General features: G+C 40.9%; 2 protein-coding genes across 2 annotated transcripts; both read right to left on the reverse strand.

Moving 5' to 3' along the window:
* Positions 1–9,758: 9,758 nt before the first annotated feature.
* On the reverse strand, positions 9,759–88,925 carry insrb (insulin receptor b). Its single transcript, XM_044360924.1, has 23 exons — positions 87,302–88,925; positions 64,910–65,458; positions 30,050–30,258; positions 29,794–29,927; positions 22,897–23,036; positions 22,503–22,647; positions 22,165–22,379; positions 20,999–21,125; positions 20,554–20,804; positions 19,888–20,055; positions 19,593–19,791; positions 17,725–17,857; positions 17,188–17,341; positions 16,815–16,963; positions 14,977–15,133; positions 14,471–14,567; positions 14,112–14,179; positions 13,741–13,970; positions 12,599–12,709; positions 12,311–12,473; positions 11,960–12,089; positions 11,720–11,854; positions 9,759–11,111 (listed from the first exon to the last, which is right to left on the reverse strand). Exons 1-23 carry the CDS (start codon positions 87,393–87,395, stop codon positions 10,757–10,759), a joined length of 4,113 nt encoding a protein of 1,370 aa, XP_044216859.1. The 5' UTR covers positions 87,396–88,925; the 3' UTR covers positions 9,759–10,756.
* A 24,156-nt stretch (positions 88,926–113,081) lies between these two features.
* use1 (unconventional SNARE in the ER 1 homolog (S. cerevisiae)) lies at positions 113,082–119,133 on the reverse strand. Its single transcript, XM_044362387.1, has 8 exons — positions 118,987–119,133; positions 117,470–117,519; positions 117,125–117,203; positions 116,703–116,855; positions 115,932–115,947; positions 115,772–115,802; positions 115,492–115,654; positions 113,082–114,538 (listed from the first exon to the last, which is right to left on the reverse strand). Exons 1-8 carry the CDS (start codon positions 119,083–119,085, stop codon positions 114,356–114,358), a joined length of 774 nt encoding a protein of 257 aa, XP_044218322.1. The 5' UTR covers positions 119,086–119,133; the 3' UTR covers positions 113,082–114,355.
* Positions 119,134–121,729: the final 2,596 nt, after the last annotated feature.

Genomic DNA, 121,729 nt, shown 5'->3' on the forward strand with positions numbered 1-121,729 from the left:
CTTGCTCTCAACACATTCAACATTTTCAATCAGTAAATAAAAATGGATATCCAAGTTTCTAGTTATGACAGAAAAGATCTTTATTGTAGACATTTTAAGACTGTTTGGATGAAAGGAGACCAAGACCTGGTGTGGGTTGGTGGGGTGACAAAGGAAGTGAAAGGGAGGTAACGTGAATTTTAATTAGTTTTGAAATGAATTTAATGCCTCAAATTAGAACGTCTTAGTGTCACAGATCACTTTAAAGCCCAAATTGTTTTAGAGAAATAAGGCAGAAACAGAAAAAGAGAAGGAAGTACATACGCAATAAAAGTATGGCAATGATGCATGCTGGTTTTTTTTTTTTTTTTACTCTGAGTCATACTGTAGGCACACATCTTCTACGGAGGCTTTGAAATGCAAACTAAAGGAAGTCTTTTAAACTGCTAAAAGAAACCGTGCAGTATAGCGATCGGCAAACAGGATGGGATGTATTCTCTAACTGCTACAAGCGCCTAGATGCAGAGCCTGACAATTGTTGCAACCATTGTGCTTCTTAATTTGCACAAAAGTGTAACCACGGATGACTGTCAAGTTCAGCTCACTGCACATCAAGAGGAGAAGTCTCCTTACTTTCCCACAGACAGGGATGAAAGAACACTGGCTGAGAGAAGACGAGTACTGTAGAAATGTATTAAAAACAGGATTCTGCTGCACAGGAACACCTCATGTTTCAAACAATACACAAAAAAATGCAAGTAATGAACCAGGACCTAATATGCAGGGTTTGAAAACTGAGCAGAAACTTTATGACAAAACTCTACTTACTATGAATGTTAGGTACCAGGTGGCTTCATAAATCCTTTCAGGGGACCAAAACAAGCCAGAGAGAGCAGCAAAGATGCGGATCTGACTGTTCTGTGTGAACGTTGAGTTCGTCCTCACACAGAGTGCGGAGAGCCAGCCAACCAGCCACAGGATCTTAACCCTGCTTCCTCTTTTTCTCATTCTGTGCAGCTGAATGGCCCACACTAGAGTTTCACACGTCATTAAAGCTTTTTAAACGTGTTGTGGCAGCGCACACTTTCACAAGTGCAACTACAGTTTTGACTGGAAAGCTCCTCTTGAGAATGAGTGACTAATAACTGACAATAAAGCTTCGCTCTGACCTCTGACTTCACAGCCTTTGCTACTCTTAAAAACTCAGATGGACTTCATCAATCTACAAACTAAAGAAAATGCATTAATGATTAGATACCAGAGCACACATGCAACCATCACTAAAATGCAGTGTTAATCTGCAAGTTTGTGTTTTGCACGTTACTGTTTTGCAGCTTTAAACACCCCCACAGCGTTGAGAGATGGGGTTAGGAGGAACTGGTTCATGGTGGTTTGAGTCACAGCATAGCTGGATCACACCTCGATGCAGACTGCTGCTTGTCATCTTTTATTTTGAGGTCTCATTGTGTGAATGAACACCGGGGCTTACATAAACAGGATGCAGAATATAGTTCACAAACAAGAGAGAGTGTAAAAAAGGAAAAATTACAAGGTGTGATATAAACACATTAGGGTCAGTATGTTACTGTTCTTGGTTTTGCCTCAGAGTGACTCTGCATTGATTTTTTATTGAAAAATACCAAAAAAAACCCCACAGTATATATTACATTCTGATTAATTTCACAAGATGGAGGTCTATCTGTTCCTTCTTATTCTTTCCTTTGCAGTTGCATCATTGTGAAATGTAAGAGAGGCAAGTTTGCCATGACAAGTTGCAGGTTTGAATCTTTCATTGACTGCTAAAATCTTAGAAAAGAAAAACTAACTTTCTCTCTCAATGATGTCAAGATGCTCTTGAGCAAAGTCATGACGTCTGATAAAACCTATAGCTGAAGCAGGATGGTGAGGTGTGAGTGCTGGAAAAGAACATGAATCTCAAACAAATCTAAAAGTATCTGACATAAGAAAAAAAAACAAAGCTAAAAGTGCGACACAATCAGTGGTGGAAGAATTAGTGAGATTGTTTACTTTAAAGTGAAAGTAACACAGAGTAGAAAGTAAAAGTCTTGCTTTCAAAATCTTACTCAAAGGACAGGCTCACATTTTGTCTTGTCGGTCTTAAAACAACAGTCTGGTACGCAAATTAACACTGAGAGTTTTTCTTTTTCTTGCTGTAATCATTCCTCCTGTTCATACTGGTCATTGAAAGATCCTTTTTTAATGGACTTTCTGTGTAAGTGATGGGCGACAAAATCCACAGTCATTGTTCTGTTAAGTTTATCTGAAGCTAATATGAGGCTTCAGCTGTCCAAGTTAGACAAATCAAGTGGATATCTTCTAAAAGTTACTGTCTTTTGTACAAATGTCCTTCTTTTTGTCACTACACATCAGAGAAATAATAAAAAGACCATAACTCTGGAAGACAACAACTTGGCTTGATTAGTTCAGCAGACTGAAGCCTCTAATAATATCTTCAGATAAACCTTTAAATACACTTTTGCTCAAATCAGGAGATCTTCTGCTGGTCAGTATGAACAGGAGGAACCTGTTGGATTGCTAGTTTGGGCACCTGACTGGTGTTCTAAGATAGATTAAAAATAATAATAAAAGTAGTCATCATGGAGGATGAACAGTCCATGTCATTGTTACATTTTTATATATCATATAATTTGATTATTATCACTGATACATCAGCATAAAAGCAGCATTTTAATGTAGTTGGTCGAGATGGAAATAATTTCAATGTTTTATACTGCAGGGTACTTTTATGGAAAGAAATACATTAAATTTTTAAGATCATGTTATATTTTGTATATGAAATCTTGTGACACATATTATACTTATATACAGTGTAATGTAGTCAAATAAATGTAGTGAAGTAAAAAGTCCAATATTTCCCTCTGTATGCAGCCGGGTTAACGTATATAGAAGCATAAAACTAAAAAAAGTAGTACCTCAAAACTGAACTTTAATCTACTTTCCACAACTGGTGACAAAAAATTGAAGTTCCACTTATAAGCTTTTTTCTCACAGCTTTCAACCGCATCTCAGTCTTCTTCAGTGATATATTGTCACCTGATAAAATGTGGTTGTGTGTGGGAAAAGCTACAGACGACTTATAAAGTGTGTTTTACATGTAAAATTCTGTCTCCATGCCTCAGTCCACTGTTAAGAAGTGCGAGAAGACACATATTCTCCAATAATTTTATTCATAATTTTAATATAAACAGTTAATTGTTGAATAATTTACACACAGCAAGATTTTTATTTTCATATCATTGCAACATTTTCTGTACATGTCACTACTTGGCTCTCCTTTGAAAACATAGAAAAAATAAATTGTCAAGCGTTCATTTAGTCATGGCACATTTTTGATCCTGTACAATATGCATGTAAATCTGTGTTCATGTGTGTGTGTGTGTGTGTATGTGTGTGTGTGCGTGCATGTGTGTGTGTTCAATATGTTGATATATGTGATACATAAAGATAATGGCACATTTGGATCCAGTGTGAGGGATGAAGCGATCTCTGTGGGTTGCGGGAGTTGAGTTTTTTGGACTGTACATACACACATATACACCTGCTGTCTGCATACGCACAGATGTCTCAACATAACGTATACACAACAAATCCCAAAATTAATACATCAGCATATTCATCGGCAATAAATGACATTAATAAAGAGGTATCCTGCGAGACTACACACAGCATTCTGGGGACCACCTATGTGCACCGAGGAGAGAAAGGAGACGAGAAGAAGGACAAAGAGGAGGAGGAGGAGGAGGAGGAGGAGGAGGAGCAGCAGTCGGAGACAAAGAAAGCCGTGGTAAAGACTTCAAACCGAGGACAACACAGACACAACTCCATTGATTTAAACAACGTACAGCACAGGGAACAGGATAGAGACAAATATAAAGGTATTGGTGTGTAAACTGGAGCAGACCACTGGACAGACAGATGATTCAGACTTCAAAAAGAGGCTGCTTTCCTTTGGATTTGTCATCTAACCAACAGTAACCCTGAACCACACCTGTATGTCTTTAAACAGTGGCGTCTCTCTCTCTCTCCATAATCAACAAAACAAATATGAACAGTTCATCATCACACAACTGACAGACAGTACTTAATTCATTCATCACTGAAAGTGTTTCGCTCTGTAACACCTTCAGCTTTACAGTCTAAACTTAAAAGATGCCAACAGTAAAGTTTTCTTTTTTTTATTTTTTTTTTTATTTTTTATTTTTTTAGCTTATTCAGGATTTTATCACTCGTGTGTCCTCTTCCTCAAAAGGATGTGCAGTGGTCTTTTCCAGTTTTTCACATAAAAAAAAAAAAAAAAAACAACAAAAAACACACATTCGCAAACTAAACACACGTCTCTTGTCAGGAAACGATTTTCGCACGACAACATCTGTGACAGGTGACGCGTTTTATTTTTTTTTTGTGACACGAGAAAAAGGCTTTTATGGGTGACGACATGCTGCTGCGAACGGGCGTGGTGGGTCGAATGTGTGACGTCATATTGGCCGACATTCGGAGCATGCATCGGATTAAGAGCAGGAAACGTTTCAGGCCATACATATACTGTATTACGTCTTGTTTCACAGGGTTATAACCCTCAGACTGGAGTTGTGCTGCTCCTGTTAAAAAAAAAAATACATCGACAGACTCGACTCTGCTCTTTTCTGTGTAGTGGGTTGTGTCATGAACAAAAAAAAAAAAAAAAAAGAAAAAAAAAGAGGAAAACAAAAAAAAATTCTATCTTTTCAAATTTAGAAAAAAGTTATATACACATTGATAACAATGTTAAATTCATAATGTACAAGAGTAGTAAAAGTTTACAGTCAGAAAAAGTAATTGTATTTGCCCTCCCTACTTTGGCTAAAAAAAATAGAAATCAACATCTCTAAAATGTAATACTTTTTTCTTTTCTTTAAAACAAAACAATAATACATACAATGCTTTGTTCTCACCCTGCACTGCGTTACGAGCATGCTCTGTCCAACCGCTTTTTTTTTTTTTTTTTTTTTTTTTCAGGTCATCAGAGTTCAACAAAACAAACCTAAACTTCCCTAAATCAAGTGCTTTCGTTTTTCAGGGGCCGAGGGGAATCTGCTGCTATTTACAGTTAAGAGCTTATTAATCAGGTTTTTTTTTTTCCTTTTGCTTTTTTGTGAAAATCATGGAGCTGGACGCACTTCAAATGGAAATCCCCCCCAATTGTAATGCGATCACTTGCTGCTAATCGTGGGGTGTTTTTTTTTGCATGTGCTTTGGGGTGTCGCTGTCAAAAACAGACTCATGATGGCTGCGGAGAAGCAAAAAAAAAAAAAAAAAAAAAAATCAGAAAGCGTCAAATTATCAAGCCGTCCGCTGGTACAGATAATTCATTTTCCATGCACAAAGCAAGCCAGAGCTTAGCAGAGTAGAGACACAAGTTCAACTTTTTTGGGTTTGTTTTTTTTTTTTCTTTCTTTTTTGGTAAAAATCATCAGTCATATAATCCCAAATTACAGTATATCTCTCACCAAGCAGGTAGAATGTTTTTTTTTCTCTGCAATTACAACTAAAGAAAACAGAATTCATAAAAACATAATTCATGTGTTTTCATTTCATGTTTGGAGGTCCTCTTTAGTGATTGGTGGAAACTCGCCAGTTCTGCGTGGGAGGGGGTCAGGTTTGGCCCGCTAGTCTGAGCAAGGCACTACGGGGTCGGAAGCCCCCGATTGCTTTGCCACCCCTGACCTGCAGCGCTCCCATCCAGCCGCTAGAGGGCAGTCCAAACTGCATCACTTCAGAGTGAGAGGAGGATTCCTGATTATCTTAAAAAAAAAAAAAGGGGGGGGGGGGGGGGGGGGGGGGGGCAGAAAAGATTTCAGATTTGTCAAAAGGGTGTTTGGGTTTTTGTTGCTGAAAACGTGTCCTTGGGCTTATCATCTCCATTTTGCTTTTTGTAAGGATGCTGAGAACTTGCGCTTCAGTCAGAGTAGATAAAAGGTAGGTAGGTAGCTCTTCTTTCTCCTTATCCTCTTTATCCTCCAACCACAAAGCATCAGGCCGCCTCCCTGAGACGAAAAGTTACAATCTAGATTTCATGTCTGTTAATAGTTCTTATGGCACACAGGATTGTCCCAGTCCAGCTTTTTTCCTTTGCAGAGGGGGCGGGGTAGGGGGTGGTGGGGGGGGTCCTCCTCTTTAAAACTTTTAACCAGCCCAGACGTCAGTGTCCTGATTAGCCATAACAGACCCAATCCATGGCATTGACAGAAAATAAAGGTTATCTCTTGATATTCACAGTAGAAAAAATATACATACAAAACAAAAAATCAGAACAGAGAAACAAATGAATGAACCAACGACTGGAGGAAAACGTTGGATTTGAACGCTAACTGTTTTGACCACAAAGAGACAGACATTGACAGACTGAAGAAGAGGAGTAGGGCTTTCTGCCAGACAACAGGTTTAGTCTTGATGTGATTTAAAAAAAAAAAAAAAAAAAAGCATGAGTGTCCAGGGCTTAGCTTGGTTAGCCTTGGCCGCATGTAGGTGATCACAGATATGCATTGAGAGTCACGAGACTTTAATTTTGTTTCACTCGTGCCCCCGACAATATCTACATACTGCAGGGGTCGATGAGAGCTTCCCTCTGGGACACAAGGAGAAGAAAAAACAGAAACAAAACAAGGGAGCAGAGGGATTAAATACACCACAGGGGAAAGGAATTCATCAGCAGTGTTGGTAATGTATGATAAAAGTGATATTATTTGAAATGATGGGATACTGAGTGACTGACGGGGGATGATTTCGGCTCTTTAGACTGATTCCTCCATATGCACTGAGGTAGACTCTGGCCAAACACAAAGACGACGACAATTACTAACTAACTAAACTAACTAACTAGCACTCCTCCTTTGCTTACCGCCGGCTACTCCGCCTACAATAACAAATTAGGCTCTTATATCGCTCCACTCTCAAAACACCTTAAAAATGCTCCACTAAAAAGCTAACTGTGTTCTTCTTATACAATGACAATGATCATAATAAAATAAATATCTGGTATTTCAAAGATATGGGCACCATCTTAATTAAAAATTGCATATGCGTGTGAACAACCACCACAAGAAAAGCAACCTAGATCGAGGTGGAGACGAGAGCTGTGTCCCACTTTCACCCTACATACTAATTCTGACCCGGATTTGGAGTATGTAGTGTGTTTTCATATACTATCTGTATGTAGTATTAGTATGTAATATGGAATTGTGACACAGCTATGGTCCACCATTTTTCTGTCATGTACACACAACTGATGGGCATCTGATTTTTTTTTTTTTTTTTTTTTTTTAATATATCTTTTTTTCTGCTTTTATTTCCCAAACTATGTCACAGATAATTTACAAAGTACAAAAGCCCAAGATTGTATCTCCTCAGAATAATTAGCTAAAATCAACATCATAACCTCGGGCGCCTCTGCGTGCTGACAGCACAGATTCTGGCCAATCCACAGTGTCACCGCTAAAGCACTGGGTGAACTTAGTGTTCAAACCTTACACTGAAACAAAAAAAATTTAAATTAAAATAAAAAAAAACTGCCCCAAAGACTCTTCTCTTCCACCGAAGAACATAGTTTAAACCCTACAAGCGCAAATGTAGATGTAAGCTTTGATTTCTAAACCTCTCTTAATACAAAGAGAGCACAGAGGCCTGGGTGTGTGTGTATGTGTGTGCGTGCATGTGTGAGTGTGTGTGTTTTACACTAGCCAATATAACTAGCCTGGACGTGGCTCTGGGTTTGAGAAGGCACTGGTAAAATATGGAGGCAGCTTCTCTGCTTTCTCTGACTCCAATTCTGTGGGTTCTCATTGTTGACAGAAAGCTGCCAACACTTTGGCTATATTGTAAGTGCTGAATGCTGTTCGGCTAGATTGGCAACCACACTGGTCTATGTGTCCAGAAAAAAAAAAAAAAAAAAAAAAAGTTCCTCTCTACTCGACTGCTGACTATCGCCTCCCACCTCATCGACTGACGTGGTTAGAAAGTGAGCGAAGAGCATTTACGGAGGATCTGCTGTGAAATGCTGTCGGCCTTTGGGCTCCGAGTGAGAGTCGTAGTGAAATCATGATCATAAAATATAAAACAAGAGGGGTCAGCGATGAGGACACCTGACTTTTCTGCAATCTGTAGCTTTGTGTCGCATTGTAAGGGTTCAGTTGACAGGAATGTTTCTGATTCCCGGACAGGAGGGACAAACACGTTGCTAAAACAAAGGTGATTTGACTTCAGGAAAATGTAACAGTGAATGTTTAAGAAATTTGTCTGCCACTGTATTTCTAGCAAATCAACTATTAAGAAATAAGAAGAAAAAAAAAAAAAAAGGTCTTTCATGTGAGTACTGATGGGGTGTGGTGATGGTATCAGCTTTGCCAGCAGGGAGGCAAAACAAGGGGACGAGGGAACGCGCAGTTCCGACTAAATCCTGGAATGTCAGACCTGAGTGAAATATCTGCTGCACACTGTGTCCTGGCTGCCTAACTGCATGTGATAGCAGAGAGAATAATAGGATTAACAATCACTCCCTCTCTCTCAGACACACTGAAAGACAGAGAGAGACTGCCTCTCTTTTTCTCTCTCTCTCTCTCTCTCTCTCTCCACTACCTGCTGTGGACTCGGAAAACAGTTGGAACTTTCCGTGTTTCTCCCCAGCCCTCCACCACAAAAACGTGGAAATTTCCACCGGCCTGATTTTGAGCAGTGGGTTCAGCAGCCAATGGGAAGCCTCAGGAAGACTGGAGGAGGGAGAGAGAGGGTGCAGGAGATGTGCAGTGCAGAGCAAACCGAACAGGACAACAATAAGAGGGGGGGGGGGGGTATGTGTGAATTTAATAAAACCCTCATTCTAACGCTGAGGTCCTGAATTGTGTCAGAAGGGGATGCTTTTGCTCACTACATTTTGTGGTGAACTTTTTGCACTGCTCCTAAACGGGACAAAAAGATACCGCGGGCTAAAACCCACCTCAGGGCAGGAAACTGTCATCCACTTCACCTGCTTCTGACTGAGAGCTGTTTACCCCCCCCCCCCCCTATTCTGCCCCGATCCAAGCAGCACCGACAGAACTGAATAGTAATTACTGAGCTAACGAAAGCGAGTAAAATCACCAGGCCAGGACGAGCTCTCGACACGCTCTCTAACCTCACTGACAGTTAACACCGACTTCAATGCAACCACGTGAAAGACATGATAAACCTGTGATAACAACACAAACTGTGGACCTAAACTCCAGCGTGATCTGACCAGAGAAAGACAGCAGACACAGAAGACAAACACATCAGGTGCACTGCGACCTAGAAAGACCTCATTCCCCTTTTATAAAGCTTTTTTTTTTTTTTTTGGTTATTCCGTTGTTGTTGTTTTTTTTTCTCGTTTGTTTCGTTGTAGTAAAGTTGCCTCCAAATATTGACAGCTCTCAGTGGGAACGAGGTTTATAAAAAAATGATGCAGTGAGTTGACAATATTTTAGGGCTTTTCCCCTTTTTCCCATCCATGTGGTCAGACTACTCGAGGGGGGGCTGGAGGCCTAAGACACAGAGAGCACTGATGGTAGATTAGTGTGATTTCTGGGGCTATAAAAATAAGAAAATTTAAAAAACCCAGAAAGAAAAAACCTGGCAAAAATAAAAACTAAATACTAGCAAAGCTTCTGATGAAAAATATTACAAATATGAACTATTTACAAAAACATCAATATGTCATATATTATATATAAAATATTGGTACATTGATACCAATATTCCATATATACTATATATATTATATATATTTATATATTTCTATACCCACTAAAATATATCAAAGCAGCAGCTATTGGTCAGTCTGAGGAACTCCTTTGTCCAATTCTTAACTGTTTAAATATCCTTCAGCCATATAGTGAGGACACAGAAATAAAACTGAGAAAGAAAAGAGAGAAATAGAGAAAATAACAATAAAAGCAAATAAATTAAAACTATTCAGCAAACACCCGATGAATCTGTGTGTAGTTTGGAATTCTGCAGAACCAAAAAAAAAAAAAAAAAAACGAAAACAAAACAAAAACAACATTCCTCTACGAATAGATGTTTGTTCTAGGATCAAGTCTTTGCAAGTCATCCCACCGTTTCCAAACAGTTCCAAACTGATTAAGTCATTGTTCAAAAGGAAATTAGTATAAGCGCTGATAGACACTTCTCTTTGTTTATAGGCCACGTATAAAAAGGCCACTATCTGAGTAAAAAGATTTCACTTGGAGAAAAAAAAACAAAACAAAAAAAAAAAAAACAAAGCACAGAAATGTGGAAATGCAGATTGGTGGGTTGCGGGAGAAAAGGAGGGACAAGTCTTGAAGAGGTTCAGCGTAAGCAGCCTTGTGGTTGTCTAAGGTTTGTTGTGTTCACAGTTTTTTTTTTTTCTCTTTTTCCATCACAATGAGTCCTGGAAACGTGGCAATAGTGAAAAACAATAGATAGGTAATATGGTAATAGAAAGTCCAATGTGTTGTGGAGGAAGTTAAAAAAGTGTTACACCATGTTTGCATCCCTTGCTTGCCTGTGTTTGGCAGCCATGAGGAAGAAAAATAAAAAGTCCTGAGATCTGTGTCTTTTTCGAAGGGTTTCTCCAAGAATAAGAAAAATCATTAGAAAATAAAAAGAGAGGAACATGAAGGATACAGAAAAAAATAGACTGGAAGAGAAAGAAGGATGGGAGGGGAGGGGCAGTTAAACGAGTTCATTTAGGAAACAGGAAATGTTAGGAAGGGCTGGATCTGGGCAACGATAAGATTCGTCCGTTTTTCTTGCCACCGTTCATGTGTGTGTAGGGGACATGCTCCTCATAGTTCCCCCTGAGGGCCACCGAGGGCCCGCTGTCCCTGCCTAAGCTCTCCTCTCTCTGGGAGTATGAAGACGGGTCCAGGGGGATGCTCTCCATGTTGTCCAGGTCCAAGTCAAACTCCTCTGTCTCGGGGACTTTGTTCTCCTCGCTGTAGAAGAAGGAGACCTCCTGGAAAGACGGGTGCAGGTCCTCCCGCAGCATCTCGATGATCTCGTGGAACATCGGCCGCATCTTCGGATTGTACTGCCAGCACATCTGCATTAAGCTGTGCCTGGAAAGGGGATAGCACGGCAGAAAAATGGAGACAGAGCTTGACACAGGAAAATCATATTTCTATAGAAATGGCTGCTTGGAAGGTGACAGATCATCATGCTGAATTGTATGACAGAGCACATCCAGAAATACAGGAGCGCTACCTGTTACTACAGTAAAATACGTCTTTGACAGATTTACTGTATCAGGCACATACTGGGCCTAGTGAGACTAAATGTGCTTTTGAATCTAAAAGTATAAAGTAGTTTCTGATAGTTAATAATACAGATTTCTACCGAATCAGCTTCAGCTAAAGGAACAGTGGGAATCTTCCATGCAGCAGTAGGTAGCAAGCAATTATTCCCAATTACTATTTGATTCTGTTAATACTACTGTATATAATTTGGTTACTTTCAAAATGTCTATCAGCAGGAAAAGCTACATTGAAAAGTTTGTAGATCAAATTTCCTTATTTTCCACAGCTCAGTTTAAATATTATTGTGTCCCAAATTCAATAAATAGAAGTTATCAAGTGGGTTCCTTCCATCTGAGATACTGTGTGAGATTATCAGAACAAAGTAATAACTTGAGCTGCCACACGAGCAGTTTTGGGCTTTATTTACTCACATCCTCTCAGGGCAGTTGTCAGGCCGGTCCAGGTATCCTCCGTCCATGACAAATTTGAGAACCTGCTCGTTGGATAAACCCTGGTAAGGCTGCTCTGCTAGTGTACTGATCTCCCACAGTACAACGCCAAATGACCTGCAAGACACACACACGCAAGAAAATGTGATCAAATGCATTAGTGATGTAATCGGGATTGCAGGACAACTCCTGAGGTGTGAGGTGTGACCGCTGGTGACCTACCAGCAGTCAGAGTGGGCGGTGAAGACTCCATCTTTCAGAGACTCTGGAGCCATCCACCTGACAGGAAGCAGGCCTTTGCCTCCTTTACGGTAGTAGTCAGTCTCATAGATGTCTCGCGTCATACCAAAGTCTATGAGAGAGAGATTGAGAGAGAGAGAAAGAGCTCAGTACAAGGTGATGACTTTGATTGTTGGTGACAATACATGCAGGTACTGATCTAAATATATTGCAACATCTTCATCTGTAAGCAAGAAACCAGTTCAATTCAACTAAAACACAATCTAACTAAACAAATTGAAAAATGCGATATGAACAACAAGGAAACCACAACAAGTACAAGATATGCGATACCTCCAATCTTGACGGTGAAGTCCTCTGCCACCATGCAGTTCCTGGCTGCCAGGTCTCTGTGGACAAACTTCTTGGCGTTGAGGTAGGCCATGCCGTCTGCAATTTCTGCAGCCATCTGGATCATCTCCTTCAGCGTAGGTGGAGGACGGCCTGATGGGTTGTTCTACAAAAACACACACATACACAAGACAGTTATACAGTCTGTCAATATATTATATATATATATATGTATATGTGATGCGTGGACGTATATCTAAACCGTTTTCTTGGGTTCTCAGTGACACATACCTCAGAGTCTGGCCTGAGACTCCGCAAGTAGCTCTTCAGGTCCCCGTGGGTCATCAGCTCCATCACTACCAGGGTGGGCTGACCTTTGGACACCACACCTAACAGACGTACCTACATAGAGGAATGATAAAAACACACATGGTTATGCACAAGGGAAACTCTACCAAACCCTGTTTACGCTTTAACTGACTGACTAGTACACACACTTTTCTATTATAATCAGAAACTACACAGCAAACAGCCTGAACCAGCATCTCATCTCTTGTTGGGAGGTAAAGTATTAAAGACATTTTAATTAACTTAATTCAAATCTGCAGATAAACTTCCAAATCTGACCTATAGTGCAGTCTTTTGAACAATGATTCATTCTGTGCAGATGGTTTGTTCAAATCTAGTAACTGGGGTGGCTGTGGCTCAGGAGGTAGAGCGTGTCGCCCACTAATCGGAAGATCTGTGGTTTGATCCCCACCATGTTGAGGTGTTCTTGGGCAAGATACTGAACCCCAAATTACTTCCGGTGGCTGTGCCGTCAGTGAGTGAGCGTGTGTGTGAATGAGCATTAGAAACTCCTCCTGATGAGCAGGTTGGCACCTTGCATGGCAGCCTCTGCCATCAGTGTATGAATGTGTGTGTGAGAATGGGTGAATGTTGGCATGTAGCGTAAAGCGCTTTGAGTGGTCTGAAGACTAGAAAGCAGCTATATAAATGCAGCCCATTTTTTATCATTTAACTGATAGCAAAAGGGTTGCAACCATATATATATACATATATATTATGACTATTAATATTATTCCCTTACACCTCAGCATGTTTTTTTTTTGTTTGTTTTGTTTTTTTTACAGCTGACAGCACAACATACGGTAGTTTAATTGATATTTAGCAGGTTGTTTCATAAAGTAGTAATGGTAAGCACAATTGCTTACCAAGTGTGAATATCTGTTTAGGGAGTCAAACTGTGTGTCAATATGGCAGCATCAACACAACAAGCGAGTCATGATTCTGTGAGTCATACATGTTCATGCTGGTTTCTAAAGTGACTGAAAGCAGCGATGCACTGTAATTCACAAGTGTATGGATAGCTTTCCTCTCAGTGATGAAGCTGTAAGAGGAGACAGTTTGAAAGGTGTCATTGAGCCTCGTACCACGTGGTGACAGCTGAAAGCCTTCATGACGGACGCTTCGTTGAGGAACTCGATCCTCTCTCGCAGGCTGGCCGATTCATTGACTGTCTTGACTGCTACACGCGTATCCGGGTCTCCTTTGACGATGTCCTTGGCAATTCCTTCGTACACCATGCCAAAGGAACCTTGACCCAGCTCTCTGAGCACCGTGATCTTTTCACGCGGTACCTCCCACTCATCAGGAACATACACTACACGAAACAAAGACACAATTTTCATTGAGTAATTTATCACAATCTTTTTAAATATAGGTTCAATTATTTCACGCTGGCTCACATCCAAATGTGTTGCACTTGCTATTCTTTGTAATTTAGTTATGATATCTTTCTTACCATCATTGGCGCTGAGGTACTCAGGGTTTGAGGAGGCGATAAGAGGTCCTGTCGGGCCTTCTGTTTGCCTGTAACACAACCACAGAAAGCTGTCTGAGATACTGAAAACTGTATTTACATACAAACTTTATCCACTATGTCCAGACCTTCTTGCTTTGTACAGAATCTGTCTAGTTTATTTGTCCTGTCACAACAAATTGATCAAAGTATTCAAACTTAACACCCTCAACTTCAAATCCTACAAAAGGTTTATTCATTTCAGCTAAACAAAATAAGCACTGCTCCTTCTCTGATGTCATATGGCATCTGCACAGATTATGTATTCAGCAGGATGGATCATTCTGATCAAAAGATCTTACTTCTTCTTGAAGATCACAAAGACTCCACCTCCCACGAACAGCAGCAGGATGAAGCAGATGACTGGACCAATCACAACACCAAATAAACCAGGATCCTCTGCAATAAACACAGCAGTCATTGGTCAGTTTACTTGGAAGACTGCAGAGTATGGAAGACAGATCAGCAGTAAAGAACAATAATGTGTATGTAACAATAATGGTTATTAAATATCTTGCATGTCTATCTCGCATCAGAATTTAGGGACAAAAAAATTCCAGAAAATTCAGCACATTTTTTCTTTTTTTTGTCCAATAAAATAAAACATGAAACAAACGTCTAGAGATTTTGTTCTGAGCGAAACATAAAAGCGTTCAGTTTTACAGTTACAGTTTGGCTTGTTAGAACTCGCCTCGAGTCAAAGGCAACAGCGTGTAAGCAGTTTATGAACTTCCAGATGCATGTGAATAATGTATGACAGTTATACATGTGAGTTCAGTTAAGTCGAAGCTATAGCCTCCAGCCTTACTGTTGGGCATGGAGAAGTAAGTGGTTTCTGTGAAAGAGCCATTTCCTGCCAGCGAGGTAGCACGGATCCTCACGCTGTAGTTTCCAGGTTGCACAAGTGAAAGCTTCGTGCCACCTGACTTCAGGTAGGCCGGACGAGACACACAAGCTGTGTGAACCTGAAGGAAAAAAAACAAATCACTTCAACATAAGGAATCATGAGGAATAATTCATTCATCTAACTGAAACTGAAATTTAAAGTCATGGCAAGCCATTTTACCAGAGTGGGGCCAACTATCTGTTTAAACTGCAACACATCATCTCCTTTTGTAGATCTGACTCATTTTCATAAGAGTGCAGAATTGTATTTTCACTTAACTGTTCTTTGCCAGATGTGGCCTGTTAATCAAGAGCAATTTTGAGATTTGGTGTCCTGACTAAGGACAATAAGAAGAACCTCAGATTGAAGGCCACTCTTGAACCCGAGTCACTCCACTACACGCACTCACATCTGGGAGCAAGTCACCAATTGTGCATATTCTAACTGGGTTTACTCTTAACAAAAACATTAGATAACAATAATGGAAGTGTGTAAAAAGTGGAAACACTGTAGGGAACAATGTAAAAGACCTATTTTGGGATGCATCAATATAAACCCATACAAGCTGTTCATTTTAGGTTGACTCAAATAAGAATTATTAATATGTGTCCTTCAGCAATGACTTGCTTTAATCCAAATAAGAAATAAACACTTTTGTCAAACTCTAAAACTCTTACAAGACTGCAAGAATTAATAAATCATTTTATATGGTGTCATTACAAAATATACATTGAATGAAAAAAGGAATTGTTAGGCTTTTGTCAGCGTACTATTTATATATAATTTTGAGTTTACATATTGTAGGTGGCAGATATAGATGATGAAATACTACAAAATTGTGTTTTAATATACACAACTTTTGATATGCAGGCCAATTAACAGACCAGTCAGCCAGAGGTCTGCATTAAAAATTTATATTTAGTATTATTCACCTTTTATGTTACGTTTTGCTATATGCCACCACTGTGCTGGTAACCGAATAATTAAACTGAATCTCCGTCATGCTGTAAACATGATCCTTAAATAAACACCAGATCAGTTTGTTTTGGCTGCAGTGTGTGTTAATAAGTGTGTTCTCAGCGCAGTGCACTGGAGAAGTCGTCTGAGATGCCAGTCTATCCCTGCCACTGCATTCTAGTCTTCCTTCCTGCCTCTGTCACTATGGTAACAGAGCTGCTACTGGCTCCTAGGGTCAGGCAGTGCAGCAATGAATAGCAATGAGAGATGAATTCACACATTTGCTGCACGTAAACAACAACAACAACACACATACTCACTTACACACTCACACTGTCACAGACAAGCACTTATGCGCACAGATACACAAAAATAATAATATGCAAACACACACACACACGGCAGAAAACATCAACACACACACAGTGGCAGCATTGGGAGTTTGTAAACAACTATTTCCTTTGTTCCTCTCTCCATATAAGGAACAGACAAAATTTGAGTGTATACAGCAATCCTTTCCTTTCATGCCTGCTTCCACTCCCCAGAGTCTACCCAGATCACTTCTTGTTCTGTCTGCATTTCTTCTCACCTCCATCCACGTTCTCTTGCGTGCCTGTCTCCCTTTAAGCCTACTGTTTCTACTTCCTACAGAGTATATCAAGATTATTGCTAGCGGCTCTCTCCCTCCCTCACCTCTGTTGCCTCCATTTTCTTGAAAAACAGTCATCTGATCCCTCTTTGCTCCTTTTTTTCCCCCCTGTATCCTCACTCTCTAAAAAAGTTCAGTGATGGTTGGTACTGACCTCCGTGTCTCCAACCTTCCTGTAGAACACCTCATACAGGATGATGAGGCCATTAGGGGAGCGAGGTGTGTTCCATTTAATGAACACAGAGGAAGGCTCGCCATTCATTATCTCATGGGTCACAGGGCCTGGGATGTCGTCTGCTTTCTCTGCAGGTACCAGACAAAGAAAATCACATAACATGTGTACAGTACAAAGCACTCCATTTCTACATTGTTCTGAGTGTGGAAACTTTTTGTTTTGGGGATCTAATTGAGTTTAATTGGATAACCTCTGGCCTATATTAATGCTAGCTGGACAGGGTGTATGTATGTCAAAAGCATGCATATACAGTATGTATTTACATAAGTGTAAGATTTGTATTTGGTCTTACCCTCTGGCATAGTTCTAGCACTGACGTAAGTAGCCATGCTGCAACGTTTGAGGTCCGTCGGATGGTTGCAGGCCATAATCTCTATCTTATAACTAGTAAAGTGGTGCAAGTTGGAGATGACGGTCGACTCTTTTGAATACACCTTTAGCTCCACCTGAGCAGAAAAAACAAGAGATCTAATTGGCCAAAAAGTGTCTGACTTTATGGCTATACTCAAATCATATCACATTCAAAACAATTTACTTGAACAACCAATTTCCCCCGTACTGCAGTCATATCAAATACTAGTTTATTATAACATTAAGCCAATATAAACAATGTTTCATGGAGTATCACATCTTCCTAAGTTGAAAGAAAATCACAGAACAGGAAATAAGTTATTTTTTAGAGGAAAGTTTTCACTTTGACAGATTTTGCTTCAAATAATTTTGAGCGACTGTGTTTAACCCGGAATATAGGATAGAAAACTCAATGACAAGTGATCTGACATACAAAAACATAATTTGTAAAGTATACAACATATTAAGTGTTTGAGACCTTGGATCCCTCTTCATCCTCATCGTCTGGTGCGGCTGTGGTGGAGTCATATAGCAGGTTGGGGGCTGTGGTAAGGAAGAAAGGGGTTTGGGTGGCGTTGGCAACTCCCACTGAGCGTCGCCGACGAGATGGTCTAGAGAAACAGAGCAACACATAAAGCTGTTAGTAAAGGTTAGGTAAAATGCTACAAAGAACACAAACTGGAGAAAACTTAAATTCTCTGACATGAATGATGAAGATGAGCCAGGATAAATTATTGACACAACAGTCAATATCATTTTGAGAGATTTTGACTCTGGCAGATGGCGGACAGAGCAGCAGTGCAGAGGAGGCCAATAAGGACCTCTGCTCACACTAACCTTTACAGTGTGTAGCAAGTCTGACTGCATGACATTTATCCACTAATACCCCCTACTGCCCTGCTGGAAGAAGTACCAACACTGACCACTAGGTGGTGCCAATAAGCAAAGTCCACTTAACTTACAGTGGTAATGAGTGTAATCCCACCACAGAGGCTATAAACTTAAATCAATTCAGACACAGACAACCTGGAGGGCATCTCAGTGTAAGATCATGATGTAGAATCACTGTCTATGAGAAGGAAAATATTCTCCCTTCCTTCAAAAACTACCTCTGTTAAGTATCTTTGAGAAGTTCTTTGAGCACTTCACCTCATGCTACTGCAGTGAGGCCTCTCCTTCCCTGAGCGGGAACATGTAGGACTGAGTTAATGTTGAACCGATACTTGCTCAGGTAAAGAGAAAAATACAAAACTTCCTGCATCCCTTTGCGTGATGGAAAAAGAAAGCACAAAGTTCTTTGTGTACTTCAGTTTATGGAGCTGACCTTGGCCAATACAACAGCATGGGTTCAAAACCCAGCTGAGGTGTGTGTGAGTTTGAGTGTTTGTGAGTGTGTGTCCAAATGGCAGTCTGCATGACTGCACCCCTGACTGGCATGAATGATAATGGGCACAGTAATCACTCCCCTAGGGAAGCGGAGGGACTGACTGTGGGTGTTTGTGTGTGTGTGTGTGTGTGTGTCAGGAGAGAGGGTAGGGGCACCGGGGCCCAGACAATCAGCACCTCCCACCCTAAGCCCCCCACAGTAGTGCCCAGTACAAAAACAAGGGTCTACATAAACCACACACACACGAATGGATGAGACAGAGCTGGCACAGAGACATTTTAACACACACATCATGGTGGCCGAGACAAAAGAAGAGTGGTCTTGTCTGGCTGGATCAAGGGGCTCCGGCGCTGCTGCTGCTGCACCGCCACATACAGCAACTAATAAAGCAAGAAGCTCCTCTCGATGCTTAACAAAATGTACTGAGTTTTGAATGTGTACAAGTTTTTGAAACAGGTACACATTTATTTAAAGATGTGTAGGTGACCTTTAGCGCAGTCAGTGTGACAAGAAAGAAGTTTTAAGTTGGCCTGAACTTGTTTTAATTGTTCAGTCAAGAATTTTAACAAGAATGATGATTTGATTACTTCAACCTTTTCAAGTCTGAATTAAACATTCATTACTTAAAAGATTAATTTTCAGTGGTGATGGGGTGTGTCATCATTTTTTGACCTCTTAAATACTGTGTGAAATAAAACATTTCAAAATATAAACTGTTAAGATTCAGATTTTTCTGAGGTCAAGAGTCAAACTCTTTTGTTCATTTGTTGACCCCCCATGAAAGTCATCGTTGCTCAATGGTAAACAAAAGCAGCAGCCTGACTAAAAGAGAAACTTGTAGTCTTTAAAAACTTAGGGGGACCACCAGAATCAATAAAATCACTAGTTATTTCAAGTTAAAACTAAAATGACTGACAACAAAAAAAGAAGTAAAATGTATTATAACACAGACAGCGTACCTGCTCTCAAAGACTTCATTGTGGAGGTAGTCTTCGAAGGTCTTGCGGTACTCTATCTCCTCCTGCTCCTTCTTAAGCTGGATGTCTGTCTTGGGGCAGGCGCAGCACTTGCCGCCTAAGGTGGGCTCGTCTGTGTGGTTCCACTTCTGCTCATCCTCACTGTCCAGGTGGGTCGGGGTACGAGATGGCAGCTTCATTCCTGAGTGGGACGAGGAAATTCAGGAGTGTGGAAAAAGTGACACAAACAAAAGTGAGCTTAGCTGATCTGTTTGTGAACAGTCTTCTGGATACTCACCTTGTAGACAGTAGTCAAACTTGTAGAGGTCGCTGTCCTCAGGCTGCTTACGACAGATGACCCGGTAGTGGGTGATGTTGCCGTTGGGGTTGGTGGGAGGCTTCCACTTCAGGATGATCTGAGAGGAGGAGTTGGAGGAAGAAATGGGGTCCAGAGGCACGGAAGGCTCTGAGGGAGACAGAGGAAGACAGAGAGACAATAGTCAGGATTGCGTTAATATTATATGACCTTCGTTATAAAGATTATCTCAACTGCTTAAGCGTATTTCCTGAAACACTGTTCTCCAAATGTTAAACACAATCATAACATTATTCATAGTTCTGCAGAAGGCTTTACTCAAAACTTGATTCAAATTTAAACAAATTCCTCACATGATCAGTTCATCATTGACGCCATAGCAAACTTTTCTTTTATCATCACCCAAAGGTAACCTGTGGAGGTTTTGACTGCCAGTGGCACTATGGAGCAACGATTTGATTAGGTTCCTGTTTTGTTTGTACATTTACACGCATGTGAGTGCAGGTGACGCCATTCACATTCCTTTTATACTCTAGTCAGCTAAACAGTATCCATCAAATCCAACTTCCAAAGCAATGTACAAAGTCTCTTATAAAAAAAACCTGTGTTTTGATGTGTGTGCGTGTTTTTTTCAGCGCAGCAACTCACTGGAGGCGTTAGTGCGGACGTAGATGATCTCGCTCTTGGCTCCGTGAACCTGGTGCTCATCAGATGCAGACAGTTGGGTTTTAACCATGATGGCGTACTGCGTCCAGGGCTTCAATGGTCGGATTAGGTGCCCCGGCTCGACCTGCTCCTTGCTGTCTGTGACACGGGCGGGTGGGTCAACATCAGCAATGACCCAGCTGTTAGAGCCGCACGCGTCCTGCCCATCAAACTCCGTCACGTTTTTATATGGCCTGGAGATGAGGGAAAGAAAGTCATCAACTATAAGAAGGATAGCAGTATCACTGTAGCTTATTGGGCAAGGTAAAGTCAGTCGTATTGAGCATAATGCTTGCTCATTATGACTAACTGCTATAATTTTATTTAACTTTCGTGTGTGTTATGCCGTGTTATGAAAAAAAACCTATGATTTTTCTTGGATACTTACGCCTCTTTGTAGAGAACCATAAAGCCCAGCAAGTCTCTGAAGTCTAACGGCCAAAAGGGCTCCCACTTCACCATAATCTTATTTGATGTGGTCTTGATCAAGGTGAATTTCAGCAGCTTGGTCTCACCTAAGGGACAAAAACAACGAAACAGACGATGCTCAGCACATGCCTTCGGTAAAAGAGCAAATGAACAGTAGAACATCAAACATGCTGCCGCTTCCCACTTTTGAGGTCCAGGCAATCACAACGTAATAGTTAAAACAAATATAAGAAATAACAGGATTTCTGCACAAACATCACAGACAGTAGGGATGTCCTGATGAGTTTTTTTGATCAGGTTTTTTTTGTACTTAATCCAAGTGAAGTTCTTTAATGTTGAGTGTCTGTGATATTAAGTCCAATCTAATACTTCTATTTTTTGAAAAAAATGTGTATTTAGCCCTAAGAAGGCACAAATTAAAATCAGTAAAACCAAAAAGATATATTTGACAGCTGAAATGCTTTGAATTAAAAAAATATAGCTGCGTCAAAACTTTTCTTTAACATTTTTCTATAGGCTTTAGGTGTTGCATATATTCCTTTGATGTTTTGTATATTTTTCCTGTAGGAAGTAGTGCTGGGACATTGTCTCTTCATCTACAGCTTGAAAAATTACAGAAGCTCAAATGAGCTGTCAACCAGCAGCATAACTTAGTTGTACACCTGCAAACTGTATCTCAGCCCGAAGCAGCTTGCTTGTTTTGCTCGCTGACACTGGCTGTCTGTATGGACACATTATTTAATGTCATTCAGCACCTGGCTGCTTTTATTTCTCAGTTGATTTACTGACAACACTGTGCATTAAGAGCATGTTACAACGTTATCATACAGCATGGGATACTACAATACATTTAGTTAACAGGCTGTAATGCATGTACTCTCAGCCTTAAGAGCTAAAAAGAGCAACGCTAAGATAGTAAAAGCAAAACGAAACAGAAATCTTTTTAAATTTGATTGAAAAATAAATTAATTATAGTTGTATTGCAAGCATTAAACATGCAATGGCTAAAATATTTACATTTTAAAAGAATTTTTATCAGTAAGGTACTTTACCACCACCTCGATGGTAAAGTACCATCCAGCCCATAAACAATCAAATGACATCAAGTCTGACTGGTTTTCTTACAGGAGGCTTGGTCCCCGTTGGTGCGAGCAGCGATGTCACTCTTTTGGTTGCGCTCTTTGGCTCCTGTTATCTCCTCCATCTTTCTGATTTCAGACATGCAAAGTTTAGAGTTGTAGTGGAAGAAGGTACGACCACGCAGGATGGTCAGGTTGTGTTTGGACCAATCCCACAGCTCACGCAGGTTCTGGTTGTCCAACGCAAAGAAGGCGTGGGTACTAGATGAAAGACAGAGAAAGAAATTAATGTGCTATGTAGGATAGACTGTTTATTGAAATGTACATACCTGCAGAGGAGAGGAGAGGAGAGGAGAGGAGAGGAGAAGAGAAGAGAGGACTTACTCTCCCTCAAGATGCTCCCCTCTGATGATGCGTAGTTTGCGGAGGAAGGAGAGAGAGACCAGGGCGTATGCTCTGCGAACAGTCAGGTAGCCTGTGATCTCCTCAATCTGGCCCAAACTAGCCTCCAACTCAGCTGCTATGTTATCTGCAAGGAGACAGACAGTTGGTGAGCCACTAGGTGATGGCAGAAGACAGATGGTCAGACAGACAGCATATCTGCTACAGTTAAAAGACACAGACACACAGGCAGGAAATATAAATCGAGCCATAGAGAAAGTATATGGTTGGAAGTTCTGATAAAGAGAGAAACGGAGAGACAGAGATGGAGGAAGAGGAGACGGAGATAGTGAGTGAGGCTGAGCCTGAGCAGGTGGTGAGGTGTAGTAGTACTCACTCCCTCCACGAATCTTGATGATCATGTTGCCGTGGAGAACGGTGCAGCCTCTCAACGCCTGGGCAGAAGTTACTGAGTCAATTGTCTTATTTCCCACACATAGTTTAGGACACAGGCCTGCACACGGCGAACAGGTCAACCTACACAGAGAGAGATACACATCAACATCCTAATGAATGAGGTGAGGGTGTTTGTGTAAAGCACAAAAACTTAACGTCATTTACAGACACAAAATACTCAGCTGAGGCTGCAATGTTCACGAGAGAGACATTATGTCACAATCATTTTTAAACGCATGATCGGAGACGTCATGGAAACGTGGCAGAGCAATGCCTTAAGTGGAAGCAGACAACAAACTGGTTTTCGAAAGAGGAAAACACAAAAAATACCATGAATGTTTCTGTGCGTTGATATCAGAAATGGAATGGAGCAGGATTGAATGGTATGAGGCAGGAATGCTCAATGACGTACTGGCGTGGCGTGGGTTGGGACCGAGGATGACATTGCATTTTCAAACAACAAGGCTGAATCTGTTCAGAGGAATTTAACCGATATAAACTTGTTATACTGACTGGAATCTATTCATATAAGTCATATCCACTCACACATGCAGGCAGATATCTAGCCTCATATCTGAGTTTGTGATGGTGTTTGCAATTTTTATCTTTTGTTCTCTTGCATTCTATATAAATTGAAATGTAATAAATAAGGTTATAAAACACAATTTTTACTTGATTTGACTGAATATCAAATAAAGATTTTATAATAGCTGTAGTGACAGCAAAATACATTAGAGCAACAAACTCTACAGAGAAAACTGCTTAAATATCAGCAGTAGTGAGTTTAAGGTTTCCCAAACCAATCAACTCAAATGAGAAACAAACAGAACCTTGCAATTCAATGAATGAGCTGATGTATTCAGAGGTGAAACTCTGTAATTCTCTCAATTAATTTGATAAGTCCTATTATGAATCCATAGGCTTTTAGGAGTAGAATTAGATTATGCAATCTCTCATCCACATCTGAGCCTCCTTCATTTTTATTAGCTCTGGGGGATAGAAGAGAGAGCGTTTTCACCCTTTGCTTCAAATTCATTCTGTTGCACATGCTACACACACGCACGCACGAATGCACACACACAGAGTACAATCACAGACAACAAAAACAACATGACTGCAACACCAGCTGCAGCTCCCAACAGACATTCCTCTGTTTCTCTCTCTCTCTGAGCTCAATGAGTGGCGTCCTCTCACTGCAAACATGTGCTTATGCACGTAATCACATACACACACGTACACTGAGCAATGAGGCCTTGATAGTTGCTGCCTTTCAGGAAATTCATTCACAAAAGGCAGGCCTTGTCTAGCGAGCAGCCGGGTACACACCACACAGAGAAAAGGGACCCAACGCTTCATTCACAAATGAGCACTTTTTTTTAAGCCCTCTCAAAAGAACATAATCCCTCTCTTTAATTCCACTTCCAGCTTTGACATCCCTTACCACAAAGGTCTGCCTCAGACGTAAACTAAAAAGCTGTATTTTGGTTGGTTAACAACAAAATCTTGAAACTTCGCTCTTAACACCAACAACTGATATCTTCCCCCACCCACCAATGTCTTTTTAAGGGGCTGCTCTGATGTGAGGTGGCCGTGCAACAAAAAGAAGAAAGTCAGGTCAAAATTTTCAGTGTTCTTGAAAAAATATGCTTATATCTACAAAGCAGGGTATGACATTGGATCATTGGAGTGGATTCTGAAGTCCAATCGGGGTTTGGGAGCTCAAAGCTGAGGAGACAATGACATCAAACGGCAGCCTTAACAGGCACCTTTTTAAGGCAGCCCCTGTGCCCTGGGAACAGCTAACAAAGGATGCTGTTGCTCACTGCAGGGACCACGCAAGCTCTGCATGAACTGCCATTTGTAAGCTCACCCTGTTTTAATTCCATGTTTATGCAACTCTTATTGTAATCCCCCTCTAAAGGAAGCAAGCACACACACACACACACAATTTTAACCAAATTGTGCCCCTACTTTCCCCCCCAAACAGCACAGCCTTGCTATAGAAGCCATTTGCCATAGAGACATGCAACACTGAGTCCCAGGGGTGCAGTTTTGGTCCTTGTCTGGTTTTTCCTATCCACTCTCAGGGAGCCAAATGAACCATTACACACCTGGCTTCTCCTAGTTTCCATCTTATCAAGCTTTTAATAATTTACATCAATCAGAGGCCAAATCATTGTTTCCCCTCTATGACTTCTGAGTGAGTGGAAAGTAGCTGTAATGATCTCCCCGAAACAACAGTGAGAAGCAAAACTCAAAGATATTTTGTGTCTCTCTCTTTTTCTCCCACATGGAAAATTGTAAATTCAGCTTCTCAAAAGTAACGCTCTAGTTGCAGTGTAGAAAGACAGAATGTTTTGGGCCGTTGTACTGAAAAACACAGACACACAGGCAGACAGGCTGGGTCCAACAGCAGCTCTTAAAGGGACAGTGTTTATCTGTCCGGCTGAACCCTGTGACTCGGGCTCCAGGGTCTGCTAGAACCATCTAGAACAGCGGCCGCAGCTGACGCTTGGGTTTGGTTTCGGGCCCGGGCCTGGCAGAACCAGACCGTTTGCACGCACGCACGCAAGCACACACAAACACACTGCTGTACTACTGTGCTCTCACAGCATCCAGGAAAGATGAGCATACTCCTTCATACAGTAGATGTTAGTGAATGTGAAATGTTGAGAGAGAAAAGCTACCTGCCTGGAGAGACGAGCTGGGACAAAAAGGGGATAAAGAGACGATGTATAAAAATGAATGGTACAGTCTACATACATAAAGTGTGTCTAAAAATACATTTTATCATGATTGTTCAAAAGCGTCTGAAACTGTTCCCTGACTGTGTCGTTTCTCAGCCGCACAGGATTATGTGACCGTTTTGACATTGTTGTGATGTTTGTATTTTTTTCTGTTGTATTCACAGTGATAACTTAACATAGTCACTATCCAACCTAACATTAAAGATACTCAAATTTGCATAATAATAGTGAAAGATGCCCAAGGGAGTCAAGATCTTACTACCCAACGGTTTATTGGCGTCACAGAAAAACCATGATGCAAACCTTTGGGTGTCCTTTTCTTCTACTCTGGAATATCCCTCCTCCTCGTCAATCCTCACTGGGGTGTGTGTGTATGTGTGTGTATGTGTGTGTGTGTGTGTGCATTTGTACATCGTGTGTCGTCTGCCTGACTGTCTGGAGATGTGTGTGTCTGTCTGGGTGTAGCTTCTGCCAGGCTAAGCCACTGTGATGACGCTTGTTCTTGCTCTAACCAGACCATAGCAGCAAAACACACACACACACACACACACACACATACACACAGGCCCTGATGTTGCAACTGCAACAGAATCCTAATGGAAAAGAAAAGTCTTGTTTATCACATAATGTGCACACACAAACATCCATACGTAAGCACACAAAAACAAATACACACGTGCACGCACAAACACAAACACACACACACACACACACACACACAAAGGATGCCAGTCTGCCTTATGCCTCAGGGTGTATGAGACTTAAAGCAATGTTCTTTTCTGTCTAAGCACCTGATAATCCCCACAGGCTGGCAGCATGCAAGGGAAAGTCAATCTCTCTCTCTCCGACACAGACACACATGATACATTTGAAGAAAGTCATGTTGGGTTAAAATGTCCTTACCGTTCCCGCTGGCTGTGCTAAAAACTCATGTGCATGTGAGTTTGTGTTATTTACCTGATAAATACATCTATATATACACACCACTCTCTATCTGGACACAGTGCACATTTCCCCCAGCCTGCACCTGGAAAAACCCGACCAAACACAAGCTAATGTAGTCACAAACACGTTCTGCACACACAAACAGTCAAATGCATTGTGCGTGCACACACATACACATTTATATATGCACAAACACACATGCATTTACACAGGTATACCAGAAACACACAAACACCATCAATCATCCAGCCACCTGTGGCTTCAAGCGATGCAGACATCTTCGGCACACAACCTTCTCTTATTAGAACAAACAGAGAAATGCGCCTCTCTGTCCTTCTTTTTATTCATTCTTCATCTGTCTTCCTTCTTCACACCCCATTAATGTCTCTATACCACCATCCAAGGACTATTTTATCCCCCACGTTTTTACTGGAAAATGTCTTATCCCTATTGCCAGCGTCTGAAATTAACACCCGCCAAGCACCAAATGCAGGTAGATTTTCTGTTCGGTGAGTAAATCTTGGAAGGCTATTCGCCACACTGGCGGGTAAACGTTTGTACCAAAATAGTCAAAATCTGGTATGATGGCTCGTAGGAAATTACTCATGTTTGTCCCTAAACCATGTAGATACATGGACCACGTGTTTTTACGCACGTCTAAACAGTGCCGTGAAACTGTAGGAGTGCTCGAGACAGTCTGAGGCGAAGGAGCACCAGCCGCAGACCGTCTTGACCGCACATAGTTTCGTGGCACTGTTTACTGTATGGGACGCCATTTTTTTTTTTTTTTTGCCTCTGATATGCTTACCCTTATATTCTTACCCTAACCTTAACCAATCTCACTCCTCATGTGTAAACCTAACCAACCCAACCACAAGGGAAACGAGTACTAGCCAATCAGAGGCAGAGTAGGGCAGGCCATGACTTCGCCATCCTATGAAAAAAAAATTAGCGTACAGGTCTGCTTCTAGCTACAGTATTCAACATACGTAATACCTTATTATCGCAATGAAATGCACTGAAACAAATGTGTATTTGACACAAAAAGGCAATTTATTATTTTAGCTGGTAAAAAATACGCTCGGCCGGTGGATGTTTTCATCTACCAGTCCCCTTGGCAGGTGAGTCAAAAAGTTAATTTCGGACACTGCCTATTGCCTAAACCTATGCATGTGTTTTGAAAGCATGCAAACAGGGGTGGTTTCAAAACACATACTTGGCCTCAAAACAAATACATGTCCTCCTCATTTAGCAACAGCAACTGACGCTAAATGAGGAAGCCACTGATGTTCCTCTACCCCCCTTCAGTACAAGAGGAACGCTAAATAAGGTCATGCCCTTGCATGTTGCACATGCAGACAAAACTCTGAGCTAAACAGGACCAGGTGAGGTCCAGACAGCTTCTAGAGGTCAAACTTGGCCGACACTTTTATCCAGGGCCATTTACAATAAGATAAGAGGTTCAGTGTACTTAAGGACAAATGTCTCTTACAGGGATTTGGACCTTTGATCTTTCACCTGTGTGACATACTCTTTTAATCACTTTAACCACTAGGCTATACTGCTACTACAGCGAAAAAATCTGGGAGATGCAGACATCCATTCCCTGGAAGTGTACAACACCCTTGTGACCCTAACTGTGTTTAAATACATCAATCAAATCTTCAATATCAATCTATAATACTTATTACTAATTTACTATTATTTCACATGAAATAATCTCATGTTAACTACTCAGCAAGACTAAGTAAACAAGTCCAAGACAGACTGTAAAGTTGAGCTCAGGTTCCTACAGAATAATCCTTTCAAAAGGAAAATAATTGGCTATTGGCTGCGTAAAAGACCCAGTCACATTATTTCACCCCAGTGCACCCTTATGTGCTGGTTCCAAAATAATCAACACTTAAGCATGATTACAAATGTTGCTCAATGCTGATACAGTTTTTTTCCTCTGCAACACAACATCCAGTTTCAATAAATTAAGTATACACATTTAATGTGCATACTAAAACTCTTACAATACTTTTATGAACTGCTGTCAACAGCTATTTGTTTTATGTCAGTTTGGTAATGCTTTGACTTGATGCAGCTGTGTAATCACTGAGAACAGAATGTCATAGAGGCTGTGAAAACACCAGGGACTCATTTACAGCAATTGAGATTAGAGGACTTATTTGCATATGAAATTATGAAGTCTCATATCTATATGGAAACTTTGTGTTTGGTTCTGCTTAGTAACTTATTATCATTAGAGTCATTATTAGAGTTATCAACGTTTGTTTGTTCATCTGGTATGTGCTGCTTATTTTGTGTTTCATACAACTACATTGTCATCTGAAAGAGTTGCCCAGTTTTCAGAATCGGAGGGTTGAGAAAATTGAAGCAAATTAAAAGCAGTTTGTATTAAAGTTTTTACAAGAGCAGGTCATGGCTGGCCAATAATCACACAGCATATGTTTTTTTCCCCTTAGCAGACAATTAGCTCCCTCTGGCAATATTTGACAGCAGAAATATACAGAATTTTTTTAAAAAATAAGAAAGTATTCTTTCTCATGGGCTTATACACTTACTGGCAAAGCCTCAAAGAGCATTTGTTCTATGAACTGATACTGAGCTTGATACATTTTTTACATAAAAACTGAAAGACTAAAAAGTTCAAAATACAGCGTAACACTAATACTATTAATCATATTGACTGCCTGCACTGCCAGTGCTAAATTAATCATGAACCTGCATGTTTTTAAGAGCTGAAGAGCACTGCTTACAGTTGACAAAGAGGCAAACAAAAAAGCAGGTGATGTTTTGCCCTTTCCTTTGCTTCACTACTACACATCTACATCATTTTCTCCTCAGCAGCCCAGCTGCTTATCTACAGAGGAGAACAGACTTTCCATAGTGGAAAAACAATTCGGCCTTTTTGTTTGATCAACTTCCAAATGCCATCATCTCTTGTGCGCAAATGTTATTGAGTGTGTTGGGTGACAATACACTTGTCTGCTGAAGTCACAGAGGGATGACTTGCTGTGGGTGACAGTTACATCTACGATCATGTAATGATGGCCACCATCAATAACACAGCAATGTTGATGGTGGCACCAGTGGTGTGTGTATGTGTGTGTGTGTATGTAAGTGTGAGTCAGACGTACATAGTGGAGTTTACAGTGGTGTATCCAGAAGGACACTCTGGGATACAGGCCCCGTTGTGGATGACGTATTCAGAGCAGCTTGATTCCCGGTCCTGGTTCAACTTCTTAGTCTGCTTACATTGGTTGTGGAGTTCCTGAAATGAGAAGCAAGGATAATGTATATAAAACATGTATGTTTAAGTGTGTGAGTTTACTATACCTGCATTTGTGTTTAAAATGATTCGGGTTAGCCTTAAGAATCCCAGTTTTTACCAACCTGACAGAAGGAGAAACTGATACAGCGCCAGCCCTTGAAGACATAGTATCCAGGAGGACACTTCTCTACACATGTGTTCCCATGCTGAAGGTTCCTGCAGGCCACACAGCTACTAGCGTTGCCTGGCTCCGAGCAGCCACCCAAGCACTGGTCATCGCAGCACTGGCCCTGGAGGCTACACGCACCATGCTTACAGTTGTCCAAACACACTGCAGAACAGCAAAAGAGGAGAAAAGAGAAAGAAGTGGTTAATATCAGGTTACATACTAGTAAACATCTCTGAATGAAATCATTTTTTATTTTGGCCCCCACATACATCACATATCAACATGATATATACATAAAGATAGTGTGTTTAACCACTCCTGGTTTAAATGGCATTCAAAGACGAGTGGGAGTGGGACTTATCCAAAGTTCACAAACATCATGCAGAAGCAAAGTAAAATAAAAAACAAAACACCAAATATAACAGCACATGGCTAAATGTAGGCAGGAGTATTTCTCTCCGTCTCTGTTGCTCCAACTAGCATTTAACAGCTCAAAAAAAATCAAAACAAGGAGAAGCGGAGAGAGCAAAACCCTGTGGTCAAAATGGCCACCAAGTGGTGGTTTTCTCTGATCTGGGAGAAACGAAGGAACCGCATGCATGTTTGGTGTGTACATACACACACATGACCATGGCTGCATGAACTATGAACAGGTGTTGTGGTTCTGTGTTGCCTTTTTAACGTGTTATTGCTGGGGGTACTCAAAGAGAAAATGGAAATGGTATACTGCCATCAGCAGGAATACATTTGACCCTCACAGAAAGGACAAACCAATGTCAAAGAACACAGTACATAAACATTAAGATCTGTGATTGCTGGATGTTAGATTGCTGACTTCAGTATTTAATTCACCAACTTTATTTCCTATTGTAAAATCCAACCCAACCACCACACCAATGTATAAACACTTGGCAAAGCCCATGTGAATTAACAAAGCATGAACATATGTAGCTTAAGGGTTAGATCATTCTGTGTCAACAAGTCGAATGTAACTCACAATTGCATGACTTCACCTCTGTATTCTGTGGTTTTATGTTATACTGAAATATCGCTGTTGTCCCAAGAGGTTGGCTGAACATGAAAACTTAATTTGCACAAAAGCAAATGATTAGACAGTAATTAGCATTCAAGAACACAATTAGACAAGTTCTAGCTGTAATTTGCATGTAAACATGCAATTGGACAACCACTAGTTACCCACCTAGCATCCATGAGAGAGTGAGTGACCACAATTTATTCCCAACACTGGTAGTCTGCAGTGCCATGGAAACAACCTTAATTGCTAATGGGTTGAACATTATATGTCATTGGCTCATGTCAGGTTTCATTTGACCTATTGGGAAACAACATTTGGTCAAAGAGCCTGAGTGTCCTTGTGATTGGATTAGCCATCAGGTTTGACCTGTGCCCTGTAATGATCTAATAAACTAGCTGTTATTGCCTTGTCTGTGGGCCAGCAGAGACTCATTACATCTCACCTTATACCAGGCACTGACCTTTTTACCAACTGCGCATACTGACTGGGTGCAAACAAGATAGGGATCCATTGTGAATCAAGGGTTGGGAAGTATTTACTGAGGCTGCATTTTATTCTACAATCCACTGTAGCAAAGATGTCCAGTCTCAAATATCAAAACCAACACCATAAGTTTCTTCCTCTGAATAGACTCTTGATTTTCAGTTAAGTGCAGCACCAATCAGTACAAGTGCTAAAAATACCCCAAAAATCAATCAGTGTTTCTAACATCTAATCCTTTCATTTAATTTGGAATCCAGAGGAGAAAACAGCAACATACACGGGGCACATATCTGAACCCTGACTGGGTTTCCTGTGCATGACCCTGTGTGTTAATCACTGTCTCTCACTGTGTCTCTCACTGTACTGTCAGCTTTAATATCACGTGCTAACTGAACTAAAGAGTGTCAGGCCAAGAAGCAGATCTAGGTCAAATAACAAGCTACAAACATTTCCAAGACTATTTTGCCCTGCTTTGGGTCCCTTTGTGGTGAAAATTCATAGCATCAAGAAAATTAAGAGTCTACATTTATGATTGTTTTTTTACTCCTATGATATTTGAGTTAAACCTAATACAGCTAACCTCAGGAAGATGAATCATGGTAACTGTTCCCTAACAGTATTCTGACAAGTAATTGAAAAAATATTGTTTGGGAGTGTGTCACACTGTTAATTAGCCGAAAAGTGCAATGAGGGCACTGCATGCCAGCCTTCATGGGATGCCACCTCTATGAGGATATCACATGAGCACTCACTGCCAAGGATACAGCTAAGAACCCCCCTCCCCACTCCCTCCCTCCTGCACAGGAGGGCTGCCCATTGTGCTGCCTGAGTAAAAGCAGAGGACAGACAGGGTTGTGGCAGGGGGAGAACATGGCCGGGATAATGAGGTTAAAGGAAAGAACAATGACAAAAGGGACAGGGTCAAAATCGCAGAGAGGGAAAATGACTAATATAGAAAAAACATCATCTTTGACTTTCTGCAGTAGTTCATGCAGAGGTCGCTCCACTACGTTTTCTTTACTGTGATGTAGTAAACCCACCACTGCACAATCTTCTCTGACCCACAGAGAAAAATGCATAGCTTTCTTCCAGCCCTCCCCTCTCTTGTCTGTCTGCTGTGTGTGTACATACTGTGACCACGGCATCACATAACAGAGCAGAGAGAGCTCTCCAATCCAGCTCCAGCTCAGGATCCATGCCGGAGTGCCGCTCTAGCCCTAGATCCACCCTCAGCTTCAGCCAATGTGTTTGCTGGCTGGGGGAGGCAGCCATTCAATGGCCTCTTCCATGTCGGGGAGGAGAGACGCCCAGGGTTAACCCTGGCCTTGCTGGGGCAGACAGGGGGCAGACGCAGCCAAGGAGCAAGCATGCTCATAAATCAGCTTTACATCAAATCCATTCAATACAGGGTCATGAAAAACAGTTGTTTACATCCCCTGTTATATTAATAGAAATGTGTGATAAATAAGTGAACTACCTTGCTGTTTTTTTTAAAATCACTCATGGTTATTTTTTTATTCTCCTGAGGGATATTTCCCCTTTTCCTTTTCTACTTCAATCTGATCTCAGCACAGCGGTCTCAGCAGGGAGTACTACAGTAGCATAACACCACTACTGCAGCAGCATTATTCCCCATTCTGCTCACGCTAGTGCTGGGCTACACAAGCTAGCTGCTATGCCAAACATGCTCCAGTCAGCTCACTCATTCATTCATCCCCTCCTCCTACTCCACTGTCCTCTTCTCTATCCCTCCTCTCCGCCACAGCCTCACCCAGCCTTGCACCACTATCTATCTCTCTATCTGCCTGCCTGCCTGCCTTTCTAGGCCACTCGGCCCCTCCCACTTTCATTCATACAACGCCTTGTTTTGTTTTCATGCTGGGTGGATGGGGGGGGGGATGGAGGGAAGGACGCATGGATGGAGGGATGATTTCACTCATGCTTCAACAACAAGAGGAGGAGGAGGAGGCGGTAGCATCCTGGAGAGCTTATCTCTCATTAAGCTAAACACGCACATGCATGTAAAGCTCACTGTGTCATTCAATAATTTGCTTGCTGCTTCCTTGTGTACACACACACACACACACACACACACGCACACACATATATACACAGTTCCAGTAAGGGTTTTAAATGCAAAGCCTGATCAAAGGTGTGTTGTGTTTACCTTTCATTTGGCCATGGCAGTAAAGAGCCCTGGCTGCTCAGTCCCCAGGGAAGGAACATGGGAGAAGCTGTGCAGCCAATAGCGTGCAGCCACACACGGCAACACTTCCTGCTCTTAACACATAAAACTTCCCCTTTAATTGGCAGTGTTGTCTACAGGCGAAGTGCTGGGAACAATAACAAACACGTTTTTACCCCAGAGCCATTTACTCAGGAGAGCACATGCACGCACACACTCATCCACCCTCTTACAGACACACACACAGCTGCTGGATTCACGTTTACTATATTTGGCCACAGTGGGAGTCCTAAGCTTCAAAAGCTTTGCTATAAATGCTTCGAGTGATCTGATGTAAGACATTCGCCCGGAGAGAGTAGAGGAGAGAGACGAGTGAGGGGGGGGGAGGGGGGAGGGGAGAGAATGTAAACAAAAACATACTGATTGCTGGGAGGGAGAGAGGGATACTGTCATAAGAAGCGTCGATATACATGCAAGTAAGTGTACACAAGGCCACACACAAACCGAGGCAAAGGTCTGTTTGAGTTCACAATGATGGGCAGTAGAAGAGTAACAGAGGAGGGAGAGGAGAGGGGGAATAAGGTGAGCTGAAGAGTCAGAGAGGGAGAATGTTAACAGATTTCTGATCAAGTTTTTCTAGATGTTTATGTAGTTAGTTCAGTTGGAATCGAGCCAATACTCTTCACAAGAGGTCAAAATATATGTTGGCAGGATTAACCTCTAATCTAGTTTGCTGTCCCCTGGCTTCAAAAATGTCTAGTGCAAAACAGCGGATCCTCTTTATCATAAGCTCCCCCCTCTCCCACTCCATAACTTGAGTAGTGGCCAAAGTCACAACTGTAGGTCATGTGTGATATCCTTGGGCCAAAAATGAATGACAAAAAAAAGTCTGTAAAACTATGAAGAGAATTTCCTGAGCATCAATCACATTTGGAAGTCTTTGGAAGTCACAATTTCACAACCATTAGCCAAATATCTCTATCTAAAATCCAAAATTCCAGTCATTTGTTAAGGTGAACAACTGGCCAGACAGAACCACAGAGAGGCATTAATGTACATACGCTATGGGCACCCATGGTAAGAAGTAGGAGAGATGTTTTCAGTGTATGTGTTGGATGAGCAGTTTCATTGGAATAAATGGGCTGCCATGATTAAATACATCTTCCATAGTTTAATATATCCATTAATTTTCTTTTATTCTGAACCAGTAGCATCATTTACTCTATTGAGCATTTCATATCTAGACAACAGTGATTGGGGAAACAAGGAAAGTCGTATAAAACTAGTATAACTTGTATAAGTGATTTAATACATGTTCAGACAGCATAATTAGCTGAGACAGCTTACTGATGAGTCCAGTTCCTTTTATTTGTAGAAAAATTATCCTCAATGGTAAAGCAAAGTCATTATCTCACACTATGGTTTGTCACCGAGTCTCTGGGGGTTACTATTTTATATTATCTACTACATCTGAAAGGGAAGTAAACACTTTGGTCAGTATAAATACAGTGCAAGCTGATAGTGGTTGGAAAGTATGATTATGACTACAAATGATAGTGGGGGGGGGGCAGCTTCATATGCTTTGTCATGTTCATGTGTATTTGGAATTAAGATATTTCTTATACTTTTTCTTGCAAATCTAAATATGTACAGACTTTACTCGGCCTGCATTAAGGGATGAAAAGAGAAGTAAACAGTCATACCCCTCCTTTTCCTCTGTAACAGCCACTCCCTCTCAGGGTTATTGACACTCAGATAAAGAGCAGCTATTATGCAAGCGACTTTCCAAACACAGTAACCTGAGAGGTGTAAGTATGTGTACATGAGTTTCTGTGTATTTTCAATGTGTTCAAAGGAGTAAAGCCCAAGAAAACATGTACCTGCAAATATCAAGATATTTCATTGTAATTACAAAGGGAGGCCGACGGACAAACTTCCTAAAGCCAACAGATCCTAAACATCACCGTTAGTGCAAACACAGGCGACACATATGAGCCCTGCAGGTATGTGTAGAGGCAAATTCTTCAAATTTGAACAATCCTTGTCAAAAACTCTTTGTTGGATACTGTATGTCAAATGGGACATCGGTTATTCACTTTTGGAGGTCTTTTTTTCCTCAATCTTAAATTTAATTGATATCGGCCGCAACAATCCAGCATCAGTTTCCTGGGAACAAGATTGCGTCATGATAAAAACAACATAGACAATAGTTCTTAGGAATTGTTGCCAAACAGTGTTTCCTCAGAAGTGGTCCTGCATATGACAGCTAATAAGTAAACACAGAGTTAATGTGTCAGGAATAACAAACTGAAAGTGGAGTATTTCAGCAATCACCACATCTCCTCCCTTTCTATCAGCTCTATATAATCACGTTGATCTGTCACCAAGACAATGACGACCATGACGATCTGCGCCGTCTCTTTACAGAGTGCGTACATTAATCCAAAACGGCAAATGTTTGGACAAGACATTTATGCATGTCCACAAGGTCTCGGGCAGACCAGATCTTGTGCGGGAACTCATCTCTGAACAACACACACACTCTCTCTCATCACTCAGTAACAATACTGGGTGGTTTACCATGCCAAGACGTTTACTGCTCTGTTTATGTCACTAGGTCACGATGGCTTTATCGATCACATTGTATACTGCAGGTGGTAAGACACAGACAACAGTCAGTGACAAACAGTATGTGTCAATAACAATATGAAAACAATTTGTTTGTTTTTGCCATGCTGTAGTCCAGATGGATGTTGACAGTCAGTTTAGACAATCACAAAAATCTTGTAAGTACATTTTACACACGTGTGCACCTAGTCAGGCTCTTCCGCCGAATGACTGTTTACCCTATATGGACTATATGGATATAAATACAGGGCAAACAATAATTAAAGCATCAATTTCACAAGAACCTCCTGTACCAAGTATAAATTCTTATATAAAAGTAAGTGACATTCAGAGAAGGAAAAAGCAGAGCACACTGGCAAGAGATTTTCCATTGTTTCCGTGTGTGTGTGTGTGTGTATGTATGTCCTATTGGCTAAATGACCCAGACTATATTGGGTTACTGATGGTTGGAATTGGCTGAAAGAGAACAGGGCTTGTCTCTCTCACACACACACACACACACACAAACACACACAGTTCATGCAGCGGTCTCTTTTCCTTTTTAGTGTTTGTTTCACTCCAAAGCTAGCAAACCTCCATCCACACACTCATATATATATATACACATATACACAACTCTGTAAACTGGTCATTGTGGTGAAAATGCTCACAAAGAGGTGACAACAAAAATCATATTTAAATTTGATTATTGGGAAATACCAGCTAATTTAGCAGATTTTTGTTTTATCTCCCAAGTTTTGCATATTAACATTTACATTATAATTTATCAAGATTTTGGAGCTCAGTTTTCATTCTCTCTCTCTCTGTCACACATATGCGCACAATCACACCCCTTTCACATATCTGGATACCTGCCTCAACATGCCAAGTTGTTCATTTACATCAACAGCAGCATTAAGGAAGGAAGGAAAGCCTGTTCATATTAGTGACAAGACTCATATACACACAGTCTTCAATTAAATCTAAGAACACCTTCTCAGTCTTTAAAATAACAATACTTAATTACTTTCTAATACCAAAGTGCCACAACATAGTAGCAGTGCTCTACAAGTACCTGGGTGGCTGCTCTATGCAAAACCTGTTAATAAACCTGCAGTGTCTTAATCTGTCTATGGCTGAATGAGCACACATGATCTTTATCACCAGACTCTCATTGCACAGCTTCCAAGTACAATCACATTCTACTATAGCGGCTGCTATTGGCCACTAAAAAGCTTGACTTCATTTAGAGGTTTCTTGCTTTGCTCGAGGACAATTCAACTGTAGTTGCTGAGGGAGCGTAGACCATTTTTTGAGGAGCCAAACTCTTTCCACTGTCACATGATTCAAACCAGCAACATTCTTATCACAAGAAGCCTTCTCTGATCTCTAACCTGCTGCTGCCCTGCCCAATCACATCTGTCCATACATAACCCAAAAAAACACTTAGACGCAAGGTTTCCTCTTTATCAACAACTGCTCTAGCGATAAAAACTAAGTAAGTCTCAATCTAGGGTCAACAGACAAGCATGAAATGGTGCACATTCATGAACACACATGTAGACAAACAAAATGAAAGGGTGAATCTGGCCTAATGAGCATGGTTTTTTCTCCCTGCTTTGTCTGTCTGTTCATTGATTTCCTTGTCTGTGTCTTCCTGTGTGCTGGCCAGCCCTGCTGGCCCATCTTGTTACCATGGAGATGAGTCCAGACATAGACTGTCTGCAGTAATTAGCTGCATGCTCCCAACAGGCATTTTCTTAGATTCCCCTCTAGTCATCATTTGTGTCTTGTCTTTTAATCGTAAAGCCACTCTCTCTTTCTCTCTACCTCTCTGTGCCTTTAAAACTATGCAATCTCCTTTCCCTCAGTTGTATCCTCCTTTCTCCTCTTGACCCTCCTCTGCACGTTTCCCTTCTCCCCCCTGTCCCGCCCAGCCATGGTGTCTAGCCCCAGGTGACAAATCTGCTCCCCCAGAAAGCCACAGCCACTAGATCTCATTACAGACGCTCAGGATGGAGGTACAATCAATACGTCCTACTGATGGCCCTGCTCGCCACTCCCTTACTCTTCTCTTCTCCTCAAACACATCCGTCGTTCCTACCCTTCCTTCTCCTCCTTCCTAGCCACCCATCCTCATCCGTCCTTCTGTTACATCCCTCCGTTCACTGCCACATTTGTGCTCTCCTCCTTCCTGACCCCCTTATCCTTCTCCTCCTCCTCCATACCACATCCTTAATTTTGTCACTCTGCCACCAGCTCTAGCATTTGCTGCCCGCTGCACTTTTTCTGACATCTTGACGCAAACATGAAATACACACAAACAGAGTAAGGCACGTAAGGACAACACACATTTACACAGACACTGCTGCAGTCATACACATAAACACATACATAGAAAGCCCAAAATAGACATAACTGAGATCAACATATAGTCTCTCTCGTACACACACACACACAGATACACAAAGACACAGAGAGAGAGAGAGACAGAGAGAGAGAGAGAGAGAGAGAGAGAGAGAGAGAGAGAGAGAGGTCCAGCAGGTTTTGCTGAATGGACAGTTTGGTGACAGTGGGACGGTGATGGAGAGAGGCAGCGGGTGAACATCCATCTAGAGAGCAAGACGCCTGCATCACCAGCCTCATGATTTTCCTTCATATCAGTAACACCGAGAATCACTCATATACACACACACACACAAACACACACACACACACACACACACACACATCACAGCAGAAGAGGCAGACGTCTTTTCCATAACAAAACACCCTTTTGCCAGTCAATAAAAGCCCAGTATCATCTCTAGACTGCTGTCAAGTCCAGTGGTCAATTGTTCAATGTCCCTGTGACTCATTAATGAACCTGTGGCATCCATTGAGAGAGACATGCCTCAAACAATGCGGGCTAGATTGGGAGACAATCAGTGTCAACAGTTCAAGTTTCGTTCCAGTCTGACTCAAATGACATTTGATGGGGAATCGCAATTGACCCTGCCGCTGGATGGACGTTTACGTCAGTTCGCTCGCATTTTGATCAACAATCACCTTCTGTGTCCGTCTTTTCAAGTCTTATTTAACCGCCGATCCATCCAGACTTTTCTCCTGCACTGGCACAGCAGCCGGCCAAAGTGAAATGAACTGAGGCAAAAAAGGTCTGGCTCCTCTAAACTGTCCTGCAGTTCCAACCTCTACCATGTCACAGAGGAAATTAAATGCCCCGAATAAATTAAATGACACTAAACACTATTTTCTATGTCTGCAGCTTTTCACTTGTACACACAAAATACACACACGGCCACAAAGAGCTGCAGACAGTGATTTGACATCTTTAACTAAGTGCGGTTTTATGGATTGTAGTTGTGCTTAGATAAATACGCTGCTTCATCTGGGTAATTTAATCAGTGGCGCTGAGTGGCAGCCCAGTCATGACTAAGGTGTTTTTAAGCCTTCCCTTTCTGCCTCAATGACCCATTATCTCCTCATATTAGCCACAGACAGAGAGGGAGAGAAAGGCAAAGAGAGAAATCAAACTGCTCTCTCTCTCGCGCTCTCTCTCTCTCTCTCTCGCTGTGTCCTCAGTTGACACAGAGAAAATGTTTATCAAAGGGCTGATTGTCACAGATACCGTCTCTTTCTATTCTCCTCTTCCCTAACTCCATCCTTCTCTCTTTCTTCTCTTCCTACCTCTACCTCTGACTCTCTCCTTCTTTCCTGTCCTCCTTGTGTTTCAGGGGCTTTGAGTTCAGTCAGCCTTCATGACCAGGACAAGTATTTGGCGTTGTCGGAGATGCCGCGCATTTTCAAAAACAAGCTCTAAACCCCGAAACATCTAATCAGTTCTAACTTGGGTTACTACCTGAAAAGACAAGAAGCAGACTTTCTTGGAATTGGAGCTGAAAAAAACAAACTCAAACTCGATTAGTCAACTGACATATAATTCATCGGCAATCATTTTGATATTCAATCAATTTTTCCAACCATTTTTCATGCAAAAAAGCTCAACATTTGCTGGTTCCATCATCTCAAATGTGAATATCTGCTTCCATTCTTTGTCACATATAAGTGCATTTTTTCACTATTTTCTTACTTTTTTATAAATCAATTGATCAATTGATATTATAATCCGCGGATTCATCGATAATGAACATAATGAGGCCCTACTTAGTGTGTCTTGGCTCAAAGACAATGAAAGATTATTTTAGGATTTTTGGAATTTTTATTGGATTACGTATGTGTAAACAAAACTGCCTGCTAACAATACAGATGCACAGGGACAGATAAAGATGCATCAACAAGCATACGGGCAGATGTGAAGACAAACCCACATGCACAGATAGAAGAAATCAACCTTACACAGGTAAACAAACACAGAGTCTCTCATATACACTTAACCCTCTTATCCTCAAAACACACTCACGTACACACACACACACACACACACACACACACACACACACACACACACACACACACACACACAGAGGCTCTATGCTCGTCTTTCTGCAGGCTGGCCAGCTGCACTGAGCAGCAGGCACAGTGTGGGGGCCAGGGTGGGATGGCTGCAGTGCAGATGCTAGCTGCCCTATTTCATATTCACAGCATAGCGCTAAGCAGGACTACGGTACACAGACAGGCACACAAACACACATATGCACACATGCACTCATTCACACAGAGCAGAGCAGCTGATGGTGAGATAAAAAAAAAAACATTACCTAACATTACAATTTTGTTGCAGATGTCTATTCTGAAGTTTCAGAGCGGATGAGAAAGCCTCCAAATGTTGATTACAAAAGAGATCAAACACATTTTCTCATGAGAAAAAGACAGGTGCCAAAACAATAGCGAATATTGCAGACAACACAAATATATCTGATTTGAAGCAACCACATTAGTTTTGTTCTGTGCCAAGGAGTTAAGAAAACATGGCTTTTCATAAAGTGGCCAGATGTCACTTTAAGTGCTCTCACTGCTCTTTGTATCAGACAAATCTGAGCACTCCCATCCCGCCTGTCTCCTCCTTCCATTCACATCCCATAAGGCCTCAAGAAGGCTATTTATTCCGAGAGGAAGGAGGGAAACTCTCCATCATTACTAGGAGAAACAGGCTTGTCAGAAGGGGTCACGCACACACATTCCCTAATCTTATGTCCAAAACACACCAAAAACAGAGTACGTAGGTCACGTGTTGCAGACACGTGAAGTTGTATTATCATTCTTTTGTTCTAAGACAAGCGGCCCTCCCTTCCTGCCCCTTGACCCCTGACCCCAAGACACTACAGTTGCCAGCTCTAAATCAAATTGTATTCATCAATTACTCTTACCTGTTTGAATTATCGAAACATGTGGATCATTTTAAACATTTTAAACATGAGTATTGCTGGATTAACTTTTCTGTGACTGACACGCCTTTCTGAAACAACTTTATCCTTCACTTCAAAGCAAACATATCTGCTACTTGAAAGAATAAACGAGCCAGCCAAACATTTGTATCACTATTTAATGGAAATCTGGTGGAAACAATTTGCATGTTACTAGGCTAAATATAAACATCCACAATGTCTTTGTAAGTTGAAAAACTACTCAGACACTGACAAAAATAGTTGCATTGTCTGACTAACACATTGGCACAGGTTTCAATGGTCAGTGGTCCTGAAATGTACTTGGGTTATAAAACCTAAAACATGGTGGTGGTCATAATATATGCCCACAAAAATAGAAACTATTTAACTGTGGTTATCAATTCAGAGTCATCCCTCACAACCTCACTTCGAGTTGTCAGAGCCTCAGTTTGACCTCGCTGAGAACCATCTTTCCGTCAGCAGAGTGAGCGGCCAAGGAAAACAGCCGAGAAAGACTGGCCAGGGGTCTCCTGGGCCGGTGTGCAGGGACTGATTATGGAGAGTGTTAGTCATAAGCAAAACAGTGTAAACTCAGATTCAGGTTCAAATGCGTCAAAGGAATTTTGGGAAAAATTGGGCGATCTGCGGGATCAGCACAGTCCCTCGCTTCTGTTCGCTCTACTTTTGGTCATTCCGTCTATCTGATCACATCCTCTGTTACCTCTGTCCTGGACTGGAAATGTTGTGTGAGGTCGGTGGGAAGGACGAGGACTGGAACCGACACTGGTGGTTTTAAGGAGAATGGGTTTAGAATTCTTTGGATTATGTCTGAAATACCATCCTATTCTGTGTTTATTTGTGAATAACAGTCCTTAAAACCAAGATATATCTAGGATTCTTGAGCAGAATAAGATTGCAATGTCTGGCACACTGTGGTATGGATAGCTCAGGAGCTGTGGACCAAAGAAGCAGACGGGCACGAAAGTTTCCAAGTTGACTCCTTTTAGGATCAAATTTTAATCCAAACCCACATGACAAGCGCTGACATGATTCAATCAATCATCCCAACACCTCACGTCAGCAGCAGAAGTTATTTCTGGCAATAAGGTGTGTGATCCGGCACCAAAAAATACTTTAAAAAGAATGGCTACTATAATGATAAATCACAGCTGAATAGGAAGTGAAAAAATATTCCCGTATTAAAGCTCAGAAACATCACTTCACTGTCTAGACTACGCAGAAATGGTATGCATACTGTACAGTTTACAGGATCATCTCTGCTCTTTATCTGACAGGATTGTCTGCTAGTTAGGATACATTAATAGAACATATGCACTCTGAGGTGCAGAAGTGATCTAAAGACAATGTGCAGCTCAAAAATGTCTGCCTCTGACAAACCAGGCAGCGATGCACATGGTGTACACACCATTTCCAAGAACTCAGATACACAAACCACATAATCTTGTGTATCTTCCCCCAGGACATAATAACATGGTGCCGGCAGATTTACTGAACGGTGACCCATAACAAAGAGTTGTACTTAAGGCCACCAGTGTCTTTGGATGTTTTGCTATAACTGACTTGATCCTTTAGCCTAATGTGTAATGTCCAAATTCATGAATAAAATTTAAAAATAACCAAATATCCTGATGTTTGATGCCAACTTACACCGTTTATGTGTCTGGCAGCAGGCACTACAATGGATAAGGTGCCTTTTTTTTTTTTTTTTACATTCATACGCTACTACGGCTGCAGCTCAGGCATAATGTGGCCATTCGAGGCAGAGAGTAGGGAGGAGCTGGGTCCTCAGCCAGCGTCAGCTACATGCCAGACTCAGGCACATGGCGTCCCTTTAGGGGCCTGACTGAAAAACAAACCCCGGCTGAAGGATTTACACAGCGGGGTGACTGCTGGAGGAGAAGGGTCCAGCCACAAAGGACAACCCGTTTGTATCGTGTGTATGCATGTATGCACATACATAATACATGTACACAAGGGTATAGGACAAAAGAATAAGGAACACAACACATACATTAGGAAGGGGAAAAGGGTGTCAGGGGACTGAAGAGGCCCTACTTATCCTTTGGGGCGCAGGTGTTGTCAACAGAGCCCCTCTAGCAGGCAGTCTGGGTGAGTGGGTGGGTGGTACACAAAGAAAAAAAAAAAAGCCTTTCATTGAAACACAGCAGCCAGAGGTAAACAGGAAGAAAGACAAACTGACAGACACTACCTGTGCCTCGTGGCAAGCTTTAACTCTGCTGGTCCTAATAAAAACGGGGATAAATGACAAAGACGGTTTGAACAAAATAAAATATTCCTAAAATTCAACACTGCAATTTTAAATATCTTGATTTTCTGTCTCTAATACTGGCCGGTGTGCTCTTGAATAAGAATTATCTTCTTACTACCCTAGCTCAACAGAACTACATACATATTCACATCAGCAAAATAACCCAGGAAAAACGTGTTTACTGCTTGTGTGAGGGGATCGATACAGAATACCTGACTCGCCACCCTGCTCACAAACACATTTTATGTAACCCCAAAGGTACTGTAAGCTAAATCCTCTGCTTTAGTGTACACTGGCCAGTTTTTTTTTATCCAGAAATTCCTTAACTGGAAAATTAGTGCGTTTGCTCCTCTCTTGACTTGTTAAAAGCTAAGGGGTTTTACACTAAAATACCGATTGATTTAATTCTACAAGCCCCATAGAGTCAATGCCGCCAGCAAGTAGTTGCCTCAAGCTCTAAGCAGCTCACAGAAAGAAATCTGCTTGATAAGACTTTTACTGTTGTTAGGACACATCATAGGCACATACATTTCACTCCTCTCAGTAGAAAAAGATGCTTGAGCATCACTACAGAAATCAAAAGAATATATCTGATCAATAAGAGCTCAATGCACTATATGAGCTTGTGTTTTTAACTATTAAACTGTATATTTGTTGTGATGTGGTTGAATGACGGTTGTCTCATCTGGGTTATGATGTTGACACTTCAAAAATCATACATAGATTTAACTTAAGCAATTATACAATACTAAACTGAACTGACTGATCCTTTGAATGACTCTTTACACCAGTGTTTACATCATTGACCTTGCAGAACATAGCGTACGTGAAAACGACGACTTGTTCTTAATATGCTTGCACAGTTTTAACAGCACATGTTCAGTATGTGTAACATCACACACATTTAAGTCATTAACCCGAGATAGACAAACACAAAGTCGCCCAGAGCTGATTTACACACATCCCAGCAAACAATGAAAGACAGAGCAGGAATTTTATCTCGGATGCTGCCAAAGCAAACCAAATGAAAGCAGCTCAGAAAAAAAAAGGATGCTGCCTCCAGCTCAGCTGGCTACTGCATGGTATTACATTATTCTTCTAAGAAATCTTGCTGTTGTGCAGATCTGTGTGTGTGAGCAAATAGAGGAAAAAATACCCATCATAACTTCCCAGAATCCAAGGTGACGTCTTTAAATGTCTTGCTTTGTTCAAACAAAAAAGTTTCAGTTTACAATAACATATAATGAAGTAAAGCAGCAGAGTTTCTCATTTGAGAGCATGTTTGACATTTTTCCACTAATTTTACTTGAAAAATAACTGAATCGATTAATCAACTAATTGCTTCCTCTCTGTTTTTACTTATTGAAATCACTAAATAACAAACAAGCAAAAATAAACTGCTCACTTGGGTTTTGAGTGTGCAGCAAACCCAAGTTTCTGTGGCCAGCTTCTAAATATGACACTTGCTTCAACACCACAACACCGCTGTATAACAGATGTGATTCTCCGCCACAGAACATTGGACCAGCAGAGGTAAACAGCTGTGTGTGTGTGTGTGTGTGTGTCTGTCTTTGTAATAAGATTTGAAAAAGTCGAATGAGGGCTAAATTAAATCAGTGCAGAAGGGAGAGTCTGGGTGGTCAGGGGAAGAGCGGTTAACAGGAGACAGTAAATAGGTATTGGTGATGGATGCCGTCAGCGGCCATGGCTGGCTGCTGGAATAAGGAAGCGTTCACTGAGGGACTTGTGGACAGTTGTGCAAACTACTACTTTGTTGTAATTAGGTCACTTTCACATCACATCAATGACTTTACTCTATCTGGTCTTGGACATGAATAAAACAGAGTATTGCCATGAGCTGGGACTACTTAAATGAATAGCTAAGGATGCAAAATTTTATTAATTGTCGGCTACAACAAACATCACAAATACCGACATGGAGGTAACTGATGTCCAGGGGATGCACAAATAATGTTGTACCAACTTTATCTATGGTTATTCTTGATGAATCAAATTTTAAACAGTGATTAATTGTTAATTAATTACTCATCTGAGTTATGAGTGCGCAGCTTCTCCACCTTTTTAAATTAATTACTCATTACCATCCCTAACTGTAACCTTTACTTTTATTCTATTAAGTTTAGTTTATGACATCAGCCATAAAAGTTATAATTAATGCAGCAATTAAATATAATTAAAACGTCATAAAGTAAAATGTCAGATTTAAGCAAACATCTTCTCTCGTGTGACAACCACAGCCAGCAACTGCAGTGCAAGATCCGGCAAACTTGGCCAATAAGCAACCGGTGTAATACGGTCAGCCAATCAACTACCACAGGAGAAGAGTGCCATGCATCACCACAGCTATTTTTCTGTGGTCCAGAAAAGCGCTATTGGTATATTTATCTCTGTCAGTGGTACACATGAGACAAAGAGACAGGATCATCTGTCTCAATCTACACATACTGTCCACAGTATGGAGTTATGTAGCGCCAGACAGTCCCTCCTACATACATACGTTCCGTCAGAGAGAGCTGGGAGTTTGTCATCCAAGCCGTTCCCTGCATCCATCCCTCCCCTCCGTCACTGCTATCCAATCCTCAGAGGGGGTCACACATACAGAGATAACCATGAATGGCCACATAGACACGAAGCTGGGCACTGGCTTTGAACTGTATTAGGAAAACTATTAAGGAGAGGCTGACGACTGAACAAATGTGCGCGCTCTGACTCAAAAATCCACTGTTAGACACACTGAAACATTAAATTATTCACTGACTTGTCTACTGATCCATTTACTCACATGTTACTCCCTTCATTCAACACTATATTCAGCAGGATGGTTGTTTAGGCCATTCTCTCTACACAAATCTGGGTGGAAAACATATTGGAAACAATTTTCAATATGATGCAGCTCCATTCAGTATCACACAAACTACAGCCTCCAAAACAACCAATCAACAAAAATGAAACATGGTAAGCTTCTTAAGGGTAGGAGTTTTGGCAGGACAGTTGTAATAGATTGTATTAGATTCAGCTGGACGTACACAATAAACTGTTAAGTCTGTGTATTTTGCATCATCTAGATGTTATATGTTTAGGGTTTTTTTTCCTTCTCTTTCATCCTTTTCCATTTTTTTTATTAGAACTTAAGATAGACTAATAAAATTGCCCTGAATATATCCACCGATATTAGCTTATTGTCGATATATCGTTATTTACGTATATGTGAGCCGACGTAACAAGACATTGCAGTATAGAAACGCCCAACTAGGTTTGAGATCATTCAAAAACTGTGTAACCATTACACAGTTTGTCCACCAGAGATCACTGACAAGTTGATATTTACACTTTAAAATGTCCGCTCCTGACACACCGAGAGACCCCTCACACTCTACCACAGACTGAGAACCCTCACATCACCTCTCTCCCATATAGACTCTTATGTATACACTTTACCTCTCCCAAATTGTATGAAAGTTCTTAAAGTTTGCTTATTTTTATATTTCTTATTATTTATTTTACACTTTCTTGAAAGTGTTTAAAAAACAAACAAACTTAAAAACCTGGCAGGAAGAACGAAAAGGGATCTGTATCAAGATTGTTTATGCTATGTGTTTATTTTAAAAACATTACTACTAGCTGATACCTAGTTATCAGGTTTTTTAAATATCGATATCAGTATAGGCCTCAAAAAAATCAGTCAGGCTAAAATTATAACAATGCTGAACCTCCCTAATGTGATTCAACAGGAACAATTTTAAAGAGCCGCTATTGTAATCTTTCTAGATCTATAATAATTGGAACCAGCAACAAAAATAAGCATCTACATTTTTTTCCCCCCCACTGTGTTCCTATCCCTGCCACCTCCTCCTGTTTATGCTGACCTCTCACTTGGGCATCTAATGTTAATCTGCTAATGTTAACCCCTCCAGCAACTCCCACTAATAGGAGCCCTGCCCAGTTCCTCCCTTGGTGTTCCCATTCCCGCACTGGGAGGAACCGAGGGGTAAACACACAAACACACTAAATAGGACCCAACTCTGCGCTACCTCCGTGCGCACATGTCTGTGCACACACATACACGATGTTTCACCTCTGCTCCCAGACTCCCCTCTACCCACAAGCCCTTGCAACCAATTAGTTTGGTGGAATTGGCCAGATGGGCGCCCCTCTCCTTGCACGCTCTGTGTGGATTGGCTGAGGCAGGCGGCGGGAAGAAAGATGGTGGGCGATAAGGGGGACACACACACCAGCATTCCTCCTGGGGGTTTAAATTTTTTGTGGGTTACGAGCGAAACCATTTGTTATCAGATGTGTCAGAAACCCAACTGTTTTTGTGAGTTTCCCCATCCTCATTCCTCATCTTCTGATTCAAACACAGCATACAAAAATTGAGTTTAGACCTGTGAAGGGTTCACTCGGGACTGTTTTTTCCCTGGTTTCTTATTTCAGAAGCAGCTAGACGGAGAGGAAACTGCAGTTCCAAAATGGTGGTTTGTGTACTGAGTTAGTTGGCTAGAGATCTACGGATGGACTGGTGTTGTCGTTGTGTGTCTGCTAATGTCCACCGCTCCTCCCTCGTGATTGATATGAATTACACCGGGTCACATGCTCGCTGTCCGCACACCAGAAATATTGTGGGTCCAGTTGATCTCATTAACCTAAATTCATAGGTACGTTAGCCAGATGTTGGTACTGTATTCGTAGACAAACTAAAAGAAGAAAAACCAACAGCACATGACAGCAAAATTCCTCATGAAAAAAAATTCCTCATTCCAATCCATCTCTGTCAAGATACAAATCACACACAGAGTAGTCTGAAGATATATGGGCATACACTATGCACACAAACACATGTGCACTGCGGTTCGTCCAAAATACCAGCAAAACATAGTTGGGAGAGCCATCTTTGTCATGTGTATGTGAGTGTGTGTGGAGCCGACAGCAGAGTGCAGTATGTCTGGCTGACAGGCTGCGAGCAGAGCGCCGGAGCAGAACCTTTTTTAGTTGCAACAATGCCATCACAAGGCCCAGAGCAGCAGACACTGGAGAGAGGAGGCAACAGCCAAGGCATGCTAAATATTAGCTGGGTTGGACGTCATTCTGCCTGGTGATACACACACACAAACACATGCGTCGTAAGAGACTAGCTCACTAGCTCATAGTCTATCTTAGGTGCGAGCTATGGTGCTATTCAGTGTCATCTTCAATCTATATTAGGAGGCACGAATAATAGCTATTTTGTTTTAGAAGTGGACGTGTCCATTTGGGTGCAGCTTCCGCAAATTATTATTAGTCGTGAGCAGAATACCAAAGCTAGTCTATTTTATTCTAGCTTCTCCATTACATGCCGATATATTAAATCTCACTCTACTATGTTGAAAAAGCAGTTAGTGTGTCATGTTTCATTCATTTTAAAACGTACTTAAGTTCATATTTTAAACTTAAAATCTCAAGTGGTCGGTAGCGTATTGGTCTGTGAAACTTGTCAGTATGGGGAAAATGGAAAGGAGGCGATGAGTGCTGCTGCATGTAGTTGTAGTGCTGCTGTTCTTCTTGTGTAAGGGCCGTGTAGACTTTAGGTGACTCCTGTAACTCATAGGGGTGCTCAGCTACATTATCTCTCTAGTATCCTTTTTTCTGGGATCCTGACACTCAGTTCAGACCTCCTCAGACATGTGTGGAATTTGCATGTTTTCCCATTTAATTTGAAGGAATTTGGTGGTGCCATTTTACTTGTTAGGATATGACATGACAAGATAGAGGGCATTTGTTATGGGGCTGCAACTAATGATTATTTTCATTATCCATTAATCTGTCTCGATTCATCTATCATTTGTTGATCTGAAAAACATCAGAAAACAGTGAAAAATGTCCACCACAACATCCTAGAGCACAAGGTGACATCATTAAATGTCTTGTTTTGTCCAATAAATAGTTCAAAACCTGAACATGTTCAATTTATCATCATGTAAGACCAAGAAAGAATCTGTACAGTACATCAATGACAAAAAACAAGCAACTTTAGACTGTCACCACTGACTGAAGAAGTGATGCAAACACATGTGCTGCTGTATCCACTTACTCAGACACCAGTCGTACATAAAGCCCCACAGTGTTGTATCATTACGGCTAAAGTTGTTTCTCTGAAATTTTAAAGAAATGTGTGTGTGTATGGCGAATGTGAGACAAGATGCATTGCTACTGAGATTCACTTTAAACCCCTGTTTTCTGTTGTGCTATGAAAAGTTTCTCTCATTTACCTAAGCTGGATGGAGAGTTGCGCCGAGCGACACACCCCTCATTCACACGCAAGAAGACACAAAGAACAACATGCAATAACACATATGCTTCTGCAGCCACGCATGAAACTGTGCAGAAGAGAAAGCAGAAGACAGGAAGAGTTATAGTCACTAAGCAGTCACAAATTACAGATGGAAACGGTGTCCAATACAAACAAAAATCTAAAATTCACACTTTTGCCAACAACACAAGAGCTGTGGACAAACATGTTATGACCAATCACGTGGGGAGTAACTCAGACGTTCACCAATCACAGGCACACACACTGCAAAGGCGGCCATCTTTAGTAACAGGAGCCAGGGCTGACAAGTTTGGTCTATCATTTTGAGGCCCAGAAATTCCTGCATGTCTGCATACCACAGCGTGCAAGGGGAAGGAAGAGGGGGAGAGAGGGAGAGCACAAAGCAAAGGAACAGAGGGACAGAGAGGAAAAAAAAAAAAAAAGGGAGAAGGGAGGGAGCGCAGAGGGAGGATCTTTCATATAAGGTGGAGCAACAGAAGCAGGGAAGAGAAATGGAGACAGAAAAAGAAAGACAGGGAAAACCATTTCTTCACTTTTTCATCATATTGTTTCAGCAGTGTCTGACCCTTTTTCCAGGCTTTTCCACACATGACTAGACGACTAGACATCCCAGCCATGTCGGTAAAATTATTAACTGCATTCATTCTTCATGAGGGCAGCGGGGCCATCAAAGTGTAGTCTGGACAGGAGGAGAGATGGTGAATTATAGGGAATGTATACTGTGAGCACGACTGCAGTCCTGTCCTGTGCTACAATAGAGATAGAGATGAGTGTGGGACAGCAGCAGCCGTTTTTACTGCGGCCTTATAGCTGTCACCACTCTAGTATCATCGAGAGACGCATTTAGGCAAAGTGAGAAGGATTATCATTGCATTTTTATATCTGTCTTGCAAATATATATTACCACTCATACCGTCAAGATGAGAGTGGAGATGGCATAAGCAGTCAGGGGAATTTAATTGCTTAATGTTTTTACAACGTTACTTTTACGATACGGGAACGTTATGGCATGATCGGGACAGATGATGCAAGTGAGCTAGACAACTTTTATGCTCGCTTTTGAGGCCATCGTTAGCAAGCAAGCAAAAACAGCTGAAGCAGAAGTTAATGGATGGGTGGGTGCACCTTTCACACCCAGGGTCCGAAATTAACACCCGTCAAGTGCCAAACGCGGGTAGATTTTCCGTTTGGCGAGTAAATCTCGGAAGGCTATCTGCCACACTGGTGGGTAAATTTTTGTACCAAAATAGTCATGTAATAAAATATCCGGCACAGAACTGACTTCTGTAATAACAAAATGCTTCATGATGGTATTTCTTTACTTGACTGAGGAAAATTTGCTTGATTTACTTGATTGAGGACATTACTCATGTTTGTCTCTATACAGTGTAGACATCTGTAACATATATGATACTTGACTTTGGGAAAGAGCAGGGAAGGAACCATACTCCCCTTAATATCAAAGGGTCTTCGATGGTAAGGGTGGACAGCTTCAAGTACCTTGGTGACCACATCACCAATGGCCTGACCTGGGCACTGCATACTGATTCAGTGGTGAGAAAGGCAAGGCAAAGACTGTTTCACCTCGGATGCTTGTGGAAATTCCGGGTATCCCCTCAAATACTGAGGAATTTCTAACTCCTGCATCATCAAGAACGTCCTGACAGGGAACATCGCTGCCTGGTACGAAAACAGCACCAGACAGGACCACAAGGCCGTGCAAAGAGTGGTTCGTTCAGCTGAAAATGCAATAGGGGGTGCTTTACCCTGCCTAGAGAATATTTACACCAGGTGCTGCAAGAATGAGGCTAGGAGAATCGTTAAGGATCCCAACCACCTCGATAACAGCCTTTTCTCCCTGCTGCAGTAGAGAAGAAGGTACGGGATACACCAGGCCAGCACTGAGAGGCTCAGGAAGAGCTTCTACCCTCAGGCCACTAGGATCCTAAATGAGGTCACTGCCTAAGACCACCCCCCACACCTCCCTCTAATCATACACATACTTTTATTACTATTACTATGCTATTTAAACTCTTTTTAATGCACAAATTAAAAGGAACTCGAGGGGTTATATTTCACTGTGATTGTACCTTATATAATTACATGTGACAAATTAACTTGATTGATTGAAGAAGAGAAGAGCGGCAGAATAAAATGGCACCTAAGTGTTTCGAGACAGCAGCAGGAGTGAGGCCAGGGGTTCAAGCTGATGAAACAACTGATGGCAAAAAGAAAATTTTTGATGAATATTCAGCAAAGGGCGCAACCTTTTGTTTTAACGGTGATCAAAAGCCCTGTTTTATGGAGCCACGACTTAAAGCTGTCAGTTTCAGTTTTCACAACCTCATTCTGTGACCTTCCACTATTACCTTAACCAGGGTTCATATTGTCACGCTCTCCGTATCAACTCATCAAAGTTAAACATAAACACACACACACACAAAATGTTGGCACGAAGAACAATATGTCTATTTATCTTACAAGTTATGTTCACTCATATGTGAATGTTAGCTGTGTCACCCATGCGTGTGGGACATTTTTTCTTTTTTTTTTTTTGGTTTCTGTGTAAATATTTATCATCAGATTTGTTTCACTATAGATTCTACAGATTTTTTTTCTCCCAGTTCCTGAGTAATGGTACGAGTCACGGCACAAACGACAAACAAGTAGTACAAGGTGCAGGTCAGAGGAAAAGTACCTGTTTTGCAAATTGGAGCGACGCCAGTCTGTGTATTGATGCCAACAGTGTAGAGGGGTGACACAGCCACTGAGCTATTACCCATGACACACACAGATTTAGACGGAACTAGCGTCTGTAATAACAAAATGCTTCATGACGGCATTTCTTTACTTGATAAGATACAAGATTTCTTTATGAGATTTCTAACTGCAAAATTTAATTCCAAAGCTTGCTCCGGCTGATATCAAAAGGAGGAAATAAAATTTGCACTCATCAAAACTTCATGACAGATTACTGAGCGGCCAGCCTCACTCCAAGGATGCTTACGGAGAGAAGCGAGTTTTATTTCAGTTACAGAACTGGCAGTTAAATCTGACATTTGATACTGTTTCATATACATTACCCTGCACAAATGTGATTTTATGTCCTAACTGGTTATCAGTAGAGGGAGTCAGCAGAGGAGGAAGAAGGAAGAAGAAACATTATTTCTCCCTGTCTGACTTTGCTGCTTGGCAAAAATACTATGCACACAAGCACACACACACACACACACACACACACCTGTCCATGCCCCACATTGACACTTCCGTCCTGTCTTTGTAAGCTCTCCTGGAATGTGTGTGTGTGTGTGTGTGTGTGTGCGCGTGTGTGCATGCTTGCGTGCACACATGTATGTGCATGTATGTGTCTATATCCAACCTTGTAGTTATGGCCAGCAAATGGCCCACCAGCTTCTGACCCCCTTCTTCTCCCCCCATCCTCTACTTGCTCACCCCTGACCTGGGTGGGTCAAACCAGGGTCACATTCTCCCCAATGCATCTGCCCACCCCCCCCACCCCCCCACCCCTAAGCCTTGTGTCACAAGTATCGCCTTAAATAGACAAAGGTTCTCTGGACTGCACCATCAGAGCCTGAGCAGGGGTAGTGGTTACCATCAAAGCTCCTGTTAACTGAGAATTATGCTCCTTTCCCAGACACTTAACACATTCTGGGTAGGGTTGGACTCCCTGGAGGGTACTGGGGGGGTCGGAGGGTGGGGGGGGGGGGTTGCGCTTAGAGAAACCTGTTAAATGGTTCAAGGAAAAGAGCAATTTCTTGAAAGCCAAGGACATGACATTCAGTGAAGTGAGCTCGGTCTGGACAGAAATGCGTGGAAAGAGTTGGGTTTGGAAGCAACTTCAAGGATGGGGAGGTCATGTGAGGATAAACAAGTTAAATTCAGGAAAATCAAGTTTAGAAACACAAAGCTGATTTCCAGCACTCACTTTTGAGAGCTTCCTGTAGTGCAGGCATTTTTGAGAGATTTCAAGTAAAAACAATTTTGGCTATTCTTTCTTGACCAAACCAGTGTGTACACATGATCAAAACCAGCAGGAAACAATAAATGGCAAGCATAATAATAATATGACAAATATTATATGTCAGATGAGTACAACCCCTCCACGACCCACACACCACCGAAAATACTTTCTCAACCTGTGGGAAAGGCTGCTTTCCCAAGAAGGTGATGTAACAACAAAATTCTTGAGAATTTCACATGTCCAAACATCCCTCCAACCCCTTCAGCTGAGCCATTACCACCTCAAAGCCACCCATGAAATTCCAGGAATTTGACAAAGCATAAGCATCACATATTCCAAATACAGTACATACTAGTAGCTGTGGTTACAGACTATGTTAAGCCCGTAGCATGCGGAGTTCTGAGATCACGTATGCATGAACATACACAGAGCTGCCCTGCTCCACTGAAGCAGCACTTTTCCTTTTACAGTGAGCTAATGATGTGCAGGTAGGGACTGTATCTGCTTTGACTGACTTACAGATCATCACTTCCTCTCAGGCTAGTGTATGTTTGTGGAAGGGCTGCTATAATAAACTGCAATAAATGCTTTTCATTTTATTATTCCCTTTAGTTATAAAGTTTTAGAAATCTTTATGTCAACTGTTATGTTGTTTATTGTGGGCTTTAGATTTGATAAATCAGGAATGTTCAGAGGAGTAAAATTAAGTGTGAAGTTCCAAAACATTCTGTGTATTAAATACAAGTAAAAACTGCCAACACCAACTAAATTCATGATGAACTGGTACTGACATTATTATTTATCTAATTTATCAAACAGCAGCAGACTGTTCGACAGCTCAGCATGCCCGATGGGAAAATGGGAGAGGTGTGTACCCTTATGTTCCCAGTATTGTGAATAACTGTGTATGCTTGTTTGAAGAGAAACTCAACAAGAACTGTTTATTGCAGTTCAAGGTTCAATTACTATTACTGTTACTTTTGTACTACTATCACTGTTTTTTTTAAGATTGAAAAATGGGGTCATATTTTCTGACAATGTAACCAAAGTAAGTTCAGTGTTTTGACTACACGCCGGTGATCATTTGGATACTTCAGTGAGGATAAACACAATTAAGGTTATATTTTCCCACGGTGGTTGTAGCACTGCGCTGTCTTATGTGTGGTGCAAGATTTGAAGGATTTTTCACTCAGCACCAGTGTCAAGTGAAACTAAATATAAATCTTGGTTGTCATGTTTGGATTGGTTGGATCTATCAATTGACAAGTCAGCACTGGACCAAGTTGGCCTAATACCAGGACATGCAGCTACTGTTGATCAGCCTGTGTCTTCACAATTATGTGTCTGTGTGTGTGTGTGTGTGTAGGGTTGATGTCAGAACTGGAAGCAGGCAGTCATCTGATCTGGCCAAACACCTGAAAACAATCCCCTTCTCTCTGCAAGAGGGAGGGTCGTGTTATTTTCCTCCCTCACACACACAAGCAAGCACTTTATGCAATCCTTACAGCTCGCCTCTCATCTCAGCTGCCTGTGTTCTCATTTCATCAACCTGGCCGGCTTGACATTCGGACATATTGGTTCAACAACTGGGGGGGGGGGGGGGGGGGGGGTTCGCAAAATGATTAATGAAGTAAACATTTCTGTCAGAGCTGGGCATTTTGTTGATTTTGTTTGCAGATCTAAAGAGCTGTCAACAATTCATCTATTTTCTCTTTCCTTTCATTGTCTCTCACATGTAAGTAATATTCCACCATCACACCCTCTTCGCCCGCTAGCCTTCCCCCAGGGCCCAGTTGTACAGCTCGCCAGTAGGAAGTGCTTTGGACAAAGGCGGGAAGTAATGAGGAAGTCCTTTCAGACAGCTCGGGCTGTAACAACCGCTTGCCTGCCAACATGCTTTCCTCCACAGCTCACACACAAATTCTCACAGCTAAACACACACATCCACACTGAGAAACACACATCAAAACCACACGTGCACAGAGGGAATCAGACTATTACCCGCATTAGGAAGGGGTATCAGTCTCCTTCTCAGTAAGTTAACAGATGTGAAATGTGTATTTTTTTTAAAAATGCAGGGAAATGAAGAAGAGGGCATCAAGAGACGAGGAATGCCTCGCTTCCTCTTGACAGTAAAAAAAATAAATAAATAAAAGAAACAGCACAGTGCGGCAACAGTAGGCATACATCTTGTTCCAGCATGCTCGTATCCTCAGAAGCCCCCATCCTCTCTACACTATAGGCTACTTACATTTCTCCTAACAGCCAATCGCCTGTCAGAATAGTGGGCAGCAGTAGCAGCGTGCTCCACTTAGCCTTGTGTGTGTACGTTTGTGCTCCACTTGGCTCTGCGTGCAAGTGTGTATCTGGCCTGTATGTGTCTATCTGAATGTGCGCCGTTACACTTGCATAGATGCATGTGTACTTTCTGTGCGTGCGTGCGTGTGTGTGTGTGTGTAGAGCAGGATGTGGGAGTGCCAGTCCATTGATGAGCTGGAGGAGAGAGGAGAGAGAGTTTTCCAGATCCCCTGGGGCGCTTGGCTAGCACTGCCTGCCTGCTACTGCACTCGCTGTGCGAATGGAGCGGGCTGAGGGAAATACACACACACACACACGCACGCACACAAAACTCACACGCACGTACATTACTGGTGCCAGCTTATCAAAGTTAATTTGGATTTGTTAACAAAGATGCAAGCTGCCAGGAAGGAAAACACAAGAGCACAATTACTACCTCTCCCTCTCCATCTGTCTGTTTCTATCCTTCCTTCCCTCTTCTCTTCCCCTCTCTTTCAGTATTTGTCTCTTCCTCTCACTCCCTGTCCCTTATAAGATATTCATGGTAATTCAAACACCAGTGAATGAGTGTGTGTGTGTGTGTGTGTGTTGATGTAAGACAAGCCACCACAGAAAAGCTTTAACTATCACAAATGGACAGCATCAAAGAAGAGCTTGCTTGTGTCTATAGCAATAAATGAGAGAAAGATGAGAACAAATGTACGCAGCTCTCGGTTCAGTGTGTGTATCACTATCAGGATCACATCAATTGCAATTCACTTTACTCAGGAACTGGAAGGAGAGGGAATCTGGAAACAATTCATCTACTACCATTTACATGTTTGCTCTCCACTTTTTGGCATATGTTAGAAAAACATACACACACACACACACTATGTTAAGCCTGTGTGTGCAGTACATGTCCGACACTTTGTGTTTTCATCTTAACTGTGTACTAGTTTTACTCAATTAACTGTAAAACAAGCCACTACTTCCAGGCAGCCAAGTTAATTCCAGTGAGGGTGAAGACAGCAAAAGGATAGCGTTTCTAGCTCAAGTCCCCTCTCACTGGAAAAGCATTTGGGTCAAAGTTCAAGTGGCCCCAGGGCTCCAGACTGCCGTTATTTAGTTGCATTTTGCAACCACTTTTAGAAACCAAGAAACAACTGTGCAAATATTGCCTTTAGGTATTTACTACATGTATTTTTTTCTTGTCTTTGCGGTGTACATTTCGTAAATGTTTATTAACAGAGGAAAAGAGAATTAACATATTTGAGCGTGTGTGTGATCTAGACAGGTGATTGGCATGTGGTGGGCACACCGGAAAAACAACAAGCCTTCTCCTCCAGATGGAGGCTCATGTGTTGAGAGCAGTGACTCAATAGACGCGCAAAGGTTGCTGCTTCACAGATCAGCAACACATCAAATTTAATGAAGCCTTTTGAGTATGTACAATACCAGCTCTGCTTCTTCTGACAGTTCTCACTGAATACACATGTGGACATCCATAATGTACAATATAGACACAGTTATAATCTGAACATTACTTTTACAAGCAAGTACTTTGATGACATAGGTCCTAATTTAAATAAAAATGTTACATATGTAAGCCTACTCTATTTGAGCATTGTTTTTTCTGTAGAGCTGCTTGCATTTTACATTTAACATGAGATATTTGTCTCCTTTGTTAAACAAAAAAGGGTTTATAGAAAAACTTGTTTCTACTTTTCAAGTGTCAGGAACAGAAAAAAATAGATAGTTTTGATATCTCCACCAAAACTCATGCATGGCCTCAGTGCTAGGATAAAAAAAAGATACTCAGCCATACTTAAATCTGACACTTTTCTGAAACTTTTTTTTTTTTTTTACCTTTTCAAGTAATGCAAAATTAGCAATGTGTGCTCCCAAACATTTACATCAGTTAGTCCCTGTCATGAACAAAGACACTCACATAAACATGTAGAAACCAAATCATACAGTGTTTTTTTCCCACTTTTGGGACACCTGAGCTCCATTTACATGAAGCATGAACAGTTACACTTCCTATACTATCAGGCTGTCTGACCCTTTAGGTTTATATTCATTTGTTTTCACTGCCACTGAGCACTAAATGGCTAATTAAGAACAGCGGCTTGAGGAAAACTTTCATTTACTTCTCATTAGAAACTACTGCAGAAAATGAACCACAGAGAAGTAGACGAGAAGACGAGATCGAGAGAGGAGTCTGGAAGCAGCCTGAGCAGAGACACTTACAATTAAGAGGCCGGGGCCAGCTAAGTGTTTTTGTTTGGTTGTGGGCGCAGGCCAACAGCACGCTTCATTGAGCACCTCCATCCTTAATACTGTCATTTTCTTTCTCTCTTTAGCCTCCTCTAGCTTGGCCACTTGCCACTCTGGCAAAAATGTGTATGTGTGTGGTTTTTGAGTGTGTCTGGGTATGTGTGTGTGTACCTGGAGCCACACTTGAAACGCCCCGCCATGTTTGTTTTGCTCTGTTTATTTTGCTTTGCCCAACCCCTTCTTTTTCCCTCCTGGCCTCCTCAGCTGGCCCTCATCTTATCCACACTGACAGTCTACTTTCATTTGATAGCGTGAGAAATAAAACACTAATGGAAATAACATCGATGGCAATTTCCATTACCATGGCAACCAGCTGAGACCATACCAGCAGTTTATGACAGGCTCAATACATATACAAGTTAAACAAATATGATAACCTTAGAGAAACAGAATAATGAAACCATTTAATGGCAACATACACAGATATCAGAGGACGGATTTGGATTTGTCCAAGTTGAAGCCGACTCTAGGTACCAACATGTGACATGTACACTGAAAGGTATTATTTGCTGTAATAATTCCTCCTGTAATTATTCAGATTGGTCGTGAAAAATCCCTTTCTGGTGTGACCACGGTGTAAAAAAAAAAGGAACAAAATCCACCATCCTTGTTCAACACAAAATTGCAGTCTTAAGTTCAACTGAATCTCACATAAAACTTCCAAAATCTATCTTTTTAGAGAGAGTAAGTGTGTTTTATTCCTGAGCCACAACGTAGGGATACATCATGGTACTTTCATGTAGGACACAACTGTGGTTAAGTCACAACACCAACAAAAAGAAAAAAAAAAACCTACACACGACTACAGCATGAGGATACCCACTTAATTCGTCATATTAACTTCAGAACATGCATCAAGAATGAATTGTGGCACTGAATGAGGACTGATTTTGTCTAAAAGTGTAGTTGAATTAAGGGACTGAATCGTTTGGAGAAGATGAATAAATACAGTGACCAATAACTAACTCAGCGTATATGACGTGATATTTAATACAAGACAATTAAGTTCCAGTTCCTTTAAAATCCAAAGTATTACATACATTACATACTTTAATTACCATAAAGTTGCATTTTCATTTGTCCTCATGTTTTCTCTGTTGGTCAACTGCTCCTGTACACTCTCTCTGTTTTTTACAAAAGCTGGGAAGTTCATTTAATGTCTTTCAAAAGGTCCAAATCACGAAAAAAAAAAAAATCCTAGCAGCGAAATGTCCAAACTGCGCTCAAGCCTGGTCAGGAGGCGGGGTCACAAAGCCACGCCTGATGACGCACGTTGACCCATTTAAATCGTGCCAGTACAGGTGTAACCTATTTGACGGTGACGTTCTGAAAGCGGTTTGTGTAATGGAGAGAGGGAGAGCGTTTTCCCTCTATGGCTTTTGTCACTGGGAGGTGAAGTTGTGGCTGTGTGCCTGAAAACAATCGCAGCAAACAACAAAGCACGTAGGCACAAGCGAAATGAACTTTGACCTGAAAAAGCTTTCTCTCCTCCTGCTCATGTGTGTATGTTTTCGTGTGTGTGAGTTGTGCAAGCATAGCGCAGGCTGGAGTCTATGAGGCTGAACACAGTGTGCCAGACCTCAGCAACAGATAGAGCTTTATCTAAACAGGAGATCGACTATTTGCTCCCATTCTCGCTCTCTCTCATCTGTGAATATTACCCCCACTTCATTTCTGTCTGTACTTTCGTTTGGAAATCCAGTCCTCTGTCTTGTGTGCTTGCTTTCCGTCTAACAATCTGCCTGTATATGCATCTACAATCCATCTCTCTCTCATCTGTAAATACAGCTGTCACATCGATAAATTTAGTCCTCTGGCTTCCTTTTATTTATTCTCAAGGTTCTTTGTAAAAAAATTTACCCACTGTTTTTAGAAATGTGTATTATTTTAACATCTTTTACATGTTTCTATGACAATATAAGTCTCTCAATATATATGTTAAAAGGCCATTTACTGTGCATAAGAGTTACGTTGTTTTTTTGTTTTGTTTTGTTTTTTTTAAGATTAGATTTTGGATCAAAAGCATTCACTTCAAAATCAAAAGCGGCAACAGCAAAAGCTATCTGGGAATAAACTGACTTCACCAGCCAACCCAGTTCTACCCAAGTGAAGTTTACTCATCCTGGATGCATCATGTGCAACATGTGGGTGCGGAGGTCGTATCCACATGCCTACACATCCTGTCTGTCTCATTTACAGCAGGTGCCAGTGGTCGATAAATCCCACTGATCCCAGATATGACAACTTGGCACACGTAGGTACAACTCTACATGTAACCACATGTAGGAGGTCACTGCTCAAAAGATATTTAAACTGATTTAGTCCATGCAGAACACTGTAATTTATGGTTGAAGGATTTCAGGTTTGTAAAGCTTTGGAAGATGTTTTGATTTGTTGATCTACATCTGTGTCACGAATTGGGATTTTCTGATACCTCGCTCTACAGCGCAACACACACTGTCCGTGAAGCCGATTACTAGCTCCCAGGCAAGAATGGCTGCGCTAAAACCATTATAAACTCTTTACAAACAATCTGTGAAAATTCTTGATAAAAAACCAAGGAGCTACCATCATTGTGCCATCATTCAAAAGTATGATTTATTGACCTTTGACAGTTTTCTTTGTTTTGCAGATATGTGCCTGATGTACAAATTAATTCATGATCTTATGCCACCACCGCTTAAACAATGTGTGTCATTCTGCAGGAACAATGCTAGGGAGACCAGACATCAGTCAGAGGTGACTGCTCAGCTAAGTGTAGGAAAACTGCTTTCGGACAATCAGTATTTTCGGTCAGAGCAGCAGATAAATGGAACCTAATGCCCACCCATAATCAGAGAATATACAAGCTTCAGTATGTTTAAAACAACACTTGAAACATGGCTCAAGACAAACTGATCATAAACCATTGTATGGAACCAACTGTTTAACATAGAGAGTGTAATGTACATTTTGTATGATGTTTTATATGTGATGTACTGTTTGTAAGTTTTGCTAATTGTATTGTTTTTAATTGTTTTAATATCTGCCCAGACACTGCAGATTTAAATGAGCTATATAGCCAACTCTGTTAAATAAACTAATAAAAATAAAAAATAAACTAAATTAAAAAAACTACTACCCCTAATCTGCAATCTGCCACTTCGCTACGGTTGTCTGGAGGGAAAACAAGCAACCAACAACATTCAATCAGGTAACAAAGCCACAGTGACTTGTGACAGCTTGTAAAACCTGAGAAAATTGCTGCCTGAGTGCACTTGACAAACCTACTACTGGACTGACCTCCACATCCAAACAACTACCTGCACAAAGTTGTAAATATACAGTACACATACGCACAAAATACATATGTACACCAGACACACACACACATAGACACACACACACACAACAGCGAAAACAGAACTGGGCAATGAATGTCACATCTCTTACACTCTCCAGGCTGTTTTGATTGCCAACAAGTTACTTAAGAGCCCTGCACAGTTAAACATGACATTTCTGGGTTCACACACGCACGTACACACACACACACACACACGCACGTAGTGGTTTTCCTGCTTGTAAGGAGCATGTGTAAGATCAGAGGAATGCAGGCTCTCCCCTGGCTCTTACCTAAGGCAACAGGAACCCTGTAAAAACACAACAAAAACAACCCCACAGTTTCCACTCACACATAAACTTTAATGCCCCATCTAATGTTCCCCCCACCCTGCGCCCGCGTGTGCACACGCACATGTGTGTATGTGTGCATCTAAGTTTGTAAACTGAGTTTTCATTCACAGAAGCTCTAATTAAAGATCCTATAGTTTCCTCACGACACCACCCAGCACGTGTTCCAGTGTATAGCCCTGCACAAGCACCCAAGGGAAACAAAACATTTCTCTTTCTTGATATTCGCATCCTTTCATCTCATCTAGGTTGACCTGCCGTGCTGTGACATGCCATGTATACACTGCTACACCTGCGTAATATTAAGCTGCCTAATTAAGTGGTATCAAAGCTCACTAATAACATTGCTATTACTGCTTCTACTGTTACGCTAATTTTACTTTTTGTTTTATATTTGTATGTTGTTCTAAGCTAGAATAGCACTGGTTTGAAAAAAGGAGTCGTATCAGAGCATTAGAGCTTAAAGGTTGAGAGACTGAAGGCTGGAAACATGTCTGTGGCGATGTGGAACTGTAGCTCTCACCTCCAGCGGGGAAACATGCACTTAAGTACACATACAGCACCGGCCAAGTTTGGACACTCCTTCCCATTCACTTGAATTAGAAAGTGTGTCCAAACTTTTGACTGGTACTGTATATCAAACACACACAAACACTTGCAAACATTTACAGTAAGTGCACACATATCATCCCCATGTGTAGCCCGCACACACTCACACTCCCCCTGTTCTCCCCCCCCACCCACCCCGCCACCGGCCCCCCCGCCGCAGGGGCAGACAGCCATTGCATCATGTTCTAGAAATGGCTCCTGCTCTTGACTACACTGGTGCCTGTCACATGATGCGGAGCACAGCGTCATACCTGCTCTTCTGGCCTATCTGAAGGAGACATGAACACGCATGCACAGATGTCGTCTGACGCACTGTGAACTCACTTATGTTCATCAGTTGACATTCTTTTTTTTTTTTACTTTTTTAATGGTCAGGGCTGTTTGCGCCACACACAAACTCTGTCTTACATCTGAACCTTGAGCTCTTAATGGTGTCATTAGAAACTTGTTTAAAGATCGTCATTAGTATTCAGAATGTTGTCCAACATCTGCTGTCCTGGAAAACACAAACTTTAGTGCTTTACTTCTCTGTAATGCTAAAAAAAAAAAAAAAAAAACAACACTGAATGTTGTATACCTTGTTGAAGTCAAAACTCTAAGGCATTCAGTGTGTGTGTGTGTGTGTGTGTAGGAGACGGAGACACAAAGAAGGCCATTTCCTGTATTACTTTCCCGACAGTGAGACCTGGCAGAAAATCGAGGAGCCAACATTATATGCGGGCTGTAACAGTTGATGTTCAAGTATAAACATGGCCAAGGTCGTTAGGCTTTGAATGCTAGCCTTTCTGTCAGACACAGAGACAGAAGAGAAAAAAACAACACAAGCTATAATCGCCTTCAAAAAATAATAAGCATTCTCTCTGTGTGTCTTACAATAGACGCCATTCTCTGTGTTTATGGTAGGAGAGGAAAAACTAACTGACTGACTGGCCGACACACTGGCAGGCTGGCTGGCGGCAGCACCAAGCGAACCCACAGTTCCTTTTTAACCGAAAGGAGAGAAAATACAATTTCTAACAAACATGTGTACTATACCGTTTATCCCTGTCCATCAACTCTCTCGCTCTAACCGGCTTTCTTTCATTGCATTTTCCTCCCCTAATGCCTACCTTTGAGTGTGCAGTTCCCCTGACTCAATAATACAGTTGAGTCTTTTCACACATCAAGCAGATCCCGAGCCTCTAATTACAGATCGCTTGCCCACAATGCTCCAGTCAATGAATGCTAATCAGAGGGCGTGGCGTGTCCACGACTCCTGGCTTCTGATATCAGGAGCAACCCTCCACATCATAGAAATCATTATATAAACCATTTGAAATTAAAACATCCGTCGCCTCAATTGATTTCTGGGAGGAAAAAAAAAAAATCTCCAGTGCATTTTCTCATCGTGTGTCTCAATGGATCACTTTGCAATGAGCCATGTGATGGATTCTGGAAAGGTGTTATACTAACATGTCTGACAACATGAAGCTTTTTCCTCTGCTTCACACCTAAATGTGATTCTTTAAATAATTTGGTGAGTATGAGGCTGGTTTAACACCAGAGAAAAAACTGACTTTCTAATAGCTATACCAGGACAGTGTGAGGAAAAAAGACTGAATACAGTGAATATTCTGTCTTTTCTCTTTGTTTAAAGAATCAATCACACACATGTACACTTACTTCTCTGGCAGTAGTTCTGTGACCAGCATCGTCCCCTGAAGTGTCCGTTGATAGTGTTCTGCGGACAGATGGTCTGACCTTGGGCCGTGCCTGGACACACATCTCCGCACTCCCCATCGTTCTTATTGGCCACGATGTAATTGTCTTCCACTGAGTCCAGGATCTTGGACCAGTCCAGAGTAGCCAGGTAGCAGAGGTCTGGGTTCTTCTCGATCCTCACAGCGCCCCTGGTGATGTTCATGAGGCTGTGAAGGCCCACCTCCTTCAACTGCAGCATCTCGTAAATCACAAGAGCGTAGTTGAAGAAGAGGTTGTTGCCGCGGATCACCGTAAGGTTTGGGAAGAGATCGGTGAGGGTATCGAGGCCGTAGACCCTGAACAGCAGCACATAGTCGGTCACCACTCGCAGCTTGGGGTAGCTGAGGCCCCGGAAGTCTTCGGTCTTGGTCTTGAACATGAGCAGAATCTTCAGGTGGCCCTCAATGATGGTGCAGTTCTCCAACGACTGGAGGTTGGTCACATTGTTCCGGATGTCTTTACTCAGACAAACTGAAAGATAGAGATAAGCAGAAATGTGAGAAACAAAAATATAGACACAAGTTACTAGTGTTTTTTTTGTTGTTGTTGATCATCCAATCATTTTATTAAGGCTTACTACAGTTTTCTTAGGACACATTTTGAGTGTTTCCCTGCATTTTCATTCATAAATTTAAAAATAATTTATACCACGGAGCTTCCCAGTGAAAGGAAACAAAAAACATTAACACAGTCAACATTAATTTGCCAGTTTATTAGGTAAGTAAAAGAGCCTTGAAATAACTGCTATGTTCATGACGGTTATAACATTCAGTTTTTATGTAAACCATTTTAGAGAGGTGCTCAACTTTATGGTAATTTCTTTCTTTCTAGTTTGTGGCGTTGTTGAATTGTATTGCTATATACCCACAGATGTTTTTAATATGTAATCTACCCTCATTGATATAAACAGGATGGACATAAAATGGAGTATATATATTCACTGCTGAGTATTAATAACTTTGTGCAGAAAATCCAGCACAGTGTAAACCGAGTGACATGACATTCCTTACAATTAGCTCAACTTCGGCAAAACAGGCATAAAGAGTCGTCCTCGAGTTGCAACTGTATTAAAACAAGCGGATTTGAACATCAACAGATCCTTCTTTTTCCCAATTAAGCCATGAAACCACTAGTGTTTTGCATTAAGTTGAGCAGATCCATCCATGAGGCAGCCTCACTCAAGTCCCCTCTACAATCTGACTGGCCGCAAGCGCTCCCTCCCTCCCTCCCTCTCTCCCTCTCTCTCTCTCTAACACACTCAGTCTCTCGCTTTTCATTGGCTCCAGTGCTATTTCTCCAGAGAGGAAATTATTGTACGGCACTGTCTGATCTGAATGAAGCAGACATGAAAGGGTTAACAGAAATGAAGCCTGGAAGCAAAATGCTTATCCATGCTCATTCATACTCTTTAGCTGCTGCACACTGGCACACACACACACACACACACACACACACACATACACACACATACACACAAGCCCACATTTGGACCAGCAAATGCGTGCGCACACACACTCATACACACATCAGAGGAGTGGAGAATTCATTAGGGGATAGTTACTGAAGGAGATGTACAGAGGGAAACGGCATGCTGCTGTTGCTTGCTACAAATAACAAGATGCACATTTCCAATGTATTATACAGCAGCTAAAAGGAAAATTACTGAGTGGGAAGGAGGTAGGATATCCATACACAGTTTTAAATGTAAAAGACAGGTGTAACAAGGAAAATATTTCTACTGCTGCAGTTATCCTAGAAAGCTAACAAAAGAGTTATTTTCTTCTTTTAAAAAAAACAGGATTACAAAGAACCAAGAGGACACCTCTAGTTTTCAATACACATGGCCTCCATATTGAGTGCCAACACTGTTCACACATGATGCTTTGTTAAAGCAGTACATCAAAACCAGAAGCTGTCAAATAAACAACAGAGACTCTCCGTCACAGGATGGGTGTATTATCAGTTAGCACATTTACTGAAATGGTTTGTCTGAGGCGTATTGTTCTCTTACAACTGCAATCAAGAAATCAAGATAGAAACAAGTATGAAAATATAGCATAAACGCAGCCCAGATTGGTTACTATTAACTTCCTTCTTTACTCCTTATTTGAATTGTCTTGAAGAGCTGAAAATGATCATTCAAGCAGGATGTGTGTCTACCCGATAAACCTCTTTACATTTATGCTTTCATGTACTCTTGCTCTGCTAATGAGTTGTTGAAAATGTCAAATTTTCTTGAGTGTGGCAAAAAAAAAAAAAAGAGCAGACATGTCTGTCAACACCTTGTTAAAACAAGTGTCAGTTTTAAGCATTTGACCAGCACCAGTTGTGTTCATAGATGTGCTGTTTAACGTGGAAAAAGACATAATTTACTGCTTGACATATTGATGTGACGTGTGATGTTCGAACACGGTGTTAAAAATGAAAGGTCCATTTGCATAAATGTACACACAGAAATGTACACACAGTGTCGACACACATTCCCATTCAGTGAACATTCTCATTAACACACTGGTAGTGGGGAGACATAAAATACTAATTTGTTCACATGACTTAACCATGTATGTCCTGTAACAACCACACTAACAGCCATTACGGCCTAAAACAGATGGTTATGGACCATAACCAACATGTGAGAATATTAAAATGCCATACGTTAACGGATCATTTCAAACTTCTTTCCACTACAAGAAACAAACATTAGGCTGCTTCTCTCTGTCATGTACTGAATTACAATTGCAACTACAAGAAAATAATGGTTTAAAAGGTTGTGAGGTTGTCACACAAATTTAAATATTTGTGATTTGTCAAGTCTCATTCATAAAAGGAAAACACGCTCTTTTTAGTAAGAACAACCATTATCTTAGGGCAAAAAAAATAACACTAAAGAAGGACGTGAGCCTGTGCCTGTAGGGCAAAATGAGCCTCTTCACACGGAAGCGGTTTCACATTCTGAGTCTCACACACTATATGTGTCTTTCATGCATCTTAATGGAGTGAAACCCTGCTTGCCACCTATTTTCCCCCATTTATTACACTCAACCCCCACCACCACTATGCACAAAAAAAAATTCAAAGTCAAAAATTACACTACAACATGCATCTTAAAAAACACAGAAAAGTCCAAACATATTGCAGTGACCTGCATAGTTCCATTGAGTTGTTATTTCCCAGGTGTAAGCTACCTATTAACTTCCCATTCTGTTAATGTTTAGCCAGACAAACATGTCAACAACCTAGGTACAAACTCTGACCAGCAACACATCAGCGGAATGGTTTAAGTGACTCCTTATAATGGATAGCAGCCAGTAAAGCCTGTAATCACTACGCTGTCAAATAAAACCATGTTGTTTACTACAACAGCATGTTGGCATCAAGGTTGAGCTATTCAGAGTTACATTTTTTCCAGACTGCAAAAAGTCAAACTTAGATATCAAATGGTCACATATTTTAGTAGGTGCCAACTGGTTGCTGTAATGGAGCAAATGTCTGTTGTTGTCACCTTGAAAAAATGTATCAAATTGAAAAAATGTCAAATTGAAATTTAGGCACATCCCAGTAGCCTACTATTAAAAGTTGCTCCTGCTGTCAACTTCCCACTTTTTCTTGTTCTGTGAGAAAATTGAAAATATCCATCATCCGTTATAAAGCAGAAAAGAACACCAGATAGTTACTGTCCATCGTTCGACCTTGGTCTCCCATCAACCCGACAAGGTGAGAAGAGTTACACCAGGCTGTGTACCTCACCATGTGTGTCAAAGCATTTCAACATGTAAATAAAGTATTTAAATGTATCCATATTTCCTCATACACATCTTCACATAGTCAGCTTTATAGCCAAAACAAAAACAACTTATAAAAAAAAAAGACTATATCCATATTTAGTTGTTACACAGCTCATCAGATAAAGATAGTTCAAAACAACAGGAACTCATTCACACCACCTAACCAGCTCACTTAAGCCACACCCTCTATATTAGATACATACTGTAACAGAAACCAAAACACAAAAACACACTCCTTTTTCTCCTATGTGGCAGTTGGTATTATTCTCAGTGATAACGGCAACCTTACACCTCTCTGCCCCTCCTGCCTTATCTCCTGGACACATCAAACAGGCCTACAGGCCACCCACTCGCTGTCAGCCTGCAGCGCTAACCGGATACCTATTGTGCAACACAACAACATAACAAACTACATTACGCAACATCAGCAGGGCCAGGGTGCAACTCACCTCTGCCCACAATGATCTTCAAGACAAACCAAGAGAACAAAAACATGACCTTTTCACTTAAATGTATTTTTCTCACTGCAGATAAGAAATATGATGCTGAAAATTAGGTCTTTTTTCCTCACACAGCATGCTAACCATCAAGCACATATGTCACGTCTCCTGTTGGTGAAGCTTTATTGACACAAAGAAATGTTAGTGGGCCATGAGGGGAAGCAGTAAACGGTGCTGCTGGGAGCTCCCTCTGCAAAATGGAGTCTTGTTTTCGACTGACAGGAACGAGAGAGGAGGAAGGAGTCGGGGGGTGGGTGGGGGGGTCATCAGGGGGCAGATGGGGAAGAGGGACGGAGAGGGAGGGAGAGTAAAGGAGTTGGGGGGAGGAAGGGTTGTTATGTAGTTGGGGGTTGGCTGCGAGAGCCACTGTGTCTTTAAAATAATGAGCCATCTCCTCCCTCTCCCCTCCCAGGTTTAGGAGCAGGGGGACACAGGAGAGGCAAAGAGAGTGAACGAGGAGACGAGAGCAAAAAGAGAGAGGGGGGATTGAGTCAGAAGGAAGAGGGTTGTGGGCAAAGAGGGGAAAGAAGGGATGGGGGGGGGTCAGAGAAATGATGGGAGGGGAGTGAGGAGGGTGAAAGTGTAACCTGAGCCCAGGCAGGAACGCAGAGTGACGTAAGGGACCTACAGGACGGTTGGTGATCACATGCATGAATGGAAGGCCGCTATGGACCACTGTTACATGACAGGCAACATGCACACACAAACTGCCTCATGGGGGGAGGATTGAAGAGGGGGAGAGCTTGCTACCTACTGGCCACAAACACAACAATAAGCAATGTTCACCTATATAAAAACATCCAACAAACTGAGCCTGGATATATGAGGGACGTACATGGGGCAAAAAGACAGAGAAGCAGCAAAATGTAAAGAAAGAGGGAGACACCTGCTGCACAGTTTTTCATCTTTTCATCATCATCAAAAAAAAAAAAAAGGAAATGGTTTACAAAACAGACCAAATGAACTGCTGCTCTAATTTACAATTTGACTTACATCACCACAATAGAGCTTCATATCTGATTTGGAAAAAAACTGGTAGACATTGTGTAGGTAGGGTGGAGTGGGGTGGGGGGGTTTTGGTGGACAATGACCGTGACCCCTCTATAGCCCACCCTCCCACTGAGGACCACCCATAAGCAGACAGCTTGGTGCTCTCACTGGCTATACAAGAGCTCTTAATTACAATAACAACCCAATCAGCCGCTAATGAGCCTGGGGGGGAAAAAGGGGGCCAGGTCTGTATCGGAGCAGGACAGAGAATGGAATAACAGAGCAAAGACTGGAACGTACTGTACCATACTGTGGACCTCTATAGGAGAAATGTGGGCCATCCACCCGCCTTCCCTGTCTGTTTGACACTTAATTTGGCAGCAGGAATGAGAAGAGGAGGAGGAGGAGGAGGAGGGAGGGAGGTATAGGGGGTGTCAGACAAACAGAAACAGCAGAGGAAAAAGCTTTGGAGATGGAGCGAGGTGAACGAGTTTAAGTCTTCAAAGGGAGATTAACAAATTCCCTTACAACATTTTAATGTATATATTTTGGGGTTTTTTTTAAAAAAAAGTTTAAATATACTGTACATGTAACTGCATCCTTGGAAATGTCAGTTCTCTTGATAATAATTTGTGATTATGTGTATTGCGTGAATACCTATGAGCTCTTTTCACACATTCACGTTGTAACATTATCTGAATAAATTGCTGTTTTCAAGATAGCAGCAGCTACTGTTGTTCACACAAACTTCAACATTTCTACTTCAACCTTTACGTTGAGGACACAATCCAGCCACAGTGTGAGGCAGCTATGTGCTGACAAGGGGAGGGCAAAAAATTATTCTGATTTAGATTTAACTGCACAGCAAATCGAGGGTCTGTCGAATGTAAGATGGAAGTTTATGCAGCGTGTTTGAAGAAAAAGAAAACATCTGTCTAACATCTCTCCTTTTACTTTTTTCCCCCCCTTCAATTTATTGCTTGGTTCAAAAGGAATATTAGCCGAGATGTTTCTAAATCATTAGTATTGGCTGTTTGTAATGAGTGTGAACTAAAGACCAAACTTCTTGCTAATTTGCACTCAGTCTACGATACACTAAAGACATCAGTCAAATGCCAAAAGTATTAACAGCATGTGATCAACTACCACAGTCCCATCTTTGCAGTCTCCCCTGGTCAGATATAAAGCAGAATTAGCTCATTGCATAAAGTCACTGTAATTACAGCACAAAAATTACTTAAGCTTGATCAGTGCAACTGAGGTCATAGCGATGTAATGTAATGGCTATCTCTGACAGAAAGGGCCATCTCCACTTTTTCAGTGAGCACCCTCAGCTGCAGCCTCTGTCATAGTGTAGCTATAATTTCAGACAGATTCTTTATTTTTAGAGTTGTGCTCCCTGCAGAGAATTTAATATGCATCAACTAACAGTAGCTGGCTGGCTAGCCCGGTGCTGGCTGGCAGTGAGAAAGTGGATCACAGAGGCAGTTTTAGAAGGTAAGAGTTGAAACCCTCTGTGGCCCACGGACCGGCCATGCCTCTGCCTTTCACTGTAGCAGAGGGCGGCTGCACATTAGCTTAGCGTGAAACCAGACCTGTATAGCATGAAACCAGGTGGCAGCTAACTCGGGACTGTGAGAAGTTTCCCCTCCCTGTCAGCTTAGGCGCACGTTGCCCCTGATGAGGTGATCTGCTGATTATAGATTTGTCAACAGCGCAGTTGCTGAACAAACCCCAGGAGAGAGAATATGCGGCTGCGGTGCCAAGTGGACTGCCAGTGGAAAAATGCATTTGTTTGTTAATATAGCTGTGGAAAGTCCTGAGAAGTAAAGCCAGCTCCCTATGCGCCCACTGCCAAGCTGTGGCTTCTACAGTGAAAAATGATGCTGAGAAATTGCATGAGAGGCATTTTGATTAACATGTACCAACTTGTACCTCCAAAACAAAGAGAGTTGAGGACCAAAATAACAGTACGTGAGCCCGGGAAAGAAAAAGGAGGGGGGCAGTTTTAAAACCTTCTGTTAACAGTCAAAGGGGACAATGACCGAGTGATACAACAAGCGAGTGTAGCTATCACTTGCATCACGAATGACCTGTGCTTCCACATTTGAGGACATCAGTTAAAGGTGGAGGGGCTTGAGAAGGGAGACGGAGCGGTGAGAGAGAGGAGTGGGTGGGTTGGAGCACCTGTTCCTCCATTGCTTCAGCCTCCCATTGAAGAGCATGGCAAAGGGAGCTGGCCTAGCCTATTTATATACAACGCTGGGTCCCGTTACAGCTGTGGCACAGGGCCAGGCTGTGGCAGATTGAAGCGGGTAGAAAAGAGCAACATGCAGGCCCTGCGCTGTCAGATGGCTGGCCAAGAGAAGAGAGAGGCCTAAATCAGATCACACTGGTGACTTTGGCTCGCCTCCATCTCTCTACCTTCCGGCACTGGCAAAGGAGAGAGGAGAAAAGAGATGGGGAGGGGAGGGAGAGGCGAAAGGATAGATACAGACAGAGGGAGACAAAGAGACAAAATATAAACATAGAGAAAGAATGAGGAAGAGAAAAAGAAGTGATGGGGGCAGGCGAGGTGCCGGGTCACTGTCACTTGTTTTTAAAAACAATGACTCACTATTTTCTTGTTCCATAGAGCCTGGTTTGACCTTGAACTCAAGGCTGCGAGGAGGGAGGGAGGGAGGGAGAGGAAAAGAGAGGTGGACGAAGCAAAGTGGAGGAAAAGAGGGCAGAAAAAGCAAGAGCAGAAGTCCATGTCTACCAATACAAACACCAAATATCGACTATGTGGACATGTATAGTTTGACAGTGAAACATGTCTCGTGTCCAACTTACTGTTTATGTAAGATTGATATGAGATGACTGAGAATCTGAGGGTCTTTTCAGCAGCAAACAAAGGCCAAGAATTCAGTCCATATGTATAGCAGATAAGATGGTCATTGTCTTTGTATCTGGAGGTTTTTTTCCTTATGGCCCAGTTCCTCATTCCATTTCCAGCCTTTTTGCTTTCTCCTTCCCTATGCCTCATATACTCCTGCGGCATGGTGTGTTTTACCAACTCACATAAAGGAATGAAAAACGCAAGCCAAGTGCATTAAACATGCCATGCTCCATATGACTAAAAAGCTCTGCCTGCTGTTAGTTGGATGTAGCAACATGTAATTTGTAAAGTAAGCAACAAACACGCAGAATTCAGTTTTTCTGCTTATTTCCATCTAAAAACCAACAAGTCCCCTGTCTAGAAAATATTTGTACATCCAGTAACACACAGACTCCAAAAAAAAAAAAAAATCCCAAAAATTCTGGCCACGCCTTACAAAACGGCTAAACCAGGTGGTGCTCCAAACAAATAAAATCGCATGTTGTGGGGGGGCAGCATTCCTGACATAGTCGACACATTTGGGAACAGACGGAAGACTATGAAACAGGAGCAGGTAATCAACTGCAGGCGGGACTGTGCTTAAGATATAGTGCAGGACGGAGACGACTCACACAGACACAAACACGCACGCACACAACACACTCATATGCAGAGTGAGTAATACAAAAAACATCTGATGTTCCTTTTCATCTTCCCACGTTAGCGAGTGAAGCGCAGCGCAGTCTTGGTGTGGTGAGCCTCGGTCTGAGAGGGAGGCAGTCGGGGCACGGTTGCCCTGCTTGACTTGCAGCCGCACGGCAGCAGCTGCAGGGCCCGGCCCCACCAACGCTCCGACCCACAAACCAGAGCTACACATGGGGCTGGACGAGCTACGCCTGCCTGATGGCTTTGCCAAATCAGCTTCTTCCGTCCCTTATGGCTTGCTTTCTTCTTCCAAACCTGTCTGCCTGCCTGCTTACGACCTTCTACGTTTGAATAGCGGCTATGAAGCTTCTTTCCAGTGTTGAAATATTTCTAAACACACTCACTGCGCTACTGTAGATTGTGCTTTAGCCGCTCAGCAATACGACTGAAACAGAGAAAGAAAGATTGAGAGGGGAAACAGCCAAGAGTTGCGATTGGGACAGCTGTAGCTCAACATGCTAACACTTTCTTTCGACACTTGGTAGTTTTAACCTCCAGCTATAACAGTTTAGAGGTTTAGTATTGCCTGTGTGGTGAATGGACAAGTGAGCTCATCCCAAGCATGGCAAATCCTATTGATTTGACTGGACTGCTGCGAGGCTGCCAACTCCGAGCTACGACTGAATCCAAAATTTGAGGCAAATGAAGAAAAACACCCAGACAGGAGGAAATAATTTGATTCTAACTGCCTTGAAATGAGACTCCAACTGTGTGTGTGTGTGTGTGTGTGTGTGCGTGCGTGTTTGTGTGTGTGTATAGGAGAATATGTGTGTGAGCCGGGGAGACTATAAAGAGGAGTGAGGAGACACGTTAACAAGCAGAGGAGATGGGAAAGAAAGAAAGAAAGAAAGAAAAAAAAACAGGGCAGAATTTGAGATGGAGAAAGCAAAGTGGTACAGGAGCAAACAGACGTCGGGAGAGTTGACAAACCAAGACGGAAAAGAGGGAGAAGCAGAGGGGAGGCTGGAGGGATGGAGAGCAGAGGGGCCAGGTCAGTTTAATGGCCCGTTTGTCTGCTCTGTTAGACCACCAGCTCTCACTGGCTGCTGCAGGAAAACCTCACATACACACACACACACACACACACGCATTTGCACAAACATGCAGACACACATCCTGCCGCTCTTTCCGTATCTCTCCCTCCCTCTACCTTTTCCATTGCTGAGGCCTATACCCACAGCTTCAGTGCCTCCGTCCATTTACCAAAGCACAAACATGTTATGAATCTCTGCAAGAAATCGATTTTTATTACTCTCTGCCCTTTTAACGCCACTTTCTTATATGAATTGATATCATTACACGTGCAGCAGTAGATATTCTGAGCATGTTATCAATAAAACATTCAAACATGGGTTTTTGATTATGGACAAATATCCCCTCCCACTGCTGTTTGTTTTTCCACAAAAAAAAAAAAAAAAACTCCTTGCAGATTCCGAAAGATTTTCTATCGCTGCCCTCCTCTGTTGGTTTTTCCATACAGGATATCCACGAGCATGCTAGGTATGGGCATGGATGGAATACTGACGTCATGCTAACATTCAAAAGGGCCCCCGGGCAACAAATCACTTGCTGTTACCTAGCCTCTGACAGACCGGTCCCTGGAGTGGAGGGTCTGTGGCCATGGCGGTATTGTAAAATGACTTCCATTCATTACGCTGTCATTTAACAGCAAGGCATGATTCAATATGGGCCCCCCAAACTGTAAGTGAATTAGGAATGCTTGATGCGAGCTCATAAACGAGGTGCAAGCTCTTCATCTCTCTGTCCCTTTTCACTCAGCTCTGGCATCAGTCCACTGCTTGCTTTCTCTCAGACGGAGCGACGGTACAGTATCAGCTCTGCCACACTCCTCTCACTCTTAGCCTTTAGTCCTTATGTATCTGTTTTCCTCTCTTTCTTCAAAGCTCAGCAAGTCGAGAGCATGACGCTTAATGACCAGTTAAACATTGTTACGGCAGCAAAGAGCACGTGATGCGTATACGCAGGCCAAAGCGCACACGTCAACAACTATTTATTGACATTAAAAAAAAAAAAAACTAGGGCTGACCTGAATGCTTCAGAGCTTAATGTTTTGCCATAACTGATGCTTACGTCTGTACTCAAATGCTTTGTTTTTTTCTCCCTCTTTCCCAGAACATATTGCGTGCACATGCAGTCAATCCACTGCTTTTATTTGACAAAAAGTTTGAAAGTATATTAGAGATTATGTCTGTTTAAGAGAACTGCATTTATTTTTGTGACTAAACGGCCCCACTTTTGAGTCACATGAATTAATTTAACATTCATTCGTTGCAGGCCGTGCTTACAGACGTTTTAGTTAAGTGTGCAATAATTGGCCATTTCAGTACCAGACTGCTCTGTGCCAACATTTCAATGCTTATTTTGATGAATATTCTTGACTGTTTTGTTTGATATTGTTTCAACCTGCAAAACTTGTGCTGCGGTCTGGAGAAAAAGTTTCTAATTTGCTTGTTAGAGAATTACTTTTATTGACACGCTGTAGGACTTTGAACCAGAGATACACTGTGGCTATTTTGGAAACACACCGTCAATTTCTGTTAAATCATCTTTCAAATTCGGTTTCTGAATACATATTAGAGAGAAATACGCACTACAGTGATCTACAACGCTTAGTTTTCAGCTAGTTATGAAAGGTGGTGAGTCAGATCATCATCTCGACACTCCCTATAGTCGGTTGATTAGTCCAGAACAAAATGTGAGATGGCTCAACTGATTCTCGGTTTCACAAAAACTGAGCTTGTGAGATTTATTTCTTACATGTACCAGGCTACATATTAGTGGGTTCGTTATTACATGTATCACTGCCAAGAATAAAGACCGCTTACAAATTGCAGAAACAAACCGGTTATTAAAAAAACAGTCAACAGTTAATAAAAAAGCCCTAATGAAATCATATGAGCACATAATCTATAATTAAGGGATTACATTTACTGCTTGGCCAGTAGTTTTGCAAGGCATGGCCAGATTTTCACCCATCTGGCTCTATGACTACAGTGGGTGAAATTGTACGGAGAAGCAGCGCAGTGGGCACGAGAAAGAATTGAAGTAAGGTGCTTTGTATAACCTCTTTCTGTTAAGCAGGTGGTTTCCGTCTCCCTCTCCATCTGCTGAGATAATGGTGAGGCTACGGTGAAGAAAGTGTGTGTGAAGAGAATCTTTTTAGGACATAATCCAGCAGTGATAGTAGCAGATTCAATGACTTGTTCCCCCGTTGAACATGACACATGTTGATTGGATAAAGATCCTGACTGCGTAACAGGTACTGAGCCTTTGTGACATTACACAACTGCATTATACAACTACAACTCAATATGTTACTATAGCATGTATAATGACATGACAAGTCCCTACCTTCTGTCGTCACGTATTAAAACTACATAAATAAGTTAAATGGGAGTTAAATGCAGTCAGTCTAGAGTATTTAGAAAGGGGAGGTGGTGGGGGGGGAGCAGTGTAGCCTACTGCCAGCACAGCTAGTCCTGTCACCATAGTAACCCATCTCAGGCTGGTTCATCAGGACAAAAACAGAGCCCACCCCCCCCCCCACCCCTAACCGACACACACGCCGTCAACGAACGCATTACACATACAAGCATCAGTGCTCATAAAACGACACAGAGACGCACACATGAACACACGCAGATGCAGAGCAGCAACATAATCAGAAAAGTCCATGTGACTGGGTGCTGTTGTTCACCATGTGCAGGTGTGTTAAGCATCACTTAGGCCCAGCTGGTGCAAGCAGGCCTAATAAGAGAGGAGAAAACAAAAAAAAAAGAGGGGAGAGAGAGAGAGAGGTGTCAAATGGATGGTGTTCACACCTTTAAGAGGTTTGAAAGAGGAGGCTTTCCCACCCCATACAGAGTGGGATTAGCAGGTGTGTGTATGTGTGTGTATGTGTGTGTGTGTGTGTGCGTAGGTCTGCAGGCTGTGCGCATCTGCAGTGTGAAAGAAAAACAAATCAGCGGATGAGAGTGAACCCTCTTACCCCTGAACGTAAAAGCAAACGGAGGGGGGGGGGGGGAATGAGAGATGGATATGGGAGTAGAGGGAGCTCCGGCGTGAGGCGGGAGAGAGATAGCAAGCCAAGAGTCACAACACTCACAAAGGAGGGAGAGAGGGAGTAAAAGTTGTGGTGCAAACAACTTTCTTCACCCTACTTCAGTTCCCACATTTAATCATCAAATCTGTAGCATGTTTCTCACTCAGGAGTACACTAGAAACAAATGCTTTCTGGCTCGTTGAAGTCCAGGTTTGATTCTGATTTTAATTATTTTATGCAGGAAAGTGAAGGAATTAGAACATCTTATAACCTTCTTTCAAATTTGACCAAAAACATAGCTGGAATCAAACAAAATTGCAAAGAATTGGTTGAATTTGCATGACTGTGACAAATGTCAACTAGGTCTATAAAAACATGACGTGTAAATTAATTTGACATTTACTATCAGTTTTGATTGATTGCTATATCTCTCATTCATCTTTAGTATTCTATGTATTTATCTCATAGGTTGAATCTTTCCGAACTTCTGCTCAATAACACTGATCAACCTTACAGTCCTGTGTGTGCGTGTGTTTGTAATTAACTGCTAAGAGACACACTGGGCTGTGTGTCAAACGGCCACTTCTCAGTCATATGACAGTCCTCAAAATAAATTTAACCCATCAGGTTCAATTACACAGCCACTCCAGCCCAACAAACACACACACACACACACACACACACGCATCCCAGTGCTCGTATACACTCAGATACATGATACAGATACAAAGAGGGTGAACTTTGCACAGAGTTGCGTACATATAGTGACATGCAAAAAATGTGGACACCCCCTTTCGGTTTTTGCATCAACGATGGAGCAACAAAATTAAGTTTGATTTGATTTTTGTTTTGTCTGAGATGCAAGCAATATTAGTAGAAAAGTTTATACGATCGACAGCATAATTGGCTCAAAAAGCAGAATTACTACAATTGTAAGTGATAATCAATGTTCAAAGCGTGTGGTTACAACCTGAGCATTATCAAATATAAACATTATGTAAATCACTGACACAACCAAGCCTTCATGTCACATGTGGTGCACTTTTAATGTAAGATTAATTTTATACAGACATGGCCGAAATTATTGGTACCCTTACATTCTATTAAAATAATGCATTCACCATGAACAATGTTGAAATTAAAAGATATTTTATTATCGATGCATGTTTATGTTTATTCTACAAAGACATTCTAATATAGCCTGTTACTTGTAGCCTGTAGAAGTTGTAAGAAATAATTGATTTGTAGTGATACTTTAAGCAGACTATTGTGTTTTAATTAGTGTCACAGGTGTTTTCAATCTTATAATCACTCATGCAGCCAGTTTAAAAGGAGAAAATTACTGACTCTGCTGTTTTGTGCCACTGTGTGCATCACATTGAACATGGAAAACAGAAGGAAAACTAGAGAGTGGTCTGAGGACATTAGAAAAAATGTAATAGCCAAGCATGGTCAACGGAAAGGTTACGAGACCATCTCAGAAGAGCCTGATGTTCCTGTGACCTCTGTTGCCAATGTTACCCATGGAGCCAACATCTCTGGACGTGGTCGCAAGAGGAAAATTGGCCCGAAATTGAACAGAAGGGTTGCTCAAATGGTCGCGAAAGTACCAAGAAAAACTTCAATACAGATCCAAGCTGATGTTCAAGTTCAAGGTACAATAGTTTCAAGTCGCACCATCCGTCGCTGTCTGAATGAAAATGGGCTCCATGGTAGAAGACCCAGGAAGACCCCACTTCCAAGAGAAAGACACAAAATAGGCAGACTAGACTTTGCCAAAATGCATGTTGACAAGCCACAGTCCTTCTGGGAGAATGTGCTTTGGACGGATGAAACAAAATTAGAGCTTTTTGGTAAATCACACTAACCTTGTGTTTACAAAAGAAAAGAGAAAAGTACACCATGCCTACTGTGAAACATGGAGGAGGTTCAGTGATGTTGTGGGGTTGCTTTGCTGCCTCAGGCACTGGGTTTCAGGGCACAATGAAATCAGAAGACTATCGAGGCATTTTGGAGTGAAACATACAGCCCAGTGTCAGAAAGCTGTGTCTTAGTCACAGGTCATGGGTCTTTCAGCAGGATAATGACCCTAAACATATATCAAAAAGCACCCAAGAGTGGATGAGAAGAAAACGTTTGACTGTTCTGAAGTGGCCTGCTATGAGTCCTGATCTGAATCCCATTGAACATCTGTGGAAAGAGCTGAAACTTGCAGTTGGGAGATGGCACCCATCAAACCTGAGAGAACTGGTGTAGTTTGCTCAAGAAGAGTAGGCCAAACTACCAGTGAAGAAGTGTCGTAACCTTATTCAGAGTTACAGAAAGCGCTTGACTGCAGTTATTGCCTCAAAAGGCTGTGCTACAAAATATTAAGTTAAGGTACCAATAGTTTTGGCCATGACATTTTCATTTGTTTTATTGTATTAAATAATATGTTAAGTTGTAAATCAAAAGTTTCAGTTATATTCAATGTGAAATAAAGAAAGATGGATACCATATACTTCTGTCAGTTTCAACTTACATATATTTGAGTGAATTCGAATCTCATCATTTAGTTTCGAAATTTCAGGGTTGTCCAAAGTTCAGTATAAAACTGTATATGCACAGAAGATTTTATCTACCAAGTTGTTCAACTTTATATTACATCTGTCCTATGCAGCTATCATGGCGACAACAGAGACCCCCATTTAGCCGACCTTCCTCGCTCATGTCTATGCTAATGTAGATTAATTTAGAAACACTGTTAAAAATGTCAATTCCACAATTGCTTACATAAAAAGACTTCAGTCCATCCAACAGGCGTCAACCGCTTGAACCAGAAGCTTTACCTGGTTTCTACCAAACAGGTTTTCACTATTTTTCAACAGTTGTTTACAAAGCAAAAGGTGAACAACTGACTGTACCAGGGAGTCTTTTTGGATGTGTAGTTAGAGCCGGGACCACAGGACGATATATACACAGGATGTTCATCATCCATCACAGTCATTTTCAACTTTACCAACTTCGGACAGCATCTTTGCAAAAAAAAAAAAACCCCAACGAAAAAACCACACTGATGGTCAAAAATATCACGCCGCTGTGGATGGACGGCCAAAATGGAGAAAAAGAAGATGGATTTTCAAATTTACTCACATTAGGACAAGGACATTGTCTCAGCCAGTGTCTGGTCCTGCCTGCAAAAGGGCCCCAAAAGATCCCTTTGCTGATCCCCGCATTACAGGGACGGCTCAACGTGGATTTTACAGTGTGAAGTCACCAATGGTTAAAATAGGGCAGATCCAAACAGCAACAAGGACTATCAAATCAGATTGTTGCAGCATGGCGTAACGGCGCACTCTGTGTTTGTCTGTGTGTGTGTGTGTGTGTGTGTGTGTGTGTGTGTGTGTGTTCCCCAGCATCCCATCCCCTCCCAGCTAGACTACATTTCTGTGCAGTGAGCAGAGGTTTACATAAACAGCCACAGTTCTCTATCTAGGAATGGGAGTCAGAGAGGATGGCATCGGCTAAGCTTTGTATTTTGAACTATAGTTCTGCCTATCACAGGACTGTAGAGACAGATACACTTATTCCAATTGTTCACTTCATTTACATCCTGACATGATATTGCGATGGATAGGGAAAACCTCCTCTGATCCAAGTGTTCTCAAAGAATTGCATCTCAGGGCTAATTAGAAATCTAGTGACAAATCATCAATCAATTTTCATTTCAACTTTAATTTCTGGAATTTTTAGCCACCTTTCAAGAGAACTATAATCATTCATTAGTTTATTTTTTACAGCAGGTGCAGTAGCAGCTATACTCTTTAAAAAAATGTCTTGTCACTTGTTAATAAGAGATAATATGCATCTTTGTAAAAATCTGGCTGTTAGAAAGGCTATAGCTGTTTTTTTTCTGACATCTTCCATCAAAAGACCTCAATCTAAGGACCACCACTGGGTAATCTACCGCAGTCTCAAAACATCGTGGCTGAAGCAACTATTAACGTCTCCCAAAAAAGCATGTTATGTTCAAAATGCAGGTGACATTCTCTCTCTTTCTCTCCATCTGTCCATCTAAAACTTATTGTTTATTACCCTACTTGTTGAGCAAACATGTTTACCTCCTCTTCATTTTAAAGACCTACACTTAGCAGCCCAACTCTGGTACTTTTGGTACTTTTTTTATGACATCAAAGTGACTCAGTTTATTTTCAGATTTTGGATCAATTCAGCAATGACAAATTCAAGAATATCAATGAATACACTAGAACTGTGATTCTGGCTTCGGGCTGTCCTGTTAATAGTAATGGACACTGAGGCTCGTTGGTATTGTAGTATTTAGAGTAATTTCACACACCAAACTGACAGATAAAAGTTGTCATAGCATGATCCTTTAGTTTAGTTAGATAATCCAGTATCAGTTGGGTTATTCTCAGTGTTAAACTTCTTAAAATGAGATAACAGATCTTACTTTTGTATGAACTTGTTTGTAGACTAAAAATCAAAAAAGGGAGGTAATATTTGGCCAAGAACTGCTTAAAAGTTATCCATGTCAATGTCAACCTTCAGCATGTCTGCACATTGTGCTTCACAACAACACTTAAAAACTAGACAAATCTTAAGAGACTAACAATATGTGTTAAGTGTCAAATCTGATGCTGTTTTAAAAATCAAGAACTTGTTGAGAATACTGCGATCTGTGTAATGATCTTTTCTCCTTCACAAAGGCTGAATGGGGGAAATCCTTCCACCCTTTTCAATTGATCACAAAATGAAAACAATGTCAATGTCAATGTCAATCAAGCAGACAAAACCGAACACACAAGCAAACACGTTACAGGAATGTATTTGCTTGTCGGGCCGATCAAACTGTGAATTGCGGGAGTCAAAAGGTCAGGTTGTGTTTTTCATCCTCCGCTTGCATTGCTATTGGAAAAGACTGCCTGGAACACACACGCAAGATGAACGACAACAACAACAAAAAATGCGTTGGCAAGTTAGGAGAAGTTGAAAGGGATACTTGGAAAGATAAGAGCAGAGGAGGAAGCACTTAGGAAAGGAACCCCAACAGTTAATTTCCTTTAGCAGTACATATTGCCTTCCTGGCTAACACTCGAAACGCAACACACAGCTGGTGGAGCCTCAGTTCATGACCCTCATTGTCTGCTAGCTCTGTGAACATGGACTACCCAAACATACAATGGCAATCTGCAATCAGCAGTGGGGCTGTATTGTGAAAGCCACGATTCTGCATGGAGCCCATTAAACATACAGTACTGGCTGGTCTAATAGCGAGGCATGAGAACAGCAGATAAAACAGCTATTACTGAAGCAAACAACAACACTGCGACAGGAAATTACCTGTGACTCATTTTGAATACTGTATGTTTGGTAAACGGTTAATGACAGTAACTGTACATTTTATAGTTTCAATGATACACCTTCATATCAGCTACAGGAGTATTACTATCTTGATTCTACTCAAACCTACAAAAAATATTACACAATATATCTAACCCTAACTATTGAAGTCACATTTAGTCCATAATTTAGCCTCGCTATCAGAGTAAGCATTGTAAAGCTTTGTTATTTTTTGGCTCATATATGTTTGTGAACTTGTATACCAGAACAAATCAAATCTACTAGAGCCGAATAGTTGATCCACAGAAAATTGATAAGCAACTAATTTGATAACTGATCCATCTTTGAGGCATTTTTCAAGCAAAATGCTGAACTTTTGATGGTTCTGACTTCTTGAATGAGACGATTATCTTTTCTTTTCTTGCCTTACAATATTGCAAACTGCGCCGACAAAACAAGCAACGTGAAGACATCACTTTGGGTTCTGGGAAATAGAGCTGGGCATTTTTCACTCTTATGACTGTTACAAGGTATTTAAATTTGTAGGTAATAATGCAGACAATACTTATGTTTGACTACATTTACAGTTAACTAACTGGCGACTTAAATATGGGTTAAACTGACTACAAATCAACTTCTACAAATTTATTTAAATGCAGATGCTTTCCTTCCTTTTCAACAGGCCATCACATGAACACAATAACGTCCTCCAAGATGTCCTGATATAAAATAACGGATTCAGCAGAGAAATGCTCACTCTGCTTTGCTTTTATCATGACATTTTTCACCTCTGCATTATTCATTGCTTTCATGTATTAGGACAGCTCGTCATGCATTAATGCTTGCTAATTTCACAACAATACACCTCAACAGTATGTCCATTTGATGAATTGGATGTGTGTGTGTGTGTGGGGGGGGGGGGGGGGGGGTCAAGGGGCCACTCAGGGCACATGGGCTAGTGATAACAGGCAGCCCACTCTTGAGCCTGCCGCTCTAGTACACACTGTTCTCATGCATAGCCACCTCCTCTGGACCCACACACACACACACACACACAGATACACCGAAAACATACATTGCCCGGAAGTGGGCAGGTCAGGAGCTGAGAGATGAGATCCTGCAGACAGCACAGGGTGGCTGGGGTGCATACTGATAAACGTGTACACACAATACACACACACACACACACACACAGTGACACATGCACAGGCACCTACATGGTGGGCCACTTCAAACACATTCCACAACATGCACAGCATTGTCGGAAAATGCCACTGTGCACTTCAGTGAAGAGTGCCTGAGTATCCAAATGGGCTGCAGACAAACTCACACACAAATGGAGGGCATCTCTACTTGGCCATCCTCCTGCTGCAGCCCTAATTTTATAAATCAACACATTAATCCATCAGCTGTAATGGAAGATCACAACTATTCAACTGTTCTTCCTGAATAAAGAAGACGTTTTTGGATATTTAACTCAGATTGTCAGAGTGGGAAATGTGTGAGGCTTTAATGCAGCTCTGTGTGACAGGGCGGGTTACAGAAGCACATGGAAAGCATACATAACAACACATGCACACACACATACACACTACCCCTTTCCAACAGAGCTGTGCTTACAAGCCTGAGAGGAACAAGAAGGGGGCAAGGCTCCCAGTTGCACAACTTGTTTTTCGTGAGTTAGACCAGGAGACAGCTCAGCGATTACTTTAGAAAACGGTTTGCTGATAACCGTGACCAACAGGACCATCAAAATTCAAGCTAACAACAGCCTGTAAAAAGCTCTTTATTACATTCTCTAGAGTGCAGTCAGCAGATCAGAGCCACAGCCTGGTTTATATATCAATACTGTTTCCCATGACTGAGGTGGAGATGTCAGGCAGCGTGTGGATTCAGAATGAAATATTCAAAGTATTTTGGTTGTTGTCCCCCCTTTAGGCGTAAACATCTCAAGAGTGCCAAATATGGTCACTTCCCAGAGAACTGAGAAAATCAGGAACCAGAAACAGCCAATGACATGTACCCCACTCCCTGAGAGACAGACAGGGAAAAAGAGAGAGAAAGAAAGAAGAAAGAGGAAGGAGGGGTGCCAGCAGCCCAGTCTCATAGGACCCCTTTCAGGGGCCTCTGTTCTGTCTGCATACATGACCTGTGTAAAGTGTCCAGAACATTTCCTTTGAACCTGGCCACTGGGAGCCATTTTTAAGTAACACAGCTCAAAGTCTGAAGATCACTAATGTTACTTAATTGAAGACAAGAAACAGTTAATTCTGTTTTATCAATAATTTAATTAAGGTGATTTTAAACTGGTCAAACTGCTCACTGTGTCTATCCACGTGGATTACGTTCATGTACTGAAACACTTTGTGAACTTGTGCAACACATCATCTAAAACACTCAACACCAATCTCAAAGGCATAAATGTAGGCCAAAGGTTAAACCACAGATATACAAAAAAAGTGACAATGTGTATTAATTAATTTTAATGCATCTGTATAGCAGCCAGTTAATTTGTTTTACAGACATTCATTCATTGAAACTGAGATGACACTACACTACTAAGTTTATCACATGCTCAAATGTATTTGTTGCTTTAAATAAAGTATCAAGGTCCACTTTTTGCCTTTCGTTCACTTCTCTTCCACTATCGACTGCCCTTTAAACAACAGTAGATATAAGAAAGACATGGCCGAAGTAAGAATTATAAAAATTATGACCAAAAATATACACCTAAATCAATTTTATGACAGAACCAATTTAACCTCATATTTCTTTATATCATTTTACCACATGATGGCTTGCCAGAGTAACACAGGGGATAATCATGATCAAATAACAACAAACACAAAGAAGGGAGGGTACAGTGGTCCTCACTATCACCTATAGGTGGGCTTTTCCTTCCACTATATTCCTGGTTTTAATGCTGCAGCAGCAGCTTGCAGTAATCGCCCCAATTGAAAACTAAATTCCCTGCAAATGATCACTCCACTGATATTATTAAAGCGAGGTCATTAGGCAGTTTACAGCGGGATCATTATCTTTCTCAGCACTGTTTAGATTACACGCCGTTACATTATTATCAAGCTCCTAATTCATTGATAAAAAAAACACACACACACACAAAAAACCACACACACACAACACGGAACAGACATCCTCCGTAGAGGAAGACGCCCATACTTTAGTCGGAACTAGAGCAAAAGAGCGATGTAGGCTAATCCGCCACCTATAAAGAGACTTCTTAGCGTCGGCGGCTAATTTGTTTACGTTCAGGCTGCAGCAGCGCCGTGTGTGTGTGTGTGTGTTGTTGGTGTGTGTCTGTCGCCATGAGAGGCCTAGCTGCGCTCACAGGGCCAATCCTGCTACTCCCAGTTTAGACGCGCTGCAGCAGACCACCCTCGTCCAGTTACAGCAACTAATCTGGCCCTGGGGCTGGCTCATCCGACACAGGCCGCTACAATATGTACCTTTAAGAGACAGCACGAGGGGGCGGGGATATTCCTCAATGACTTTTACGGAGGAATATCAATTATTAGCACGCAGCCACGCATATGAGAAAACCGAAATTACCAGCTCCTTAATTAGACCCCATACTACACTTTACGCATGCGCCAGAATAAAGGCGAGGGACTCATGAGGGAAATTAATTGATAAAATAAAGACAATAAATTTTTCTGAGCTCTCTCATCGCTATAATATTCCTTCTGGTACTTAAATAAGATTCAGTGGTACTACGGAATATCTTGTTTTGTTTTATTTATTTCAAGTATTTTATTTGTTCGACAGTCACAAAATATTTATATTGTAATTTACAGTGTCTAAATAATTAAACCCTGTTGCATGTTTTCGGGTGTCTTTATCAAACTTAATGGTAGTTTATGCTAAAAAATACTGCAATAAGCTGACAAAAATTTTGAATTTACATTTGTAATATCTAGTATATTATGGTATTTAATTAAAGTCAACAAATAATTGTGTAAACTAACCAGTCCCCAACAGTTGGATGTTAATATGTGCAATGAGAAACATACAGCAACATTGATCAGGAAAATTTTAAAAAACAATACTTACTTTCTCCATTGATGAGTCCACACTGGCATATAATACAGGCGCAGATGATAAAAAACACAATTTGTGCTCGCAGCTTTAGCGTCCACCGCCTCATTTTGACTTGAGGATAAGTTGTGCTCTCCTCTTGAAGCTTCTCCAAAAAAGAAAAATAAAAAAAAAAAACTCCAATCTTGAAGGAGAAATGTTTCTTTCAAAGGCGCTGGGATATCAAAAAAAAGTATTCAACAATTTCTTAAAAACTTAAAAGCTCCGATATAATCAACTTAGTCGAGGTTGCCCCCCGTAAACCGGGGGGTAATAAATGTATGAGTATCTTCCCAGCCAAGTTTGTGATGTATGTGAGCCCTGGAAATAATTGCAGACCACTAAATAACGTGATCTTGGGTTCTGACGACACATGTACGAGTGAAAATCTTCATCTTCCATAAGTGAAGGCGACAGTCCGCGTTCATCTGTTTGGTTTCGCTGTTCCACTCAAGAGAGAAATAATAGTATTATTAATAATAATAATAATAATAATAATAATATCCCACACGCTGAGGGCTAGTCTGGAGGTCCAAGAAGGAGATCCACTGGCTCATTTCTCTGTAATGCACTGCTCCAATGAGGAAAGACCCACTTCAAAAACAAACATTTTCTCATGCACAGCGTTTAAAAAGCAGCCTCCTCCTCCTCTTCTGTTCTTCCAGCAGACATGGGCTGAAGTTGTGGATATCGCCCAAACACAGAGCCAAGAACGGGAGTTGGCAGTGGTTGGGGGGGGTTAGTGGAGGGGTGGGAGGGTTGCGCTCTCTCTTTTTGAAGTCCACAGGTCTTTATGGTCCCCCCCCTCCCTCTGTTTGCTGGTATCTTCTCAAAAGCTCACCCTTTTTTTTTTCTTAAGACAAACGGGAGCACATCCCAGGAAACTCCTCCGAACAGCTACGTGCAGCGACACAGCTTTCTTTCCCCACTACGACCTTCCTCTGAACTCCTTCACCCCCGCTGACCACCACGCCGCAAAACGAAGGAGCTCCCATAAAACGGTAGAAAAAAAACGAAAGAAAGAAAACAACAGAGGGAAAACTTGAGGAGATAAATGTTACTTCTTTTCCTTTTCTACTGTGAGTGGTGGGGGGGGAAACAACGGCCGCGTTCAACCTGCACGTTGCTGTGAAGTGAGAAAACTCTCCACCACGCGCCGCCCGTTGGCTTTTTCTCTGATTAACGTTAGCTGATGGGGGAAAAACAGCTAACGGTAGCTAGCTAATCCAAAACAAACCAGGTTTCAGTGTCGGCGATAGAGTTAAAATAAAATAGAAAAAACGCACACACGCACACAAAGTAGGTATCCCGTCTCCGATAGTCAAAATAGGATGAGGTAAACAAACATGAAAAGACTTTAAAAAGACGGGTCAAGTGTAAAAACTTGGATTCCCGTTCCGTTTAGCGATTGCTCTCCCTCAGGTTCCCCCTCTTTCCGTCTCTCTTTCTGCGAGTCTCTCCACCAGTAAACAAGTCCTGCCAGTCACCTCAGCTGGGCCACACATGGCCGGCCGCAAAACCCGGAGCGGAGTACCCGTCGCTCAACCACCACAGTGCGGATCTGGAGTGTCTGAGCCCGCGCTGCCGCTGGTGTCGGTACACCGGTGCTCTTTGTCAGGTGGGGGAGGGGGGGCAGAGGGGGAGGTAAACACACATTAACACCCTTTAACCCTTAAAAACTGTTCATATTCTGATCCTTCACAGTTTTCCCCTCATAGTTAGTCTCTATACCAAATTTCTGAGCCACTAATCATTCATGAATACCTGATCAGTCACAGATAAACGGCTGATTAATCCTTAATGGAGCTTTCAGAGAGCAGAGAGAGTCTATTCTTTAGTTTTTACACTTTTTGTTTATGGAGAAAAAACATTTACAATCACACTATATAAAAGTCATATGTTTCAATAAAACAGGAGAAAATAACAATTTAAATTAATTATATTAAATATGAATAATGCAACAGTATTTTTGAATGGTGATTTTTTTTTTATAAATATGGGTCAAAGTCTCTACAAAAATGTGTATCAGCTACACAAAAATGTTGAAATATTTCCATTTTTGTATATTCTGGGTCAAATTCAGGCTAAAAGAAATGTGTTAAGGATGTTTTTACTGCTCTCAAGTGTAAAAATGGTTCAAATTTGACCCTGAAAAGTATGTAAGGGCTGAAAAAAGGGAATAGTGTAAATTAAATAAATACATATGGCGAGCAGGAAATTTCTTGCTGATATTGATCATCTGTATGGAATAATATCTGTTTAAAAACGGGGGGAAATTACCTGTTAAATCGTCAGTTAATATTCAACAGCAGACTGTTTAGTAAAGGGAAGTTTCAACTGGAACGCTAATCCTTCCAGTTTATGGACACAATAGCTCTGTATGACGTAGCCGTAGTTTTTACCCTTTTTATAACAGTCTTCTCAACCACAAAGGAAATCAAGGAATATTTTTTATTCAAAGATTGATTTACACTTGCATGCATAATCAACTGTTCTGTATTTATAGGCTATGTACAGTACATGCCCATTCACTGATATGTATATATATATATATATATATATATATATATATATATATATATATATATATATATATATATATATATATATATATATATATATAATTTTATTTTTTTTATTTTTTTTGACAATATTAAAATATATTCATTAAAATACAACATATCAGATTTTGTCAGGGATCGAAAGATGAAGTCCTGTACTTACACATTAGTGTGCTTGGTGTGTAAACAGTCCACTGACCTTTATCAAGACAGCAACAACATTAAAATATATTAGAAAATAACAACAAAGAAGAAGATAACAGAACCACATGAACTAACAACTGATAAAATCTTTTCAGAGAGCAATTGTACCTTGTCTGCTTTTCATAAAAGACAATTATTGATTATCTTAAAAGACAATCATTATCAATATTCCTGCCTTTGTCTACCTTGACTTTGACATTAAAGGAGAGCTGAAATGATTCCTGACAACATATGAAGGGTTTTCTTCTAAAGTGAGACATTGATCATTAAAAAAAAAAAAAGTTTTCTGTTGTGAAAGTTAAGCACTTTGTATGGGCTAATTTAATTATTAAATTAAATTTGTGTGCGATCCCTTAATACAAAGCAACTTGCAACTCCTCAGGTTTGATGATGTAAAACTATTTATCATTTCACAAGAAAAAAGGAAAAAAAAATAAAGGAAAATCTGAAAAAAGAAACATAACCTTGTACACATACAGAATTTAGTTTTTGGCTTTTTCATCTTGCAACCCCTTAGATTCATCTCGTGATCCCTTGTGGAGGTCATGATCACATCAGGTTGGAAACTTCTGGGTTAGAAGATAGTTATTTTTTAAGGACAGAACAAATTTTTCAAATGTTTCTACATGAAGTTCACAAAGCAACTTCATGTAGCATTTTGGAACGAAACCCTTCATATATATTTTGTGGAAAACCTGCATTTATTAAAACCACTGGTGAAACAAAAAGACCAAAAATCTGCCCTGCATACAAACTGATCCGGGTAGCAAGCAACAGCTGTTCAGCTGAGACGGACCAACACTAAAAACATAATAACAGAAATAAAACAGGATAACAGGCGGCTGTTTTATGTTCCTTTTCCATTGCCACCAGATTTTCTTTTTCACATTGTCATAAACCAGTCAGATTGTAGGCAAAGCAAAGTCTCTCTGTGTCGTAGAGCAGTGTAAACATTACACACTGCCTCGGCCCTGAAGCCAGGAAGTAAAATACCTGCCTGCAGTGAGGACGGTACACGCACACTGTTCTCTCAGATTTGCATAGCAAATATCCTTGTAATGAAACTTGTCCTATTGAAGGAACTTAACTGCACGCAATACCTGGAAGTTCTTCCTACCAGCACTAACAGAGAGGCTGAACCTTAACACATTTTTCTCCTGAACCTGAGGGACTGTTGACATAGAGTAGAAAAAGAATAGAACATGTACTTTTTGTTTATCACATAGGGGTGCCGTTTGTGTGCTTGGATGGGTACACACTAGTCTGCTAAGAGCTTGTGGACCAGGCTTGTTGTTAATCTGAGGAATGTTGTTACCCAGTGAACAGAGTAAATGAGGTCTTAGTAAGATTAAATGTCACAGGTCTGAAGGACTAAGGGTTGTGGAATCTAGTCAAAACAGATCTCTTTGTGGTAGTCACGCTGTCTGACGCCAATCGGAGGCACACACACACACACACACACACACACACACACACACTTGCGTCTTCTCTTCTCTTCACACAAGTACTGTACTACAGCCCCATATTCTTTCCTTTTTTCAGTGGGAGTGGAGAGAGAGAGTCGAGTGAAAGGCTTTTTATCCCACTAACCTAGCTGTTATATGAGTCTACACATGCAGCACTTGTGTAGCACTACATTCCTGCTCCGGCTCCATTGTACTACGACTTCATTTCAGTAGATGGCACTAAAAATAACCTCAGCCAATTCACTTACTCCAAATGTCAAACAGGGACAAAGGGTTCTAATGTTGTGAATAAATAGGATTAAGTTTGACCTGAGAGGAAAGCGTAGAGGGTATGTCAAACACACATGATGCGATTCTCTCAGCATGTACATGTAGTATTGGGTTGGTTGTAGGAATTCTTTAGTAAAGCGACTGCAAATAAAAGAATTGTGAATCAAGTATGGGGTTTTTAAACACTCATAAACAGCTTATTCTCTCCATAGTGTTCACTTCTGACATACACAGGTGTTGTTCTTCGCTGAGAACATGGATATAGTAAATCATGAATGTCTTGAATGTCTTCTGTCATGAGCTCTGAGGCAGAATTGGGATGTTTCCACCTGGCAAATAGTTTATTCTTACTTGAGGATGTGCAGATACATGAATGACACAGAGCTGGTTGTAGTTTGACTGTTTCTCACGAGGAAAAGCTATTCCTCAAGTCTCCAAATGTCTGCTTGTGCAGGCTAAATCAGGCGTATATTGCTTTTATTCTTTTTTCATTTTCTGGCAAAACACAACGGTATATACAGCGTCCATGTGAAAATCATTTCCCCAACAATAGCACATTAAAAGACACATTTTCTTCCACCACAGTCTGGTTTGTTCCTTCATGTCCAGCAAGGTATCAACAGTATAAACAAGGATCAAGTTTAGGATAGCTTACAAGTCAAATTGTTGTTTTCAGTCAAACAGAATATTCTTTATAAAGCCATTAATAGAAAATCCCTAAAACAGGATGCAGGTGTCTCTGTCAACACTAAACATTAAAGGAATAGTTCAACATTTTGGGAAATACACTTATTCAACTTTTTCAGAGAGTTAGATGTGGTAAATATGAAACTACTTCCATAACCGCCCCATTAAACTACAAATTTTTATATTTACACTAAGAATTAAACAAATGAGATATAATGTGTTAATTAGTGAGCTTTAAAGGTGCCAGTAAGTAGATTTTTTTAACCTTTAGACAGAGCCAGGCTAACTGTTACCCCTGTTTCCAGTTTTTATGCTAAACTAAGCTGACAAGCTGCTGACTGTTGGCTATTTACCGCACAAACATGAGAGTGGTATTGATCTTCTCATCTAACTCTCGGCAAGAAAGAGAATAAGCGAGTTTCCTAAAATGTATTATTCCTTTGACTTTGACACTGTGCTGTTCACTTTATTCAACAACACAGATGCTTCCATGCAGGGCTGGAGGGGTCACTGAATGATTTGCTGAGAATGGAAATTATGTGAATCAAATGTTTTGGCATTCATAGATCCCCCAGGTCACCAGATATCAATCCAACTGAACTCCTGTTGGAGATTTTAGAGTGCAAAAAGACAAAGTGAGGGAATATCTTTAGGAAAAATGATGTTCAGTCCACCAGAAGAGTTTAGAGACTTGGAGAATCTATGTAGCACTAAAGCTGAGGGCTCATTTAGAGTTCAGGTCCAAATAATATATCTATTAGGCATCAGCCTCATCAAGGACCAGTCAGGTGACACATAACAGCTCCTTAGAGAGCAGCAGCATTCATGATTACAGTTATCATTCAGCACACACACATACAAGTAAATGAATTACAAACCCATATATTTGCATTTCCTCCTCTTGCGTCACAACGTAAACTTCTGTAACATTAACTCTTGCTGCATACTGATTGTCTGATTCTCTCTCTCTCACACACACACTCACATACGCATGTAGAAGGCTAAATAAACTCCCGCTCATTCTCTCCGCAGTCGTCTCTGCTGCAGCTTCTAAATGGAGGGATTAATATGTTTGAACGGAGAGAGTCTCTTTCCTTTGTTGGTGTAGAAGGCTCAGTAATTAGCTGCCTGGGGAGCCAGGAAGCAGGAGCCTTCGTTCAGCCTCCGTGTGTCTGTGTATGCATGAGAGTATCTGTGTGTGTGTGTGTGTGTGTGTGTGTGATATAGACTGTCCACCTAGGAGAGGGTCATGAGCTTAAACAGACAAAGCGTTCCTGGATTATCCTCTTCAAACGGCTCCCTGTGTTAGTGATTTATACTTTTAGCACTTGCTGTTCCTGCACTTCAGGCCCTGCAACCTGCAGCTGAGACAAACAGACAAACAACAGGTTTTCCCTCTCAGTCTGATTCCTTAGTTGTCTCTCAATTACACAATGCAGTAACATACACTGTATCATAATGTAAGCAAGAGATCACACCACATTCCTCTCATTTGTCTTCGATGACAAAGCTTCTGCATACACATGTGACACAGAAAAAGGAGTGTACAAAATGATATGCGCAAAAGGATACACGGCTAAACTACATACAGTACATACTGTCTGTGACAAAAGAAAGTTCTGTATTTTGGTACCTCTGCAGAAAATATCTGCATGAAATTAATGATTTTCCTCTGTATCTCTTCTAAGCAAATGAGGTTCAGACATATCCTTCATGCAAAACGCTGTAATGTGTTATTGCACTCTTGCTGTAGCAGGTCTGTGATGTGGAACATGATCAGCTCCTCTTCCTGTACAGGTGCAGTGTGTGTGGTGTGTGTGTGTAGGTGGGGGGGGGGGGGGTATCACTGGAAGACATTGCCATTTCGTGGCTCTTATTATAAATTTTGAATAAGACTTCATCATCATGCTTGAATAAATAGCCATTTTTTTACATTTCCATTGGTGCACTACACTTTCATACTTAATTATCATACCTCAACTTTTTAAAATCTCTCTACTGTCATTTTTATCTTATACCGTTTTATTCCATTTTATTCTATTTCCTTCTATTTTGCATGTATATTTTATTTGACTATGAACTGTATGTCACCTTCTGAACTGCTGCTGTCCTTGCATTTTAAGACACACATTTTACACACTTTGTTTTTGCTTCTGTGCGATAACTGTATCTTTTTTGCAAACACTGCTATCTGCAGACACAACAATCTATCCACACACCGCCCAAAAAACTTTCTTTCCCTCAAGTGCAATTTTGTATAGAATTTTGTTATCACAATTTTCTTGCCTTCTCACTTTATTTGTGACTATTTTACTGCAGATTATAGTTATATTCATGTTGGTGTATAGTATTTTTTCATGCTTTATTCTGTATATAGAAGTTCTTAACGTATAGATATTCAAGTATCTTTGAGTGCCTTTAGAAGTGCTGTATAAAGAAAATGTATTATTATATGGTATTCTGGTCACTCCTCTATACTCTGTATCTGTTCTTGTACTTCTGTTGTTGTGAGTTATAGATTAAAGTTATATTCTCTTATGTATATAGTATATTTATACTATATATAACTATTATATGTATCTACTATTACTTCTTTGGGGATGAAGTAAGGTCCCATCTCATCTTTATCAATTTGTGAATGGAATGGAGTGAAGTTGAATAGACTGAATTGGTCCCTGATGATCCAGGTGAGGTGGAGGGACAGCTCACCTGTCCGTGAGTGAAACAGTTGATCTGAAAGAGGAGCAGAGAGGAAGATGATGGTAAGACAGTAGATGTAAGACTGAGCCATTGATGAGGAAGACTGAGGAAGGAACACCGGGCCTGGCTCAACATTTTGATTATGTGCTCTATGATGCGTACCGTGATCCAATAAATTTCACACAACCCACGTTGATAACAGCAGCCTCTCAGGTCGTGGGATTGATCCACAGAGCATCAGTTTATCTGCAGTCTCTGTATCTTCCTGTCTCTGTTGTACTGTAATGGTAACCAAGGGTATACTATCCATGAAGCAGCTTGATATGCATTACTGAGGATTAATGAATCACATACATGCATACTGTATGTCAATCAGCCTTCCAGACAACGAGTCTCTGACTGTACACAGCTCACTGCTCCCTGAGTCAGACACCAGTCATGCAAGCACATGTTTGAAGATATTTAAAGCTCACTGTATCTGCTTTTCTCAGTATCCTTCCATGTTCATTCTCCTGGAGGCTTATGATTCAGTGATTTATCGCCACATCAAGACCAGCTGATAAAAACTCAGCAAAAGCACGGCAAAAATATTAAGCACCCAGATGCGTGTAATTCCGTAGTTATGTTATGCTTAAGGAAAAAAAACTTCTTTGACACTGCGTGTTTGACAAGCGTAAGAAATTCACTCATTTGTATTTTATTTAGACAACTTATGGAAAGAAACAGTTGATTACTGAAGTGAAGCTCAGAGTTGACACATCAATAGCTCTGGTCCTTACATGTAAACTGATATTTTGTGCTTGGTTGTAACCCGTTCTTACATGTTGTTTTGACAGCCCAATCAACATGCATGTGTCCTTTTTGGTTGTTATCTTGGCTGTAAAGGCTATAAAGAGTTCACAGAGTAGTTGCTTGTTTTATTTATTGGTTATGACACTTTCACATTCTATGTTTTGACCCTTGACGCATATGAAGTCATAAATATTAGCTTAAGTTACTTTGAACAAACGTCTCCTGTTTTATTTATTGGTTATGACTCTGTTGACTCTGTAAGCTCATAGTTGCTGCCAGTTACACCAAAGAGGCTTCACTGGTTAGTCGGATTACTGTTCTGTTATGAGCAATCATATCTGACACCTTTAAAATTCTAATAAAATGCATTTCGTAACAGAAATCTCCCAGAACCTCAAGTCTATATTTATGTGTTTAAGCCATAAAGATAAAAGGCAACTATTTACATCAAATATGTCTTTATTTTCAAATAACAATAATGGTTATCTTGAAAAAGAAGATAATATAATCAGACTGAAATGCACTGGCTGCTAAAAGGCTGTTAGACATCATTTTCTATGTTTTAAAGTAAAGTAGTTTCAGCAAATGTGTCAAAAGTCACCGTTTGAGTACATAACCTTGTTTATGACTTCTAACTTCCTTTTGTTCTATATGTCACATTCTCCAGCCGCTCTGAAGATAAAGCAAGACATATGGCAGTTTATTTTCTAAAGGAAAGGTTTGACTTCCTGTTTGAGACAGCTCTATCTCTGTCACAATGTCCTGAACTATAGGACCCCTCAGTAAACCCAGCCTCCACCCCCGTTACACTCCGCTCCATCACGCGTGTTCTCTGTCCCTGTGCGTTCACCCTTGGTCTGTGTGTAAGACACTTTGAACCGTGGGTCACACACCCATCCCTGAGAGCCTTGTTTTCCCACACATGGACCACAACACACTTATCTATGAACAGATTAGACTGTCAAGGTCACCTCTGTTGCCCACTCCTCTCTTTCCATGTTCAAACTCTCATCACCTGCTCTTTTCCTTCACACTTTGAAGACTGAATCCATCTTTGCTATTTCATCTTTTTTTCTTTTCACCCTGTTTTTCCTCCTGTCTTTCTCTGAGTCTTCTCCCCATTTATGCTCCAATATTTTCTGTTTTTTGTCTTCCTTTGCTCCCGCCCTCTTGCCTGTATGTTCTTTTTCTCACACTGATGGATGGCTCAGAGGACCATGAGGCCATGTGCAGGGCTAAAGGATTAGTTTTATCATTGATAAGGAACTGGGGAGGAGCAGTGCATGGCGAACATGAACCTGAATACCCTTCCTGAGAGGATGTGTCAGTGACAGCTTTATCCACATATTGTCAGAGTGGCAGCAAGAGCAACACATCTAGAGAGGGAGGCACAGTAAATACATAGGACAGTCAAGGTCAGGTCAATGTCACAGGTCCCCGAGCAACGCAGTCTCAGGGGGAAAGGTGTGTTTGCTTCAGGAGGACAGAGTGTGCTGCACAACATCAAAGTATGGCTCTCACACTTCCCCTCACACTGGGAATACGAGGACACTCCTGTTTTGTTGCCTCCTTTCGCACGTAAATGCATACACGTGCATGCACACGAGCAGGACAGCGAGGATGCAAACAGCTCAGTTCTTAGAAACACTTCCGTTAGAGAGAGTTGAGAGAGACGCGGCTGAACTCAGATGGGACACAGTTATGCTAGCAGCACGCTCTAGAGATGGTAATGTCGGTTTGTCAATCGGTCGGTCTGTCAGTCGATATCTATTGTACTGAGATTGGATTGCCATGAAATTTGGTACTAATATTACTGGATGAATGGTAACAACTTTGTTGATACCTTTTACTTTGGTACTTTGGTTTATACCTGAAAAACTAATGATATTTCCATAGCATGTTGATGTTTATTTAGCTCAAAGCACCACTGTGCCTACAGCCTCACAGGGCTGCTTGCATGACTTCAGACTCTTGTTCTCACCTGTGTACGGCAATTGAAAGAAAATTCACTCCACATTTCTTTTTATTAGTGCACACAGGAGCAAAGATTTATGTCGTACTCGCAAACAACAACGAAAAAACAAAACAAATGATAGACTACAAGACAAAAGAAAAGTGACAAGCAACAGGCAGAAGAGAAAAGCCACGGTGAGACTGATCTGTCGTCCACTGGAAGGAGAAAAAAAACTGTGAGTGGGTTAGATGCTCTTCTTGACTGTAGTTAAAGCAGAGAATGTGACGGAGGAGGTTGGACATGTGATCCCAGAGTCTGCAGCAGGATGGTTAGATTCTATCCAAAATGTCATGCAAGTGTTGATGACACTTGCATGATGCATTTTTATTTATGTAGCACATTTCATTACAAGTAAGCTCAGTGGGCTTTACATTGTAAAACAAATATAAAAATATAGGCTTAAACAAGAGAGGTTACAAGGTAACATAAGTAATATAAATATAAGAATGAAGCATACACCCAATGTACATTAAACATACAGAAATTTAAAAAAAAACCCACTTGCCCTATCACATAGCCAAAGAATGACTGTGCTGAAAAGATTTTGAATTGCTGACATTCAATTATGGTCAGAAATAACTTTATATTTTTTAAAAACTGTAAAATTCTTCCAGTAGAATTGTGTTATTATGGAGTCTAGAGTCAAACTAGGAGGACTGGGATGATGGGATCGTTGAAAATAGGTACTGTAGGTAATTTTCAGTGTACTGCAAAAAAAAAGGTTCATCTTAAATTTACTAAGGTTCACATTCAGCTTTTAGGAATCATTCATCTTCCCTTGTTTTAGTTTTCTAGACATGGGCATCAATATGTTGAATAAAGACAGAATCCATCAGTCTGGTGAGGGATTTTTGTTGTATGTCATCAACCAAACTCTCTCCTGTCATTTCCTGTTAAGTGCTCTGCTGTTGCTGTCTAATACGGGAAAAAATGCCCAAAAATATTTTTAAAAGGATTATACATTGTTATATTTTGTTACTAGTTTTAATATAAATAATTTTAGGACTCAAATTATTCATTTTTTGCCACTATACTTTCCAATATACTGGTAAATTCATCCATCTGTGCATATGATCTTGTTTTAAGAAGTAGGTTAATGATTTGTTGGATTGATGTCACTCGCAGTTGATGCAGTTGTGTGATTCAGTAAAATGTGTCATTCATGGTTTCAGACTGTTTGCCTCTTTTCTTAACTGCATGTGAAATCAGCAACAGGGCGACTTGTGAGTGCAGATCAGAGCGGGGATAAAAATTCCCAGGATTCCAGTGACACAGGGACCTGACAATGACCCTCTGTGTCCTCCCCTGAATGGATATGTGCTCCGAGGATTTAAATATCCACCAAAGCGCACCATATCCAAATGATTTAATGAGTGACGAGAAAGGAGTATCTGTTCTTTACAAAGTAACGTTTTATTTGCCGTGAACCTCATGTTGTCAAAATTTTCTGAGAAACTGGCTTCTGTTTGCAGAAACTTTTCAAGGAAGGCAAACTTCTCATGACAGAGCTGACAGTGAACTGACGTAGGTTGTTGCTGAGGGCACATTGTATGTTTTTTTACAGTTAATCCACCATTTCAGATTCAATTGCTATAACTTGTCTGTTCAGTGAAGGCGTCTCCTGGTGCAAACGTTTGAATCAAAGTGTGCAGCATCAATAACGCCGACCACACTGACACAGCTGTAAACATTTATTGGACACATATTGTGCGTTAACCATGCACCAGCAGTTTAACAGTTACAAGAGTTTTTCTGACCTAAGCAAGAAATTGTTTAAAAATAGGAGGATTGAACCTTTTCTCTTATAAAATTACAGACGCAAAGGGATTGTATTTGCTCTTAACAACCACCTACAAATATAGCAGATGTGTGTTGTAAAGGGCAAAAAAAAAGTAAATAACAAAGATGTTTTCCTTGAAAATGGATTGACAAAAATAAACCTGAGAGGCTGATGCAGGTCAGAGTTCAAAACGTATTTTCTCTCGAGCGCACGGGTCGACTGAGACCAAACAAGAGAAAGGGGAAACACTTAATTACTTCCTGAGAGCGAGGCATGGTTGTGGGATAGCATTGTATTAATGTTTACAGAGGAAACAGACCCAGCCACACACCACCCATCCTGGACGCTGCAAACACCACATCCAAGGTGAGAACTACTTCTTCTGAGAGGATCAAAGACAAGATTGTGCCGTTCATGACACCATCAATTACAGGGGAGCAAAAGACTAACTGCTACTCTTGATGGTAACCTGGCCCAACGTCTGCAAAGCTGCTTCCCCCTTGTGAACTGTCTCTTCCTCAAACAAAATTAGCAGCAACATGGTTGCCAAACAAACTGCCAAAATCCTTGATTAGTTTCCTCTTCCGTCTGCCTTTTACATTGTTATTGGCCCAGTGGAATGAAGCCTAAGTTCTGGCCCCGAGCCCTTGTCAGTTGTTTGACAGAGAGCTTTGAGTGTATGTTTGTGTATATGTGTGTGTGGGCTGTTCTTTTCCCTCCCGGAGGAGCAGAAGTGGGGAAGCCATGCATCAAGCTCTTAACTATTCGCTCTTCCCAAGTCCTATTTCCAGCCACAGCCTTAGGGCATGCTACTTCAACATCCTGCGACTCAGGCCTGACCGACCACAGCGCTGCTCTGTGACTCCTGGGGGCCCGGGCTCTGCACGCTGAGAATGTGAGGAACCGGGGCGGGGGAGTGTGGAAGGGGTGGGGCAGGGGGGGGACATATTGTGTCTTGAAACTTCCCAGAATGATAATAATAAAAACAGTGTTTGTTTATGTTCTCACAAGGAGAGGGACGGGGAAGTGGGGGATTGAGGAAATGGGATGAGTGTAAAAGTTCAACAAGGGGTCTGGGAGTCAACAAACAAGCTGTGGCTTAGACTTACGCAAGCTGGAATTATTGTAATGTAATTTACTTGACATAGTGCAAATGTGTGTGTGTGTGTGTGTGTGTGTGTGTGTGATGGTTGCATGCCTAAAAGACGCCAGCTGTGTGAGGGTACAGTGTGTCTAGACACTATAAATAAGCCCTGTTTGAAAACATGACAAAAAAATAGCCCAAATTAGGACATAAATATGCAGACTGTGCGCAAAAATAACCAGTCCCATCAAGCATGCAGGCTAAGATTAGACAGGTGACCATTCGGAACATGTGGTGACAATATCAGTGGAACATGCACTCGCTTAATGTTGACGTCTGTCCTTTCATTTTCGATTGGTGGTCGGATATTCTTCAGTTCTTTCATGTTCAGCCATGTGGATTTCCTGTGTTTGGACTTGTTCAAGTTGATAATGATTACTTGAGTATTTGAGCATCCCTGGATTGTGATCAATAGCTCAGCTGGTGTTCTTCCATGCCCTATAACCTGCCTGGCACCTGGACAACAGGAATATTGGGAGTTTTAACTCGACAGCGTCGATCACAGACAAGTGTTGAACCAATGTTGAACATGACAGGACACAAAAAAGAAAGCTTTGAGAGTTATTTGCAACGGAAAATCTGGAGGATCCCGAAATATCTCTCAATAAAAAATCTAATTTCCAGTTCCTTTAGCAACAGCACAGCTATTTATTATTGCCTAAATTATCCTACATCCCACTGACTTGCAATAGCCAACAGAAGAGCTACAAAATCTCCAACGTTGAGCTTAAGTATTACCATGGCAGGTCAAGGCCTCTCACAGCCTTCTCCCTGGTTCTATGATGTTTTATTCAGCTGTAACATTTCTCCTCTGTGAGCGGTTGTTGTGCTCTAGAGTGAGAGTGATGCAGACAGAGAGGGTGAGAAAGGGGAGACGAGAGAGAGGGAGGGTTGGGAGAGGTGAACAGGTAAAATTGTAGGCACGAGTTTGATATATGTAAATAACAGACAGGTTGAGAAGACATGATTGGAGAGATGAGAGCGAAAGCAATATCAGTAACAGATGCAGCAGCGGTGGTCGAGGTCAGCGTGACATTTATTGAGAAGTGCCATTTTTACGGAGCGATGGAGGTTTTCACACCAGGAAGTGTTGGAAACCCAAAAAGGCACTGTTTACCATCAGACTGACCGGACCAGAGAGTGATGACAGAAAATGAGAGGAGAAAGAGGAACAAGATTCAAACCACAGACATTGTGATTTACATTGTCAGCATCTTAAACCTCTAGCAGACGATTCTCATGGTAGCTTAATGTATTTCATACAATTGATTGTTCACTCCTTGTATGTGTGTTATTTATTCATTTGCTATGTGTCACTTTATCTACTTCTGCTTTTCAAAGACACAACAGGTTTTGGGGCAAAAGATGCTAAAAGTTCATTGTGCAACAGATTCAAAACCATACAGATGCTTTTTTGTGATTTTCTATTATTTACATACTGTTATGATGTCAGATCTCGATGTTAAATGCAATCAAAGTTCCTAATCTTGAGGTGAACGTATGTAAAAATGCTCCCTGCAAAACAAAAGCCTAAGCCTGTTCTGAACGCTTTGTTTGCAATGTTACCTCTACTTCCTCCTCATGATGACATCAAATTGACCACAAAGGGCAACGCTAGGGTTGTACCACAGGTTTTTCGTGTTGTCCACTCACATATTTCAGATAGGATTTCGGCTCGAACATGTACAGATTTATTTGAAAAGTTGACATTTTTGAGTAAGGAAATGAGAAAAAGAAGTGAAATTCCACCACTAGTGTTTGCTTCTGGAAGCTAGCCAATCAGAACAGAGTACGCTCATCAGGAAGGGGGGCCTTTAAGAGACAGTAGCTAAAACGGCCTGTTTCAGAGAGAGGCTGAACTGAGGGGCTGCATAAAGAGCCAGTATAAGATAAATAAGGAGTTTTTTTAAAACTGTAAATACAAAGATTTTCCAGAGGACCCCCAGAATAAAAATATAGACCTGGAAATGTACATGATATGTCCCCTTTAAAAACTGCAGAGCATCCTGTGAGTCAAACATCCTCACCCTGCAGGCAGAGTAAGGCCATTCATTCATGTATGACATTTTTTGTATGGGTCTAAAACAAAGTGCTGCAAGCACAGGATTGAGCTTGTTACACAGAAGCACTCACTTCATATTCTCCTCATCGACTTTTTTCTTGCTGGTTCCCAGTAGTTCACAAGCGTACACCTCCTTCACAAGCAGGAGAAGACCTTTATATCAGCGAGGATGCTCACAATTTTAAGCATCATCCAGTCATTTAACGAGGCAGAGGAAACAGAGAAAGAAAAGAATCAATAGTCAAGTACAAAGAGCCGGCGTACTGTAGGTCTGACAACCAAACTAAAGCAGCATGAGTATTGATCTGGATTGGTTGGAATATGATGGATTGGAGAGGAGAGCACTGTCTACTCCACTGTCCCCTGTGTATAGGCATGATTAGTGCACACAAAAAAAGAATATGGCCACAGAAAATATAACACTGAGCAACCCACAATTCACAAAATATAGTCCTAAGCATTTTGAGACTAGAAGAATGTATCACAGAAACATTCACTGTTTGGGCTGAATTTTCTCAAGAGGCTGCACTGAGAAAGTAGCATTTTGCTGAAAACCTTGGAGAGGAATTTTTCCAAAATGTAGCACTTCTGTATTTGTAATTAATCTTCGACCATCTGGTTGGCCTTGACATACCAACTCAGCGGACAAAACATCTGATGAATGACGTTGAAGCTACCCTTGAAAGAAACCTTGGTCTCAGACATCCTCACAAATAACAGCTCAGCCAAGGATTCAGTCATTTTTATCAACACAGCACTTTACTCACACACACAATGAGGATTTTTTTTTGACTATTTTCAAACTCAAAAGCAGTTTCACTTGTTTTCCCTAAATTTTTCAGCAGTTTCAGTGTTTTGTTAATTTGCATTTTTAAAAAGATCATGTTTTGAAAGTTCAAGCAGAGTTGGAAACTACAGACAGAATCTGGTAGCTGAAAACAAGAAAACAGAAAGATATCACACACACATACACACACACATCTCCAACACACACATGCATACACACTCCTAATCTGCTACCCAAAGGAGCCTCCCTTGATGCGGGGGGGGGGGGGTCCTGCACCTGCTATGGTGGCTTGGGGCCTCCTGGGGGAGAGCGTTGAGGGGGCCCAGGAGAGGTGTGCCTGGTTCCAACATATCAGTTTTTGTTAAACAGCACATTATTCCTGAGATGTACTCCCACCCACCCCCACCCTTCACCTCCCAGGACACATCCCAGTCTTGGCTCCAGCCCTAAACCACTGGGCCCTGCTCCTGCTTCATGCTACATATAGCACCTTTATGTCCTTGACAGTTTTCACCCTCAAGGCCTCCTCCCTGTCTGAGCTGCAAGCCCAAGGAGAAAAACAAGCACTGCATCCAAGCCACCTGCTACCTCTTACCTCAGTCCTAATTCTAGTTTTATACACCAGCTTAAAGCCACTATAATCAATATTTTTTATAATAACAACGTATGAAATGACTACGTGTACTGTCAGAGGCGTCACTCATAGTGATGAATTTAAAGGAAATTATCACCCTTGGTTTTATAGAGAGGCAAAGTCCCTCCCCTTCCGCTGTCCCCCATGGGAATATGTACGGTAGTCAACGGCGAGAGACAAATAATTTTTTGATCCCATTTGAATTGTGCCATGAATTACACATATGAATTTTGTCAATTTATATCACCACAAAAAGTCCCCTGTTTTAATACATTGAGCATAAAAATAGTAAATTTACCATTTAGTTTTGTGTGAAACCGCTCAGCGAACTACATCTCTTGTCTCGTACAATATACACCAACACCAACATGGCCGTCACCTTGGCACATTTCACATCGTTCTTCCAGAATGAGGGAAAAAGTATAGAAAGAGGTGAAAATGAGCAAGACTCGTTGCTCGTGTGACTATATCCCAGTATGAAACACACAAGCATTGCATTAACGTTCGCTTCAGCGGCTCATGACTGCTTATGACGTCACTTGCATGACTTTTGGGTCTGTAGTCTTTCTAATTACATATTTTCACAGTCTTATACTTCAAAGTTTATGACAAACTGTGACTTTCTTGACTTGCAAAATTATCTTTTAAATTGACAAACATCCTATGTGTAATTCATGGCACAATTCAAACGGGATCAAAAAATTATTTGTTTTTCACCATTTTTCTGATAGGTATAAGGTCCCATGGTGTCCCAGCGGAAGGGGAGGGACTTTGCCTCTCTATGGAGCTTTATAGTCAGTTTCAGCTCATTGTTTAGCTGTTTTGGTTCACTCTCACCGCACTGTTTTCAGAGAGAAAGCTCTAAAAATCTACTGTACACTACATGCTCAGCAACAAACAGCAAACAGACACAGTTAGCAACTACCTGGTGAACGCTGGAGCATGGACTAACATTCGTCAGGTGGACAGAAACACGACTCCAAATGAATGATAATGTTGCTCCGTAACTGCTGGATGTGTAAATAAGCAATTGTTTGCTAACAAATTCAATATTTCAACTTAAAGGTTAAGATACGTCAGTGTCGTGTTCACTACTTGTTTCCGCTGCCAACAAGTAAACAAAAAGTCGGTCAATGAAAGTTCAAAGGAAAAGTTCATTTTAGGATATATGCTTATTTGCTTTCTTCTCAAGAGTTAGATGAGAGGATTGATACCACTCTCATATCTGTCTGTTGAATATAACGCTACAGCTAGCAGCCGGTTAGCTTAGCATAAAGACTGGAAACAGAGGGAAATGGCTAACCTGGCTCTGAACAAACGTTACAAAATCTGCATAACAGCAACTCTAAAGCTCACTAATTAACACATTGTATCTGTATGTATCAATGTAATTTATTCCATTCAAAAACTGAAGTGTAAAAACAAGATATAGCCTGAATCATAAACCTGTAAAATGGCTTTTTCTTTTATACTTGGCCGTTTTACAGAATAAACAAATGAGACAAAACATGTTAATTTGTGAGCCTAAGAGGTGCTAGTAGGTGGATTTTTCTACCTCTGGACAGAGCCAGGCTAGCTGCTTCCCCTAGTTTCCAGTCTTTATGCTAAGCTAAGCTAACCAGCTGCTAGCTGTAGCTTCAAATTTACTGTTCAGACATGACAGGCGTGTCTATTTTCCTGTCTAACTCTTGGCAAGAAAGCGAATAAGTGTCAAAAATGTCAAAGTATTGCTTTAAAGCAAAGTACAGTAAGAGGCAGACAAGCTTGTCTTCCCAGCATCAAGCCACAAAGCCTCCTGTAGTACCAGCAACAGCCCTGGTCTTCAGTCCTGCCCGCTGGGAGATCCTGAATCACTAAAAGGTGAAGGAGCAAAGAACCAAGAAATTAAGCCTCTCAGCAGCACTACCTGGGCTCTATACATCAAAGGCTGAGCAGAAACCAGCAGGGAGGTTTTTCTTTCACTGGGGACTCTTTCAGCGCCGCGCTGCCTGACAAATAGGCTGGAAGGTTCAGTGCATTAACCCACATGTTGACACTAGGCGGGGGACACAGAGTGATAGAGGGGCAATAGGGGGCTGCAAGGAATGACATATGGCTCAGGTCTTTGGGGTGCAATAAACACACATGTAAGCACAGGCGAAAACACACAGGCATGTACAAACACACAGCGAAGGAACTGGTGTTATGGCTGGTTGGTTTATCTGTAATTTACTTCTAGGTGGATATTCTCTCAAATCGTTTAATTTCATACAACTCCTCAGCTGTCACAGATACTGTAAGAGAGGTGAAAGTGGTCCTTCGAGGTGCTTCTGCTACTTCAACACTCCAGTCAGAGAAATGCCACAACACAGCTGAACACGTGACTGTGTGAGAGAGAGAGAGAGCTTTAAGAGGGACCCTCATTAGGGTGTTAAGACTGAGGAAGAGCTAAAGACACAACACAACCACACAGACAGACAGAGATACAGAAACACACAGTGTCTCACACACAAGTAGGCGGGTCCTGTCAAGGGAAACTGTAACGGCAGAATGAAAACAGAGAAACTTTCACAGCACCTGTGTAGACAAGAGAGATTAGGAGATTGAGATCAGCAGTGGTGCACCTCCAGTCAGACGACACAGACACCAGCTAAGACTTAAGTCTACAAACTTCACCTATATTAGCCCCACTAGTGCCTTCTTATGTGTATTAAAGAAAATAACCCATGAGTCTTTATTGATAAAGTGCTGCTTTGACAGTCAACCAACCTTTATCAAGATGGAGACAGGCTTTCCATGTCTGACCTAAGAAATATTGGAGACTAACGAGTGGAAAATTTAATCATAAAAGCAAACACTCAATAAAAATGTTGAAGGAGTTTATAGATTCATGGAGATTTAACTGTAAATGAGCAATTGTAAGCTTGCAGAAAGAAGCAGATCAGTTCTCTTTTCCATGGACTTGGGTATATGAGTGCAAGATAGTGACTCACATTATACGCTTAATATCTGCGGCCTTTTACGCCCATTAAGTCATTAACATTACAGCACATTTGAAACTTTGGCATTAAAAAAAAGGGAAAAAAGAAAAGCCCTCTTTACCCTTTTGCTCCCTCAAGGAAGTACATGGAAAAAAAAGAGAATGAAAGAGAAGAAAAACTCCTTCATCTCTGTAGGCAACCTAAATCCTCACTGTAGCTGCGGCCAAAAACTAAATTAAAAAGACTGGAGTGTTGGGGTGTTTAACAGGCGCTGCGCTGCGCTGAGAGGGAATGGAAGTTCTCTCATGCTTAACAATTTGTTCTTCTGCTCTCTGCTGTTTAGAAGGATCAAACCAATTAAAAGCATACTAACACACACACACACACATACATAAACACACACACACATACACCAACCCAAATATCAGCAGATACAGTATACCCGACTAAAGACAGGTGTTTCAGTCACTGAAAAGTCTTAAAAAGCTAAATCTATTAAGAGGTTCATGGTACCACCTTCTGATAAAGTGCCTGTTATGAAAGATCTATAAGTTGTAAGTAAGTTATGCCTTTATTGATGGCTGATTAAATTATTCACTAATGCTTTATAGATCAGTAACAAGCCATTATTAAGAACAACTTCAGGGTTGCCAGGTTGTGAAATAATCCCTTGAGTGATGTTTGTCCTTTCTATTTTCCAACAATGCAGATAAATGCCTGTAATCCATTAATATTGCCCGTAATTTTCTCGCTTTATAATAGACTATAAAGTATGCAGTTATAAATGTTATTAAGCTATTACCACATTAATTTTGGTCCAGATCACCTGCAGCCAATTTCCAGTTAGTAAGTGCTCAAACTGGTCCGACCAGTCAGAGAGACAACCCAAAAGTTGCTCTAATTAAATGCTTATAACTAGCTTATATGTACATATAAAGCATTAGTTTAAGATTTATTAACCATTAATAAAGCCATTTGTTATAGCCACCGTCGGAATAAGTGTTGAGATTATAAATACCACACTATAACATAATACTCTACACATGCTTTAACAGGATGAGAAATTTATATCATTGATAAAAGATAGAACGTCAGAAATTTGAGATAAACTTGAATTCTGTATCGTCAATACAGACGATCCGGGAGACTTTTAAAGCCACATGATGAGGGTGGTGTATTAGTTACGGCACTGCAAAGCCAAAAGAAAGAAGCCAAAGGAAAAATTAGCTCATGTTGGAGCTGAAAAACCTAGAAATGCAACATATGAGACATCCTAGTGATCAGAAATTAAAAGATTAAGTGTTACTCACTAGAATGGAGTTACAATCAATTCTACATGAGGAAACCTCATCTGGATTATATAGACTCAGGAAAAAGTACTTTGAATCTGAGGATAAAGCAAAATGTTGCGCTTTGATTGAAACAAATGGAGAGTAACTTTTCAATATCCACCATACATGATCACAGTGGAACTCTATGTGAACAGAAACAAATAAATGTGGCCTTTCAAGATACTATTCAAAGTTGTATCAATCAGAATGTGAACAAACCCCAAATATGTTAGATGACTTTCTCAATAATGCACCCCTCCCACAGCTGAAAGACAATGACAAGGCTTACTGGTAGACAGATGTCCAGGAAGTGGAGGTTAAGGCAGCTATTAAAGCTCTCACTGCTGGTAAAGCAGGATGGTTATAGTATAGCATCCTATAAATGTTTACAGGACGTCCTGTCTCAAATTCTGACCTTATTATACAAGGATATTAATGCCACTCAGTCCATGCCTAGTGGTCCGAGCACAGCTGTTATTTCCCTGTTACCAAAACCAGGTAAAGACCTTTGACATATGGACGATTTCCGTCCCCTCAGCTTGTTAAATAATGATTATAAAGTCTTTGCTAAGATTCTTGCGATACGTCTTGAGAAAGTTATCTCTTCATTGATTCATTTAGATCAAGTGGGCTTTATTGCTGGATGCCATGCTGCTCATAATATGAGAAGACTTTTTCATGCAACGTGAGGATGCATCTCTCCAACACCCAGCTGTTGCAATCTCACTCGATGTTGCAAAAGCATTTGACAGGATAGAGTGGTTTTATCTATTTCACATACTGCCAAAGTTTAGTTTTAGTCCAATATGCATAAAATGGATTAAGGACCTCTACCATAACCCGGTTGCATGTTTCAAAACTAATAATTTAATATTTCCCCCTTTCCAGCTTTTCAGATCCATCAGACAGGGACGCCCAGCCTCACCAGTTATCTTTATGTTGGCACTTGAGCCTCTTGCCTGCGCTATTAAGGCTAACCAGAACATAACCGGTATCACACTTTTCAATCATGATTTCAAAGCTAATCTTTATGCAGATGATATCGTATTGACATCGCTCAGTCAAGATCATTCAGTTCCATATCTTCTTAAACTTATCAGTGATGGCCTGTTTTCTGGCTACAGAATCAATTGGGCTACGAGCGAGGCTATCTCTTTAAACCGTCGTACATACCTTGAACATCTAACCTGGACTGCTATTGTGTGGGATTCACAGGGCGTGAAATATCTCGGAGTTAATATCACATCTCCAATTGATAGCAGTTGAGTTGAGTTGAATGGCCCCAAGCTTTTGAAAACTGTTAGAGAACTGGACAAATTTACCGTTATCACTAGGGTGGAGGGCAAAGGTACTTAAAATTAATGTACTCCCCAGATTAACCTTCATTTTTTTCTGCAATACCACTAAAATTGTCCTCAGAAATGGTTCAACGAGATTAGCAAACTATTTTCAGTGTTCCTTTGGGAAGATAAAAAGCCTAAAATCTACCTGAAAAATGAGCTGTTCCTAGGAACAAAGGTGTGTTAGGCATACCAGATGTGTTTTTATATTATTTGGGTTACAATGGTGTATATCCAATATCCTGAGCCTACAAGACAAATCATGTAGATGCAGGTAGCTGGAGATGGTTGGAGCAGAAGATTGTTTCCAAAAAATAACAAACATGTTTCCTTAGTTTCCTTGTGGTATCACACTGAATATCAATCAAAAACCCTTTAATTCTGTTTTTGTACGAAGTGGTTAAAGCATTACATAAAGCCATGCCCTCTTGTCCCAATGGAAGACCCTATTATTTACAGCTGGTGGTAAACCGGTTTCTAATGATATACGGCAAAATAAAAATATTGCTGAGCTGGGTTAGTAAAGGATGGACGTATAATACATTTTCACAAAGGAGTTAAATTTCATTTTAAATAATTCAGACTTCTTCCAATATATGAAGCTAAAATCTATTCTGCACAATTACACACTTAAAAACATTACTCTTGGTAATAATGAAACTATTGATATTCAATTAAGAGATGCAGCCTCTGGCAGAGTATCTGTCTCCAATCTGTATAGATTAGTATGCCAAACCTTTTCTGACTGTAGTGCATCCATAAAAGCACAACAAAAGAAAGATCTGGGTGTACCTCTCACAACAGATCAATGGGAAACTATACTGAGTATATCTTTCAAACTGTGTGAGGTATGAAGTTATACAAATGAAGATTTAGTATAGGTCATATATCACCCCACACAAACTGAAGAAAATGAGCCATTGTGTTTCAGATATGTGCTGGCATGGCTGCAGGCTGACTGGTACTTTGATGCATCAACTGTGGCACAGAGGTAAGAAGATTTTGAGCTAAATGTGAAAGGTTTTTTGTGCAAAATATTGGATATAAATTTCCCGTTATGTCCAACGACGAGTCTACTGGGAAGTAAGCTAGACGGAGTAACCTCAGAAGAATTACAACACTTGAGTGGATTAGCCTTTCTCTCAGTGAAACAGACAATACTTATTGTTTCAATAAAGACAGCTGGCTTAAATATTTTTTGGATTTGGTGTCTGTGGAGAAAGCTGCATCAGTTCTTCAAGATATGAGCAGTGGCCACGTAGACTCTTTGAGTCTAATCATGTCAGTTTTGAACATAAATTAAATGAATTATGATGGATATTAACTATAACAGCCAGTGGAGACAAGGAGTCCCTGTTTTGTTTTCATCTCTTATTATCTTTTTCTTTTCTTTTCTTTTTACTTTTACTTGCATACACATGTATGTGGTACTTATAAACGAGCAGGCATGCTTCAGGTTGCTGGTCCACAAGGCCATGATGGCAATTATATAGGCCTATGTTGGTGTAGAGCACCTTGAATAGATTTGTGAGGTTTTTGATATCCCTAGTCTAAACCCAGGCAGTGAGAGGTAATCACTCAGACACAAGGGGCTCCCACCCCCCAAGATATGGAAATGTTTTTTTTTTTGTTTGTTTGTTTTATTGTAAACATGCTTTCATGGCTTTAAGATAAGTATTCTGCACTCTCTGGCCTGAGCCTGGTCCTGACGGAGGAAAGCTGGACACCTGACCTGAAGTTGTGTAGCTGGTCAGATGTTTAGTGCCTGCTTCACAGAACCAGGTCATTACCATTGTTTGTTTTATATCTGTGTGTATGGGTGTGTGTGTTTAATGTGTTATATCCTGCCCTGTTTTACATATCGTTTCTCTTGTATCATAAATCTGGAAGATAAAAAATCTGGAGAAAAGGCAGCAGAACGGTCCCTGTCAGGGTGTTATATCCGATTATTGGATTAATTTTAACATAAATCATTAATCAATACATCACATAGTATTTTACAAGCTGATATGTTTTGCATGTAAAATCTTGATTGTAAAAGGAAGTAGTAACTGTATCTGTCAGGTAAATGTAGTGGAGTTAAGAGTTTTATAAAATGATAAAATGGAAGTACTTAAGTAAATGTACCTCACAACACTTATTGTAAACTTGTACTTTTTCTTTTCTGACTTTCTTTTATTATAACCCCTGTAAAGGGCGCCTTATTAGAAAATGGTGCGGAATACATTACGCTAAATTTACAAAACACACAACCTCTTTGGGCACAGATGATCGACCACTATTTTTAGTGTCCCTGAGGGAGAAGAGTGCAGGAAGGAGCACATTCAGGTTTACTGGGTCAGAGGTTATAAGTGCAATTAATGAGGCTCAGAGATCTCAAAGCATTTGCTGAATGTAGGAACTCGTACTTAATACGTCCCAGACTTTGTGTAGGAAACTGAAATGTAAATGGGGAACAGTCTGTTTCGGCTAATGATATAATACATCCGTAATGAACATGAGAAACCACACCGCTGATGAAGTCATACTCTGTAGTTTCTGCAGATCACGCAGCAAGAGCATTGGCAAAGGCCAGAGAATGGAGGCGCAAACAGCTGTGATTTAACTGAGGGATGATGATCCTCCGCTGTGACACAACCTCATTTGGTCTCCTGGTGGCCTGCATACCTCGGCTTCCAGCAGGAAAAATACCCCCCAGGGATCCTAAAATACACAGCGAATGAGCGGGCGGGCCGGGCCTCGGATCCAGCCAGCCAGCCGTGAGGTGGGGCAGCAGCCAGGGAGAGGGGAGAGAGGAAGGGCCAGGGGCAGAGCTGCAAGCCCGGGCAAGCTAGTCAGCTGCACAGGCCTCAGATGACAGTCAGACTAACAACACAGCAGGAATGTTAACCTGTTAGAAGCTTCTTCGGTATGTTTGTCTGTTGAAAATACACGTTTGCAGCACTGATTTCCCCCAAATGTTATCAGGCTACATGCAGCTGGAACAAAAACCTGACAAATACACAGATTACCCAGAGTCACATATGGTGGTGGCCGTGCTCAATTCTGTGGCCAACTGCCTTTATTTAGCCATACTTCAATCCTCAGATCACTTCTAAATGAGTAGTGGGGTTAATTTAGGATTCACGGCTTGATCAGGCCACCCAGGTCATGGAGGTCATTATTATCTGTCACTATTCTAAGACCGTGACTGACACACGCTGGCCGCATGAAGTCACTGCATGAGGCGTTTTCAAAAGGACAGAGGGCGTAGTTTGGTGTTTCTGTTTATGATGATTTTACAGTCAAACAGGGCACCCACAACACACATAGTACTTACAGTTATTATGCAAAAACATTTAAAGGAAAACGGTTGAATAGTGTTTGATTAGCTTTCATACTCGGTGGTTACAATCCTTTAATGAGAACAAAATCTTACTTCATCAACACCTGCAGCCTCAACAGTCATCACAAACAACACAACCGATACCGCAACTATCATTACCTGATGATTATTTATGGATTAACCCAACAAAACATACAGACTCACATACAATGAACAGGAATGAGACTGAGTGATGGCATGCATGAAATCTAACAGCACAAAGATCGAAACCTCTTGACACTGAATGTCTCCAAACGATAACCAGAGGATGAAAAATGACTAATACTTGAAATCTGTTTTATAATTTGCAATAATTATTATTATTTTTAACACATTTACTATTATTTTAAGTAAATTTTTACTAGGTGTTCAATTAATTCAAAGCTACAGTTGACTCTCAAGGCTAATATACAGTAGATGGTGGACGGTCGATGAACTCTTTCAAATGTATGCATGGTGGAGAAACAAAGCTCAACAAAAGATGATCTTAACTTTAGCCCCACTTACTGAGAAAGTGCATACATGTATTAGATGGCTAGCAGCCTACCTGATGAGGATTAAATTAATTAAGGCTCAGTCCCTGCTGTCTGGGGTATTAAGACTATGTTGTTGCTCCCAAAAGCCTTTCAACAAGACGTTGTAGCTCTTTACCTCAATTTATGGTCTGTGCTGTTTCAAAAAAAAGGAATACTGATGCTTCAAACCACTTTCTGCCTTCTCAACGACCCTTCACCGGCTCACTTAGAGGAAGAATTTCAGTTTCAAAAAAGTGCAAATGTTTCAGTTCGTCAAGCTGAGCTGTTTTGGTTCTGACCGCTACTGATCTGTGTCACGCATACAGACATGCTGTATAGATCTACGAAGGCCTACGTCTTTACTGCTCTGTGAACACAGGAGGATGTAGAACTGAGAGTTCAGGATTGGTGCACGGTCATCATCTGAGTCTGGGGAAGATTCTGATGAAGAGGATCATGCTGATGAAGGTGAAGGAGACAAGGATGAGCATCAGCCACAGCAGCCAGTTGACGGACTTCTTGGTGTGCTGCTCCAATCGCTCCGACTCCGTCTTCAGCTTCTCAAAGTTCAGATCGGCCTGACGCATAGAGTGGCTCAGCGTCTGGGAGGGAGAAGGAGAACATAACTGGTGTAAATGTCAAGATAAGTATTTAGCACACAGACCTACAAGTCAGTTTATTCATAGATGGTACATTCACAGGCTGATTGTGTTGATTTATAAGCCGGTGTGAGTGTTATTTGTCTTATACTGCCCACTTGTGGACACAATCAGCTGAGACAACCGAGACTCTGTCTTATTAAGTAAGCTGCCATCTGAGCTAGAAAAATAGATTATTGCATTTGACAAAGATGGGATAAAAAGAGGTAATATATTGAAAATACTAAAACATTAATTCCCTGACAATAGTTTGGATACCAAAGAAAAATGGGAAATGAATATTATAATTCCAGATGAATTGTGGGAGGAAATATTCAAAACTGGACACAGGTTGACAAAAAGCACAACATGGAGGAATTTGAATGTAACGTCAAGATCAATATTTTAAAACTCTACTTCTTATGTCAGAATATAGTAATTCCTCTCTGACTTATGTTGGAGAGGTTGGTAGGGGACTTTACCCAAAACTCCTACAGTATTGAGAAAATGTTCAAAAAGAGATAAAAGTTGATTTGGAGTATTAATTTTACACTGAATCCAGCACTTTTTATTCTTGGTAGACAATAATTTAGGTTATTTATTAAGAATTTTGCTTTTGATAGCTTAAAAAAAAGTTGAGTTGTTATATGTTATACATATGTTAAACAGATGCAATAAAAATAAAGTTAAAAAAAACTAATCAAAGTCGTAACCTGAAGCCTCACAAACCTTCATAAATAATTCCTGATAACAAATCTCACCCAAATATAAAACATCTGTCCTCTAAATAACTACAACACCCACATTACTCATAAGGATCACCTGCAAATGTTGCACCAGGCTTATTCTGGCAGGTGAAAATTTTATAGGCGAGTATTTCTGACTACGTTGGTACATGTGACAGTCTAACCAGTTACCTGGTTGTCCTCCTTGATGATGCTCTGTGCTGCCAGAGTGTTATTCTTCAGGTTTCTGGCCAGGTTGAGCATGTCCTCGGCCAGTTTCTCCTGCAGGTTGTGATGGTGCTGCAGGACGGCGTCCAGCTCTGCAGCTGACTGACGCTCATCCAGAGGCAGACCTCTGCACAAGGTGGGACAGTCTGGTTAATATTTTGATTTTAGGCCTTTAGCTGAGGCTTTTACTATCAGTATTTATATACTAATAAATACTGACAGAAAATAATATGTAAAGTTTTACCTTCTGTTCCGTAAGTCTGTTTCCGATGTGCCTATCGAGAGGAAAGGAGAAAAATCACTTTTCTAAAAACCAAATCAGAATATTAGCTTGTTAAAAATATTAGCTGCCATTTTTCAGATATTGAATTGAAATTGGCTTTGAATTCAGAAACACTTCTTACCTTTGCCTGACAACCCCTGTAACGACAAAAAAGAACAACATTTATGGGAGAGACATAACATGCAGCATAAACTCTATTTTTTAATATATTTTTTAAAAATCTATTTCTTCGATCAAATTCCAAATGTTTTTTTTTTTAATTACAGAAGCCTAACTACGGTTTTCACAGTATTTATGAAAATATTACTGACTATAGAGCTGCAATGATTAGTTGATTAGTCAATCACCAAAAAACATTAGTCATTTTGACTAAGACAAAGTCATATGTTTTTTTTTTTAAAAAAGGTCCAAATTCTCTGATTCCAGCTTCTCAAATGTGAATTGTTTCTGGTTTCTTTCATCTTCTATGACAATAAACTGAATATCTTTGGGCTGTGGACTATTGGAAGACATTTTCACCAATTTCTGACATTTTATAGACCAAGCAACTAATCGATTAATCGTGAAAATAAACAACAGATTAATCAATGATGAAAATAATCACTAGTTGCAGCGTTAAGTAATTCACTGAACCGACAGCATTCAAAGCTAAACTCCAACTAGCCTAAAGGCAGTGTGTGTGTAATGTAATGTAAAGCCAATTGTAGATGGACTACATGCTCAGAGTAGCACTAAATGTGAGACTTTACAGTTCAAGGTGGGACCAGTAGTGTGATAAAACAATGCAGGTGTCATCCATCAGCTGTTATTTGTACAGTGAGGTAAAGCTCAGGAGTGACTTGCATCTTGACTTGTCTACATCTTTGCTCAGCAGAGTTTAGTCAATCCGTACCGTGCCGAGCAGCTCGTCCCTCATCTCTCCGGTACATCGGGCCTTCGTCTGCATGTGGACAGTTTTAGTGGCAGGCATCCTCTCATTGGCTATCGTGGGTGTTCGCCCTGGGGCGAGGAACTGATTAGCTAGAGCCTTTTCTGTTGGTGAGGACTGTTAACAACAACAAGAGAGCTGTGAGATCATAAATCTGTCCTGACAGGAGAAAATTGAAGAGACTAATAAAAACAGTTTACACTAGCACTGATTGTTTCATGTTTTTAAAGTATTTAGGAAATGCAGTTGAAATGATGAATACAAAGAACGGATTACGGTTTACAACCATGTCATAAATATGAATGTGACAAAAACACAATGAGTACATGATACAGAACATGTAAACAATCTTGAAAATGATTGAACTGTAAAATATTTCCACTGACCAGTTTGTCTGCTTCTAGAAGTCCCTTCAGAAATTCTACTTTTCTTGTGTATTCAGTCAGGACTTCTTGTGTGGGTTTGCTGGAAAAAAGTTATTAACAAGTTATTAAATCTCTACAAATTAATCACTAAGCCGGGCAAAATACTGCAACTACTACTATGTTCTATTTTGTTTAAAAACATTGGAAAAGTCAGCGGGAATCTGCTTGCATCAAAACCTCAGTTAGTTTAGTTGTTTTCAACATAGGCAACCCAGAGTCACTGCAAACATTTGACCACAACAATATGTGTGGTACAAATGAACAATAATAAAAATATTAAGACATGTTAAAGTTAAGTTGGGTTACCTCTGGCTTTTCCTCAGAGCCACCAACATCTCCTCCAGGGCACCAACATACTTAAGAAGACAAAGCACAAACAGTGATTGTGTACTACAGCTGACATTTTTGTGGATGATTATATAGTTTGAAACGGACATGAAGTTGAGCTGTGCCTGCATCTCAGTGCCTCTGTCATTTGCAGCCGTCTTGAAAAAGCCAAGACAAAGCAGCACCAAAGACCTGGACTCCTTCAAAAAGAAACCTATCCAGGTGTTAGTCCTGACTGTCAACCACTTCAAAGATAAATAAATAAATAGAAATCCAGCTGTGATGAGCAAGACTGTGGCGTACAGCTTATCTAACATTTAACTTAACATTTCTAAACCAGATAAAACTGTAGACTGATAATAATTTGTGATGATCTCTCTCATCACCTCTGATCCAGTGACAGTCTTCAGGACACTTTAATAATGATGTTAAGTTTATAATAAGAAGCTAATGAAATACCAAGGTTATCATTATTCCTCCTGTTCATACTGGCTATTAAAAGATCTCCTTCAAATGTGCTTTCAATGTAAGTGATGGGGGACAAAATCCACAGTGCGTCCACAGAGTCACTGTACATAAAAAAAACATTTAAAAGTTGATCTGAGGCTTATATGAGGCTTCAGCAGTCTGAGTTAGTCATATCAAGTGGATATCTGCCACATTTACAGTCTTTTTAGCATCAAATTCCCTCTTTGTGTTTCCTCGGACAGTGTTTCTCTGTTGAGCTGTGGTAGAAGTATAGTAACAAAAAGTGGGACTAAAAAGACTGTAATGTTGAAAGATATCAACATGATTTGACTAATTTGGAAGCTGAAGCATCATATTAGATTCAGATCAACTTATAAATAGGCTACATTATTGCACAGAGGGAGGACTGTGGATTTGGCCTCCATCACTTACATTGTAAGTGCATTATGAAGGGATCTTCTAATGGTCAGTATGAACAGGATGAATGATTGTAGAAACAAAACCCTATTTCGATGTTCATTTGGGCTCCTGACTGTTGTTTTAAGACAGACTTTAATGAAGGATCAAATCTATTTCAGAGCTTCTTATATTAGACTACATTAGTTTTAGCAAGGTGAAGGTGCATCTATAGGAGGTTACACTAACAGAGTGTAAAATTTGAAACTGTAGCTAAAGTCTGTTTACTCTCAAATAATCATATATTTCTTGAACGGATGTGAGTCATGTTTGTGCAGTTATCTGATGTTTGCAGCCATAACGTCACTGTATGTAGCTGTCTGCTTAGTAACACACACGGTGAGCATAAAAACGACAACTCAGCAGTACACTAGTTAGTTAAATTTGTTTTTGTGTGTGTGTATTAGAGAGGAAAATGCTGCTAAAATGTGCCAGCTGAGAAAACCCTGTCAGTGGTTTCAGTGACGACGTGGCTAACAGACCGAGCTAACAACAACAGCATTCATGCTAACTTCAGCTCACTGAAGCTCAGAAAAAAAACGTAACATTCACTCCGTGTTTTGTTGTTTTACCTTCTCCAGCCTCCATTCCGTCTCCACTCGTTTCTCCGACGCTATAGATTCACAGCGAGATAATAACCGGATAAAATTTATCTCTAGTCTTGAAGCCATGATTGAAACTGACGCAGCGTCGCAGCAGTTTGACGTCAGACTGGTTTAGGTGCGACGTGACGTAGCGCAGCAGCTTTTTTTTTTTTAATGAAAATGATTTTGTCATAGTTATCATAAACATTACTAAAAAAATATGTTAAATATGTTATGATATATTTTATTTTAATGTTAAGAGCCTAAAATTGATGTTATCGTTAAATGTGATGATTATGTTTTTTTATTCACAAATATCGTTTTTCAAAGAAATTACCGTCATCCTCTCTATGTCTTCATGATTTCACATATTTTTTCAACTCTCTTAAATCTATTCAAAACAAAGAGTATATTTACAATCGATTATTATAATCATATTTATGAAAACTTAAATTGCCTTTATTTTAATATATTATTTATTTTACATATACTGTATATATTATATATATGTACCGTACTTTTATTGTTTTTTTGTTACTATACTTCCTCTGCAGCTCAACAAGGAAACACTGTCTGAGGAAATACAAAGAGGGAATTTGATGCTAAAAAGACTGTAAATGTGGCAGATATCCACTTGAAATGAATAACACAGACTGCTGAAGCCTCATATAAGCTTCTTGACTTGACTTTTAAATGCATTTTTGCACAAAATGACTGTGTGGACACACTGTGGATTTTGGCCTCCATCACTTAAATTGAAAGCACATTTGAAGGGGATCTTTTAATAGTCAGTATGAACAGGAAGGAGGAATGATTACAGCGAGGAAAACCTCTTTCACTGTTCATGTGGGCACCTGACAGTTGTTTTAAGACAGACTTGAAGAACTATGAACCTATCCTTTATGCCACATTTAGTATATATTTAGACACCCTGAAACTTAGTCAGAATTGTAAAGGCCATAATAACCAAAACTTGCATATGAGCTGAACCCTCGAGCAGCACCTTTTTTTTAAAAAATTGTTTTTTGTGATAAATTAAAAATTAAAAACTACATCCATCCATACATTTGAAGAGTGAATTAATATTTAACACAACGGCCCTAGAAGACTTTGCTGGGGATGGAAAGAAGCGTGATCTCACACCAGGTGTCACATTTCTGGAGGTTTCCTTTCTCGGGGATCTTGACAATTAGGCCCTTGGTTCAATCACTGGGAATGTTTTCTCCATTCCAGATGTTCCTGAATAGGATAGTCTGGGCTCTTGTAGATGTTAAGAGCTCAGCCTTTAGCATCTCAGCATGGTTGGAGTCGACACCTGCAGCTTTGCTGGTTTTCATGGCTTTGATGATCTTTATAACCTCCTCTGCAGTTGGGACACCAACATCGATGTTCAGGATATCAGCTGCAGGAGACGGGTTGGCTGGTTCATCAGGCTCTGGCTGATTAAGCAACATCTCTGAAATGCTCAACCCAGCGTGCTGCTTCCTGGTGTTCTGTTGTTATATTCCTGCCAGATTTATCCAGTACAGGAGCTGAGGGCCTGGTGATCTTATAAAGGGTACTTAGATTTCCCCTTGTTGAGGCATTTTCTGCCTCTGTCACTAGTCCATCCACAAGAGCTTATTTATCCCCTCTGGCACTCGTTTTTACTTTGATTTTGTTGCTGTAGGCTTTTTGGATCTGGCTATTGAGTGGTGATTTTACACTCATCATCTCATATGTGATATATCTGTAATGTAAACTAAGGAGCTATTTCTTGCTTCCAATATATACAGTAATGTGCAAAAGTTCAAGGCACTTTAAATGTTAAGATTCTTATCCAGCAGGCAATACCAACCAAACTGTTAAATAATAGAAACATTTACTGGAGTAACTTGGATAAGAGTATCTGGCAAATGAGAACGACAGCAATTAGGTCAGAGAGAAGAAGAAGGCTAAAATTCAACCAAAGATTTAAAGAAACACTCCACTGATTTGACATGTCAGAGTAAATGTACTCGTCCTGTGGAGAACTAACATGCCTGAGAAAACAGTGGTATGATGTCTTCTGTGAATCTGGAGGAGCTTTGTCATGTCTGATAAAATAACTCATCACTTGAAAACGATTATGAGCCGTACCTGTTGGTCCTTGATGGTGGTTCCCTCTCATGTGATCCACCGCAAAACATCTGCCTTTTTTTTTTTTTTAAAGGCGTATTTAGTTTCCCTTGTTTGTAAAATGTGCTTTAAAGTTGTCTTTGCCTCGTCTGTTCTTTGCTGGTTGTTTTTCAAGATTTGAATCTAAGATAAGATTGAACGAAACTTTAGATTTCTGTGGTTTGTACTATATGAGCTCATCTGCCAAAGACAATGTGGTACGATGTGTTTTTGTAAAAGCTGAGCATCACCGAGTACAACAGGAAGGTGTGATGTTTGTTATTCCATTTTTCAGTGCACACACTCCTTTAACTGTCCTGTTACAAACACCACTGTTTACCTACATTTGACAGGTTCATCAACAGTGTGAACGGGCACCAAGTTACAGAGTTAACATTCACACTGAGATTAAGTAGATTTATCTAATAATATCCCTTTTTGTAAAGAATAAGTTGTGATGTCAGCCGTAATGATATTTTTTATGAGATGTGAAGAGACAAAAACAATAAAAGTTTTACACTTTTACCACAGACTGAACATCAAATTGAGTGGACGAAGAGTTTCAAAACATTAGATACTTTCATTTCATGGTTAT

Source organism: Thunnus albacares, chromosome 9, assembly GCF_914725855.1.
Source record: "Thunnus albacares chromosome 9, fThuAlb1.1, whole genome shotgun sequence".
Classification (NCBI taxonomy): domain Eukaryota; kingdom Metazoa; phylum Chordata; class Actinopteri; order Scombriformes; family Scombridae; genus Thunnus; species Thunnus albacares.

Bases quoted from the DNA above. Each gene is read 5' to 3' on its own strand.
- insrb (XM_044360924.1), bottom strand. From the start codon at position 87,395: ATGAGGCGGTGGACGCTAAAGCTGCGAGCACAAATTGTGTTTTTTATC. The intron at 21,126-22,164 runs GTAAGAAAACCA...TTTGTCCCTTAG, and splicing joins CAACGGGGACCAAGCCTCCT to GTGAGACCAAGCTGCTGAAA. The intron at 11,855-11,959 runs GTAGGTCACCAG...TGTGTCTTGCAG, and splicing joins ACCGCCCACTCTGACTGCTG to GTCATTTGGCGTTGTACTGT.
- use1 (XM_044362387.1), bottom strand. From the start codon at position 119,085: ATGGCTTCAAGACTAGAGATAAATTTTATCCGGTTATTATCTCGCTGT. The intron at 117,520-118,986 runs GTAAAACAACAA...TGTCTTCTTAAG, and splicing joins CGGAATGGAGGCTGGAGAAG to TATGTTGGTGCCCTGGAGGA. The intron at 117,204-117,469 runs GTAACCCAACTT...ACTTTTTTCCAG, and splicing joins GCTCTGAGGAAAAGCCAGAG to CAAACCCACACAAGAAGTCC.